Here is a 144,179-nt window from a genome sequence, read left to right as displayed (position 1 = left end):
CTGTGGTGACGGTGCTTACAGTTAAATCTCTATATGGTTATTACTTCAGAACAAAAGTTCCTGAAATGTAGTTCCTGGATCAGACAAGAAAAGTAAGTCATAAATGAATTAACACATTTGCACATCCAAAAGCCACTGAAGAAGGTTAACCGTGTTTGAGCTCTGAAAACTTCTGTACCCCACCCCATCACCAGTTGTTCTCCAAAGAGAAGCAGCAAATGATTAAGCCTAATGTAAGTTACTTGCTGATTTCTCATTTTATTTCCCCACAACAAAACAGGAAAGCAAAGTTAGTTGTAAATAAGATTTAGAGAAATTTAGAAAGACTAGAAGATCAACATATTGGCAAAATTGCCAAGATGCTACAGTATAAGCCATTTGGCTTCACTTCATCCAAACTGAGCTAAACATTTTGGTGATAAGCTTCCTGGCAGCCACAGTAAAAAGGGCATTATGATCAATTACATGATTTTCTGTATGAAGAGAAATCAGTCTAGCTCCTCCCCAAGTCAAGGTTTCTGGGACATTGTCCTAATACATTTTATCATTAGGTTTTTCTAAAGGCCACTGGTTTTTAGTGCAGGATGATATCAAGAGTTGTTTTAAAGAGGCTATTTTTAGTTACAATTCTCTAGAGATGTTGGAGAATAGGTTGATTTCCTGGTTTCCATGGCTCAGTTAGTAGGGCCAAGAATTAACTGAGCCAGGTGTTTTTCTGCTCCTTTGTTTTTAGTATTTACTTTTTAACCTGCAAAAGAAACTTATAGCAAATGTAAACAATGTACCAACAAAACACAAGAAAGTGCAATATTTCAGTAATCTAGTTTCTGCTTCTTACCCAACATCTATTTTGGAGATGATCCTTCCAGATCCTTCTCATTTCTGTATATATATACACACAAACATATATATGTATATGTATATATATACACAAGTAATCATATTATTGCCATGCATGTTTCCTTACCACACACAAAAAATGCATACTTTCATTCTGCAACATTTTTTGGTCTGCATATAAAATGAAACCAATAAATGTAGTTTGTACATTTTATTATGGAAAAAATTACCATTCACTTATTTAGTTTTCCTGGAGATTGGTCCCAGTGATGCTTTTCAGTACATCTCCAGCCCTTTTGTTTTTATTTTGAGAGAGTCTCATTATGTAATTTAGGCTAGCCTCAAATCTATGACCCTCCTGCCTCAGCCTCCTGAGGAGCTTGGCTTATAGGCATGCACCAACATGGGTCCTTTTATTATCCTTTTAATGTCTGTTTAATAAAAGACCCTTGTCGGTTGTCCTTTTTTATTTTCTCTGTTTTTTCTTTTATATATAATAGTAATTACAGTTGCCATTTACTGAAAGCCATGTGCCACTCGCCATTGTGAATGAATCAATGAATGATTTAATTTACCTAGGTACACTTCTTGCTAAGTTTTATTCTTATCCTTGCTTTTCAGAAGAAAGAACTCAGGCATAGAGTTTCTACAGCTAGTACCTAGACTAAATAATGACATGACTTTTCAAATACATCTTTTATTATTTGCCAAGTATCTATGTAGATCAAATTCTGAGGCATGAATATCAAAGGCATAAAGGTTTATGGACATAAAGGACATTTTCCAAATTGTATGCTTAGCTTAATATGTGGCTATGAATCATTTACAAGAAGGCTTATTTCCCAATGTTTTCTCTGGCACTCGACATCATTGGTACTTTTTAGTTACTTTTTCTTTTTTCTTTTCTTTTCTTTTTTTTTTTTTTTGAGACAGTTCAGGCTGGCCTTGGATTCACTTTGTAGCCCAGGTGGCCTCAAACTCACAGCTTTTCCTTGGAGAGTTTGCAGCTGCATAAACATCTAACAGGTCCATCATAAGATGCAGTGCAAAGCAATAATCAGATTTACAATACAGTGACTTTCTTTTCTTGAGACAAGGTCTCACTGCAGTTCTGGATGGCTTTGAATTCATTACATAGCTCGGGTTGGCCTCAAACTCAGTGGTCCTCCCTGCTCAGCCTCCTGAATCCTGCCATTACAAATGTGCGCCATCATGCCTGACCAATGAGTAAGTTTTAAAATTCAGTATAGACTGTAATTTTCACCCCTAATCCACAAAGGAGACATTCCAAGATCCCCAGTACATGACTGAAACTTTAGATAGCCTAGAACCCTACATAGCCAACCCTCTGTACCTGCCAGGGGTTGTTTTCAGGACGAAATGCACAGGTCCAGAAACCCCAAAGTGCTCGAGTCCCTCGTATAGAATGATACAGTATTCGCATTTAACCACTGCAATCCTCCCATGTCCTTTTGATTATCTCTAGATAACTTGTGATACCCAGTGCAATGTGGATGCTATGGAAATTGCCTCCTGTGTGCTGAGATTGCAGGCATATGCCACCAGACTTGGTCTATAGCTTGTTATCATTCACTTTTGTTTGACAACTAAGTGAACTTAAGCTTCTTTTTACATAATAATTTTCTCTTTTGCATTTTTTTAATAAGTTTCCCTTTCCTTCATTGCTTTTTGCTTATTGATTTCTAGGAGCTTTATATACATGAGGGGTGTGAATTTTGAAGTGTGCCTTGCAAGTTTCTTGCCAGGTGGTGATTTGTATCTCAACTTTGTTATCTGTTTACCCTCATTAGAAAATTATATTCTTTAGGGAAGATCTTTTGTTGGACGATATTTTGTCTTTTTTTGCACATTAGGCATATATTATTATGAAATAATAAGCTTCAGTATAGTGTAATAGCACAATCTTATAACATATTTTGCTTATTCTCATCTTCATGCTTCCCTTTTGTCTCTGTTCCCTGATTCCTTTCCCCATCACTCTGTCCCCACCCCGCTGTTTTTGAGACAGTCTCACTACATCGCCAAAGCTGGTGTAAAATTCTAGGCAATCCTCCTGCCTCAGACTCCAGAGTGCTGTGGTTACAGATATGTGCTACTGCCCCTGGCTCCTTCCCCATCTCCAGAAGACTATTTTTAGTTTCCTGTCTTCTTTTCTTTTTAATTCACTTTTTGATTTCTTTCTTTGTTTTTGTTTTTTTTTTCTTTTTTGGTATCAGGAATTGAACTCATGACCTTATACTTGCCAGGCAGGTATTATACCTCTGAGCTATATTCCTGGCCCTATTTTTTGATTTCTTACAGAAAAGAAAGGGTGTGATTTTTAACTTTCTGCAACTGACTTATTTTCTTCAACATGATGTTATCTAATTCCATCTGTCTTAGAAAATTTTTGTCAGGTGTATTTCTGGCTGTATCCACAGATCCTAGAATATGGCCTGGTATTGGGGATGTGCTTAATAACTGCTTTCTGCAAGAATGAATGCCATTTTGTTTGCACTTCTGGGAAATGGACAGAAGGGCTTGCACATGCTAGGTTATTTTCAGGTAATAGTGTTACTACATAACAATTCATGCAGAGTTTTTCTTTTTTATTTTTTTCATGCAGTTTTTCCATTGCTTGTTAAGATGCTTGTAGTGTTTCTGAATTACAGTTATGGACTACTGTGAGCCAGTGGCTGTTATGGATTGGTAGAAGAACCAAGAAGCTAACCTGTGCCTTCCATGAGCCAGCCAGTGTGCATGGTGGGAGACAGAAAGAGCATTCCCCCCATCTGTAAGCCACTGGCTGATTTGGAGGAACACAGGCTGGGATGATAGCATCTGAAGTAAGAAAAAACGTAATACTTGCATTGTTTGATTGACTTTGTAGTCCTGAAGCCTGTAGCCTGAGCATCTATTTAGAGGGTAGCACTATGCAACATAGCAACTATGAGGAATTTCCTTCGGTTTTGTTTTTGTGTGTGAGTGAGATACTGAGGATTCAGCTTGGGACATTTGCACTGAGATATTTCCTCAGCCCTTTTTTTGTGTTTTATTTTTGAGGCAGAACGTTACCATATCACTAAGTTGTCCTAGCTGGGCTTGAATGTGTGATCCTCAGATTCCCAGATTATAGAGGTTTAGGGGCATGTGCCACCATACTTGGATTAACAATCTTTTGTATTTTAGCCTAATTTTTACTGTAACAACAGGATGCTTGAGACTGGGTATTTTATGAAGAATAGAAACTTATTTCTCACGGACCTAGTGGCTGGGAAGTCTAAGATCAAGGACCAGTGATAGTCTTTTTGCTGGGTCCTTCCATTATAGAAAGAGTAAGTGCCAGCTAACAAGACAGTAAGCCAAACCAAATGCTGGGAAGCCCCTGCCCTCTCTTTCTTTGTCTATTGTTCTCCCTTTCTGATTTTTTTGGAGACAAGTTCTCATTATGTAACGCAGGTCTCATTATGTAACACAATCTGGCCTTGAACTCACTATGTGGCCCATGGTAGCCTTAAACTCATGGTGATCCTACTCTGTGTCATCTTAATGTCTCAAGCAGGAGGATCATTGAGAGTTCGAGGCCAGCCTGGGCTACATAGAACGATCCTGTGTAAAAAAATTTATTTTACAAAAGCTGCTATGACAATGTGTCTCAGACTGAGTGTCTTTATCTTGAATGTTTTATGATTATTATTATTATTACTTTGTCTTGTTTTTCTGTAAGTCCTTTTTTTGTACCAAGGTTCGAATTCACAACCTTGTGCTTGCCAGGCAGGCTCTTATGGCACTGAGCTAAATCCCCAGCTCCCTTTGTTTTTTTTGAGACATGGTCTCACTATGTAGCTCAGACTGGCCTAGAACTCTGTGCAGTTCAGGCTGACCTCAAACTCGTGGTGATCCTTCTGTTTCAGCCTCCCAACTGCTGGAATTATAAGTGTGCACTAGCACACTTGATTTTCATTACTGTATATTAAATTTATTGGAACAATTGAGATATACACAGTGATCACATTCATCAGAGGAAGTTTGTATCTGAACATGATGTATCCTGAGTCCCCTTTATCTTTTCCCAGTTCCTTCTCCTCACTTCAACCCTTTCCCCACTCCTCATTTAAAAAGCTTCGTTTCCATTTTATCTTTTTTTAATCATTTTTTCTTTTCCTTTCTTTCCTTTTTCCCTCCCCTCTCCCTACTTACCCTTTCTTTTGAAAAATTTCTTCCTATTTCACAATACCTTTTATACACTTTGTTCTTCGCTGCCCTTTTGGTTTCTTACACCAAAGAAAGAATGTGATATTTACATATATGTGTCTGATTAATTTCATTTATGAGTACGGTCTCAAGGTGCATTCATTTACCTACAAATGTCTCAAGTTATCCTTTTTTTGATGGAGTAATACTCTACTGTATAAAAAATCCACACTCTTTTTATCCATTGCTAGTATGATGGGCACTTAGGCTGTTTTAAAATTTAGCTCTTACAAACTGTGCTGCTGTAAACATAGGTGTGCATATATTGCTGTAGTATATTTTTAATTCTGGGAAGATACTCATAAATGGAATAGCTGGGTCAAATGGGACATCTAATTCTAGTTTTTGAGGAAGCTTCACAATGATTTCTACAGATTTGCACCAGTCTAGTCTCCCACCAAGAGTGGAGAAGCTCCCCCCGCCGCCAGCATTTGTTATTGGTTGATTTCTTGATAATTGTGATTGTTTCTAGAGTGAGGTGGATTCTCAGCATTGTTTTAATTTGCATCTCTCGAATGACCTGTGATGTTGAACATTTTTTCATATATTTATTTGCCATTCATATTTCTTCATCTGAGAATTTTGTGTTCATCTCAGATAGCCAATTTTGAATTGGATCTTTAAATTTGGGAGGTTTAACTTTATTCAGTTCTTTAGATTTTCTAGGTATTAGTCCTTTTTCTGAGGGACAACTTGCTAAATTTTTTCCTCCTCTATTAATTGTCTTTTCACTTTATTGGTAATTTCTTTGCTCTGCATAAACTTCTTAATATCAGGCTGTTATTCATGAAATCTTCACCTACACATGTCTTCAAGAGTTCTACTTATCCGGGTTTCAGAAGGTTTAGTATTTCTGTTTTAATATTTAGATTTGTGATGCATTTTGATTTTAGTTTAGTGTCTGGTGATAGGTATGGGTCTAGTTTTAAGCTTTTGCATGTGGAAAGCCATTTGTTCCAACACCATTTAATAAAAGGAAATTTTCTTCCAGTGAATGTGCTTGATCTATTTTTCAAAGATAAGGTGGCTGAGTATGTTTGAAGTTGTCTCTGGATCTTCAAATATGTTCCATGGATTCGCAGGTTATTTATTTATTTTTGCTAGCACTATGCTATGCTGTTTTTATGACACAGGCTTTGTAGTAAAATTTCTCTTTTTTTTTGCATCAATGATCAAATTCATGACCTCGTGCTTGATAGGCAGGTGGTTATGCTGCTGTAGTATAATTTCAAGTCAGGGATTGTGATGCCCCCTGCTTTGCCTTTGTTGCCTAGGATACTTTTATGGTATTCTAGATATGTTCTGGTTCCAAATAAATTTTAAGTACATTTTCTCTAGTTTTGTGAAGTATTATAAAGGTATTTTGATTGGGATTGAAATGAAACTGTATAATGATTTTGGGAGTATGGCCATTTTTACTATGTTGATTGTTCCTAACCATGAGCAAGGGATAATTTTCCATTTTCTGATATCCTCTTTGATCTCCTTTTTCAGAGTACTGTAACTTTTAGTGTATAGACCTTTTATATTCTTAGATTGATCCTAGTGTTTCACTTCTTTTTGACGTTATCATGAAGGATGTTGTTTTCCTAATTTCTCTCACTGTGCACTTACTGGTTTTTATACAGGAATGCAATTGATTTTTGAGTGTTGAATTTGTATTCAGTTATTAAATATACAAGTCTTTTGGCGATATTTTTGGTGTTTTATGTGTAGAGTATCATGTCATCTGCAAATGATAATTTAATTTCTTCCTTTTCTGTCTTTATTCTTTTTGTTTCTCTTTTCTAATTTCTCTGGCTAATGTTTCCAGAATTCTATTAAATGGGAGTGGTGCTAATGAACATTCTTGCTTTGCTCCTGATTTTGCAGGGAAAGTTTTCATGTTTTGACCATTTAATATGATGCTGCTATAAATTTTGCCCTTTTGACTGTCTTCATTGCATCCCATAAATTCTGGTATGTTGTATCAGCATTACTATTCATTATATACACTGTTTAATTTCTTCTTTAATTTCATCTGTGACCCATTGGTTATTCTAGAGGGTGTTATTTAATTTCTGGGTGTTTATGGAACGTTTGTGGTTTCTTTTGCCATGGATTTCCAATTTCATTGTACTGTGGTCAGATAATATGCATGGGATAATTTTGATTCCTTTGAAAAATCTTGAACTTGTTTTGTGGGGTCTTTTGGAGAATGCCTAATGCAAAACTGAGGAGAATGTGTATTCTGATGTTGTGGGATGGAACACTCTGTAAACATCTACTGAGTCTATTTGTTCATGGGTTTGATTTATTTCTGATATTTCTTTGTTGTTTTTTTGGTCTGATTTGTGTATCTATTTTTGACAGTGGGGTATAAAGTTACGCCAGTATAATTCTGTAAGTAGTTATTTGATTTTTCATTTCCATTTATATTTATTTATATTTAGTGTGCATTGGTTCATATATTTATGATTGTTATGTTTTCTTGTACTTTTCCCTTAACAAGTATTGAGTGATCTTGCTTTACTCTTTGGATTTGTCTTGTTTTGAAGTTCATGTTATCTACAAATAGAATAGCTACCCTTGCTTTTTTCTGTGTTCTTGTCACATGGAGTATTGTATTCCATCCTTTTTACCATTAGTGTCTGAATTTCATTTTGAGTGAATTGTGTTTCTTTTATGCAGGATATTGTTGGATCTTGCTTCATGATCCATTCTGTCAGTGTGTTTCTTTCGTTCTTTGCTTTTTCTTTTTCTTTTCTTTTTGAGACAAGGTCTCACTGTGAAGTTTAGGCTGGTCGAGCTCATTTTGCAGTTCAGGTTAGTCTGGAACTCACAAAGATACTCCTGCCTCACCCTCAGGAGTGCTGGGATTGCAAGTGTGCATGACCACGCCCAGCTAGACTGTTTTGGTTTTTTTGACTGGTAATTTGAGACCATTTAGATTGTTGGTTGTAACAATATGTATTGGCTCATCATTCTCATATTATTTTCCTGTTGTTGGTTCCCTGTGTTTCTCTTCTGTTTAATTGCTTGCCCTGTCTGGTGTTTTTTTTCCTGTTGGTGTTTTTGGAACTTTGGTCTTTGTTATCTCTTTCTAGAATATTGTGTAATGTTTTGTAGACCTGTTTTGGCAGTCATGAAATTCTTCAGTTCTTCTTTGTCATGGAAATATGTTATTTCTCTTGATTTTGAAAGATGGTTTTTCAGAATATATCAATCTGTGTTGGAGGTTGAAATACTTTACTCCAAGTGCTCCTTGACCTGAGGGTTTGTGTTGAGTAATCTGCTGTGATTCTAATGGACTGTCCTTTATTGGTGACTTGTTTTCTCTAACCACTTTAATGTTTAGTTCTTGCCAACATGGTGGCACCATCTATAATCTATAACCAAAGTTGCAGGAATTGTTATGCATTCAAGGGGTCACTGGTATTGTCTCTCACAATATGACCCGGCCCATGGGTCAATCCGCGGGGCAACCACCTGGAGGAGGAACGGGGATTGACAAAGGCAGGGCAGGAAGTGGTCACAGCTTTTATAGGGCAAGGGTGGGCCGGCGGGACAGGAAGAGGCTATGGGGTGATCTTTGATAGGTCATCATCACGTATGTGTATGTGACGTGAGCAGGAGAGGATCATGATTGGTCTAGATGCACTATGTGCCCATACAAGGGAGAGGCGGGGAGACAGCAGCGGGAGCGGTCACGGCGCCCCCTACAATAATATACCTTGGTGAAGATTAATTTGGGTTATGACTATTTGGAGTTTTAAATGCCTGACTTATTTTTCATTGAATTCTTTAACCACGTTTGGGAAGTTTCCTGCTATTATTTCTATGACGAACTTTTTTATGATGTTTGTGCCATGTCCAGCTTTCTTACTGACTTTGATTAATCTTATGTTGTTCTTCTTTGCTTCATCTTGGAGCTGTTAGATTCATTTTTCACAATGCCTTGTGATATTATTTATTTTAAAGAGAAAAAAGCACAGAAAAATAAAAAAGCAAGCAAGCAAACAAACAAACAAAAAACAACAAAAGCCAAATGACAATAACAAAAACAACTACAACACAAAACCCCCAACTATGATACAGGATTTCAAAACAAGATGATAGAAATTTAACAATGGTTGTTATATTGCATCTGGTTATCTTCAAAATAGTTGTTGCTCAGGTTTTTAGATACAGGCATGCAGACTTGAGTAAACAATATAATTTCTCTTTGAGCAGTTTCATTCCCTTTCACTATATCTATTATAACATTTGGATGTTATTTACTTTCATTTACTTATGCCAATGAGTCATTACAGTGTTTACACATAAGAGTCTGATTTACCTATGAAAGCCTCCAGTTTATCCTTCTGTATAGTTGAGTAGTATTTCATTGTATAAAAATACCACATCTTTTTTATCTACTCCTCAGCTGATGGGCATTTGGGTTGCTTCCAAGATCTGGCTATTACAAATTCTTCTGCTATAAACACAGGTGCATATATATCGCTGTGGTATGATGTTTTCAATTCTTCCAGGAAAATATCCAGAAAAAGAATAGCTGGGTCGAATGGAACCTCTAGTCCTCGTATTTTGAAGAATCTTCACATGGATGTACACAGTGGTAGTACCAACTTGCACTCCCACCAACAATGAAGAAGGGTTCCTTTGTCCCTACAGCCCCACCAGCATTAGATATTGGTTGATTTCCTGATGACAGCCATTCTTTCTGGAGTGAGATAGAGTCTCAGTGTTGTTTTAATTTGCATTTCTCAAATGACCAATGATGTTGAACATTTTTCATATATTTATTTGCCATTTGTATCTCTTCATCTGAGACTTGTGTATTCATCTCAGGTGCCCATTTTTGGACTGGGTCTTTGAATTGGAGGGGCCTGATTTTTTTCAGTTCTTTATATGTTCTAGATAGAAGTACTTTGTCAGAATGAAAGTTGGCAAAAATCTTTTTCCAATTTTGGGGTTTTCTCTTCACTCTGTTGGTGATTTCTTCTGATGTGTAAAAACTTTTTTAATAAGATGAGATCTCATTCATTGATTCTTTGAAGTACTTTCTGTGCAATTTAGTTTTTGTTCATAAACTATTTGCCTACCCTTATGCCCTTGAAATTTCTATCTCCTTTGTCTTATAGTGCCTTGCTGTTTTTAAGATATCTTGGTTTTTGTGTCTGCTAGCTGCGAATCTGTCTTCTAGATCTCGTATTCTATATTCATCTTCATTCAATTTGATGTTTATACTTTCTTTTTTTAAAAACCAGAGGAGAGTTGGGCTCTCTCCACTACCATAAATTATGCAGTTGAGTTTCCCACATTTGGGGAAGTTGCAGGGGTCAGCACATCTGCAGTGCAATGGATAATCCTCACCCTGGAGAAAACACCTTCGTGATCATGGTATCTCCCCTGCCAGGTAAGTATTGTTGTGTATACTTTCTTTTTTTGTTTTTTGTCTTTTTCATTTTTATCGGTACCAGGGATCGAACTCACAACCACCTGCTTGCCAGGCAGGTGCTTATGCCGCTGAGCTAAACCCCCAGCCCCTTGTTGTGTATACTTTCAATGGAAATTTTATTCATCTGGATAGCTGTTTGGATCTGTTTTATGGCTTTCATTTATTTCCTATATAGGACATTCATTGTTTCAATCCTTTTCTTTGATTTCCTTAATTTTTTTTTTTGCCTGTATCTACATAGATTCCTTGGGCATACCTGTGATGTGATTATCATTTCTTTTTTTTTTTTTTACCTGAGATTAGTTTTTCTTTTTTTTAAAATTTTATTTAAGGAGAAAAAAGAAAAAAAACCAGAAAAGGGTACAAGTTATACAGAATTTCAGAAAAAATAAACAGTAGGAAATCACTAGTTAATTACATATTGTCATCTTAGAAATAGTTGTTGAAATTACAAAATTAAAGCATATAGAGGGTATTTTCAAACAGTGAGACTGCAAACAGTTTTGTTCAATGATCCAACAAAACTCAGTAATATGGTTATCTTATACACTTATACAATATATATGCAGTTATATCTTTTAGAGAAACTTTCTTTTCCTTTCTTTTGTACAATGACAATTACACATTTTTTAGTCATATCCATTTGTTGTTTCACTTCTGCTTCTATCATTTCAGAAAGTTTCTGTGTGTTACTTCAGATTTCTTTTCTTTCTTTGTATTTTTTGCAGGGTCCTGTGTATGAGTTTTTTTTGCTTGTTTGTTTTATTTTTTTATTCTAAAGAGGATAAAGCCAAGTAAAACAAAACACAATAAAGCCAATCAAAACAAAACAGTGTGACACAAGATTTTAAAACAAGATGATCAGAAATCAACAATGGCTACCATAATGCCTCTTGTCTTCAAAATAGTTGCCCATATCATCAGACATAGTAAACTCAAATAAAACAGAGCAGAATAGAACCAATAAAAATGAAATAATGAACTCAATACAGGACTTCAAAACAAGACAATAGTAAATCCAAACTGGCTAACACAATATATCCTGTTATCTTTGAAAAGGCTGTGCATGCCATCAGATACAATGAAATGAAACAAGACAAAACAGAATAAAATCCAATCCTTTCATACTGGACTATGGTGATGATTAGTACTCCTTACAATCATAGTATTGTCACACAAGGAAGAAAAACTGATCACAACATGTATAATGTGCTGGCTAAAATACTAAAGTTAGTAATAACTATAGCACCCAGCAGTATAGCAATTGACAAACTGTGGTAACTATTAACTTGGTATCTTTAGCCATAGGAGCAAGCTGTACAGTGATATAGCAAAATCTAACATATGCCAGGAATTTGTATGCAATGAGTTTCCTCTGGGTATATAAATTTTATTGTGCTTGGGTGGTGTTTAAGAGAGGGGACACAACAGACAGATTAATGAGCAGAAATACAGAGAATGAAGATTTTAAGCCTAAGGATGATCACCCAAGGTTTGGGAAGCTGGCAAAGAGCACAGGATGTAAAGAATGAAAGAGAAAGCTAAAAAATATTGAAGCAAAGCAGGAAAAGGACATGAAAGTATCCTAAAGTCAAGAGAGATCATTCAGGGAGAAGACAAAGAGCACAAAACAAAAATACAGATAAGAAATCAACTGCTGGCTCTGTAGCACCCCTCAGGAAATTAGTCCTCCCACTGCTGGGCGGCTCCTGCCAGTGTTGTTGCAGTTGGGTCATTAGGGCCAGCACCAATGTGGCTTGGCCCCTGGGCACTCCCCAGGCAGTGTTTTCTGCTGAGAGACGCCCAGCCAGTGCTCTGTGATTTTTAAAAAAATTTTATTTAAAGAAAGACTAAACAAAACAGAAAACGGGTAGAAATAATATATACTTTCAAAGAAAAAATAAACAGTAAGAAATCACTAGTTGATGTTTACATGGTTGTTAAAGATACAAAAGTGAAACATATAAAGTGGGAATTCAAACAGCGAGACTGCAAACAGTTCTGTTCAACTATCCAACAAAAACTTAGTAATATGGTTATCAATCCTATATATGTAAACATATATGCAGTTATCCATATCTTCATTTATGTTGAGATTAAACAAACCCAAGCAGGCTAAAATCACTCTGAACAAAGAATAATAGTATTTCTGTATTTCACATCATAACACTCTGGAATCAGCACTGGGTACTGTAGTGTCTTTTTTTCTTCAAAGTATTTGTTCATTCCATCATGTGTCATAAGATCAGTTCTCCTAAACTATTTATAGGTTCTACACATGCATGAATCTTAACATGTATTTCTATCCTTTTTATATTAGAGGGAGAAACAAAACAAAGCATATTCCTATAAACACATGAAACGAAAAAGACATATAAAACCTCTATACAAGGAGTTCTACCATGGTTCCTGTATTGTCTCTTGTTATCTTCAATAGAATTGGCTACATGATTAGACGTAGTATAATTGAATATATCAGTACATAATAGTATTAATAAAAACACAACTTTGTATATAGTATAAAACTTCAAAAGCAGGCAGTTATCAAACCAGAATGTGTATCGTAGAGTCTTGTCATCTTCAGTGTAGTTGCCTATACTCTCAGACTTGATACTATCAATCATAACAGTTTTGGCTCTGTGGCCTTTTCTTGGAGGCACTTGTCTGTGGGTGTAAAGGACCATGGACCTAGGCAGCACACACGCTGGTCATGAGAGAAGTAGGCACAGCCAGGTCAGCACAGAATGGACATGGCCTCACTTACTCAAGTGCAACCACCTCAGGTGCCCAGACTGGGTCGTTTAAAGATGTGAAATGTATTTTCTTACCATTCTGGAGAGTAGATGTTCTAAACAAACAGGGTTGTTTCTTTCTGGGGCTTTTCAGGAAAGGCCTGTTCCAGGTTTCCCTCCTCCTGTAGATGGATGTCTTTTTTCCATGCCTCTTCACAGAATCTCCTCTTCAAAATGGTGTGTCCTGATGTCCCCTTTTTGAGCAGAACCCGTGGCTCTGGTGGTAGGTACCCTGGCCGTTTCAGTGGTCACGGATGGAATCCCTGCTGCCAGCAATGCCTCCTTTGGCTGGTGGGAGGCTCTGGGGTTACAGCTGAGGAGGAGTGGCCATGACCTGCGGTGGCATGGCAGCACCCTGTGGCCTCAGCACTGCCATCTTGGCAGCTGATCGAGCCATAGTGAGTGAGCCTTCTCATGTTGTGTGGGTCAACATCCTGTGCGCCGTGGGGCTGTGGCAAGCTCCTGCCCAACAGCCGAGTGCTTGACGTGTACCTAATCAAGAGCCACCTCTCGCAGGATGGCACAGTAAACCCACCAAGAAGAAGAGGTGTGAAGATCATATCTAAATTCGACTATTGTCCAGTGGAGCGATATCCCAGAGACCCTGACAGACCATTTTCACAGCTTTTTCTCCTAAAGCAACACTTGAGGAAGATGAATGCCAAGAACAAGCATGAATGTGGCAAGTGCAGCAACTTGTATGGCCACAGCTGCAATCCGAAAAGGCACGCAGAGGACTACAAGAAGATCTTCTGGTACATGTGTGGTTGTCGCTATGCCAGCAGGACCGTGCTGCAGTTGCACATCTACTGCATGAGCTGTGAGATCCCTGCGGAGCGCAGGGATCCACTTATTATAAGCAGGCAAGTGGAAAACTACCTGCAACACCAAAAGTTTTCCACTAATACCACCAAATCCTTGAGCATCCAACCAAACCCTTGACCAGATGCCCAAGAACTAGAGACCAGAAATTAAACTGATAGCCTCTTTTGAAGACTCTTGCGGTTCCAGAAAGCAGAGTGTGCCCGTACCTCCAAGGTACCCTCAGAAGCTGCTCTGGTGAAACTTCTGATCAAGCAGCTCTTGTCTATGCCAGTCTTCGTGCCTACAGTCAACTCGGCAGCCCAGCCCATGGTGTTGCGAGTTGATCAGGGCTTGAGTCCTGGTGCTGTGCACCTGTTGCCCCTGTTGTGTGTGGGGGGTCTTGATCCCCAGCCTAGATCCTAGGTGTGCTCTTTAAGGAGATCCTGTCTCCCGAAAGTTCTACGTCCTGGTGTTGAGCTGGTTAGTACAGGCACTAAGTTGAAATTGGGAAGAGTCTATGTAATCCTTTCCAAGACCTAGGGAGCCCATGTCAAAGAAATTGTATTTTGTCCTTCAACATGAAGGCAGATCTGGCCTGGGCCTCACAACACTTGATTCCCTTTGCTTTCTGGTTTTCTCCTGATTTATCTGTGTCGTCTTGCTCTCAGACCAACCTATCATTTGATTCACAAGTGTCCCTTTTCATTAGTTTTCTCACTCAGACATTTCTGCTGAGCTCTAAAGCAATGTCATTTATTTCTGCTCAGATGGACTGACACTTTCATTGACATTTGTCTATAGCTGGATGGACTCTCCGAGAAGTGCAGACCTGCATGTTGCCGGGTCTCCCAGACCACTGATGCAAATGGACCAAGGCAGGGTGTTTGGAGCCATTTTCAAGAGCGTCCACTACTTATACAGGCATTTTTACAAGTCAGCTGACTGTGGAGTAGCCAATGCCAAGAGATAAGTTCCTTTTTAAAATTTAAATCCGGCCCATGCATTTCCTCCCCGCAGCCAAGCCAATGAGCCACTTTCTTGCGTCACATGCTCCACCCACTTACTAATCCCTGATTGGCTAGCTCTAATTCACTAACTCCCCTGATTGGTCAATTGGCATTGGGCCATTTCATAAATTAGCTTCCTCTTGTAGTAGAGCGCCAGGTCGCCATTGCTGTGTTGAGCCGCATCGTCCGAGGTAGGTATCATGAGAGCGATGTCTGGGACAAGGGACAGAGGGGAACAAGTAGGAAAGCTGGAAGCCTGTATGGCTGACTCAAGTCCTTGTGACTTCGTCGTAACCTCTGAAGTCCTGAAAATTCTTACCTCTGCAGTTAACCAAAGCCTTTCGGGACTACCCACTTGGCGCAGAGACAGAATTAAAGCGGCATTTGATTTTCGGGGAGTTCTTAAGTGCATTCCTGATGGGTGCAAAACCCCTCTTAGCCTGAAAAACCATGAACCAGCCAGATGCTCCTAGAATTCCTCATGCCAAGTAATCTCTCTGCCTATGGGACTACTTAACCACCATAATCACCGCTAGTCAATCGGTTGAGGCAGGAAAATCAAAAATTGCAGAGAAACATGGAAACCTTAGCAAGACCCTGTATGGAAATCGGAAACTGTAAAAATGGCCACCAGTGCATGTCGGCACTCCCTCAATTCAGTCTTCAGTTGATGAGAAAAAGCACACACGCACGTGCACACGTGTGGGGGAGGGGAGGGTCGCCTCTGCATGGCTTCAGCCATGTTGCAGTGCCATCATGTGCCCGAGAGCCCAGACCTCTCACGTGGTTGAAAGGCTCGGTGCCAGTTAAGTCCCCAGCCCTTCTTTATTTAATTTTGAGGTGAGGTCTTAATACATTGCCCAAGATGGCCATGAACTTGTAGTACTCCCACAGCCTGGAAAGGAGCTTGGATTTGCAGGTGTGTGCCACCGTGCCTAACGAAATGGAAACTTTTTGTTTGCGTCAGCGTGTCCCTAAATTGCGCAGGCCGAGTTTAAATTTTCAGTCCTCCTGCCTCAGCCTCATAGAGTGCTAGGATTTCAGGCATGTACCACCATGCACAGGTTTTTCTTTCTTATTGTAAAAATTCGCTGTAAATTTTTAAGCTTTAGAGAAATAAACTTTAACTTCAAAAATGACACTGTACACTGCTTGCTTCTCCAGTAAGAATTTATCCTGACATCTTGTTGTTCATTTTTCTTGACATACTGTACATTTTTATGGGGTACAGTGTGAATATTCTTATTCTTTTGAGACAGTGTCAGGCTACGTAGTTCAAGGAGACCTTGAAGTCTCTTATGTAGCCCAGGCGAGCCTCAAACTCACGGTGATCCTCCTGTGTCAGCCTCCTGAGGGCTGAGATTACAGGCAAGCACCACCACCCCTGACTCAGTATGGGGTTGAGGATTTAACTCAGTGGCACAAGAGCCTTCCTGGCATGTGCAAAGTTAGGAGGGAGATCACCGATACCCCCACAAAAGATCCAGTGCACGCATATAATGTGTACTAGGTCAAGTTCAGTGATTAGCATTATTCCTGTACTTAAACATTTATCCTGTCTTTGTAGACTTCAAACTCCTGTCTTTTGGTTCTTCGTGAATATCTAAGAGGTTGTTGGAAACACCAGCTGCCCTCCTGTGCTGTAGACCCTGGAGCCCCCTCCCCTCTGTGTTTTTGGCATCTGTCAGACAGTCTCTCTCTCCTCTCCACCCCATTCCCAGCTCCTGGGGCCTGCTCCTGTGCTCTGGTAGAGGATGAAGTCAGTTGTGCCCCAGCCCTGGGGAGCCAAGCCCCGCTCACTGAGTGGCATTCCCAGCCCCTTCTTCCCCACTTTTTTGTTTCTTTGTAATTCTCTGTGTGCATGTGTATATCCTATAGGACATAAGATCTTCTCACTGAACTACATCTACAGGTTCTTTCTTTTCTTTCTTTCTTTGCTATGTGTGTGTTTGTGACTGTGTGTGTGCGCGCGCGCACGCATGCATTGTAGATTAAGACCAAGATCTTCACACTGATCTAAATCCCCAGTCTTTTTTTCTTGGTTATTCTTCTCTCTCTGTCTCTGTCTCTGTCTGTCTCTGTCTGTCTGTCTGTCTCCCCCTCTTTCTCTCTGGTGATGGAGACTGAATCAAGGGCCTTCTCCTTGAGCCACTTCCACAGCCCTTTTTTCTTTTTCCTTTTTTAAAAAAATTTTCTTTCTTGTTCTTTCATTCATTGTTTTCTTTTTTCTGTCTTTCTTTGAGGGTGTACTGGATGTTTTGTGCGGAGACTTCACTGTGAGATGTATCCGTGTACTTGTGTGTGTTTGCTTGCACTGCAGAATGAACCCAGGACTTTCTCACTGAGTTACATCTCCCCCGGGACTTTTATTCTCTTCTGTTTTTCTTTCTTTCCTATTATTTCCTTATTTTGTTTTTTGAGACAGGCTGTCGTGTGTAGTCCAGGCTGGCCTTGAATTCACTATGTAGCCCAGACTAGCCTCCAACTCCAGGGAGTCCTCCTACCTCAGATTCCAGAGTACTGGAATTGTCTTTTGTGCATGTGGTAGTTACAGCTGCACCAAAGGTCTCACTGAATTACTTCTGCAACTCTTTCTTTTCCTGTTTTTTTTTTTCTTTAGTGTTCCATTTATTCTTTTTTTCTCATTTTTTCCATGTTACTGAAGATGGAACCCAAGACTTTACCACGGAGCTACTGCCACAGCCCTTTTTCTTTGCTTTTTTATTAATTCGTTTCTTTTTTTGAAGTTTTGTTTGTTTTACTAGAGACTGAGCTTAGAGCCTCTGCACTGAGGTACAATCCCAGATGCTTTTTCTTTTTTTGTTGTTTGTTTTTGTTTGTTGTTGTTGTTGTTGTTGCTACTCTGGATCCAACTCATGACCTTGCACTTGTCAGGCAGGCCCTTATGCGGCTCAGCCTAATCCTCGACACTCTCAATATCTTTTTCCTGTTTTCTTTTTGTTGCTCCTGTTTGTGATAATGTGTGTGTTTGAGTGTGAGTGTGTGTGCGTGCATGCACGCGTGTTACTGAAATTAAACCCAGGGCCTTCACACTGAGCTACCAGACCTGGCCATTTCTTTCTTTCAAGCCCATGTGTGTTTGTGCATGTGTATATGTGTCGTTTCAAATCGTACCCAGGTTCTTCCCACTGACCTATGACTTTTGCCCTTTTTTTTTTTCTTTTCTTTACTATGTTCTCTTTTTCCTTTTTATCGGTACCAGGGATCGAACTCGCGACTGCCTGCTTGCAAGGCAGGCGCCTATGCCGGTGAGCTAAATCCCTATTCACACCCCTTTTTTGTTTTTGTTTTACTCTTTGATGGATTTTTTGGGTCTTTTTTGAGGCAGGGTTTTCCCACATGGTTCAGGCCAGCCTTTAACTCACTTTTTACCCAGGCTGGCCTGGAACATGTGGCAATCCTGGCTCAACCTCCTGTGAGCTGGGATCACAAATGTGCACCATGACACGCATTTTATAATCTTTTTTCATACTGAAGATTGAACTGAGGACTTTGAAATAACATCCACAGCCATTTCTTTCTCTGTGATTGTGTGTGTGTGTGTGTGTGTACATTTGCTTCACTTAAAATTGAATCCACGGCTTTCACAGGAAACTCATTTTCCCTCTGTTTTCTTCCTTCTTTCTTTCATTATTCTGTGTATGTTCGTGTGCAGGCACGTGTGTAACTGGAGATTGAACCCAAAGACTTGCCCTGAGCTTTAACCCCAGCCCCTTTCTTTTGTTAAGTTTTCATACAGAATCTCACTAAGTGGCTCAGTTGGGCAGTTTGGGCTCCACTTTTTACCTTTTATAGGTAAGCGATGACAGGGGATGTTTGTCCTTCTGTGCCTGGGATACCCGATAAGTGTCTTACATTTCTCTTTCACAACGTGTGGGGTTTTGTTTTTGGTTGGTTTAGGGTGCTGTATTTGTTTATCAGGCAGGATGTCCCTGTGTAGCACATATAGTACTATAATATGCGCTCTTCAGTCTCAGCCTCCAGAGTGCTGAGATTATAGATGTGGCCAGCATACTCAGATTTTTTTCATGTTTGTTAGTTTTTTCTAGTTGGGTTTTCATTTTGTTGTTGTTCCAAAGTGGAGACTGAACCTATGGCCTTTCCACTGAGATGCATCTGCAGTTTTCTTTAAAGACAGGGTCTCACTGGGTAGTTCAGGCTGAATTTGAACTCATTATGTAGCTCAGGTTGACCTTAAACTCACAACAATCCTCCTGCCTCAGCCTCCCAAATGTTCGGATTACAGGTGTGCAACATCTTGTTGAGGTTTTTGTTTTGTTTCTTTTATTGTGAAACGAGGTCTTGGTAACTTGAATTTGGGACCCTCCTGCCTCAGCCTCCCAGAGTCTGGAATTACAAGGGCTATCATATCTGGCTTTTTCTGTTAGGTTAAGACAAGCTCCACTGAGGTAGTAACAATAGTAGCCACCTTCTCTAAGAGACTAACGGCCCTTTTGCGTGTCCCCACAGAAAACTTGTCATTCCTAACCATTACTTCTCCAAGACCCCAGGCGCTTGTGCTCACCTGATGTCCGCTTGTGTAATTATTCAAGCTCATATGAGCCCCCAAGATGGAAAAAAGTAGAACTTCATTCCAGATGACTGGCAACGTGCAGCCATCCTCCTGTGCTTTCTTCCTCCACGCGACCTTGCATCTTGTGACTGGAGATAATCAGGTTGTGTCTCTTCCAGGTCACACTGTTGCCAGGGTCATGAACACAGACAGCTCCTTTGCAAAGAGCCCCACGGAAAATACTGTGAAACCACAGAAGAAATACAGGGTGAGACGATCTGCAAGGGCAGAGAAGTGGCCAGGTAACAGTGCAGGGTAACTAGATTTCTCTGGACATAAGGACAGAGGCACAGGCGATTCGGTATGTCTGAGGTTTCTCACCCTCACTCTGTGCTCCCCTAGAGTCTGGAGCGACCACAAGGCCGTGAGCCCAGTGTGTTGGAGAAGAGGGGAGGGGAGAGAGCAAGGCAACGACTGGGTGTCCAAGGAGAGCTGGTCACTGCTCCCGCTATTGTCTCAGTCGCGGTGTCACCCAGGGGGAGTCATCTCTACTTCCCAGATCCATCAGATTTGTCCTGCAGCAGCAGAGGTGACCTGGGCCGAATGGCATCCCCTTCTCACTGAGTGACTGCCAGAATGTACTTCTTCTTTTCTAGGCCTTTGCAGATATTTCCAAATACTTCTCTCGGAACCAGTGGAAAAAGATGAGCTATTCTGACAAAGTCACCTGTGTGTATTTGAAAAGAAACTACACCACCATGACTAGACTAGGTAACGGGGTCGTGGGTGCAGAGGAGCCTGGGATATCAGGGCACCCCTCAGACCCCTTCCACACTACAGCCTCTTATTAGCCCAGAATGAGCACCCTCTCACTTTGGAGGGTCCTGTTCCTTGACGTCTCACGCAAGACTAAGGACAGGGAGCAGCTGCCATGAACTTAGATGCATGTTCTGAGCAGTTTTGTCCCTTGGCGGTGGCTCTCTTGTGCTTTCCAGTCCCTGCGGCCCCCCCAACAGCTGCCCTTTCCCTCCTCCTCTCAAGAATAGACACTGTTCTTATTTCTAGGTCTGAGAGTCTCTCTGCCAACTTTCATGCGTGGTCATGAAAGGGATGTGCCAACTGATGATCCTCATGAAGGGTCCAGCCGCGGGGCTCAGGGTGAGTGAACAGGAGGAGGCTGCTTTTCTGTCCGGCTTCTCCCTCACATGGGTCAGGCCTGTGCAAAGAGTTGGAGCAGAAAGTCAAACGCAGCGGTCATTTGTAGAAGATGGAAAAACACAAAACAAGAATATATGTTTTATGCATAATAAGAGAGTGGCATATATATGAAAACCTGAGTGAGGCCAGATGTGGTGGTGCACACCGGTATTTCTTGCACTTGGGAGGCTGAGACAGGAGGATCAGATTCAGTTTGGGGCCAGCCTGGGCTACACAGTGAGTTCAAGGCCAGCGTGAACTACACAGTAAGACCTTGTCTCAGAGAAGGGGCAGATGGATGATGGAGCAGAGGTCCCTGTGCATCAAAGTAACAAGTAATGAATAGTCGTCAGAAAGGCAAGAGGAGGTATTCACTCACTGCTGACTGTGTAGCTATAAGAAACGGGGTCAGAATCTCCAAACTCTCTGGCAGATCAGTGACTGCACTGTTGAACAAGCCAGATCCCACAAGCTCTCACACTCACAGTAAGAGGTCTGAAAATCCAGAGCCTTAGTCAATGCAAAGGGTTTTTGGGTTTCTGGTTTTTTGTTTGGTTGTTTGCAATACTGGAGATTGAGCCTAGGGCCTACCGGAGCACTGAGGTGCCTCGCAGACCTTGCCCTTTTCTATTCTCTGTCTATTCTCTCTCTCTTTCCCTTGCTCTCACTCTCACTCTCGGTCTCCCTTTCTTTCTTTGTTTGATACAGAGAGTTGAGCCCAGGAACTTCACATTCAGCTACGTGCCTAGCACCATGTTATTTGTTATTTTGAATCAGGGACTCAATGAATCATTCCATTGTCTGGGGTGTTTGGATCTTTCAGTCCTCCTGCCTCAGCCTCCCAGAGTGCTGAGATTACAGGTGTGTGCCACCATGTCCTGCTTTTAGTCCACATTTTATAAATCGTCGGAAGGAAACTTGAATGTTACAGATAAGTGCGAGGCCTTTATGAAAGGTAACTGAGAAGCCACTCCTGCCCTGTGAGTGCTCTTGAAACCCTGCACTGCAACATCCTCTAGTACTGTAGATATCTGGCATTTGGAATATGCACCGAGGAAGAAAAGCTCTGACCTTCTGTCCTCTTTCAGATAATCCAGCTAAGAGGACTCAGAAACGTCCGAAGGTGAGTGTGTTCCAAACCTAATGTACCAGAGCACCTTCGCACTCCTTAAATGTCAATATTGCTAAGAGTGGGAGAGTAGCAAAATGTCCCAGTCCTTGCTGCCTCCTTCCTCTTTTTGCTTTCTTTCCTTTCGTTCCTTCCTTTTTCGTGGCAGGGTTGAAGCCAGGCCTGATGCGTGTCAAACACACAGCCTCCCGCTGAGCCCCACTCCCAGCCCCGCCCACCGCGTCTTCACAGTGCCTGATGGAGCCACAGCAGCTTCATCACACCTACGACAGCCCTGACTGCTAATACTTCTCTGATTTTCATAGGAACACCAGCTGTGATTTCAGGCAACTCCCATGGATTTATATGATCGTTAGGAAACGTCTAAGGCGCTGTTTGTGTTACTACCTCTAAATAATCGTGAAGATGTGTTGTTTGCAGTGCCGGGTTGGAACTGAGGACCACATGCATGCTAGGCGTGTGCTCAGTCACTGAGCTCCTCCACGGGTCCTCTCCCTTTCATGTTTACATTTACCGTCTCACTAGCCATCCACGAGCTTACGAGGGATCTGCTGTACTTCATAGAAGTTCTTCCTTTCATGGAGGTTGTGGGTTCCTAGAATGCTTTTCTTTCCCAAATCTTCTGATACCACATTCTCAATTACATGTATACTTTTTCTGTTTGTGATGTCGGTCTGCATGTACCATGGAGCAGATGCTAGTCCTTGAAATGCCTTGCAGTTAGGCCATTCCCATGTTTTCAGATCTCCCAGGTTTCTCAAAATTTGGGTACTGATAATACTATGATCTTCCAGAGGTGACAAAAGCATTAATTAAGGTAAAGCATGCAATCCAGGGGTGGTGGGGCATGCCTGTAATTGGCTGGGGCAGGAGGATTGCTGTGAGTTTGAGGCCGGCCTGGGCTGTATAGTGAGATGTACCTCAAGAAACACACACACAAACAAGCAAACAAACACGAAAAGTAAAACAAACCAAAAAAAAGGTAAAACATGCAGAGACACTCAGTAAGTTCTCAGGTAGTAGAGTAATATTATTGATACTGTTTATATGTGGCCTTGACTTTAAGATGCCCAAAAAGCCAGCAAAGAAAAGCCATGATGTAAAGATAGAGCCAGAGGATGAACCTGAGGATGAACAGGCTTTGAGAGCGCAGTGCGCCTCAGGAGAAGCAAGCACCTCTGGGAGGAACGATTCAGAGATACTTGGTAAGAGACCACAGCTGGGGAACAGCGCTTGGGGCTTCCCTGCCTTTGTGTCAGGGGGTGATTTGGAAGTGTGGCATGGACCCAGGCCCAGACTGGGTTGAGGAGCCCAGCCAGCACCAGCTGAGACATGAGAAAATGCTTTCAGAATCAGAAGCTTGAGCTGTCATGCATCTAAAAGCCATGCAACTTTGGGCATGTCTTCTGAATTTTCTGTACTCCAAGCTGGCTATGATGATGGTGAATGTCCATAATCCCAGCACTCTTGGAGGCTGAGGCGGGAGGATTGTGAACTCAAGCCCCACCTGGGCCACCTAGTGATATTGTGAGGCCCTGTTCAAAGTTCTTTAAAAAAAGATTTAAAAGTCCCAGAGTGGGAGCTCAGTGTAAAGGCTCTGGATTCAATGCTCAGCATCATGAAGAAAACAAATTCTCTGTGCTCCAGATTCTTAGTTCATCAAATGGCAATAAAAACTCCTAAATCATTCAGAAACATTATCTTTTGAATCTAGAGGCTTCACAGTGTGAAATTTGCTGAGCTGATGGTGCTGCATGATAACCTGGAAGCATACTCTGTCAGCTTAGTACTGGACACAGACTATGCCCTTCACAAGTCTGTGCTGAGCAGCACAAGGGCCGAGGGGTGTTCTGGTGAGAAAAGAGTTTGGGAATCTAGGCCTAACAATGGGAGGGGGCAGAGCCTTGCCCTTGAACTGGCATTTGGTCTCTACTGGTGTGCTGGGCCTCTAACATCTCAGCTTCTAGAAGCCAGAGGATGTGCAAAGCAGAGCACCCGGAAGGCCTGCAGGCTCTAGGAGTGGCAAGGCATCTCCTCTTCTGACAAAGCAGGACCTGCGAGTCCCTACACTCTCAACTCTCACTCACCAGCCCTTCCCCATCCTCCATCTCAGGCTTCAGGCAGAGAATGGTGAGTAGCTGGGACAGCCGACTACGTGAACGGACGAATCGCGTAGTGTATGAAGAGATCAGCGACCCTGAGGAAGAAGCCTGAGTCCGTAAGTGAGTCCTTGCCATGGCTCCGTAGCACTGCAGATGTGCTGCTCTGGTATGTTCCTGGCATCGTGTCCAGTGCCCTTTCCTCCAAATCATTTCCTTCTCCCAGTGCCATGGAGTGCAACAGGGAGGCTCAATGAGATTCCCCATTCTTTTTCTACTCCCTGCCCCGAATGCTGTGGCCTCTGCAAGCCCAAGCCGCTCCTTACTGCAGCCTAGCAATGCTCTAGCCAAGCAGAGTCACTCCAGCCAGGCGAACCTAGGGCTTGCCTGGAGGAGCGGAGGCTCTGGAGTCAGGTAGAATGGGAGCTTATGGCTCTGAAGGTCAGGAGGACCTGAGCTCTGAGCATCTGGGCGGTGGGAACTCACTGTCTCTGCTTTCCTTCTCTCTCCTTGCCTCAGGCTCAGGGATATCCGTGATGAGAAGAAAACCTGGTGGCCTTTTGCAAGCAGTAATCACGGATATGGCTGTAAACTCCTGGCCACCAGGTATACAGCAAGTGAAAAGAAGAGTTCATGCCAGATACAAGTTCCGCATTGGTCTTACCATGTGCCACGTGTTCTGTTAGCACTGTTCTTGCTGTTTGATAAGTGTTCTGTTAGCACTGTTCTCTTAGCACTTACTTGTGATAAGCACTCTGTTAGACTTAGTATTTTAATTCATTGTGTAGAGTGGCACGCTATTGAGCATGCTAATATACCTCATGCACACTTCCGTGTACCTCGTTCCATGCATCTACCTTAAAGAGCAAGTACTGTATGATCTTCTCAGCCCTACTCATCCCTCGCCACAGACGTGACTACTGAGAGGAGTTGTAGGCACTTCAATCCAGATTTTCCTCTGCACTTACACACCCAGTTGGGCTGCATGAGCACCTCTCGCCTACCTTGCTCACTAAACTAAGGTACTTGGAAAACTCCTGGCTTTCAGTTACCTTGTATTAATTACTGACAATTAATAAACTCTTGCAGTATTTACCAGTAGTTGGATTCTGTTTTTTGGTGGGTCAGGGGCTGAGGTAGGGTCTTGCTATGTAGTTCAGGCTGGCCTTGAACTCACTTTGTAGCCCAGGCTGGCCTCAAAGTCACAGTGATCCTCCTGTGTCAACCTCCCACGTGCTGGGATTAGAGGCATGTGCCACTACACCCAGCCTAGACAGTCTTATTCTTGTGCACACAGCACTATGCATTGTGTGGGTAGGTGTGTTGATTTTTGGACAGATTCTTGAATGCACATTTGGCAGATCAGAGGAGTCATTCATTCAATGCCTGATGAGCAGAGGCTGAGCCAAGCACTAGGTCCGAGGTGCTGAAATATATCAGGGAGTGAGGCAGAGCGATATCCCTGCTACATGGGCTTGGTGCTCTAGCAGAGGATATTTCCAACTTCGACATGGATGGATGCTATATGCGCCAGTCCCGGGGTAGGATTTGCAGGAGGTGGTTGAGTGCCTTGGACCTTTGCTTTCTGAATGACCTGAAGGTAATAGGGCCTGGGAAGGACCCTTTTGGAGCGTGTGGAGGAGGCAAGTAAAACCATCAACTGGGGAACATGGGGGAATTGAGAGAGCATTCACTGTGCCCATGTAGTGGACATAAAGAGAGAAACCTCCTTGGTCTCAAAGTAGGAGGGTGACTGGACAAAGCATGAGACTGGCCATGAGGGTTTCCCAACCCAGGGCTCAGTTGTAGGTGAGGACTTGGGAGAGAAGTACTCCTGTCCTAGCTAGGCTGTGGCAGTGCATGCAGAGGAGACAGCTCTGGGGAAGGGAGGTGCAGTCAACTTTGGAAGAAACAGTTTTTTGTTGGGGGACATTAAAACCCCTATTTGTGTGCTGGAGTGTGGCTGGTTGACAGAATTCATGTGTAGCATCATGAGGGCCTGGGTTCAAGCCCCAGTACTCCAGAAGGAAGCCACCAACAACGTGAAATGCTATCCCCAGATGATGCAGGATTGGAGCCATTTGACCTTGGAACTCTCAGCTCCCACCTGACCCTGGAAGGCAGACACCTTAGGCCGAGAATGTGCAGTCTTTCCCAAACCCCTGCAGCCACGATTTGCAGCCAGAGACCAGAGGGTGGGGAGAGTTGGGGTTATTCCCGCTACTGCACCAGATCTCAGGGTAGAGCATGTCGGGACATTTCCTCAAGATGTGGAGCCCTCAGGGGTGGGCGCAGGGTGAAGTCCTAGAGGAAGTATAAAGAAGAGCACAGGAGTTTGTAGGTGAGCAGAGCAGCCAGGTGTACCCAAGACCAAGTGTGGACTCCCAGAGCCACCAGAGAGTGCGTGGGGAAGTTGTGACAGGTCAGCTGAGTCCTGGGACAAAGGGTCCCCAGAATTGTGTTTGCCCTGCCTGGCAATGCAGGGAGTGGTGAGTGCTGCCCAGGTTAATGAGGGCAAAAATTACATCTAACTCTAGTACAGGTGTGTATGTGTGTGTGTGTGTGTGTACACTGAGGTCTTCTCTCACCCCCAGCACTCCATACTATGTTACTTCTCATGAGTTTTTAATTTTTTTTATTTTTAAACAAAAGTCTCTCTAAACCACTGCACTGTCCAGGCTGGACTCAAACTTAAAATCCTTGTGCCTCAGCCTCCCAGTGTTGTGAGATTACAGATTTGTACCTCCATGCCTGGCTTCTGCAAGGGTATGTGTGTGTGTGTGTGTGTGTGTGTGTGTGTGTGTGTGTGTGTGTGTGTGAATGTTGCTGAGGACTGAACTACTCCCCAAGCCCTTGTTTGTTTGTTTGTTTGTTGTGGTACTGGGCATCAAACCCAGGTATGCTCTGCCAGTGACCATGGCCATTTTTGAGAATCTCCACTCCTTATTCAGCATTCCATGGACAATATTATATACAGCAGTTTAGCAGCCATGATGTCCTAAATGTTCTGTTACCTCAGAACAACCCTAAGATACTGAGAATTCCTCAACCATTTTAAACTTCATTGCACAGAGCAGTAGGTTTCCTTCGTGGAATGTAACAGATAATCAGACCCAAACCATATATCTGTTAAGCAACCTAGGAAATACCTTGTCAAACAATCTCACAGCTCCGATGTTGGATAACCATGGTTGACACAAATTCCAGCCCTGACCATCTTGCCTCTGGCTTTACCCAGAACCCCAACGCAGATTTTGATGTTGAAGAGTTCTTTTCTGCCTCCTACACTCAGATTCAAACTGAAGAGGGTAGAATCAGCACCATGAACATGAACAGGTCCTGATGTCACTGGACATGGAGACCCAGATGGACTACCTACTTGCAGATTCATCTTTCTGCGTTCTGTGCTCAGGGGTGGTGCTCACTTCCTTGTGCTTGAGATGTTCAACATGCAGACCTAGACCAATTTAACTTAGACAGTGACCCTCACCTGTCCCTTTGCAGCATACTGAAACATTCTAGGTTTTTCATGAGTACCAATTCATCTGACACTGAGACCCAGACCGAAGGGATAGTAAGGTACAGCTGAACAGCATCAAGATGTAGGCCACTGGATTTGGTCTAAGTTCCCAGAACACTTGTTCTTCACCAGTGAGGAATCACAGACACCCATGGATACCTTTCTGCTGGCTGATTTGACCTGGAATCCGATGGAATCTCAGTTCTGATCTGTGTTAATGCAGACTTGTGTGGAGTCGCTCAACTTCTAAAGGATTAGGCCATGTACAGGTGGCATTTGCCATTTTCTCCCGGATTTAAGAAGGGGAATTGAGGTAACAGGGATGACAGTATTAACTCTGTTGAATAGAGTCCATAGCGCAGTTGCTTAGATTCTTTGCCTTGTCTACTTGTAAACAAGCATACTATTCGTATATCCATGTGAATATGTTATAAATTGTAAGGTGTTGATCTGAAAAAAATACCAAATTTCCCATTTTTATAAGGGCTTTAGTCATATTGGATTAGTTGCATAACTTAACTATAATCACATTTACTTGGTTATTTCTGTTTTTTAAAAATAATTAACTTGATTACCTTTGTAAAGACCCTCTGGTGCTTACTTTGGCAGCACATACACTTAAATTGGAATGTAAAGACCCTTTACTTAAAAATGATATTCCAAGGTACCTAGAGATTCAACAAGAAATTTTGGGGAACTTCAACAAAGGAAATTTTTGGGAAAAATAATTCAACCCATAACATACAAGTGGAATATACAAGTGAAGAGCAAGAGAATCCAAAATAGCCAGATTTTCAAATTCTACCAAAACTATTAAAAATGAAAAATATAATAATTAGAAATAAAAATTTCCTTGATCAGTTTAACAACACATGAGAATTGCAGAGGAAAGAATAAGTAAACTAGAAGACCTACCTGAAGTGATCACTGAGAATCCAGTCTCACTAGTCAAGGTGATGGAAATTTAAAAATGCTTAAGGGCTATGGTGATAAAATAAGCAGGTCTGGTTTGTGTCTTAATCAAAGTCCCTATCAGAGATGAGGGAGAAAATGGGACAGAGGCGATATTCAAAAAGGTGATAGTTGAAAGTTTTCCAAAACTGTTTTTTTTTGAGACAAGGTCTCATTATGTAGTTCAGGCTGGCCTTGAACTCACAGCAATCCTTTTGCCTCAGCCTCTCAAGTATGAGGAGTGCAACACCATATCTGGTTAGTTTTTCAAAGCTAATAAGTCATCAACCCAAAGTGTGGAGTAGATTCTGAAGTGAAACTTCGAAGCACAAATGGAAGCCAGAAGACTGCAATTTTGTCTTTAATGTGCTGGGAGAAAAGGACTGTCAGTCTGGGATTACTTGCCCAACCAAAAAAACCTCTTTGAAGGTGAAGATGAAATCTGGGTAGTTTACTCTGAAAAAGGAGGTTGAAGAGGATATTAGAAAATGGAAGGATATTCCTTGTTCTTGGTTTGGAAGAACCAACATTGTGAAAATGGCCATACTCCCAAAACTGTTATACAGATTCAATGCAATTCCAATCAAAATACCATTAACATGCCTTACAGGCCTAGAGAAAATATTCCTAAGATTCATTTGGAAACAGAAGGAACCTAGAATAGCAAAGATGATTCTGGGCAACAAAGGACAAGAGGCATCACAGTCTGACTTGAATCTATACTACAAAGCCACAGTAACAAAATCAGCATAGTACTGGCAAAGAAATATACCTGAGAATCAATGGAACAGATTAGAAGATACAAACACTAATATAAAAACACTCAGCCACCTTATATTTGACAAGGGGGCTAAACATGTTCACTAGAAAAAAGAGACTCTTTAATAAATGGTGTTGGAGCGTCGACCTGGAGGAGGGAGCTGGGCCGAGCTACGAGAACCTGCTTGGGCCTTGCCAGTGACCTTCTCTTGGCCTGAAGAGCACCAGCACTACTGCCACTGCCTGGAGGAGGGGGCTGCCCTGTGGAGGAAGTTTGAGGCCATAGGGGTGACCTTCTATCAGTCCGGGGAGCTTTGCCACCCAAGGAGTTGGATGGTTGCACAACATCTGATCCCCGGGAGAGTCTTAGATCCTTGCTCTAGGTGGTTGGGGGCCCACTTGACTTGTAGCCACACTAGATTGGGCTTAGCGGTATTTGGGCCTGCCTGGAACACAGCTGGTGGCCTTCTTTACATCTGGGGAGCTTTGCTACTCGAGAGGGGATCTGTTTATCTTGAGGAGGCTTTAGGCCAACCTGAGACGAGTCTGGCAACCTTCTTTTAATCTGGAGGCCTCGCTGCCCAACGAGGGAGCTACACTACCAGGGGAGTCCCAGGAGCCTAGGACACAGGAGACAACACGCCAAGAGAAGCTCTGGAACAACACTTGAAACATGGAAATATAGGAAAATGACAAAATGAAAGACCAAAATGCAATCTCAAACATCCAGCCCATCACAAGAAAGCCTGGGAGCTTTCTTGTACATAGAAGAAAATACATGCCATATGCCTGAAATACATGAAATAATGGTAAGTGAAATAAATAAGCAACTCCAGGAAGCTTTAAAGGAGTTCAAATGAGAAATAATCTTACAAGTAAAAGAAGAAATGATAAAAGTAATGACAGAGATGCTGAACACATCTAAAGAAGATACAGTTAAAAAATCAGAGGAACAAAAAAAAAGATAGAGTCCCTGGATGAACAATAAAAGAAACAAACAGAATACATAGAGCAGATTCAAAGAGATATACAGGAAATCAAAAATTACACTGAAAGTTGTAAAAACTGCCTCAACAAAACTGAAGACAGAATTTCAGATCTCGAAGACAAGATTGTAGCTAGTGAACAGGAAAGGAAAGATCTCTTTAAAATAACTGATCCATCCCATGGATCAGTCCATGGGCCTTCGCCTGGAGAGGGGAACAGGGATGAAGGGCAGGGCAAGAGAAAAGAGAGACGGAGGCTTGGCGGGATTCCATTCAAGCCTCATTTATTTTTAAAATGGCTACCACTTATATAGGGTGGAGGTGGGCCAATGGGGCAGAAAGAGGGCACTGAGTGTTATCTGATAGGTCATTGTCACATCCAGATACATGACATAAGCAGGAGAGGATTATGGGTAATGTAGGCAGACATGAGGATCATGGGAAATGTAGGCTGACACACAAAACGCACTCAGGTGGGAAGGGCAGGGCAGCAGCAGCCATTCTGAGCCGCACCCTACATCTCCTCCCATATATATATATATATATATATATATATATATATATATATATATATATTTTTTTTTTTTAGGACTCCTCATATGAACCCAATGGAGCCTTACCCGTCATGGGCCTGCAGGACAGCTGTTGGTCCTGGACCTGTCTTAGGTGGCCGATTGGCACTACATATGTGTCCTAGTTGCCCATCTCTGGCTGCCTGTCCAGTGCCTCAGGGCAGTAGGGCCACAGTATCATGTGGGCCGTCGGTGGGTTTTCTTTCCCTATAAGTTTGTTGTTCTGCCATTTCCAACCGGTGGTAATGTACCTGAATGGGCTTTGCCATAAATGTGTCAATCCTGTTATTAACATTATTAATGAGCATCATGATCCTCTGAAAAATACAAGGTCCTACAGTAAGCAGTAACAGCAAGGTGGCTAGGGGTCCCAAGAGGGGGGCAATGTAAGGGAAGAGACCCCCCCACATGGAGGAGAAGGTGGTTTCTCTGAGGTGCTCTTTTTCTCTCTCTTTGAGGCTCTCTCTTAGTTTGCTCATGGACTCTTTGACGACTCCCAAGTGGTCAGCATAAAAACAACATTCTTGCTTCAGGGCAGCACATAAGCCACCCTCCTTCATAAATAGGAGGTCTAGCCCTCTTCTATTCTGTAGGAGTACCTCAGATAGAAACGTCAGGGATGCCTGTAGAGCCGTCACGGATGTTTCTATTTCTTTTAAATCCTGATCTACTGCTGCCTGTAATTGAGCTAGATGCTGATTTCCTAACACTAGAGCTGTAGTCCCTGTTCCTATTCCTGTTGCTACTCCTAACCCTAGTAATACAGCTAGGGTGAGTGTCGCGGGTTCTCTCTTAAACATATAGCCGGTCTGCGATGCCTGGAGGTAGTAGTCTCCTGGGTGGAAGGTTATGCGAGGAAGAACCTGTATAAGAACACAAAAATCTGTAGACTTGTTAAAAACAGTAGTTGCTATACAGGGTGAGAGGCCAAAATTGCAGGCCCAAGATGTTCCTGGGGATGGAATGAGGTAATTATTTGGCTTGAACTCTGAATGAAGCTGGGCACAGAGTTGTGCTGCCAGTGCTGGTGGATGGCTGGAGTCCCCAAGACAAGTCCCTCTACCTGAAACATCAGGGAGAGTCAGCTTGTGGTGATTGCCCCAGTCACAGGCAGATGAGCTAGAAGAACTGTTAAAGGTTAAGTTGAGGGCCTTTCCTTCATAATATGGGGGAGGAGCAGCCAAGCATAACCAACAGGATTGGGTGAGATCAGGTTGGGTATGATTTAAAGCCATGTATGCCCCTTTAATCAAAGTGAATAGGTTATAATGTGAATATTGAGGGGCAGGTATATGATCTGCCTGGTGTGGTGGGGCTTTAGAAACCCTTATGGTTGGGTGACTTACTGTGGTTGTTTGAACAGCAGTAACAGGATCTGTATTGGACTGATTGTATTTTGGATTTGGATTATATTTTGGCTTTAGAGCAGGATTTGGGCTATGGGTGTGGATGAAATCTGTAAGGGAATCTTTTTTATGAGAATAAGATTTCCCCTGTCTTTGCCTGACTCATAAACTCGAAGTCCCCAGGTGCATCCTGTCAGCCAGCCAGGGTCTTCAGGAGTGGTGACAGTGACGTTTAGAACCTGACAGGGTCTTTGATTGGCCGGTGGGTAGCCATCTAGGCTGCACCCCAGCGGCCCCCATGTCAGTTTAAGGTGTTTATCGGGGAAGGCGGGTTGCCATCCTGTTGTAACTGTTTTGCAGTCCCAACAAGCACAAAAATATTCTCCTGGGGAATTACAATATGATCTGCCCCCTGTTGCTGTGGGACAAAGGTAGAATTACTTAGTCTGGGACATTGAAGCCCTGGAAAGAACCAACAGGGTGTGGGCACAAACCATGGGCTTCCTGATCCTACCAAGTCCAAACCACCTCTTGGTCTTTCCAGTGAATAAGCTCCCATTTCTTTCTTTTTTTTTTTTTTAACCTCGACTTGTAAGAATGGATAAGCTCCCATTTCCAGGGTAGATAGGGCGGAACGGAGAAGGGAGCGTGGTAGTGCCATTTTTTTTTTAATAAAAACAACCCTACGTTTATTGCCCCCAGTAAAAACATAAGGGTAGACAAAACAATATGAACAAACATTTTACAAATACTCCCAAGGCAAAACACTTAATCAGCTGCCTTTTTTATATGGGTACACACTGTAATTGACATTTATCTTAATTGCCTGCCATTGCTTCTCACTGCTGTCTTAATTCACTGATCATTTCTAGTTGTAGACACTTTGCAGCAGAGTAATATTATCTCCTTTCAGCATGATCCGACCCAGTTGTTTTCTTGAATTGGTTTTAGAATGAATTTCTTCTGCATCATCTAATTGCCATTTTTTTTTTATCGGAACCAGGGATCAAACTCATGACTGCCTGCTTGCAAGGCAGGCGCTTATGCTGCTGAGCTAAACCTCCAGCCCCTATTTTTTTTCATTTTTTTAAAACAGTACTGGGGATTGAACTCACGACTGCCTGTTTGCAAGGCAGGCGCTTATGCCGCTGAGCTAAATCCCCAGCCCCTATTTTTTTTTCACCACCAGAGTCAGTATGGAGGAAGCGCCATTTTGAGTATCGGGTGGTGCACGCCATTTTGAGTACCAGGGCAGTGCATGCCATTTTGAGTATCCTCGTGGCCTCCAGACAAAGGGAGTGGCGGCACGTCACCATCTTGAAAAGGCTCCAGGATATCAAGGACCACAGAGCCGGGAGGGCTGGGTGCCTTAGATAAGCCCGGTGGTGGAATACAATTGCGGGAGGCAGCTAACACAGCCTCACCCTGGGCGAGCGTCTCCGCGACCTGGGGATCTGCGTGACGTTGTGCCAGAGATTAAAATCCAATATGAAAAAGCAGTTATGGGAATCATTTTTGGGCCAAAAACTTCATAATAGTCTTTAAGAGCGTCTCCTACTCTTTTCCACCTGTTTAAATTAATGGTACCCTCTAGGGGGAACCATGGACACACTGAATGTATAAACTGAAAGTACTTTATCAATTCCTTTGTCTTAACCTTAATCCCTCTAGTCTTGAGTGCCTCCCTGAGGCCAGTCACAAACAATTCGTGCTCACTGAGTGCTTGCCGCATGCTAATTCTGTTCACCTACCGTGGTTCAGGTGAGACGTAAGGTGGCTATCCGCACAGATCACAGGAACGAAGTCGTCCTGAAACAGTCATGCTGGCCAGCACTTTAGTCCCGTGAATGGTCCCACATTGTTATCCCTCGTGCCAGGTCGGCCCCACAGTTGGGCACCACTTGATCCATCCTGCGGATCAGTCTGTGGGCCTTTGCCTGGAGAGGGGAATGGGGATGAAGGGCAGGGCAAGAGAAAAGAGAGACGGAGGCTTGGCAGGATTCCATTCAAGCCTCATTTATTTTTAAAATGGCTACAACTTATATAGGGTGGAGGTGGGCCAATGGGGCAGAAAGAGGGCACTGAGTGTTATCTGATAGGTCATTGTCACATCCGGATACATGACATAAGCAGGAGAGGATTATGGGTAATGTAGGCAGACATGAGGATCATGGGAAATGTAGGCCGAAGCAGGAAGTTGCTTATGTCATGTGCATTGTAGGCAAGGGGAGGATCATGGGAAATGTAGGCTGACACACAAAATGCCCTAAGGTGAGAGGGGCAGGGCAGCAGCAGCCATTCTGAGCTGCTCCCTACAAATAACAAGGAATGAGGAAATAACAATCCAACAGCAGCTAGATGACTCAAAGAAAAACAACAGAAGATTGATAGGGATAAATGAAAAAGAAAGGAACAACACAAATAATATCAAGAGACTATTTACAGAAGTAATAGCTGAAAATTTCCCAAACATGAGAATGGAAACTGACATTAGGATTAGTGAAGCATACAGAACTCCAAATAGCCATAACCAAAACAAACTACACCCACACATATAATAATCACCATCCCAGAAATTCAACATAAAAATAGAATATTAAAAGCTGTCAGAGAGAAAAGACAGATCACCTATAAAGGAAAGCCTATCAGAATCACAGCAGACTTCTCAACACAAACAATGAAGTCAAGAAGATCATGGATTGATGTATTTCAGATCCTAAAGGAAAATGACTTCCAACCTAGACTGATGTACCCAGAAAACTGTCCTTGAAACTGGATGGAGAAATAAGATACTTCCATGACAAAGAACAGCTGAAGAACTTCATGATCACCAAGCCAACCCTGCAAAGAATACTGAAAGGCAATTTAGAAGCATGTAGAAAAAAACCAATAAACAAGACAGACAACTAAACAGTATGGAAAGATAAAGATGCAACAGCAAAAAAATAACATGTCAACAATAAACCAATATACAACAGTTACAACCATTAATGTAAATGGTCTCATTTCACCAATTAAAAGAAACAGACTGGCAGAATGGATCAAGAAACAACATCCAAACATATACTGTCTACAAGAAACCCATCTAACCCAAAAGGAAACTCACAGACTGAAAGCCAAAGATTGGAAAACAATACTCCATTCAACAGGAATCCAAAAAAAGCAGGGGTAGCTATCCTATTTGCAGACAATGTGAACTTCAAACCAAGAATGATCCTAAGAGATAAAGAAGGTCATTACATACTGATTAGGGGAAAACTTCAAGAGGAAGAGATAACATATATATGTTAAATATATATACACCAAATTCCAGAGCACCCAGTTATACAAAGCAAGTATTAATAGAAATGAAAAATCATATTAACAATAACACAATTATAACAGGAGAAATTAACATACCATTGACACCAAGGGACAGATCAACCAGGCAGAAAATTACACTTGTCAACAAATGGACTTGATAGACATATAAAGACTATTCCATCCAACAACATCAGAATATACATTCTTCTCAGCGGTACATGGGACATTCTCTAAAATAGACCACATACTAACACAGAGAACATATTAAAATAAATGCAAAAGAGTTGAAATTATGCATGTTATCAGATCATAGCACCATGAAATTAGAAATTAATGATAAAAGAAACTGCAAAACCCCCATAAACACATGGAAATTGAATAACACTCTTGAGCAATCAGTGGGTCACAGGGGAAATTAAAGAAGAAATTAAACAATGCCTACAAGCAAATGAAAATAGAAATACAACTTACCAGAATCTGTGGGATGCAATGCAAGGAGTCATCAGAGGAAAATTTGCTGCACTCAGTTTCCACATCAGGAAAACAGAACAAAAACAAATAAATAACCTGATGCTGCGCCTCAAACATCTAGAAAAGAAGGGTAAGTCAAGTCCAAAGCCAAAAGAAGGGAGGAAATTATAAAAATCAGAGCAGAAATCAATGCAATAGAGACTAAGAAAACAATTCAAAGAATCAATGAATCAAAGAGTTAGTTCTTTGAAAGAATAAATGAAACTGATAAGCCCCTAGCCTTGTTTTAGGAATTAAAAAAGGAAAGAAAAAGCTCAAATTCATGCAGTAAGGAATTAAAAAGGCAAAATCACTACAGACCCTGTGGAAATGCAGAGGATCATCAACACCTATTTCGAAAACCTCTACTCTCATAGGTTAGATAACACAGAAGAAATGGACAGGTTCCTATAAACATACGAAGTACAAAAGCTGGGTCAAGAAGATGTTAAACTGCTGAATAACCCAATTTCTATCAATGAAATTGGAAATGTAATTAAGTCCTAACCTACAAAGAAAAGCCCAGGCCCAGATGGATTCACTGCAGAATTTTACAAGAAATACAAAGTAGACTTAATGCTGACACTCCTCAAACTCTTAATGAAATTGAAAGGGAAGCAATCCTTCCTAAGTCATTCTTGGAAGCAAATATAACTCTAGTACCAAAACCTGAGAAAGACTCAACTGAAAAAGAGAACTACAGGACAATCTCCCTAACGAACACAGATGCAAAAATCCTCAATAAAATATTGGCAAATAGGATGCACCAAATCATCAAGAAGATTATACAGCATGACCAAGTGGGATTCATCCCAGGCATACAGGGATGGTTCAACATATGTAAGTCAATAGATGTAATCTGTCATATCTATAAAGCCAAAAGTAAGAATCACATGATCATTTCTTTTTTTAAAATTTTATTTAAAAGGAAAAAGAGAAAAAACAAAACAAAACAAAGCAGTGGAAGGGTACAAGTAATACAGAGCTACAAAAAACAAAACAAACAAACAAAAAAACCAGTAAGAAATCACCAGTTAAGACATTACACATTATTATCTTAGAGATAGTTGCTCAAGTCACAGTATCAAAGCATACAAAGTGGACATTCAAACAGTGAGATTGCAAACAGTTGTGTTCAATGATCCAAACAAAAACATTAATATGGTCATCTATTTAACACCCCTAAACACACTTGCAGTTGTATCCTTTAGTGCACTTATTTTCCCTCTCTTTATTACAACAAAATGTACACATTCTGGGTTTTATTGCTCCCATAGACCTTATTACTTATTTTTGTAAGAGAATAAAATCAAACATGATAAAACAAAGCTGTCAGTCAAAACCAAGGATAGACATAGCACGTGATGCAAAAACAGAGTACAAGGTTATCAACAATGATTACCATAATGCCTCTTGCTTCCTTAAGAAGAATTGTCTATCTCACTAGGTATTATAAAGTTGAACAAAACAGTAGAGAACAAGGCCAATAAAACCTAAATCTTGTAAACATTACAGGACTTCCAAAGATGATAATAGTCAAACCAAAATGGGTATCATATTGAATCTTATTGCCTTCAAAGTAGTTGCCTATACCCTCAAACTTGATACTATCATACAGAACGGAACAGAGTCTAATCAGTCAAAACAAGATAGTTGGGAATATTACAGGACTTCAAGTTAATAGGAAATAAAAAAAGTTACTATAATATATCCTGCTAATATTTTTATTTTTGCCCTTAATTAAAAAATTCATAAAAAATAACTAAATACTTTTTTTTGGTCTTTTTCATTTTTATCAGTATGAGGGATCAAATTCAAGACTGCCTGCTTGCAAGGCAGGTGCTTATGCCGCTGAGCTAAATCCCCAGCCCCTACTAAATAATTTTTTAATGAATAAGGGAGAGATTGAGATAAAAGAGGACATAACAACATAACAATACAGGTCAAAGCATGACAGTTTCAGCAACCTAGTGCTTCACCACCAAATAACCCGACTTAATAATAGTTACCATAGTGTCTTTTTCCATGAAATATTTGAATATAACTTCATATACTATAGCTTCAAATATATCAAGTCAGTGTAAAACCATTCAAGTGGATGAAAGCATTGTGGGGTATTTAGAACCAGCTAACAGAAAACGAATGATGGTTTCTATATTATCTCTTTGCCTATAACAATTTTTGTTTATACTATCACATATAATAAAATCCAGCAAGATACATCATGATAAAACCAATGGAGACAGAAGAGCCATAGTTTGGTGGGGCTTCAAAACAAGATGATAGTAAATCAGCACTAGCTATTATGATGACTTATTTTCTTCAAAATAGCTGTTCATTTCATCACAGGCAATAATATCAAGCATCCCAGAATAAAGCCATTCCAATTAATAAGTGAAAACTTTATAAGCCTTCAAGGCGACATAATGGGGAATCATGATTACCACATACTTTTATATATTTGAATCATTACATTAGGGAAACTATTCGGTATTCACACATGCAAGATTGATTTATTTCACTTATGAGTATGGTCTCAAGCTGCGCCCATTTATTAATAAATATCTCAATGTAATCCTCCTTTATAGCTGAGTAATACTCCATTGTATAGAAATACCACAAGTTTTTTTAACCATTCCTCAGTTGATGGACACTTGGGTTGTTTCCAAGATCTGGCGATTACAAATTGTGCTGCTATAAACATAGGTGCACGTATATCACTGTGGTATGATGCTTTCAGTTCTTCTGGGAATATGCCTCGAAGTGGAATAGCTGGAACAAATGGGACTTCCAACCCCAGCTTTTTGAGAAATCTCCACACTGACCTCCACAAAGGTTGTACCAGTCTACACTCCCACCAACAGTGTAGGAGAGTTCCTTTTTCCCCACAGCCTCTCCAGAATTGTTGTTGGTTTTCTTGATCCTGGCCATTCTTTCAGGAGTGAGATAGAATCTCAATGTGGTTTTAATTTTCATTTCTCTAATGACCAATGATGATGAACATTTTTTCATGTATTTATTTGAATTTGTATTTCTTCATCTGAGAAGTGCGTATTCATCTCAGATGCCCATTTTTGGATTGGATCTTTGAATTTTAGGGATCTGAGGTTTTTTAAATTCTTTATATGTTTTAGATAAAAGTCCCTTGTCTAAGGGGGAGTTCACTAAGATCTTTTCCCAGTTTGTGGGTTTTCTTTTCACTATGCTGGAGATTTCTTTTGACATGCAGAAACTTTTTAATAAGAAGCGGTCCCAGTTATTGATTCTGGGAAATATTTCCCGTGCGGTTTGATTCCTGTTCATGAATTCTCTACCTACCCCTATATCTTCAAGGTTTCTACCCAGTTTGTCTTCCAATAGATTTAGTGTTTCTGTTTTAATATTCAGATCTTTGATCCATTTAGTTTTTAATTTAGTGCATGGTGATAGGCATGGGTCTAAAGCTTTAGTTTTTGGCAAATGGAGAGCCAGTTTTTTCCAACACCATTTATTAAAAAGACTGTCATTCTTCCAGTGAACCTGCTTGGCTCCTTTATCAAAGATAAGGTGGTTGAGTGTGTTTGTAGTTGTGGTTGTATCTTCTAATCTATTCCATTGATCTTCAGCTCTTTTTTTTAATGTGCATTTGTTTTATTTATTTAAGGAGAAAAAGGAAAAAAAACAGAAAAAGAGTACATGTAATATAAAATTTAAAAAATAAACAGTAAGAAATCACTAGTTAATAGATTACATATTCTCATCTTAGAAATAATTGTTCAAGTTACAAAATTGAATCACATAAAGTGGACTTTCAAACAGTGAGAGTGCCAACAGTTTTGTTCAATGATCCAAAAAAAAAAAAAAAAAACCACTCAGTAATATGGTTATCTATCCTATACACCCAAACATATATGGAGTTATAACCTTTAGAGCACTTTCTTTTCTTTACTTTTTTTTTTTTTTTGTAGAATGACAATTACACATTTTGGGTTTTATTACTCCCACAGTTATTATTATTTTTTTTGAAGAGAGTAAAACCAAATGCGACATATCAGAACAGAGTCAGTCAAATCAAAAGGATGGACATAATAGATAATGTAAAAACAAAATATAAGGTGATCAACAATGGTTACCATACTGCCTCTTGCTATTTTAAGAAGAATTGGCAGTTATAATAAAATTGAACTAAACAGTAAAGAATAAAACCAAAGCATTGGAGACAATACAGGATTTTAAAAGAAAATAATAGTCAATCAGAATGGGCGTCATAATGAATCTTATTGTCTTCACAGTTGTTGCCTATACTTTCGATCTTGGTACTATCAAGCAAAGCAGAATAGAGGAAAATCAGTCAAAACAAGATGGCGAGGGCAGTACAGGATTTCAAATCAAGTTAATAGGAAATCAAAGTAGATTACTATAATGTATCCTGCTATTTTTTATTTATTTTTCCCTTAATTAAAAGGATAAAAAGAAAAAAGTAAATAATTAAAAAAAGGGAGGGATTGAGATAAAAGAGGGCATAACAACAGAACAGCGCAGGTCAAATCATAACCATTTAAGCAAAATAGTGTTTCACTACAAGATATCCTGACATAAAAATAGTTACCATAGTGTCTCTTTCCTTGAAATCTTTGAGTATAACTTCTTATACTGTAGCACCAAACATATCTCGACACTATAAAACCATTCAAGAGAATGACATTATTACAGGGTATTTAGAACCAACTGACAGAAAATGAACAATGGTTTCTATATAAACTCCTTGTCTATAAAAGTTTTTGCTTATATTACCATATATAATAAAATCCAAGAAGATACAACCTTTTAAGACCAATGGAGACTGAAGAATACACGTTTGATGGGACTTCAAAACAAGATGATACTAAATCAGCACTAGCTATTATGATGTCTTGTTTTCTCCAAAATTGCTGTTCCTACCTTCCGATCTTCTCTGCCTCATTTCTGTTGAGCTCTTTTTCTGTCGTTTGTTGTCAGCTTGTTATTCTTCATTTTGTTTTCTGTTCCACTCATTGTGGCCTCTCAGCCACTATTTCTGGAATCTTGGTATTTTCTTTTTTTAGACTATCCTGTAGTATTCTCTGTAGAGTTGAATTAGTGGTTGCAAATTCCCTTAGTTCCTCTTTATCCTGGAAGCACCTTGTTTTTCCATCAATTTCTAGGGACAGTTGTGCAGGGTATATCAATCTTGCCTGGAGGTTTTTATGAATTATTTCCCCCCATGCTCTTCGTGATTTGATAGTTTGTGCCGAGAAGTATGCTGTAATTCTGATGCATGTTCCCTTGTAAGTGATGTGTTTCTTGTCTCTGATGGCTTTTAATATTCTGTTCTTATATTGGATTTCTGGAATTTTGATTATTATATGCCTGGGTGTAGCTCTGTTTGGGTTGTAGGTTGCTGGGGTCCTGTATGCCTCATATATCTGAGTATCCTTACCATTTGCCAAATTAGGGAAATTCTCTTGGATTATTTCTGTGAATAGCTTTTGTAGTCCATTTGTTTGTGTCCCCACTTCTTCTCTTATGTTCTTAATCCTTAAGTTATAGATCCTCTTATCATCTTCTAGTTTTTGTATTGTTGCTGTTTGTTTTTTTGTTATTTTAAGGAGTTTTTCATTTCATGCTCCTGTATTACAAATCTTCCCTGCAGTTCAGATAATCTGTCCTTAGTTTCTTTCAAGCTGTTATGCCAGTTTTCAATAGAGTTTTCAGTTTCCTGTTAATCGCTTTGAACCTGCTTCATGTATTCTATGTTTTCTCTGTTTTCTTCATCAAACAATTCTCCCCTTTTTTCTGTTCTTCCATTCCACCATCTGTTTTTTCTTGGGTAGTGCTTAGCATTTGTCTAACTATTCTGCATATGTCTTGGTTAAGGTCATTAATAACTTCATTCCTGAACTCGTCCATGAGGCTCTGGAGATAGCGCTTTATATCTATTGGTGCCATGTATACTATTCCGTGTTTCTCAGGATTGGGGGCTAAGGAGCCTTTCTTGTTGCTCCCTCTTCCCATATTCTTTGTTCCTCTGCTGGGCCCGCCCCTCTAGGTCTACCTACCCCCAAGGCTTCACCTCTAGGGTGCACCTTCAGGCGATGGGACCTGAGTTGGGCTAGCCTTTTGGGTCACAGTCAGCGGCATCTCAAAGGCCAGGCACTCCCCACCAATCCTGCTTGAGAGGGGGATATGTGACTGAAGTCACTGTGGCTTCTCGTTCTGGGAAGTCTGCCCAGTCCGAGTATGTCCTCCACTGAAGCCTCTTCTCTATGTAAGGGTCCAATTCACTCACTCACTCACCACAGGTCGATGCACGGCACCCCGTCAGTCCTGCTCCCAACTCCTTTCAATGCTTCCCACTCTCCGAGCTTTTGCGCCTGTCTCCCTGCTATGCCTACCGGGATGCAACAGCGGCTGCAGGTAATTCAAATCACAGTTTCCAGTGGCATGGTCCAGCTTCCATGCTGGTACCTTATCTGTGCCTGCTGTCTCACCAGGATTGCATTTCCAGATGGTTTCTCTTAATTTAGTTTGTTCCTGGGTCAGCAAAGAATATCCCACCTTGCCTGGAATTTCCTGTCCGGCACCATTCCTATATTTCAAGTGCGGTTTCTACGAGAGCCTCAGAGGCTGCTGCTATCTATCTGCCATGTTCTCTTTGGCTCTTTTTTGATTCCAGTACCGTGCTGATTTTATTACTGTTGCTTTGTAGTATAACTTGAAGTCAGGGATTGTGATGCCTCCTGCCTTGCCTTTGCTGCTTAGAATTGCCTTTGCTATTCTAGGTCTCTTCTGGTTCCAGATGAATTTTAGGAGTGATTTCTCTAGATTTATAAGGTATGTTAATGGTATCTTTATTGGGATTGCATTGAATCTGTATAACGGTTTTGGGAGAATGTCCATTTTCACAATCTTTGTTCTTCCTATCCATGAGCAAGAGATGTTTTTCCATTTTCTGAGATTATATTCAATTTCTTTTATCAGTGTATTATAATTTTTCCTGTATAGGTCTTTCACTTCTTACCTAAGAGTAATTCCTAAATATTTCAATTTTTGCTTGCTAGTGTGAAGACTGTGGTTTCACTTATTTCCCTCTCTGTGATTTTGTTGTTAGTGTATAGGAATGCTATTGATTTCTGAGTATTGATTTTGTATTCAGCCACATTACTGAATTTATTTATTATATCTAAGAGTCTTTCAATGGCGTTTAGGGGGTCTTCTATGTAGAGTATCATGTCATCTACAAACAACAATAATTTAACTTTTTGTTTTCCTATCTTTACCCCTTTTATTTCTCTCTCTTGTCTAATTGCTCTGGCTAGTACTTTCAGTACTATATTAAATAGGAGTGGTGATAAAGGACATCCTTGTCTTGTGCCTGATTTTAAAGTAAAGGCTTTCAATTTTTGGCCATTTAGTATGATGCTGGCTGTTGGTTTGTCATAAATGACCTTTATTATATTGAGGTAAAGACTATCTATTCCAATTTTCTGTAAAGTTCTTATCATGAATGAATGTTGGACCTTATTGAAGGCTTTTTCTGTATCTATAGAAATGATCATGTGATTCTTACTTTTGGCTTTATTGATATGGTGGATTACATTTATTGATTTACGTATGTTGAACCATCCTTGCATTCCTGGGATGAATCCCACTTGGTCATGGTGTATAATCTACTGGATGATTTGCTGCATCCTATTTGCCAATATTTTATTGAGGATTTTTGCATCTGTGTTCATTAGGGAGATCGGTCTATAGTTCTCTTTTTTAGTTGGGTCTTTCTCAGGTTTTGGTACTAGAGTAATGTTTGCTTCCAGGAATGACTTACGAAGGATTGCTTCCCTTTCAATTTCATTGAATAGTTTGAGGAGTGTCGGCATTAGGTCTTGTTTGTATTTCTTGTAAAATTCTTTAGTGAATCCATCTGTAATTAAGGACTTAATTACATTTTCAATTTCATTAACAGAGATTGGATTATTCGACAGATTTACATCCTCTTGATCTAGCTTGGGTACTTCATATGTTTCTAAGAATCTGTCTATTTCTTCTGTGTTATCAAACCTTTGAGAGTAAAGGTTTTCGAAATAACTGTTGATGATCTTCTGTATTTCTACTGGGTCTGTAGTGATTTTACCTTTTTCATTTCTTATTGCATGAATTTGAGCTTTTTCTTCCCTTTTTAAAATAAGGTTGGCTAGGGGCTTATCGATCTTATTTATTCTTTCAAAGAACCAACTCTTTGATTTGTTGAATTGTTTGGATTGTTTTCTTAGTCTCTATTGCATTGATTTCTGCTCTGATTTTTATAATTTCCTCTCTTCTTTTGGCTTTGGGCTTGACTTGCTCTTCTTTTTCTAGATGTTTGAGGTGTAGCATCAGGTTATTTATTTGTATTCATTCTATTTTCCTGATGTGGGAACTCAGTGCAATAAATTTTCCTCTGAGGACGGCTTTCATTGCATCCCACAGATTCCAGTAAGTTGTATCTGCATTTTCATTTTCCTTTAGGTATTGTTTAATTTCTTCTTTAATTTCTTCTGTGACCCACTGAGTACTCAAGAGTGTGCTATTCAGTTTCCATGTGTTTGCGGGATTTTTGCAGTATCTTTTATCATTAATCTCTAATTTCAAATTGCTATGATCCGATAACAAGCAAGGGATGATTTCAACTCTTTTGCATTTGTTTAAATATGTTCTGTGAGCTAATATATGGTCTATTTTAGAGAATGACCCATGTACTGCTGAGAAGAATGTGTATTCTGATGTTGTTGGGTGGAACATTCTGGATATGTCTATCAAGTGCATTTGTTCACAGGTGTGATTCAGTTCTGTTATTTCTTTGCTCATTTTCTGTCTGATTGATCTGTCCTTGGTGTCAATGGTGTGTTAATGTCTCCTGTTACAATTGTGTTACTGATAATTTCTGTTTTTATTTCTGTTAATAGTTGTTTTATATAACTGGGTGCTCTAGAGTTTGGTGCATATATATTTAAGATAGTTATCTCTTCCTTTTGGAGTTTTCCCCTAACGAGTATATAGTGACCTTCTTTGTCCTTTATGATCATTGTTGGTTTAAAGTTCACGTTGTCTGCAAACAGAATGGCTACTCCTGCTTTTTTTTGGATTCCTGTTGTGTGAAGTATTGTTTTGCATCCTTTGACTTTCAGTCTGTGAGTATTCTTCTGGGTTATATGGGTGTCCTGTATACAGCATATGGTAAGACTTTGTTTCTTGATCCATTCTGCCAGTCTGTTTCTTTTGATTGGTGCATTGAGACCATTTACATTAATGATTACAGCTGTTATATGCTGGTTTATTGTTGACATGTTATCCCTCTGCTGCTGCATCTTTATTTTTCTGTTCTGTTTAATTACCTGCTTTGCTTAGTGGTTTTTTCCTTTGTGTATCTGAACTGTTTCTCAATATTTTTTGAAAGGTTGGCCTCGTGTTCATGAAGTTCTTCAGCTGTTCTTTGTCATGGAAGTATCATATTTCACCATCGATTTTGAATGATAGTTTTTCAGGGTACATCAGTCTAGATTGGAAATCATTTTGCTTTAGGATCTGGAATACTTCACTCCATGCTCTTCTTGACTTTATTGTTTGTGCTGAGAAGTCTGCTGTGATTCTGATAGGTTTTCCTTTGTAAGTGATTTGTCTTTACTCTCTGCCAGCTTTCAATAATCTATTCTTGTGTTGGATTTCTGGGATGGTGATTAACATATGTCTGGGTGTAGTTTTATTTTGGTTATGACTATTTGGAGCTGTATAGGCTTCACTGAACCTGATGTCAGTTTCTGATCTCATGCTTGGGAAATTTTCAGCTATTACTTTTCTAAATATCCTCTTGACATCCTTTATGTTGTCCCCTTCTTTTTCATTAATCCCTATCAAGCTTATGTTGTTTTTCTTTGCATCATCTTGCAGTTGTTGAATTGTAATTTCCTGATTCCTTATTATTTTTAAAAGATCTTTCCTTTCCTGTTCACTAGATGCAATCCTGTCTTCAAGGTCTGAAATTCTCTCTTCACTTTCACTGAGGTGGTTTTTATAGCTTTCAGTGGAGTTTTTTTTTATTTCCTGTATATCTCTGTGCATCTGCTTTATGTATTCTGTTTGTTTCTTATATTGCTCATCTAGGGGTTCTATCTTTTTGTTTAGTTCCTCCAATTTTTGAACTGTGTTTTCTTTAGATATATTCAGAATTCCTTTCTTTCTTTTTTTCAGAATCTCTTTTATTTCTTTTATCATTTCATCTTTTACCTGGGAGATTATTTCGAGTTTGAATTCCTTTAAATCTTCCTGGAGTTGCTTGTTTATTTCAGTAGCTATTGTGTCCGATATTTGAGGTGTATGGCATATATTTTCTTCTATATACATTGCTCCTATGGTTTCTTGAGATGGGCTGGAGGTTTGAGGCTGTAATTTGGTCTTTCGTTTTGTCAGTTTCCTGTATTTCTGTGTTTCAAGTGTTATTCAAAAGCTTCCTCAGGGTCTGTTGCAAATCCACTTCTATGTTTGCAGCTCCTGGGACTCTGGCACCCAGTTCCCCCAGGCCATTGGGCCTCTGGAACCAGTGTTCCTCTTCTGCCTGTTTAAAACTCCGTAGTTCCAGATAAGCTGGGCTCCAGGGACACGGTGCGCCCTCCTGCTTGCTGGAAACTCCACAGTTCTCTGAGCACAGCTGGAATGGGGAGGTGGATATAGATGCCTGAGACCCACTTAGCCACTTCACTGCACCCGGAAGGCTCGAGGGTCCCAAACAGTCTGGGATTGGGGCAGAGTGCACTGGGCACTTACCGCAGGTCGTCAGGCCGCTGGAACTGGTGATACTTGCCTGCCTGCTGAGAAATCCACAGTCCTCCAGACATCTGCGGAGGTGGATGCAGGCACCCAGACCCCCCCAAGCCTTACTCTGCACCCAGAGGGTGCAAGAGTCCCAAATAGGCTGGGCTCCGGGGATAGTGTGTGCCTGCCTGCTTGCTGGAAACTCCACAGTTCTTCGAGCGCAGCCGGAATCCTCTCTCACATGATCATTTCTATAGATGCAGAAAAGCTTTTGATAAGGTCCAACACTCATTCATGATAAGAGCCTTACAGAAAATTGGAATAGATGGTCTTTAACTCAATATGATAAAGGCCATCTATGACAAACCAAGAGCCGGCATCATATTAAATGGCCAAAAACTGAAAGCCTTTACCTTAAAATCAGGCAAAGACAAGCATGTCCCTTATCACCACTCCTTTTCAATATAGTACTGGAAATACTAGCCAGAGCAATTAGACAAAAGAGAGAAACAAAAGGGGTAAAGATAGGAAAAGAAGTTCAATTATAGTCTACATAGAAGACTCCCAAACCTCCATTGAAAGACTTCTAGATATAATAAATGAATTCAGTAATGTAGCTGGATACAAAATCAGTGCTCAAAAATCAATAGCATTTCTATACATTAACAACAAAATTATGGAGAGGGAAATAAAAGACGCCACACCTTTCACACTAGCATCCAAAAAAAAAAAAAAAAAAAGAAATACTTAGGAATTAATCTCATGAAAGAAGTAAAAGATCTATACAGGGAAAACTGCAATATCCTAAAAAATAAATTACATAAAATCTCAGAAAATTGAAAGACATCCCTTGTTCATGGATAAGGAGAATAAATATTGTGAAAATGGCCATCCTCTCAAAATTGCTATATAGATTCAAAGCAATCCCAATGAAAATACCATCAACATACCTCAAGATCTAGAGAAATCACTCCTAAAATTCATCTGGAAACAGAAGAGACCTAGAATAGCAAAGGCAATTCTAAGCAGCAAAGGCAAGGTAGAAGGCATCATAATCCCTGATGTGAAATTATACTACAAAGCTACTGTAATAGTACCATGTTGATGGTACTGGAATAAAAATAGATCTGAAAATCAATGGAATAGACTAGAAGATACAAGCACAACTACCAACAAACTCAACCACTGTATCTTTGATAAAGTGTCCAAACATGTTCACTGGAAAAACGACAGTCTCTTTAATAAATGGTGCTGGAAAAACTGGCTCTCCATATGCCGAAAATTAAAACTATACCCTTGCCTATCACCATAGACTAAACTAAAATCTAAATGGATAAAGATCTGAATATTAAAACAGAAACACTAAATCTGTTGGAAAACAAAGTAGGTAAACATCTTGAAGACATAGGGAAAGGTAGAGAATTCATGAATAGGAATCAAACTGCACAGGAAATACTTCACAGCATTAATAACTAGGATCACATCTTATTAAAAACTTTCTGCATGTCAAAAGAAATCTCCAGCATAGTGAAAAGAAAACCCACAAACTGGGCAAAAAATATTAGTGTACTATCCCTCAGACAAAGGACTTCTACCTAAAACATACGAAGAATTAAAAATAGCAGATCCCCGAATTTCAAGGCCCCAATCCAAAAATGGGCATTTGCGGACTTCTGGGAGAACATGGCGGACAGATAGCAGATACTACGGAGGCTCTCTGAAAGGCTTGGTTCAGAAGTCAGGAATGGTGCGTACTAAGGAGACATAAGCCGGTAGAGATATGCTCTGCTGACTCAGGAACGAACTGGGCCGAGAGAAACCAACTTGGAATGCAGTCCTGGTGCTAAAACAGGAACAGAAAAGCCTCGGTGTGGAGGCTAGACCCTGCACCATTGGAAGCCGCGATTTGGGTTTCCCGCTGCACCATGGCTGGCTGCCTCTACAGCGGCTCAGCAAGGAGAGAGACGCGCAGAAGCTCTGAGAATGGGAGTCTGCGAACGGAGTCAAAAACAGGACGGCCAGGGAGGCGTACACTGACTTGTGGTGAGGTGAGTGAGAGAAACTGACACTCTACCACAGTTTGACTCCAGCAGAGGACTTTCTGGGCTCGGGCAGTCCTGTGGGAGCAGGGCGCGGTGGCGACTCCAGCCACACATTCCCCTCTCGGACGGGATTGGCGAAAAGTGCCTGGCCTGCGTGACGCTGCGGGCAGACTCGGTAGGCTGGCCCAACCCAGATCCCAGAGCCTGACGGTGGCCCGGAGGGGTGACTCCCGTGTAGGCTGCCTAGTCCGTAACTCCCTGGTTCGCAGCGGTGGGCGGGAACACCTAGCCAGTGCAATTCGATCAGGCTGTGGCTGACAGGGAAGGAAGCTGGGCCTCCTGTGTAAGCTTGCATATATAAGGAACAGAGAATATGGGAAAAGGCAGCAACAAGAAAGGCTCCTCGGCCCCCAATTCTGAGAAACAGGCAATAGCGGACACTGCACCAATACACATAAGGCACCATATAGAGAGCCTCATAGACCAATTCAGGAATGAAGTTATCAATGACCTGAAGCTAGAAGTATGCAGAATAGTTAGAGAAATTCTAAGCACCACCCAGGAAAAAACAGATGGTGGAATGGAAGAACAGAAAAAGAGGGGAGAATTGTTTGATGGAGAAAACAGAGAAAGCATAGAGTACGTAAAGCAGGTTCAAAGGGACTATCAAGAAACTAAGAAGTCTATCGAAGACTGGCATAACAGCTTGAAAGAAACTAAGGGCAGACTATCTGAACTGGACGGCAGACTTGTAATATGGGAGAATCAAATGAAAAACTTCTTAAAAATAACAAAGAAACAAACAGCAATAATACAAAGACAAGAAGATGATAAGAGGAGCCATAACTTAAGGATTAAGAACATAAAAGAAGAAGTAGGGACACAAACAAGTGAACTACAAAAGCTACTCACAAAAATAATCCAGGAGAATTTTCCTAATTTAGCAAAAGGTAAAGATACTCAGATGTATGAGGCATACAGGACTCCAGCTACCTTCAACCCAAACAGGGCAACACACAGGCATATAATAATGAAAATTCCAGAAATTCAATACAAGAACAGAATATTAAAAGCTGTCAGAGACAAGAAACAGACCACTTACAAGGGAACACCCATCAGAATTACAGCAGATTTCTCTGCACAAACCATCAAATCATGAAGAGCATGGGGGGAAATAATTCAAGCTTTTAAAGATAATAATCTCCAGCCAAGATTGAGATATCCTGCACAACTGTCCCTGGAAATTGATGAAAAAACAAGGTGCTTCCAGGATAAAGAGGAACTGGGGGAATTTGCAACCAGCAATTCAACTCTACAGAAAGTATTGCAGGATATTCTAAAAAAAGAAAAATACAAAGAACCCAGAAATAGTGGCGGGGAGGCCACAACGAATGGAGCAGAGAACAAAATAAAGAAGACAAACTGACAGATACTGACAAAAAAAGAGCTCAACAGAAATGAGACAGAGAAGATTGGATGATAGGAACAGTTATTTTGGAGAAAATGACATCTTAATAAGTAATACTGATTTAGTATCATCTTGTTTTGAAGTCTCATCTTGCTTTTGTTCTTCTGTCTCCAATGGTCTAAACAGGTTGTATCTTATTGGATTTTATTATGTACGATAGTATAAGCAAAAACCTTTTAAAGACAAGGAGATTATACAGAAACCATTGTTCATTTTCTGTTAGTCGATTCTAAATACTCTATAATGCTGTCATTCTCTTAAATGGTTTTACATTGTTTTGATATACTTAATGCTACAGTATACGAAGTTGTACTCAAGGACTTCAAGGAAAGAGTCAATATGGTAACTACTTTTGGATCAGAATTATCTGGTGGTGAAACACTATTCTGCTTAAATGGTTATGTTTTGATCTGCGCTATTTCGCTGTTATGCTCTCTTTTATCCCAATCTCCACTCCGTTATTTACTTTTTTATTTTTATCCGTTTAATTAAAGGGAAAAAAATAGCAGGATATATTATAGTAACCCACTTTGACTTTCTATTATCTCGATTTGAAGCCTTGTATTACTCTCACCATCTTGTTTTTGACTGATGTTCCCCTATTCTGTTTTGCTGGATAGTATCAGGTTCGAAAGTTTAAGCATCAGCTGTGAAGATAATGAGATTCATTATAACGCCCATTCTCGTTGACTTTTATCTACTTTTGAAGACCTACAATGTCTCCAATGGTTTGGTTTTGTCGGTTTTATTCTTTACTGTTTTGTTCAATTGTATTATAACTAATGATATAGGCAATTCTATTAGAGATAGCGGGAGGCATTATGGTAACCATTGTTGATCACCTTGTATTATGTTTTTACATTATCTATTATGTCCACCCTTTTGACTTGACCGATTCTGTTCTGTTATGTCACATTTGGGTTTTACTCTCTTCCAAAAAAGCAATAAGAACCGTGGGAGCAATGAAGCCCAAAATGTGTAATAGTCATTGTACAAAAGAGAGGAAAAGAAAGTGCTCTAAACTATATAACTGCATGTATATTTAAGTGTATAAGATAGAAAATGATATCACAGAGTTTTATTGGATCATTGAACAGAACTGTTTGCAGTATCATTGTTGGAATGTCCACTCTACAAGCTTTGATTTTGTGACTTGAACAATTATTTCTAAGATGGCAATATGTAATCCATTAACTAGTCATTTCCTACTGTTCATTTTTTTTCTGTAAATCTGTATAACTTGTACCCTTTCACTGTTTTTTTCTCTTTTCTCCTTAAATAAAATTTTAAAAAAATGGGCATTTGAGATGAATACACAGTTCTCAGATGAAGAAATACAAATGGCAAATAAATACACGAAAAAATGTTCATCATTGTTAGTCATTAGAGAAATGCAAATTAAAACAACACTGAGATTCCATCTCACTCCAGAAAGAATGGTCAGGTTCAAGAAAACTACCAACAACAAATGCTAGAGAGGATGTGGGGAAAAAGGAACTCTCCAGCACTGTTGGTGGGAGGGCAGACTAGTGCAACCACATGGATTTCAGTCTGGAGATTCCTCAAAAATCTGGGATTGGAGGTCCCCTTCTACCCAGCTATTCCCCTTCTGGGCATATTCCCAGAAGAACTGAAAACATCATACTACAGTGATATATGTGCACCCATGTTTATAGCAGTACAATTTGTAATAGTCAGATCTGGGAAACAACCTAAGTGTCCATCAACTGAGGAATGGATGAAAAAGATGTGGTGTTTTTATATAATGGAGTACTACTCAGCTGTAAAGAATGACCACATTGAGATATTTACTAATAAATGGGTACAACTTGAGACCATACTCATAAGCAAAATAAATCAAACTCACGTGTATAAATACCACATAGTCTCCCTAGTGTAAGAAATAGTAAGACTACATAAGAGTTTAGGGCAATCATGATTCCCCATTACATTGTTTTGAAGCCTTATAATGATCGCAGTTGTAATGTGTTTGTCTTGGTTTTTGATTTTATTATCTGTGATGGTATGAACAGATAATTGGAGGGAAACAAGTCATTATAATAGCCAGTACTGGTATAATATCATCTTATTATGAAGTCCTACAATGCTCTTGCTCTTCTGTTTCCATTGACTGAATCATGTTGTACCTTATTGGATTGTATTACATGTGAAAGTATAAACAAATTTCCTATGGAAAATGAGATAATATAGTAGCCATTGTTGGTTTTCTGTTATTTGGTTCTGAATGCCCTGTAATACTTTCATTCTCTTGAATGGTTTTATACTATTTTGTTATGTTTGATACTATTGTATATGAGGTTATACTCAACTATTTCAAAGAAAGAGACATGGTGGTAGTTACTATTAATTATGGGTTGTCTTCTGGTGTAATACTGTATTGCTTATGTTGTTCTGTTCTGATCTGCTCTGTTATGTCCTGTTTTGTCTTAATCTCTTTAAAATAAAAAAAAATTTAAAAAATGGTGTTGGAAAAATTGGCTTTCCACATGCTAAAGACTGAAAATAGAGCCGTGCCTATCAAAATACACTAAACTAAAGTCAAAATGGATCAAGGACCTAAATATTAAAACAGAAACACTAAATCTACTGGAGGACAAGGTAGGTTAGGGTTAGGGTTAGGGTTAGGACCAATGTGAGCTACATGGCAAGAACCTGTCTCCAAAAAACGACAACAAAAAGTGTGGGATTTCATCAAATTTATCTCTCAACATTTTCTGCTTTCATAAATTATATTAATAAATGTCCTTATATAAAATCATCCTCACTTTGCTATTGCAAATTTAACTTTTTTCTGTACTTTGGATGAAACCCAGGTCCTCATAGATGTTAGGAAAGTGCTCTGCCATTGAAGTACTCTGCCAATCCCTAACTCCGTTTCCTTATGTGATAGATCAGTGTGCAGTGGGTGACCTTTGGCTAGTATTTTAATTAGTCACATTTCATTGATGTTAAGAAATAAGACTTATTGGTAGTTTGATTTTTTGTCCATATTTTCCATGCTTTGGGTTGGAATTATGTTAGCTCTCTGAACCCCCTCTAGAAGAGTCCCTCCCTCTGTAATACACTGGGACCAAAGAAATACACCCAAAACAATACAAAGGAAACTCCGCACCAGAGGATGAAAGACACAACAGTGATGAAAATACAGTTAAAAAATAGAAAATATGATCTTAGGAGAGCCCTAAAACCACATAGATCTTCCATGTGCATAAACAAAATCAGGGTAAACTTATGTTCTGAGAGACCAAGTACTCCCAAGTTGGAACCACAAAGTACAGCCCAAAATATATTTGTCAAATACATAGGTCTGGAAGTAGAAGAACAGGCATAAATTCATACCCAACAATTGCAAATAAAAGAACATTGAAGGGAAATTTTAACACGTGAAAAAGCTGAATTTATGGCAATAAACAACCAATAAGAAAATATAGGCAATTTTACATGATACAGTAAGGGATTCAACATGAAGATCTGAATAAGAATAAATATTTGGCCGGGGATTTAGCTCAGTGGCACAAACGCCTGTCTGGCAAGCACCTGCCTGGCAAGCGCAAGGTGGTGAGTTCAATCTATGGCACCATAAATAAATAAATAAATATTTGCATATGTCTCAAAGAGCATAGCATCAACATTTTTAACAAAACTGCCATAACTATGAAGTTAATGATAGGTTTAGACAAATTATGTCAATAATGCCGAAATCTACCATAAAGCAAAATGCAGAGCAGAATCTTTAGTCAATTTTGTTGCCAAGGATATATAGAATACAATGAGCAGCACACTCATTTCACACAAAACTACTCACCAATAGACAGGAAGCTTATATACAAACTTTCAGTTTATGTAGAAGTAAAATCGTAATTATTTATCTTTTCATTTTATCTGTTTCTCTTATTCTTTTTTCAATTCTTATTTATCCTTTTCCATTTTCTTCATGTGGAAAAACAAGTGAGGAATATTGTGCCAGGGGTTCTTAAGATTATTTTTTTGTGTGCTGAGAATCAAACCCATGACCTCACACTTGCCAGGGAGGCACTGTGCTGCTGAGCTATATTCCCAGCTTTTTTTTCCCCTTAAGTCCATTCTTAGGCTTGATGACTCATTTGAAGGACTGGAAGAACTCAGAAATAATGTTGCATTCATGGTTATTGCTCAGAGACCTTCCAAAGATTTGAAGACTCACAAAATCCCCATAGGTGTGCTCCTGGAGCCTAGGCAGCTGGATAGAGAGCTACTACCCCATGATCATTTGGGCCGCCATCGATATTAAAATAGTCAAGAGGCCCTTCTGGGTTAGGGACAAATCCTTTTCCAATGCTGGACCCTGACTTTATCCAGGGTTGACTCTGCCTGAGCCACTTAAAGGAAGCTTCACCATCTTTCAAGGGTCACTTTTATCCTCTGACTTCCTTCTAAAGAAAATCCCTCTTGTCCAGAGGTGGTGAATCTATGGCACTCATGTTATTTGCTTTTCTTTTAAGACAAAAGATGTTAATGTATGAATTGTATTTTTCTAAACTAAAATCTTAGTGTTCAGGTTTCATTGCAGTTTTGTAGTTTAATTGTAGTTTTGTAGTAAGTGGGTTTAGGATTGCAGGTTGGGTGTTTGTCCCTAAAAGGTTTACCATAGCTACTCTTGTCTGTGTATTCTACTTAAATCTTTTCCTCTGTATGCTTATCCTTCCTCAAAACAAATTTAACTGATCCTATGCTTCTCAGATCATGACCTGACTCCTCCAAATCCCTTTTCTATCTCATGGATCAATATTATTCAATCCATTATGCATCTGCTGCTGAGCACTGATGGCATGAGTTAGTATACATGTTTTGTATCCCAAAATACTAGGACTTCTATATTAAGGGCAGATAAATGATAGTCATATCTACATGTGTTTGTTTATTTTTTGTGTTTTGAGACAGAGTCTCAGTATATAGTTTAGGCTAGCCTTAATCTCACTGTGTTGCCCAGGGTGGCCTACACCTCCTGGTCATCTTTCTGCTTCAGCCTCCTATATGCTGGACTTGCAGGCATGTGCTACCACGTAGGACTTATATCTACATGTAATTGAACCTGAGTATCTCATAAAGCTGTTGATAATCTTTCCTTATCTCAGGATGGGTCTTTTCCTCTAAGAATCTGAGCTCATCTTTTGATATCTAGTACTTCAATCCCATCTGAAGCCCATTTATTTTCTATTCTTTTTAATAGCTTTCCATCCACAAAAGGAGGATGATGATATATACTTGCGTAAAGCTCACTGTGGCATGTCAGGCATGCTACTGATAAATTTTGTCCACTATAACCAGAGAACTTTTGAAGCATTCTATCATCAAATCCTATAATTACATAACAATCAGTCCACTGGGCACTGTACACTATATATTTCAATGGCTTGGTAGGGAGTAGCTGTTGGAAATTCCTTCCCAAATGGTATGCTTTGTAGATATAACCACAAAAATAAGAGTCACGGGGTACCGGTATGTAGAGTTCCACTCAGTCATAAAAAATTGGTCCATTTCGTCAACACATATAACCAATGTACAGTAAGTCTCTGACTTACAAACATTCAAGTTGCAAACTCTTGCAGATACCAACGGATACATTACAAGCATTGATAGATGTGAACAAATCACAAAAGTAGCTCACGTCACGTGTCTTCCAGACACTGTCACATTTGTGTTTCTGTGTGTTTACTGTACAGTGAGTTATTGTACAGTAGTACAGTACTTGATCAGAGCCCAGGCTGTCCTGAAATAAGAGGAAAAGCAGTGGAGATGTGGCAGGGGTGGCTAGGAAGTGCAAAGCGATATACATTGCATATTTGTGTCAAAGGTGTGTAAGATTCAGTTTGTTGGACTTATGAAGGAATCCAACTTAGGGACATTCTCCATCTTAGGAACTCATTAGTATATTGGATACTTACTGTGTCTCAGTGTGATTCCATTCAGTTTTACAGGCGTCTGTTTGCCCTGTGAAGTTCCAAAAGTACAGTGATCTCAGGTGATGTGATATTATCTTCAAGCATGTAATGGAATTGTGCAACAGACAATATTCTCTTCCTCTCTACCTCTCTCAAGACCCCAATATGAAGCTATGTTTCCCCCATTGCACAAGTCATTTATTCTTTCCATCCCTTTTAATTACTATTTCTTTTTTCCATTTGTCATTGGTTTCTACCCAGGCTTTTCCACCTTTGGAAATGAAGTTAGGTTAAATTTATTTTTTTTATATTTTTTAAAATTTTATTTTATTTTTTTCCAAATCCATTTTATTTCAAGGAGAAAAAGAAAAAAAAGAGAGAAAATAATTAAAATGAAATTTCAAAACATCAATCAGGGGTAACAATGTTACATACACTGGACATTGTCATCTCCAAATCATTCTAAAAATTTTATTTTAAAGAGAACAAAACCAAACATAATAAAACAAATTAAAGCCAATCAAAACAAAACAATGACAGTAATTCAGAACTTCAAAACAAGATAATAGGAAATCAACAATGGCTACCATAATATATGTTGCTATCTTCAGAACAACTGCCCATACTATCAGACACAATAAAGTCAAACAGAATAAGACCAAACAAAACAAAGCAATGAAAATGATATAGGACTTCAAACCAAATAAGACATTAACAATGACTACCATAATGCCTCTTGTTATCTTCAAAATAGCTGTCCAGACTATCAGACATAGGGATGTAAAATTAACCAAACAGTACAAGAATTAAATTCCCTCTTTACTTCAATTGTTATCTTTTTAGAAATTTTAGGTGTGTGACCTCTAATTTCTACTACGTCTGTATCTCCTGAACTTGTTCTGTGTGAGCTGGAGGTCTAAGATTGTATTTTGCTCCTTAATCTTGACATTTTCTTGTGTTCCTCTGAATTTTCCTGTGTTCTGTGATGCACTGTTACATCATGGGTGCTTTCTGAATTGGCTGCTAGTCCCTCAGTGTAGTGGGTTGGACTAGGTACCTAGGTTCCTCTGATCTGGGGTTCTTGGAGTGGTGGAGAGGCATGGGGGAGTAGTCTATCAATATTCCCCTAATGGCAGCAGGACCTAGGGGTGTTGCTTCTTCTCCAGGCTGGTGCTGGACTCGCTGAATCTCTCTGGACTGCTGGCACGTAGCCTTGGGGCATGGCGTCTCTCTACTGAGTCCATTTGTTCACAGGTTTGGTTCAGCTTTGATATTTCTTTGCTGATTTTCTGTCCAGTTTATTTGTCTCTCTAAGATAAGGGGGTACTGAGGTCTACCATTACAACTGTGTTATTGCTCATTTGATTTTCCGAGTCTACCAATCACTGTCTTATATAGTTGAGTGCTCATGTATTAAGTGCATATATATTTACGATTCTTATGGCATTTGTGCTGTCTCCAGCTTCCACATTGCCCTCTAGTCAATGCTATGTTATTCTCCTTTACTTCATCTTGTAGCTGTTGGCTTAATTTCTTATGGTGTCTGGCAATTTTTGAGTTATCTTTGTTTTCATGATCACTAGTTGAAATTCTGTCTTCAAAATATGAAATGATATCCTTTCCTTTGTTCAATCTGTTGCACAGGCTTTCAATGAAGGGTTTAATATCCTCGATCTCTGTTTGGATCTGTTTCATGGATTCCATTTCCTTCCAATGTTGGGCATTTTTTGTTTCCATCTTTTTCTATGATCATCTATTATTTATTTGTGTCTTCTTTAATATCTTTGAGTTTTAGCATCGCTTCTTTTTGTATCTGAGAGATCACTTTCTCTACAGTCTTTTTGCACTTGTTTTTTCATTTTTGTTATCATTTCAAAAAGTTCCAGTGTTTGACTTCTAACTTCATCCATCTTGTTGAGTTCCAGGCCTGTCCTGGGTGGGCTGGGGGTTTGGGGCTACATCCCACCTCTGTGTCTTATCATTCCCCACCTTCTTCTTTTCTTTTTGTCTTCTGTGTTTATGCCCTCCAACATCCCATGATATATAACTCTACCTCTAGCACTGACACCTCTCTCAAGGTGGAAAGGAGATGTTCTTGGGGATGTTCTCCAGGTGTAGTTGGTTCTTTATAGCTATTCCAAGAAGCTACCTTCTTCTGGTGTTTACAGTTCTCTGATGATGTCCGTGTTGCATTCCAGAGATGTGCTTGGCATAGAGCTGATCTTGGGTTCTGGATATGGGGACTGGGACTTGTGGGAGACAACTCCAGTGACTTCCTTTGAATCCAAAACAATTGCTGTGACTCTGAATACTTGTAGACTCATTTCCTTATACTGATAATGTAAAAGGCTGGCTAGGGTATTTCCTTCTCTTCAATTGGCTCTGAGCACTGCAAATAAGGCTAGCTGAGGTGCTAATATGCAAAACCTATAACCTTCAGACAGTCCTGTTTCTGTGCATGGTGCTCTCCACAAGAGGATTAAGCTGGGGAGATGTTAGAGCAAACACCTCCAGGAATGTCAACTGGGTAAGAGCCTCAAGATAAGAGGCTATGACTCCCCAGGACACAAGAGTTTGCATATCACTAACCAAGCAATAGCCCCCCAAAATAATTCCACTGTTACCTTAATTGGGTTATGTAAATTGATCCTTCTGCATATCTTTAAGTCTGAAAATTATAGAGATGCCATCCTTGTACCTGGCCAGCCAGCTCAAGTTACTCTATAATCCCTACATCTTCACTATCACTCATCCCTGAGCCACCCCCCATTCTTCACAAGATAATAAATGCTGAGAGAGGCCTAGGATGGAGGGCTTTGTCCACATGTCCTTATGGGAATTAGACTTAGGACCCCTTGGCTTCCCTGAACCTTGGACATGTCTTGGTGTCTTTATTCTAGCCGTGGGTTGGACTGGTGATGGTAGATTGGAATTAACTTGCTAGGATTCCAATGACATCTCGATGGGATTATAAATATAACCTTTTGGGTTGTGAGGAAAACTAGAAAGAGGATTACAATACTTGGATGACTAAACTCGATATTTGGGTTTACAATAGGACTGGCCTTCTGTCAGCAGCGCTCTCCATAGTCCAACTGCTGTCTCCTCATTGCTGCTTCAGATGCTTTCATTTTACTGGTCTCACTGCTTACTATGCCCTCCAAAGATGTGTGTGTGTGTGTGTGTGTGTGTGTGTGTGTGTGTGTGTGTGTGTCTGTGCACTGGGATGTTTTTCTGGGTTTTGGGGTTCCCATCAGTCTTATACTCTTCCAGCTAGCCCTGCCATCTAGGCGGGTAGTAGAGAGGTCTGGAGCATGCACTCACTGTCTTCCAGCTGGCCTTCCCTCTGGGATACCAGTTAGATTCATTTTGTACTTATTGCACCTCCCACCCCCAGAACCAATTAACAAGGGATATTGAGGTAGTATTGTAAATGGAAAATGTATTTAATGCATCTAACCTACCAAAACAGTGTGGATTAGCCTAACCTTTTTGTTTTACAGCACTGGGGATTAAACCTAGGGCCCTGTGCATGTTAAGCAAATGTTCTGTCTCTAAGATGCATACCTGGCCCTTTTTTAAAATTTTGAGGCAGAATCTTGCTAATTTGCCCAGGTTGGACTCGAATTTACAATCCTGTCTCAGCCTCTTGATTGGCTGAGATTATAGGCATATACCATCATGTTTGGCTAGCCTAGCTTATCTTCGACATTCTCAAAACACCTATATTAATATACAGCTGGGCAAAATCTAATGCAAAGTATGTAGTTTATTGAATATGTTACTGAATGTCTGAGTGTGGAGGAACCTTATCCTCCGAAGACACAACTCATCATGCTTCAGAAAATGCACATATCGTAAATTGGGGACTTGCACCTAAATTTGGACCTGGTGGGTTTTTGAGCTAATAGATCTCAACCTACATTAAGGAAATGACTTGTAGGCTATCTTTGGCTTATTTACATACAAACCTGTTCACTGACCTTCATTTGCTTTATAATCCTAGTTGTGTTATTAATTTGTAATAACCGTGTTTGAAGGCAGTGAAAAGGCAACTTTAAAACTCCAGGTCCTGTAAGGAAGCGAACTATGACTTCAAAAGTTTGTTTGCAGAGTTTGCTCATCTAGTAGGGAAAAGCTAGGAGAGCACATCAGGAAAGGAGGAGAACTATTCAGACCACACAGTGATATTATGGGCCCATTTGGTGTGTGTTCCTGGTTGCAACATCCTGAGTGTTATCTATGTAGACCAAGGGCTCACAGTTACCCCTTGTAACATCCTGTGTTTGAGTCAGGATTTTTTTCTCACAAGTCCTTGAATTCTGTTTTTCCCAAGCCCAAACATTCCCTACCAAAGCAGAGCGTGCCCCTGGTCATCACTTTCCTCAGAAAATCAGCTGCACATCCACTGTGCATCTCCCCTTCCATGGCTGCTTCTTTTCCAGGGATGCAGTTGAGTGCTGCTTGATCCTTTCTTGCCCTATAAAAGGCCTTTCTTTTTTTTAGTATGGCTTCGTTTGTTTACTTTATTTTTTTGAGGCAAGATCTCACTATGTAGCTCAGACTGGTCTTGAACTCACTATGTAGCCCAAGCTGGTCTCAAACTCATGGTAATGCTCTTGCCTCAGCCCTCTGAGTGCAATCAATAATCTTTTAAATAAAAATCTTTCCTTCATTAGATTGATTCTTAAGTATTTTATTTCTCTTGATGCTACTGTGAAAGATGTTGTTTCCCTAGCTTTTCTTTCAGTGAGTTTATTAATTGTGTACAGACCAGGGCACTGGGGTTACAGACCTGCACCACCAGGACCTGCTCTGAGCTTCTCTTTGAGGTAACTGTATAGGGTGTGTATGCCCGAGGAAGCCTGGGTGAAATGGTGATATAGTGACACAGAATGTCTGGTTGCACAAGGACTGAGATACAGTCTTACGAAGCTGGAAAGTTTGTCCCTTAAGCACGCAAAAGCCAAGTGAAAGAGTCTCATTTTTGGGTGCTCATAGCTACTGGGACAGCATTAGTGACACCAAAGCTATGAAGAAATTTTTTGGTGTTTGATAGACTGGGGATTTGATCCTGGTTCTACCAGTTATTCTCATGAGACTGGGTACCTCTTGGGAAAGCCAGATCATGTGTCATGAATTCAGCTTCTTGTCTCTAAAATAGGAAGTAAACGTTCCCTCATAGTGATGCTTTTTGTATTATAAGAAGATGCTTGTCATTGACTGACAGGTAGCCCTGAAAAATGGTAGTTGCTTTAATTTCTGCTTTAGAATTCATCTTCAGGAGCCCTTTATGTGAAGATCCAAGCACTAGTAGAACACAGCAGAATTAAATTTTGTTTCTATCTTCCCCAAAACTGATAGTAAAGAAAGGGAAGCTGCCTGAAAACTGTGAAGAAAATAAGAATCATTATGACGCCCATTCCGGTTGACTATTATTTTTTTTTAAAGTCCTATAATGTCTCCAATGCTTTGGTTTTATTCTTTACTGTTTCGTTCAATTTTATTATAACTGCCAATTTTTCTTAAAATAGCAAGAGGCAGTACGGTAACCATTGTTGATCACCTTATATTTTGTTTTTACATTATCTATTATGTCCATCCTTTTGATTTGACTGACTGTGTTCTGATATGTCGCATTTGGTTTTACTCTCTTCAAAAAAAGTAATAAGAACTGTGGTAGTAATAAAATACAAAATGTGTAATTGTCATTGTACAAAAGAAAAGAAAAGAAAGTGCTCTAAAGGTTATAACTGCATATATATTTAAGTGTATACGATAGATAACCATATTACTGAGTTTTTTTGGATCATTAAACAAAACTGCACTCTCACTGTTTGAAAGTCCACTTTATATGCTTCAATTTCGTAACTTGAACAACTATTTTTAAGATGAGAAAATGTAATCTATTAACTAGTGATTTCTTACTGTTTACTTTTTATATTTTGTATTACTTGTACCCTTTTTCTCTTTTTTTCTCCTTAAATAAAAAAAAATTTTAAAAAATTGTGTACAGAAATGCTATTGCATTTTGAGTGTTGACTTTGTATCTGTTTTCTTTTTTGTTACCAGAAATTGAACTCAGGACCTTGTGCTTTGTAGGCAGGCACTGTTGTAGAGCTACATCCTTAGTCCCTTTGACTTTTTATCTTGCTATGCTACTGAATTTGGTTATTAAAGCTAGGAGCCTTTTGGTTGAGTTTTTGGAGTCTTCTATGTACAGTATCATGTCATTCACCAATAATAATAATTTTATTTAAAGGACTTTATATTGAAAACTACATTACTCTGAAAAAGCAGATCAAAGGGTCTATAAGGAAATGGAAAGATACTCTTTCTTCTTGGATAGAAGGAACCAATATAGTGAAAATGTGCATACTTCCAAAACTGTTATACAAACTTAATGCAATCCGAATCAAAATAGCATATCTCATAGAACTAGACAAAACAATCCTAAAATTCATTCAGAACCAGAGGAGATCTAGAATAACAAAAGTAAATCTGATCAACAAAGGGAAGGCAGGGGGCATCCCAATTTGAAATTATACTACAAAGCTACTGTGACAAAAAACAGCATGGTATTGGCAAAAACAAAACCAAACAGAACAAAACAACAAAAATAAAACAAAACTCAAGGATCAATGTAGCAGAATAGAAGGTGCAGAAATAAGTTCAAGCACACATATCTCTCACCATGCACTTCAGATCTTCCTCTTCCCATCTCCCTACTCCTCCTTTCTCTTCTCATCATTTTCCATCTGGGCTTCAACTCTCTTGAATCCCTCGATAATGCCCCGTTCAAGCCTCTACCTTTCCTGCCCCTGTGTCCACCATTGCCAGACCTCTCCCTTCTCTTTTCAGCCTCTCCATTCCCTGTGGTCATTAGAGCTTTCATCCCCCTGCCACCATCAGGGACTCTCAAGGGGCTCAGAGACCCTCAAAACAATAACTTAAGCCTTAAAAAAAGCTAGCTGGAAGCATAGTGGATATTTTATCCACCCAGGAGATCTTTGGTGATACTCAGATGACTGTTTGGTGTCTACTCAATCTGTCCCTAAAAATTTGGCCCACAGCTTCTATGAAACTACACATCAAGGTGAGAAAAACCTGAAATGTTTCTTCCACAGGTATTGATGGAAAACTTTAATCTTCATATTGAACAGGTAATTTTGGTTTGTCTTATCTGCCACAAATACATTCCTGAAAAAAAAATACAAAGTAGAATAAAAAGAGCCAACTTTGTTTTAGATACAATGACTTATTTTGTGGTACTAGAGGTTGAACCTGGGGCCTCAGGCATGCCAGGCAATTGCTTTTCCACTGAGCTACATCCTCTACCCAGAAAAGAGTTTAAATGCTCAGATATACTGGGTTTATTGGTCAGTTGTCAGTGCAGACCGAGCAAGGCACAATGTGGTTGCCTCCTGGGCCCTGAGCTAGTGAGTTTTGTATTTTTATATTTATGTTTATACCTGACTTGTGCCTAAAGTTTTTATGGGGGTTTATTTATTTATTTTTTAGGCAAGGTCCAATTAATTGCCTAGGCTGCAGTTGAAATTACAACCTTCCTTCTTGAGCTTTCTGAGAAGCCAGGTATACAGGTGTGTGCACCACTATGTCCAGCTGTCTAACTTTTTTCTTTTCTTTTCCTTTCCTTTTTCCTTTTGTTTGTTTGTGGTGCTAAGAATGGAACCCAGGGTAGACAAGCTCTCTACTACTGAGCTACATCCCCAGTCATGGATAAATTTTTTTGTATGAAAACTAAATCTTAATTTCAATCTGCCTGTATATTTATATAGATATGTTTATATATGTGTAACACTTCTCTACCTCTGGAGAGAGGTATTATTATCATTATTTTTTGTCTTTTTCTTTTTTATCAGTACCGGGGATCGAACTCACGACTGCCTGCTTGCAAGGCAGGCGCTTATGCTGCCCAGCCCAGAGAGAGGTATTATTATACAGAGAGGTATATTATAATGTATATAATACATTATAATTAATGTAGAGATATTATTATAATTAATTAATTATAGTTAATATGCTATTATTAAATTATTTTTTAAATTCTTTAATTTTTTTTGTTACCAGCTAAGGAGAGTGGAAAGAGGTGGTGGCAGTGGGATGATGTTGTTCTTTGGCAAAAACTGCAATCTACTAGGAATCGGTTCTCAGATTCAAGTTAGAAATGAGATTTCAGGTGAGGCCACTATTGCTACTTTGAAAACCTCAGAAGGGAAGAATGGATTTATCAGGAGTGAAAAAGAAGAGCTTGCTAGGATTCAAAGACAATAATGAAAAATCCAGCATTAGGGCTCCTTCTTCTACCAAATGCAAGGACCGCTCTGATGACAAGTCCATGGATCACTCTAAAGACAAAGAGGTCACCAAGGAGTCTAGTGAGAAGGACTGCAGCAGGCCTAAGACCTGGAAGAGAGGCAGTGCTTCCAGTGGAAGCAGCAGCACTGTCTCAACTTCCAGTTCTAACTGTAGCACCAATGCAGGCTCAAGCAGCAGCTCCAGTGTCTCTTTAGCATCCAGCTGCCCTGGAAGCTCCCGTATCTCTCACAGCTCTAGTTCCAGCAGCTCCTCTGGCTCCTCAAGCCCTTCTCCGTGCAGACGTGACAACAGGCGGCGCTCCCACTCCAAATCCAAACCACCTAAAAGAGGTGAAAAGGAGAGGAAAAGGTGAAGCTTTCGCCTAAACCCACCAAAGTGCACATTGGGAGGCTTACCAGGAATTATACTTTGGCTGTATTTTCCACCTATGGGAAAATTAAAATGATTCACATGCTTGTAGAAAAGATGCATCCTCATCTATCCAAACACTATGCATGTGTAGAGTTTTAGAATCTAGATGAAGGTGAGAAAGCACTAAAGCACACAGATGGAGGACAAATTGATGGTCAGGAGATCACTGCTACTGCTGTGCTGGCCCCCTAGTCTAGACCACAGCCCTGGCTATTTAGCTCTCCCAGGAGAATGCCACCACCACCTCCCATGCAGTGCAGGTCTTCTCCATATATGAGGGGACACATATCTCCTAAACTCAGGTGGACACATATCCCCCAAGACACATATCTCCTACACTCAGGTGGTCCTCTTCTCCTGGCTGCTGCTACCACTCAGTTCTTTCCGATAAGCAAGGCAAAGGTGACCACTGTAACTTATGTCCCACTCAGCTCAGATTTGTCACTTCTCTAGCCTAAGGTGGAGCAGTAGGAGAAGATCCTTCACTCAGGCATTCTTTAAAGGCAGCAGTGGACACACTTGGTCTTCAGGCTAGTTCTGGCTGCAAAAGTGCTGTTTATTCAGGCCTGTGTCTATAAAGGCACGCTGCAGTTTTCTGTCTAGCAAGTTCACCCATTCCCACCTCCTGAGAGTCTCTTTGGTGGCAGAGCCTATAGGAACAAGCAAGCCTCCAGGTGGCAGGGTGCTTCAACCCTTCCAGATGACTTAGGGACAGTGTGGCAATCTGGTCATACATTGGGGAACAATCTGCCATTCCCATTAGGCCTGGCCCTTTGATTCCTACTTGAGTCCTCTTCCAACCTTTAGGGTCAAACACCTTGAAAAAGCCCTCCTGCCCTCTGTTAGTTGCCATAAATGGTTCTTTCTATGTTCTCAAATACACCCCCGCCCCATTTGTCTCCTTTATTCTTAAATGTTAGTGATCAGTTTTTGAGAATCAGCTTCGCAAATCACCATAGCACCACCCCCTAGTTCAACTGCTATCCAGGTTACCTTGGCAACATGTACATTGCTTGTTTGGCTTTTATTGTTCAGTCAGTGCTATGAAGTTTGAGTTTTGTAACTTTTTAACATTTTAGACAAGGTTGTGTTTGTACTTTGTTGTGTAGAATAAAGGAATTGTGTTGAATAAACCTAGGATTAGAATGCAGAAATTTTTGTTTGTTTTTGGAGACATGGTTTCACTTTGTAGTTAGGCTGGCCTTGAACTTACTATGTATCCCAGGCTATCCTTGAATTGGCAGCAATCCTCCTGCCTCTCCAAATCCAATGCCTCCCCAGTTCTGTACCACCACGCTTGGCTTCAAAAATATTTTAGGGAAACTATTTTATTTGCTTTAGAGATAAATGAACACTTGTATAAAGTTCTAAAACTATCTTAAAACTATAAGAAATTAAAACAAAATGGGAAATTTTAATACTTCCAATGTAAAGAAAAAAGTATTCTCTAAAAACCTAATGCAGTGCCAGATATGGTGGTACATGCCTGTAATCCTGGCACTTGGGAGGCTGAGGCAGGAGGTTCTTTGTAAATTCGGGTGTAGTCTACGCTACAAAGTGAGCTCAAGGCCAACCTGAACTGCATAGTGAGATCCTGCCTCAAAAAGACAAAAACAGCAACAAACCCAAACCCAAAACCAAAACAACCAACTAAACAAACAAAAATACCCTAATGCAAATGGCTGAAAATTCAAGTTACGTAATTGAGCTAAATCTTTGGCAAACAAGGCTAGCTTCATATTGTTGGTTTAATAAAAACAACTATGTCTTCTGGGTAATGAACACTAAGTATAATATACCACATATTTTTATTCCACTGGGATATACTCTTCCTAAACATATGCAGATTTGCTAGTCAAATTAGTTACTATTATATCTACTAGAAAATGTTTAAGATTATGACAAACATAAATTTGAGTTTGATCAAATTGAGTCACTATTCTGACAAACTTTATTTCAACAATAATTTTATATCTGCTTAAAATAGTTTTCAAAATCTTGATAACTTACTTTCCCGGATTCATGATAAATAATAGATGTTCATCAAACAAATAAATCATTTCTAAGATAAAATACTAGAGCATTAATTACTTAGCATAAGTTTAAGTTTATATATCTTTTGCTTCTTGTTCTTATATTTATTTGCTTGTTTGTTTATTTATTTACTTATGGAGACAGGGTCTCTGTCTGTATGTAATTCAGGTTTGCTTTGAACTCACTATGTAGTCTAGGCTAACCTTGAACTGATGGCAATCCTCCTGCCTCAGCCTCCTGAATGCTGGGATTACAGGTGTACAATAGTATGTCAAGTCTCTTAATTTTATATGGCACAAAGAAGCTAAGTATATTTGGATTTGTTAATAAACATGTTTGTTTTTATTTTGTCACACTGATAAATTGTACTGTAAGGAAACATGCAGTGAGTCCTCCATATTTGTGGGCTCTGCATCTGTGGACTCAACTGAGCATTGAAAACATTAGGAAAAAATTGCATGTATACTGAACATGTATGGACTTTCATCCTTATCATTATTCTCTAAATAATACAGTAGAACTATTACATAGTATTTATACTACATGAAGTATTATAAGTAATTTAGACAGGATTTAAAGTATATGGGAGGATGCATGTAAATTCTATGCAAGTTCAACATAATTTTACATAACAGACTTATCTGCAGATTCTGGTATCCAAAGGGGTCATGGACCCAGTCCTTGTGGATACTGAGGGATAATTGTACCTATAAGAATTGTGAGGAGAGCAGAGCAAAGATAACAGCTAGCTACAGAGGCTCCCTGAGATATTCAACTTAGAATTCAACATAATACAGCATGTGGAGCCCTGAACAGAGGGAGATGAATTCTCTCATACCAAGAAGAAACTAAGGCGAGAAGAACCAACCAAATATACAGTCCCAGTGCTATTACTGGAACAGTTAAAGGGTCAGTGTTCCCGCCACAATGGGTGACTTGTCAACCATCCGAGGTCCTGCTGCATCGACTCACTGGAGGTACAGTCACACTGAGGTCAGGGGGCAGCCAGCTGAACAGAGAGCTGAGCTGGCGGGGAGCCTGCATCAACCTGTGGTGAGTGACACGAGTGGAGCCATTCCACAGAAAGAGAGGCTCTGGCCAACGACATTCTGGGACCAGGCAGGACTGGCAATTACAAGGGGCAGCAGTGACTTCAGTCAGTTGTTCCCTTCCTGAATGGGATTGGTGGAGTGAGCTTGGCCTGGGTCACGCGACATGGCTGAGACCCAACAGGTTATCTGCAATCAGTTCTCTATGGTGGCAGCACATAGTAATACAGTGCAGACCACAGCAGCTTTACTGACCCGGAGAGGAGGTGGCACAAAGTAATACAGTGCAGGCCATAGCACTTGACTGATCAGGAGGGGAGGGGCCAGTATACACTGCCCCTGTTTGCAACTCACTAGCACAGTGCAGTGGGAAGGGTCAACCTAGTCAGTGTGCTTCAGAAGAATTGTAACCAACAAAGAAAGAAACTGGGGCCTCCTGGAAGAAGCAAAAAGATGAGAAGAGGAAGCAACAAGAAAAAGTCCCCAGGTCCCAACCCTGAGAACATTGACTAGGACAGGTGAATAAAAAGGACAATGAGAATAGCAAACATGCAATATCAGACACGGCACCAGTGGACATAAAGAATATCTTCGGGACCTCATAGATGAGTTCAAAAGTGAAATATTTAGCCAAGGAAAGCAAGATATAAGAAGATTAATAAAAGAGATGCTAAGCACCCCTTAAAAGACACAGACAGAAGAAGAGAGCAGTTCAAACAAAGGAGAAAACCATTTGATGAAGAATATAAACAAAATATACAATACATGAAGCAGATTGAAAGAGATTACCAGGAAATTAAAAACTATGGAAAGATGACAAATCTGCTTGAAAGAGACTAAGGATACATTTTCCAAACTGGAGGACAGTTTTGCAAGGTGAGATGAAAGCAAAAACTTTTTTAAAATAACAAGGAAACAAGTAGTAACAATATAAAGGCTAGAAGATGACAAGAGGATCTACAAATTGAGAATAAAGAATGTAAATGAAGAAGCAGGAGTACAAAACAAAGGAATTACAAAGGCTATTCACAGAAGTAATTAAGAAAAACTTCCCAAACATAGGAAAAGGAAATGATATTCTTAAGTATGAGGCATACAGAACTCCAGCCACCTACAACCAAAGCAGAGCTACACCCAGGCATATAATAATCAAGATCCTAGAAATTCAATATAAGAACTGAATATTAAAAACTGTTAGAGACAAAAATAGATAAGCTATAAAGGGAGGCCCATCAGAAGCATGGCAGACTTCTCGACACAAAGTATCAAGTCAAGAAGAGCCTGGAATGAAATATTCCAAGCCCTAAAAGAAAATAACCTCCAACCCAGATTGATATACCCGACTAAACTGTCTCTAGAAATTAATGGAAAAACAAGATGCTTCCAAGACAAAGAGGAACTTGGGAAATTCGCAACCACCAATCCAGCTCTACAGAGAATACTGCAGGGCATTCTAGAGAGAGAGAAAAGTACTACAATTCTAGGAACAGTGGCAGAGAAGCCTCAATGAATGGAGCAGCAAACAGAATGAAGAAAATAAGCAGACAACTGATGGCAAAAAAGGACATAACAGAAATGAGGCAGTGCAGGTTGGATATAATCTCTAACACAGATGACCTTGATACACTAAATTTAAAAGAAAGAACAATACGTGGAGTAGATCAGGAGGCAAGGTCCACCAAGATGTTGTTTATAGGAAATATAATTAACATGAAAAAGAGTACATGGACTGAAAATCAAATATGAGAAAACAATGCTCTATGTGACAGAGAACCAGAGAGTAATAGGGGCAACTAGACCAGTATTTGTGGATAGGTTGGAAAGACAGGCTTTAACAAGTAAAGCAATGCAATTAGAGATCGAGTCCAGGAGAGAAAAGGTTTGGAATCACCTAGGTAAATAGCAGGTTGCCTCCCACCCCAATTTAAAACCAAGGGTCTTGGTCAGACCCAAAAATGCACACTGTACCCCGGGGAAGTGAAAGGGGAGGGAGAGTCTTTAAAAAGATGGCAAAAGATATTGTTAATAGAATATCAGGATTTAAAACCCACATTACTTGTACCACTCGGCTTATATAGATTTTATTCTGTCCCAGTTTGTCTACTTGCGTTAGATTTGAGGGCACAGACAGCTATCCCCAAAACATCAGGATATAGCAAAATAATCATCTTTAATTTCCTACTAACTTAATCTGTTTGACTTACACTCTGTATGACTTACACTGTTTTATCTTGATTGATCTTAGTTAATCTGATTTGTTTGATTGCTGTTTGGTATTGACAGATTTTATTCAAAACTGTATGATTGATGGTATGAAGTCTGAGAGTATAGGCAACTACACTGAAGATGACAAGACTCTACGATGCACATTCTGATTTGATAACTGCCTGGTTTTGAAGTTTTATACTATATACAAAGTTGTTTTTATTAATACTGTAATGTACTGATATATTCAATTATACTATGTCTGATGATATATCCAATTCTATTGAAGATAACAAGAGACAACACAGGAACTATGGTAGAACTCCTTGTACAATAGTCTTACATGTTTATTTCATTTCATGTGTTTATAGAAATATGTTCGGTTTTGCTTTGCTTTGTTTTGTTTCTCCCTCTAATATAGAAAGGATAGAAATACATGCTAAGACTCATGCATGTATAGAGTCTATAAACAGTTTATGAGAACTGATCTTATGACACATGATGAAATGAACCGATACTTTGAGGAAAAAGAGACACTAAATTACCCAGTGCTGATCCTGGAGTGTTATAATGTGACACCCAGCAATAGCATTATTCTTTGTTCAGAGTGACATTATCCTGCTTGGGTTGCTTCAATCTCAACATAATTGAAGATATGGATAATGCCAGGTATGTTTAAGTGTATAGGATTGATAACTGTATTTCTAAGTTTTTGTTGGGTAGTTGAACCGCACTGGTTACAGTCTCACTGTTTGAATCCCCACTTTATATGCTTCACTTTAGTGTCCTGAATAACTATTTGTAAGAAGACAATTTGTAATCATCAACTAGTGATTTTTTACTGTTTATTGTTTTGAAAGTATGTATTATTTCTACCCATTTTCTGTTTCGTTTAGTCTTTCTTTAAATAAAAATTTTTTAAAAAGACACTATAGTCCCCAGTGCTGATCTCGAGTGTCATGATGTGAACAAAGAGCACCCAAGATGAGTCATATGAACAAGCTTCCCCCCACCCTGCAAAGAACACCAGGAACCCGAGACAAACCAAGCAAACAGGTTGTTAGGCAGAGGAGTGTCACATGACATCAATCTGCCAAATGTATAAATAAATGTGCTGTGGTCCTTGAGCAGTTCTCTCTCTCTCCCATTAGGAGAGGAGACTACACTTGACCTCAGCTTTCTGATTCTTGTCTTTATTTCTTCCACCTCCACCATCTTTCATCCCAAGAATTTTGAAAGCTGTGCTGGAGACAGCACTGCTCTGTTAATCTCCTGAGAATCAGCTGGCCTCAATGTGACACCCTTCTGTTGAACCCACTGGCCATTTTCCCTGGCTTCTCCAGCTTCCATTCCAAAGAGCTTGTTGAACTCTTCTCCCCTCCTCCTTGATCTATTTTAAGAAAGTCTTTTTTTCTGTTTGCTATGAGATGCTTGCAGACCTTATGGTCATAATGTTCTCCTATATCACTCATTCCTTTCCTTCTCTTGCAGTTATCCTTTTAAATAAATTAATGGCTCTCTCAGGTACTGTGTAACCCTCAAGGGTTAATTTTATGAGCCAGATGGACTGGGCCCAGGACACCCAGACACTTGCCAGACCTTTTTGGAGGTGTGCCTGAAAGAGTGTTTCCGCATGACAAGGGCATGTGAATGGGTAGACTGAATAAAGCAGGGGGACCTCCCAGTGTGGGTGCCCCATGAGTCAGTTGAAGGTCTGAACCTGCCTTGAGCAGAGGGTTTCCCTCTTGTGTGACCACCTGGGCTGCAACTTTGCTGTTTTCTGGCCTGGGAACTTGGCCAGGAGCTCTTCCTGGGGCCCAGGCCTGCTGTCTTTCAGATTGGAGTGGTGCCACCTGCTGTCCTGGTCTCCAGCTTGCCCCTTACACGACTTGGAAATTGGTAGCCTCTGTGACAGGTGAGCCAGTTTTCTGTGGGAACTCACACACACCCATGTGTCCATGCATGTTTCCTGTTGGCCTTTTCTCTGGAGAGCACTGCCCACGCCATAATCTCCCCTGTTCCTCCCAGGGCTCCCGCTGAAGCAGGGCCAGGCCATGGTGCTTTATTGGGACAGGAGATGGTGGTCCCTATGTTGATAGCGATTTTGATGTGGGTCTCAGTGGGGGGCCATGGTTTAGAGCGTTATCGGGACCTTGGGCTGTGCGTTTGTCTTTCTGAGTTTCTGGGAAACCAGGGCACCTCTGGCCTCTTAGCTGTTTGAACATTAGCTGCTATGGACAATCACCAGGTCCCATGCTGGCAGGCGCCCCCAAGAAGTCACTGTGTGGACTCTGCACTCAGACTGGCCAAGTCATCGTGCCCTGAGCCATCTGTGCCCTTCGAAGCCCACTCTGCCATCCCCACTGAGGCAGGCCATCAATGATGTCATCTGGCCTTTTCTGTTGACAGTGTGCCCTGGAGGTGTATGGCCTCCTGTAATGCAGGCAGCGATCCATACCAGGGTGTCCATGCCAACCAGGTAGCTGGAAACTGTGGTGAAAAGTTCTCTCTCTCTCTCTCTCTCTCTCTCTCTCTCTCTCTCTCTCTCTCTGTGTGTGTGTGTGTGTGTGTGTGTGTGTGTGTGTGTGTGATTCTCAGCTTCCAGGCTGATTGTCACAGCACTTGAGTAGGGATGCCACTGTCCCTTCCCGTGCTGTGACAGCCAAGTGTGTAACTTCTGACACTGTTAGGCAAAGCTGCCATATGTTGTCAGATACCTGCTTTCTAGCCAGGCAGCCCTTTTTTTCATTAGATTCCTTAAGACGATCCTGAGCCTCAAGGCAAGAGAGAGGATGGGTCTTTTTTCCTCTAAGTGAGAAATGGTCTCTTTTTCACCCTCCACTTTTGTCTTTTCTGAGTTTTTGATTTTGCAGGTGGTTACTGGCAAGGAGCAGGGCATTCGACTCACTACTGTCATGATGGTACTTTGTGGCTTGTTCCCCTTGCACCAGTCCTCTCCTCCAAGGGCCTTCCCTCCACCATGCTCTGAGGGATGCTGGGCTTCTGCCTCCTCTCTGGCTGGCCTCCTGGTAAGCAGCTTTGGTGGGCTAGGCCCCCACATGGCTATTATGTTATGGAGTCAATAAGACAGCCATCTCCTTAAGGGTCCCAGGAGGGTATGGAATATAATCTTTGTTTGGTTTTTATTTCTTTTTTATATTGTTTTTGTTTTGCTGTGCTGAGAGTGAAACCCAATGCCTCACACATATTAGTGCTCTGCCTAAGTTCCTTGGTATTTAGTCACTTTAAAAAATACTTTAGCCATCTCAGCCCAAATTAAGGCCTTTATTTATCTCTGGAAAAGAACCAGAAAGATGTCTTCTATCATAGTAGGTCCAAGTGGGACAACCACAGAATCATGCTAGCTGTTCACAAGACACTTGCCTTCATTGACTTTTTTTTTTGAAATCTACATTTTTATTATTAAAAAAATTAAAAGAAAGAAGGAGATTAAGGTAAAAGAGGACATAACAACACAACAGCACAGGTCAAAACAGAACAATTTAAGCGACATAATGTTTCACCACAAGATTACCCAACACAACAGTAGCTGACTTTTGAGGTCCAGTCTCAGGCCTTTGCCCTTGCCTTGTCATCAGTCTTGATTATCTGCCATACTTACCTCAGTACCCTCCAGTTAGAGGCCCAAGCATGGAGTTCCTCCCACAATAGCCCATCCTAGGGTCAGGGTAGCCCACCCTTGGTCCAGAGGTGCCCACAGGCCTTATATTGTTCAGCATCTGCCTATTGTGAACACATATGGACAGTTGATTTCCTTCGTTGGGTCTCTTGGCACTTCTGACCTCTTGCAAGTCAGCTCTCTGGAGATGGGTTCACTCAGGTACTGGTGGTGTTCCTGCTTTATCAGGTCAGAGAGACACAGGGGATTGACCACAAAAAATAGAGTGCGATCCAGGACAGAGCAGTGCCATGCCAACTTGTAGAAGTGGCATTCCAGATTCCAGATTCCAGGGACCATCTGAGGACTTCCAGGATTGTTTTGCCAATTGATTGTCCTGTTGTCCACTTGAAGATCTTTTCCTAGCAATCCTTCCTTTTTCCTCATTCCTAGTGAGGAGTCTGAATAAGTTTGGAAAAAATATGACCACAAGGTGGCAATAGAATAGGCTTTACTAGCTGGGCATGGTGGTGCACTCCTGTAGTCTTAGCACTTGGAAGGCTGAGGTAGGAGGACTGTTATGAGTTCGAGACCAGCCTAGGCTACAAAGTGAGCCCAAGGCCAGCCTGAACTACATAGCGAGATCCTGCTTCAAAAAGAAAAAAAAAAGAATAGGCTTTACTGAATGATGCTTGGACATGTTTGCATGAAGGGGACCTTGCCTTACAGCAGGAGACTAGACAGAAGTCTGGACCAAAAGCCAGCTATTCAAAAGAGAACCTCAAGGTAACTTCTGGGGGCTGGAAAAAGAGTTTATTTGTCTCAGTGGTCTCACTCAGGCAAAGTGCAGAGCTAGGTTAGAGAGCTCTGAAGGGCAGCAGCAGATTGGAGAGTTTGTGGCCTGGGCTTACCATATCTGTTGCCAAGACATGAAGCTCTGGCTTTGTGGCACATACAGTTCTGCTAGGCTCTAACTGACTGTGAATCTGCTCAATTGTGCAGCTTATAAAATAATTGGATGTATAAGTTTATTTTGCTTTTGAAGTAAGGGGTCTCTGCTCACAGTGAAGAAAATCAACTAGATAGAGGCTAACACAGAGGCCCTCTTTGGTTCATTTAATTAACACATGAAGGCAGAACCTCTCCTACTTAAAATGCTGTCATAAGCTTTTTTTTTTGTCTTTTCAAAACAGGGTTTTCAAGTTGGCCTTTAACTCACAGTGATCCTCCTGCTTCAACCTCCTGAGTGCTGGAATTACAGGTGTGTGCCATCATGCCTGACCTGGCATAAACATTTACTGGAGTTGTTATAGTCACTCACTATGGATCATCTCTGCCTCCAGCACACACAGTTTTAGTCCTGATCCCAGGAGCATAGCATCAAACATTGTGTCCTACCATGTTCCCATCTAACCGCAGGCACTCTTAAGACTTAATATGACAAGAATTTCCTAGCTATGACACCAAAATCATAAGAAAAAAAAGAAAAAAAATAGATGGATTGAACTTCATTAGAACTGAAACCTTCTGTTTATCAAAGAGTATTATTACCTGAGTGAAATGGGCCTTGTAGCACTTGGGAGGCTGAGGCAGGAGGATCACTGCAAGTTAAAGACCAGTGAGGGCTACATAACAAGTTCAAGTTCAGCTCGACCTACAAAGCAAGACCCTATCTCAACATAACAACAAACAAAAATATTATCAGCAAAGTGAAAAGTATAATCTAGTTAAGGCTAAGTAATTATATATCTAATAAGAGTTTGGTATTCAGAATATGTAAATAACTCTTACAATTTAACAACCAGGACAAAAATCCCTCTTAACAATGGGCAAAGGATTTGAATAGAGATTTCTCCAAGATCTGTGCACATGTCCAATAAGCCTTTGAAAAGAGTCTATCATTAGTTATACAATCAAAATCACAGTGAAGTAGTGCATCATAGTTCATGCCCGTAATATAATCTGCCCAGGAGATTAAGGAAGGAAAATTGCAAAATTTGAGGCCATCTCAGTCAGTTTAGCAAGGATTTGTTTGAAGAAAAACAAAAAACCCAATAAGATATCACCTCATACCTACTAGGAAACAAACAGAAAATACTAAGTGTTGAAAAGGATATGGAGCAGTCTTAGCCCTCACACTGTGATGAGAAAGTAAAAAGGTGCTGCCACCATGGAAAATGGTTTGGTGTCCTCACAAAGTTAAATGCTGGCCCTGCTGCGACATGCCGAGCTGTCAGAGATGCCACCACTTCGGCTCACTGGAGGTACAGTTATACCAAAATTGGGAGTTGGTGATCTGAATGGAGAGCTCAGTTGGCGGGGTGCCTGCATCAACCTGTGGTGAGTAACGTGAAGGGAGTGGAACCGTTCCACAGAGAGGGGGCCTCCAGCAGACAACATTCTGGGACCAGGCAGGACTGGTAAATACAAGGGGCAGCAGTGACTTCAGTCAGTTGTACCCTTCCCAAATGGGATTGATGGAGTGAGCTAGGACTGGGACACACGACCTGGCTGAGACACAATAGGATATCTGAAATCATGTCCCTACGGCGGTGGAGCACACTAACCCAGTGAAGCATCAGAAGTTTGACGGACCTGGAAGGGAAGTGGCACAAAGTAATATAGTGCAGGTCACAGCAGCTTGACTGATCCGGAGGGGAGGGGCCAGCATATGCTGTCCCGGTCTGCAACTCACTAGCATGTGGCAGTGTGAAGGGTCATCTAGCCAGCACGCTTCAGAAGAATTGTAACCAACAAAGAAAGAAACTGGGGCCTCCTGGAAGCAGCAAAAAAGGTAGGAAGAGGAAGCAACAACAAAAGTCCCCAGGCCCCAACCCTGAGAACATTGACTAGGACAGGTGAATAAAAAGGAGAATGAGAACAGCAAACATGCAATATCAGACACGGCACCAGTGGACATAAAGAGATATATTTGGGACCTCATAGAGGAGTTCAAAAGTGAAATATTTAGCCAAGTAAAGCAAGATATAAGAAGATTAATAAAAGAGATGCTAAGCACTCCTCAAGAAGACACAGACAGAAGAAGAGAGCAACTCAAAGGAGAGAATGATTTGATGAAGAATATAAACAAAATATGGAATACATGAAGCACATTCAAACAGATTACCAGGAAATTGCTTTACAGCAGGAGTCTTCTGTAAAGATAGTGAATCTGCCTGAAGGAAACTAAGGATAGATTATCCAAACTGGAGGACAAGTTTGCAATGTGGGATTATGAAAAGGAAAACATTTCAAAAATAACAGAGAACAAGAAGTAACAATACAAAGGCTAGAAGATGACAAGAGGATGTATAACTTGAGAATGAAGAAGCAGGAGTAAAAACAAAGGAACTGCAAAGGCTACTCATAGAAAAAATTAAGGAAAACCTCCCAAACATAGGAAAAGGAAATGATACTCTTATGTATGAGGCATACAGAACTCCAGCCACCTACAACCAAAACAGAGCTACACCCAGGCATATAATAGTCAAGATCCCAGAAATTCAGTATAAGAACAGAATATTAAAAGCTGTTAGAGACCAGAAACAGATAACCTATAGAGGAAGGCCCATCAGAATCACAGCAGACTTCTTGACACAAACCATCAAGTCAAGAAGAGCCTGGAATGAAATATTCTAAGCCTTGAAAGAAAATAACCTCCATCCCAGATTGATAAACCCTGCTAAACTGTCTCTAGAAATTAACAGAGAAACAAGACGCTTCAAAGACAAAGAGGAACTTGGGAAATTCGCAACCACCAATGCAAGTCTACAGAGAATACTGCAGGACATTCTAGAGAGAGAGAAAAGTACTAGGATTCCAGGAACAGTGGCAGAGAGGCCTCAGTGAATGGAGCAGAAAATAGAATGAAGAAGATAAGCAGACAACTGATGGCAAAAAAAGAGCATAACAGAAATGAGGCAGAGAAGGTTGGTTATAATCTCTAATATGGATGGCCTTGATACACTAAATTAAAAAAAAAGAACCACATGAGTAGATCAGGAGGCAGGGTCCACTGAGATGCTATTTATAGGAAATGTAATTAACATGAAAAAGAGCACATGGTCTGAAAATCAAATGTGAGAGATCAATGCTCTATGTGGCAGGGAACCAGAGAGTAATAGGGGCAACCAAACCAGTATTTGTGGATAGGTTGGAAAGGCAGGCTTTAATAGGTAAAGGAATACAATTAGAGATCAAGTCCAGGAGAGAGAAGTTTCGGAAACAGTTAGGCAAATAGCAGGTGCCCCTTCCCCCAATTTAAAACAAGGGTCTTGGTCAGACCCAAAAATGCATGGTGTACCCTGGGGAAGTGAAAGGGGAGGGAGAGAGAGTCTTAAAAAAAGATGGCAGAAGATATTGTTAATAGTGTTTCAGGATTTAAAACCCACATTAGTCCCACCACTCTACTTAGATAGACTTTATTCTATTTTTTCTTATTTACTGATAGATTTTATTCTGTCCTGGTTTGTCTACTCGCATTACATTTGAGGACACAGACAGATATCCTTAAAACATCAGGATATAGCACAGTAATCATCTTTAAGTTCCTGTTATCTTAATCTGAAGCCCTGTATGACTTATACTGTTTTATCATGACTGATCTTAGTTAAATATGGTTTGATTGCTTTTTTGGTATCAACAGATTTCATTCAAAACTGATACGATTGACAGTATCAAGTCTGAGATTATAGGCAACTACAGTGAAGATGACAAGACTCTACGATACACATTCTGGTTTGATAACTGCGTGCTTTTGAAGTTCTATACTATATACAAAGTTGTGTTTTTATTAATAATGTTATGCACTGATATATTCAATTAACTATGTCTGATGAAATAGCCAATTCTATTGAAGATAACAAGAGACAACACAGGAACCATGGTAGAACTCTTTGTACAATGGTCTTATATGTTTTTTTCATTTCATGTGTTTATAGGAATATGTTTTTTCATTTGTTTTATAGGAATATGTGTGCCACTGGAGCTCGAGGATTTTCTTGCTTTGATTTATTTCTCCCTCTAATATAGAAAAGATAGAAATACGTGTTAAGACTCATGCATGTGTAGAATCTATAAACAGTTTATGAGAACTGATCTTATGACACACGATGAAATGAACAAATACTTTGAAGAAAAAGAGACACTAAAGTACTCAGTGCTCATCCTGGAGTGTCATAATGTGAAACCCAGCAATAGTATTATTCTTTGTTCAGAGTGATATTAGCCTGCTTGGGTTTGTTCAATCTCAGCATAATTGAAGATATGGATAACTGCATGTATGTTTAAGTATAAAGGATTGATAACCATATTCCTAAGTTTTTGTTTAATAGTGGAACAGAATTGGTTGCAATCTCACTGTTTGAATCCCTACTTTATATGTTCCACTTTAGTATCTTGAATAACTATGTATAAGAGGACAATCTGTAATCATCGACTATTGATTTCTTACTGTTTATTTTTTCTCTGACTGTAGGTATTATTTCTACCTATTTTCTGTTTTGTTTAGTCTTTCTTTAAATAAAATTTAAAAACAGAAAAAATGTTAAATGCTGATGTACTATATGATCCAGCTATTATACTTCTAGGTATAAACTTGACCTCAAAACAAGTGTTTAAAGAAAAACTTGTGTATGAATAGTCTTAGCAACACTGTTCATAATAGCCAAAAGGCACAAACAATCCACATGTCTATTAACTGAAAATGGACAAACTAAAGGTAGTTTCTTCACATAATGGAAAATTATCCAGTCATAAAAGGAATTAAATATTGATAATTGCTGTCACCTGGGTAATCTTTGAAGATTGCTCTGGTTTTAATGTTCATTCCCAAACTTGTGTTGAAATATAATTACCATCATGACAGTATTAATAGGTGGGACTTTTAAGGGTTTGTCATGATAGCAGAGTCTTCATGAATGAACTAATGCTTTCATTGAGGAAATAGTTATTCCAGGAGTGGTTCCTGATATAAAAAAAGGATAAAGTTTCCTGATTTCTCTTATATCTTGAGTGTGCTTGCTTGTGCATCTGCCACATTATCATATAGCATGAAAAGTCTGGAAAGATTCTGGGGCCAAACTTTTGAACTTTCCAGCCTCCAGAGCTAAAGAAACTTCTATTGTTTATGAATTACCCAGTTTGCAGTGTTCTTTTATAGCAGCACAAAATGGATCAAGACAAAGACATTATGTTAAGTGAAGATACAAAAGACTTGAGTGTATGATTCTATGTATATGAAATTTCCGTAATAGGCAAATCCAGTGACAGAAAGAAGAGTAAATAGTAGCTAGGAGCTGGAAGCAGGAGGGACTGGGAAATGGTTACTTAATGGCTTTGGAGTCTCTTTTTCTATAAGTATGGCGCACTAATCCATTGTGCCACTGGAGCTCCAGGAGTTTCTTTTTGGGGTGATAAAGATGATGTGGAACAAAACAGTAGATATAACTGTACAATACTGTGAATGTATTATATGATAAAGAATAGTATGATTTAAAATAAAGTAGTAAATTTTACCACAGTGATTTTTTTTTTTTGCCTGTGCAGGGACTCAAACCCACATGTTAGACAAATGCTCTATCACTCAGTTACATCCTCCGCTCCCCAAAAGTTTTCATATATGATAGATTATATATGAATAGTGGCCATGAAGTAGAGTGGATGGAAGTGAATAATAGTGTTATTGAAAGAAGGAATACTTGGGGCACAGTAGAAGAGAATGGATTTGAATGATTGGTATGGTGAGAAGGAATAAGAGTCATGAGGAGCCGAGTAAGCTTAAATGGAGGTGATAGTCCCGTGCTCTTGGAAAGCAGTGATAATTTTGGACAACCCTTCTCTCCTTTGTGTTTCAGCAAAGTGCTAATATCACGAGTTCCTGTCTCAGTTTTGGCTGTTATAACAAAATAGCAGAGATTGGGTGGCTTAAATATTAGGAAATTTACTTCCCACAGTTTGGAGGTTAAAAAGCCTGAGATCAATGTGTCAGCTGATTTGGTTTCTGGTGAAGACTGTCTTTCTGGCCCGCAGACAGATGCCTTCTTGGTATGTCTTCATTTGACTTATAGTTTTGGGCAAATGGAGAATGAGCAAACTCTCGAGTGTCTCTTCTTATTAGGGCACCTATTCCATTGGACCAGGGCTTTTCCTCATGGCCTCATCTAATCATACATATCTCCCATTGATAGCTACATTGCAAGTTAAGGGTTCAACACACTTTTGGGAAGGGGATACCAGACCATAACAATTCCAATGCTTTTGCACATTCTGAAATAAGCCCTCTGCCCATTCTTTATTACTCAAGGATGACTCCTTTGTTCACGCTATGGAATCCCAGGTCTTTTTTTTTTTTTTTTTTTTTGGTCTTTAGGGTGTTCCTCGCATCTCCTGAATTGTCCCGTGCATTTTGTCTTTCACATGGTCAAGGGATAGCGTGTGATGAATTGGAGTAGGGAGTTTGAAATCCAGAACCAGAAACGTGCCTCTCTCCTCTTCATGTCTCCAGGCGTCCAGCAGGTCCTGGGTTTGGCCAGGTGAGAATAGCACCCTGGCATTTGGGCCTTCCCAAGTCTCTCAATCTCGGGGTCTTTGGAAGATGGGTATGGCGGATTCATTGTCAGATCTGTGTCCATTCTGCCCTAGTCTTTGACTAAGCTCTTATCTCGCCAGGGTCCCTTTTCCCGGACATTCTGTCTCTGATTTTCTCTTTACCTGTTTTTACCGGCCTCACTTTCTTCAGTTCTCTTTCTTTGAGCACAGACTTGTACCACCCCGGCTATCGCGACATCTGCACTAGTGGTATCTTCCACATCGGACTGTACCAACCTGATTTTCCTTCAAGCCAGCACAATTCTCCTTAGTGCTATTTCCTAAAGAGCACTACCATCTCCACATCTCCCGATCTCCACATTCTCTTGATCTGCAAGAGAATGTATTAGTCGCCGCTCTGATCCCCTTCTTTTAGGTAATATTTCCCAGAGAGGACAGTAACATTCCTGCTCCCCCCCCCCATCTTCGCAGTGGTGTATTCACACGGAGAGAGGGCTGTGCTCTAATTTTTTTTAAAGCCGCACGTAACTCGTCCTGTGAGTAACCTGCTTTTTGCACAAAGGGTTCCACTCTTATCACCAACTTTTCAAATTCTTCCCAAAATCTCATCTCGTTCAAACTTTATGAGGCGCATTTTCTCCGCTGTACCGAATAGTAAAGGCTATAAAGATGTCTGCTTCCTTGACAACTGGCTTATTGGTGTGGCCGTCTTTCTTGCCAGCCAAGTACAATCATTGTGGTAATCAAAATAATTTTGGCTACTAGCACCGATGGATTCAGGAAGGGCTACTGCGCATGAGCAAGTATAGTGCGTGACAGTAACCAAGGCGGGGTTAAGGACGAAAAAGTGGCTATTAGCGAAGTTATGACTGATTTCGGAAGCACCAAGGCGACTTTGCCAGAATAAGAATTCGAATTTTAAGATTAGAGCAATGGGTGGAGAGCAGAGTTACTGCGAGCAGAAGTAAGAGATCTGTACTCTGAGGACGGACGGAGTGACACGGGCGAATGCGGACTCTGTATAGAGGCGAATTCACTCAGTGAGTACATGGGAAGGGGCTCTCAGATGAGTAATGAGAGTCGGGAGGGGGGCTCTAAAGGGGGTGATGGGAGATCTGTGGAATGAGTGATGGGGTACAGGGAGTCAGCGATGGGAGGGACTGTGGGATGAATGATGGGAGTGTTTGGGGCATATGATGAGAGGGTCTGCGGAGTGAGTGAGTGGTGGGATTTGTAGTGTAAGCAATGGGAGCTCGTGGAGTGTGTGATGGAAGGTCCGGAGTCAGTGATACGGAATCTGTGGTGTTGATTGTTGGATGGCCTATGAGGTCCATGATAGGACTGTGCTGTTGAGTGATGGGGAGCTGAGGGGAAAACAAATGTCCTTTCCCTTTTTTCTTAGCTATAGAGTGGCCATTTTACCAGCTGGCATTTGTGGATTTCTGGCCTGGTGATTTGGTGAACTTTCAATCTGGGTATTCCTTGCCATCCGCAGCTCTCCTCTTTTCTCCTCCTCCCTATCAACAGCTCTGCCTTTTTAGGCCTTTGCGTTCTCTTCACAACAGTCAGACATGACTAAGTTCCGGGTAAGTTCTTACTTGCTTCTCCCCCTCCCTCCTACCCATGTTAGGATAAGTAGAAGCAAGGAAACAATAATGCACAGTGGTTAAGGCCACAGACTCTGAAGTTAAACTGCTCTTAACAGCTTTCTGAGCTTAGGCATACCATCTAACCTCTCTGTGCCTTAGTTTCCCTAACTGCAAAATGGGAATGATAATGATGATGATGATAATGTTATACATACTGATACTAATACTTACCTTGTACAGTTGTGAGGATCAGTTAATATGTACTTAGAACAATGCCTGGCACATTCATTGTATATGAGTTTGATATTAATTATTGTGTTATTTGTACCATAAGATGCATATGTATAAACAAATAAAAAGTTAGGATTAAGAAAGCAGAACAAGACCAGGGCAAAATTGAAAGATATATATATATATATATACATATATATATATGATCATAGAATTTTATATACTTATGTTGAGCTACAGTTACTTTTCAGAGCTTCCTAGAAGTCACAACATAAAGGAAAAGAAACACACTCACTTGTTTTATTTATCGCACATATAGAGAAAGTGAATCACTTTCATAGAAGAGCAAAAATTTTCTGATATTCATCACACAGATCTCCAACAGGTCAGCCAAGTACCCCATCAGCAATCTTGTAACAAATACTGGACTAGGATTTCTTTGCCATGACTTAAAATATGTCTTCATGTCACCCAAAAGTGTCTTGCCAGAGCAAAACTAAAGGGATGTGACTTTTCAGGAAGCCAAAGCCAAATCTGCATATAGGGCTCTTTTCTGGTCTGGCTGGGCTTGGTTGTCAGGAAGAATCAGTAAACCATGTGCCCTTCAAATAGTTTTCCAATATATTCTTTTCCTCATCTGGAATTTTACTGCAGCCTGAAAAACATATAGGGTAGGGTTGTTATTTTCCTTTTTAGGTTCAGAATTCATGATTTCCTCAACCATTTTCAGTTCTTTCTCTTTCTTTCTTTCTGTCTTTTTTTTTTTTTTTTTTTTGAGACAGGGTCTCATCGTGTAGTTCAGGCTGGCCTTGAACTCACTATGTAGCCCAGGCTGCCCTCAAACTTGCGGTGATCCTCCTGCCTCAGCCTCCTGTGTGCTGGGATTACAGGTGTGTGCCACCATACCCGGCTTCTTTTGCTCTTATTTAAAAAATCTATATGGTTTCATCATATTTTTCTTTTCCTACAGAAATGATATAGGAGTAGCACTAAAAATTGAAATTTTCAAGGAATAAGCAGTCTAAAAAGAGAAACCATCTCATGGTCTCATATTACCACTCATTCCATATAACCAATTATATGATGAATTTGGTTAATTTCTGACTGTACAGCACTTTCTGTACTTGTTCTTTATGTTTACACATACTTATAAATATATAGTTAGCAAAAATGCATTTCGTGTTTAGACTTGGGTTTTAGGAACCGAGAGTGTAGCTCAGTATAGAGCATTTTTCTCACATTCACAAAGGCTTGAGTTCCATCCCAGCACCTCAAACATGCATGCTTGTGCATGTACACACACACATTTTATCCCTAAGATATCTCAGTATGTCCAAAATCTGAAAAAAAATTTGCAAATCCAGAGTTTCTTAGTCCCAAGCTTTTCGAATGAGGAATACTCATCTGTAGTAGTAACAATAGTGATAATACAAATGACGATGGTGACAAGAGAAATAGCGGAGCAGGGACTAACATGTAGTGAGATTGCACTATGCCTGGCATTATACTAAGTACTCTACATACATAGCCACGCTTCAATTTTCATACTACTCCTATGAAGGAGTACAGAGCAGGATCTAAGTCCCAAAGTAGATAAACAAGTGGCATCCCACAGGTGATCACTGGTACAGCTGGGATGGTCCTACTCAATGAGGACATGTTGATAGATGTTTCAATATCAGTACATAGAGTTATTTTTCTATGTGTGTAGTTCTGGAGATGGAATATAGGGTGTTGAGCATGGTATGCAAGCACTCTACTACTGAGCTATACACCAGCTCTAGGGTTTTATTTTGTTGTAATGCTAGGAATGGAATTCAGAGCCTCACACATGCTAGGCAAGTGCTCTACCACTGAGCTCTATTCCTAGCTCATTGTTAACAGATACATTTTTCTCTTTTATGTGTGCATATTGATTCATTAATCAGCTCCATGTTGAAGGACTTTGTGCAATTTCTGTTACAGTGTGGCAGTGATCTCTTTGTCATTCATCTTGTGTACAGTGGCAGACATTTCTAGGATGTCTGGCTCACAAGGTGGTCTTATTTTGCACTTGCATAGACAATTAGACTTGCTTTCAAGATATTAGTACAAGTTGACACTTCTATGAATGAATGAAATTTCCCTTTGGACTAATCTTGTCATAGTTTTAAACCTTACTAGTTGATAGTTGAAAATATCTCATTTTTTTAGCTGACCATGCTGGTATACACCTGTAGTCCCAGCTCCTTAGGGGACTGAGGCAGGAGGATTGTGAATTTGAGGCCAACATGGGCAACATAGTGAGATCCTGTTTCAATAACTAAAATAAAGGATAGGTATGTAGCTCAGCAGTAGAGTGCTTGCCTAACACGGTCAAAGCCTTGGTTTCCATCTGGAGTTCTGCAAAACAAAAACAAAAACCCTCATTTAATTATCCAGGTGGTTGAGCATTTTTTTAAGCTTTTTATATTTCTTTTGTAAATTTCTTTTTACATATACTATTCTTTTTTCTTTGAGTTTTAAATATTTTTTCTTTTGCATTGCTGGGGGTTATACCTAGGGCCTTGCACATGCTAGGAAAGTGCTCTACTACAAAGCCATATCTCCAGTCCTTTTAAACAAACCTTTTGTAGAAATATAACATAAAAATCCATTGGAGTAGATTTATTGAAGCATAATACAGAGAAAAATGGACAAAGTATACAGTTCTATGAATTTCAGGAAATTAAAGATACCTGTATACCCAGTACCTGGTTTAAAAAGGAGGAGATGACACACTGCCAGAAACTTCATGACATTTTTCAGTCACTGTCTTGTAAATTACCAGTAATTACTTTCTGATTTCTGTCGCTGGAGCTATCTTTAGCGTGTTATTAAATGCCAGATAAATATGACCATACATTATTATTTTGGGTGTCTGGCTTCTTTTATTCATTATATTTACTTTCTTTGGGAGGGGGTGTTACTAGGGATTGAACCCAGTGAGTCTCACATGCCAGCCAAGCATTCTACCAGGGAGCTACATCCCCACCCTATCATAATGTTTTTAAGATCCATTCTTATTACTTTATGCATCAGTTATTTGTTCTCTTTCCATGACTGTCCTATTCTGTTGTATAAATATGTCACAGTCACTCATCTGTGCCACTGCAGTTGGATATTTCCATTTTGGCTATTAAAAATAATACTTGTATGAATTTTCTGATTCATGTCTTGGTGAACATAGGTATGCATTTCCATTGGATATATACCTAAGAGTGGAGTTTCTAGTCCTAGGTTAGGAGTATTTTCAGCTTTAGTAGATTCACCCAAGTTTTCCTCAACAACTGTAGCATTTTACTCTGACTGACAAAGTATGAGAATTCTAGTTGCTACATATCCCTGAAAACTTTTAGGTTATTGGTCTTCATTTTAGCCATTCTGTTGGTATGTATTTCTTTGATGACTAATGATGTTGAATACCTTTTCTCATGTTTTTTAACCATTTGAATATCCTTTTTTGGTTAAGTATTCAAAACCTTCTTTCTACTTTTTCTGTTGTATTATCTATTTATTTATTATAGAAGTTCTTTATAGTTTCTATAGTGTAAAAGTCCTTTGCTTTATAGCTATAGAAAATATCTTAGAGAAAGCTTTTTGTGGTGCTGGAGATGAAACCGAGGACCTTGCACATACTAGGCAGGCACCCTGTCACTGTTCTATATCTCTAGCCTCTGAAAAAAATGCTCTTTTGAAATGAAACAGTGGATTCTCTCTGAAGAAAGTTCCCTTTATCTAAAAAAATCATCATTTTAATTACTCTGACTTGAACACTACATGTTACATGTATTAAACATTACTGTACCCCATAAATATGTGCAGTTATTATGTGTTGATTTGAAAATCACTAAAATGAAAATTAACATTTTAGGGAAAATACCATCACTTTACTCTCTGTCAAAGTGATTGAACAAAAGTATGCAATTACAGGGATCAGTGTCATTCGAGGATGTGGCTGTGGACTTCACGCAGGAGGAGTGGAATCGGCTGGACCCTGCTCAGAGGACCCTATACAGAGATGTCATGCTAGAGAATTATAGCCATCTTGTCTCTCTGGGTGAGGATGGCTTCCTTGAGTAATTTACAGTGTTCCAGTATAATAACTTACCATCTCTGATGTACTTCAATGCTTTGACCTCAGGTTGTAGGGATTAAAGATTTTTATCCCCTCTTAAACTGTAAAAGGTGTTTGTATTTTCATGTGAAATTTACCCACATTAAAATGTACCTTTCTAATTATTTGAAGCCCTAAAGGCCACACAGAGGTGCCCAAGTCTTGTATCATTTTCCATTACAGGGTTTCCTCTTACCAAGCCAGATGTGATTGCCTCTTTGGAGCAGGGAGTCCTTGGGATCATAAAGAAAGAAATTCCAAATTTAAATTGTACAGGTAAGAAATGAGAGATGGGGGATGAAGGGAATAAGACCCTGGAGGGTCTGTAGAGCTTATCATCTTGGGAAGCTCAGAAACATCTTCCTAAAGGATATATACTATGGTTGCTAACTCCAAATTGTTAGTTTTTTAAATTATTATCTCATGGTAGTCTTGGAATAAGATGGTGAAGAACTATATTTTGGCCTTGTCCTCTTCTTCTTGTGGTTACTTTAATTGTTTTCAGTCTTTCTTCAAAGCTCTTTGCATTCTAATTTCTCCTTCCTCCTTCAGTGTCCTTTTCCTAGTCATGATCCCCTAAACCTATTTTTAATTTCTCTCTCCAATTTGAAGCTATTTTTCTTAAACAGTCAAGTCACTTACATTTATTGTTACTTTCCTGTTCCAATGCTTATTAGATCAACTTGGTTTTTTTTCTTCCCCTCAAGCACTGAGTGTAGTAAAGCTATGTATTTGGAATTTCTTTCTGACTAGTGGCTAGACTTAAACATCAGCCTATCAGAGGCCTGCTTCTGACAAAGGTGTACACATAGTATGGTTTATCACTTTTCTTTCTAGATGATGGGCAAGCCGAAGACCAGCTGGAGAGGCACCAGGAAAACCAAAACAGATACCTGAGGCAAGGTATATCCATTGATGAGAAGAAATATGTGGCTAAGGAAGGAGGTCACAAACATGATGGATTTGTCAACACACTTCCTCAGAGCACATGGGTAGTTCCTTCAGGACATACACCCTATATAAATGACTCATGCAATAAAACTTTTAAGGATAATCTGGACCTACTTGGTCCTAATAATCTCAGCTTTGCAGCTCAGCAATGTTATGAATGTAATGGATGTGGAAACTTATTAATTCATGGCAAGCATGAGATTAATAATGGAATGAAACCTCATGACTATAATATGTATGGGACAAATTATAGTAATAACTTTGTTCAGCATGATATGACTCAGGCTAGTGAGAAAACCTATGAATGTCCCGAGTGCAGACTAACCCTCAGTACAAATTCACTCCTTATTGTTCATCAGATCACTCACATTGGAGAAAAGCCTTATGAATGTACAGAATTCAGAGACACATTTGACAAGACCACACACCTCAGTATACACCAGACCATGCACACAGGAGACAAACTCTTTGCCTGTAATGAGTGTGGCAAATCATTCAGAGAGGAATCCACACTACATATACATCAAAGAACTCATACAGGTGAAAAACCATACGTGTGTGCTGAGTGTGGCAAAGCCTTCCAAGAAAAGACAAAGCTAATCATACACCGAAGAACTCATAAGGGAGAGAAGCCCTATAAATGTTCAGATTGTGAGAAAACCTTCAACCAGAAAGCACATCTCAGTGTACATCAGAGAACACACACTGGGGAGAAACCTTTTGAATGCAACGATTGTGGCAAATACTTCAGAGAGAAATCAACCCTGAATATACATCAAAGAACTCATACAGGAGAGAAACCATATTTGTGCAATGAGTGTGGCAAAGCCTTTCGAGAGAAGACAAAGCTCATCATACACCAGAGGACGCACACAGGAGAGAAACCTTATGAGTGTTCAGAGTGTGGGAGATCCTTCAACCAAAAGGCACATCTCAGTGTGCACCAGAGAACACACACAGGGGAGAAACCTTTTGAGTGCAATGAATGTGGCAAAGCTTTCAGAGAAAAATCAACACTGCGCAGACATCAACGAATTCATACAGGAGAGAAACCATATGTGTGTCCAGACTGTGGGAGAGCCTTCACCCTGAAACTGAGCCTCAGTGCTCATCAGAAAATTCATACAGGAGAAAAAACTGATGGATGTTCTGTATGTGGAAAAGTCTTCTCTCGAAAGTCATATCTCATGCTACATCAGAGATCTCACACAGGAGAAAAATTTGAGAAATCCTATGAATGCAATGAATGCGATAAAGCATTCTTCCAGAAATCATATCTCATTATACATCAAAGAGTTCACACAGGAGAGAAACCCTATGAGTGTAATGTATGTGAAAAAGCTTTCTCCCAAAAATCCTATCTTATTATACATCAAAGAACTCATACAGGAGAGAAACCCTACAAATGTGATCAGTGTAGCAGAGCCTTCAGAGAGAAGTCTAAACTCACTGTACACCAGCGAATTCACATAGGAGAGAAACCCTATGACTGCTCTGAATATGACAGAAACCTTCCAGAGGTCATAGCTCATCATGGGTTCAACAACTCAGAGGAACGAGAAACCAAGGAACTGAAAATAGAACATCTTTCATAGCGAAGTCAAAAAAGGAAAGAAAGTACAAAAAGTGAGGTGGGTAATTGTGCTTTAGCTCCAATGATCAGGGAAGGCTTTTCTGAGAACCTGATACTTGAGCTTCAATCTGAAAATGAACCACAGCCATACTGGAGGAAGAGCATTAAAGACAGAAGTAGTAGCAAGATCCAAGGTCCTAAAGCAAACACTTGGCCTTTGGACTTGTTTTGTGTGTGCATATTTTGTTGTAACTTTCTTTTTGGTACTGTATATTGAACCCAGGGCTTTCTACATGCTAGGCAAATGGTCTGCCACTGAGCTACATCTCTGTCTCTATCAAGGGTGTGTATTGGTTGACCATTTTACATCAAAGAGGTTGTTCAATACTGAAATCTTTTGAAGCTTTCAATACATGACAGCTGTCAGTTTGGAGGCTAACCCTTACCATAAATCTAGGCAGAGAGCATCAAGTATAACACAATTTAATTGTTTTCAGTAAGTATAGTCCCTTGAAAATGGTGTAAAGGAAATTGTCGGTGTCGCTCCCGGCCGGCAGGAAAAACACACGACAGATTCTGACGGTGTGCAACCTTGTCTTTATTTGTCTCCGCGTGGGCCCCGCGAGGCCTCTGCTCTGCCACCAGTCCTTTCTCACCGGTGGACTTTCTCTATCTCTCTCTCCAGCAGGGTGGGTCACACACATATATATGGGCTCATTGTCCAATAGGGCAACAGCAGGCAATGTGAGCTGATTGGTCATCGTCATTAGTTGCTGGGTAGATCAGTCTATTGCGTGGGCTGTTTAAGTTGCCAGGGCAATCAGGGGGCAGGAAGCAGGCGCCAACTTGGCTCACTCGATGGGAGGGGTAATTTAGCTCAGGCTTTGCTCTTTCCTACAGGCCTCACGTCCGCCAAGTAAGGCGACCGGGCTCGGCCGCAGCTCCCAACATCTCCCCCTATTTTATTTATTTTGAATGAATGTATGCATCACAGCCCGCCCTGGATTGAGTGCAGAGGCTTATGCCCTGTGTTGAGGCCCACCGTAGGCCCTTGGCTTGGACCCTGGTCGGCCGTCCCTGGGTCCGCCAAGGCCTTGAGACCCTCGTCCTTTTTCCAGGGCCAGGAGTGAACTGGACGGAACCTGGATGCACATAGGCATGCACTCATGCCCCTCTGTGCGATCCCCTCGGAGAGACATCTAGATCTGGGCAGATTCTAGTAATCCAGCGGCTTTCGTGCAGTATGGGGTAGGGCCTGGCTTAGGTCGAGTCGTGCTGGGGAGGCACGCTCTTACCCGTCATTGACTCACCTACCCTGCTGTGTGGTGTCAATAGGGAAGGAGTGCGGAAGACCCGCCACATCTAGACCCGGTCGTAGGCCAGTCGAGCGAGCCATGTGTAGGCCTGGGGGTCATTGTGCCCATCACGGGCTGCTGCCAGGGCCGCATGGGCAACCAGGCGTACTTGACGTCGGGCCGCCGCAAGGCGCCCATTAATGAACGATGTGACCCATCGGAGCAAGCATGGTCCTATAAGCAGGAGCAAGAACAAGGAGCATAGAGGGCCTAACAAGGGTAGCACATAGGGGAGCAAGCCGTTCCAGGCCCCCAAAAAGGGATTGTCCTGCAGTTCTTTTAGGGCTCATCTTGTTGTTGGGTCTGCGGTTGGCCTCTGGTGAAACAGGCCTGATCTTCAGTCGAGGGACTTGTCGCACGCGTCAACCTCTCTGGGACCCACAGTGGTTCTCGTCCCGGTCCCTGCGGAAAGACACAAACCGCGCCTCGGTTCCAGCTAATTACCGGATCCGGGCCCATCCATTGTCCCGTCAGGACATCTTTCCATCTAACCCATCCTTTATTTTTTGGGGATGGGGTACAATGTGCCATAGCTGGGGAGCAATTTTCACTGTTTAAGTTTTAAAAAATTGTATGTGAATAATGCCATAGATAACCGCGCCTTTGGAGGCAGGCCTTGGCTTACTCCCCCTTTTTGTTTTTTATTTTATTTTATTTTATTTTTTTTTTTATTTATTTTTTTATCGGTACCAGGGATCGAACTCGCGATTGCCTGCTTACAAGGCAGGCGCTTATGCCGCTAAGCTAAATCCCCAGCCCCCGTTTCCTCGACCGGCGTTTTTCTCAGCCTGCTCGGCAGAGAACTCTGCGTATCATGCTCGCCAGTCTAAGTAGCTGTCTGAGAGTAGACATGCTTTTGCCAACTGGGTCCAGTCCGCTGGGGTGAGCGGCCCAGAAGACAAGTTTTCTAGCATAGCTATGGTATAGGGTGCAGTAGGACCGAAGGTCGTGACAGCGCTTTTTAATTTTCTAATCTGTTTTATTTCAAACGGTTCCCAAACATTGCGCCCTTGGCATGGGGCCATTTGCACAGGATATACTCCATAAAGACCGTAATCTATTCCTTGCATCGGTGGATCCCCTCCGGACCATCGTTCACCCCTCCACAGCCGCCCATGAAAATACCGTCCGCCCCGCGGCGCGACGTCATAGGATGGTGGTCGCGACAGAGTGGAAAGGGGCGTCACTTCCTGTGCCGGCTGAGAGAAAGGGGGGTCCCCTGTAGCGGCCTCCCGGCGGGGAACCACTTCTGGAAATGAACTCCAGGGCAGAGCGGATGGCTCTCTATCTCCTCCCCGCCAGGGGGCGCTCGGGGGTCCTTTTTCCTCTCTTTGCTTTTCTCGGGCGGCGCACGCACACAATTCGCGGCGCAACTCGGCATAGGGGTTTCGGGCCTCTCGGCTTCCTGCCCCACCTTCTAGTTCCTCCTCGCTATCTGAGTCGGAGGACTCCAGTGCTTGGGTGTTCTCTATCTTTTCCTGGATCTTCTCCCCCTGGACAGACCCCTCCCGAGAGCATTCCGATTTTGCCTGCTCAAAAGCCTTGCGTGCGTCCATGATTTCCGCGTCTCTAACTGCCGACGGGAACCCCTTCCCCTCCCCTTCAAGACACGCATGTATCATTTCCCACAGGGGGCGAATAGCCGGCGAAATATCGCCTCCCAATTCTGCCGAGGCAAGGTCCCCGCCTAACTTCTCCCATGACGGCAGGTTTAAATGCCCTGTGGGTAAAAACCAGGGAGCCACCCTATCTACCTCCGCTATGAATAGTTCCAGTGTTTTTTGACCTACCCTGAGGTCTCTAGATTTTAAAAGCTTCTTAAGGGCCTTTACCAAGGGCCGTGCCTCCGCGCTCGGTAAATTACCCATCCTCAACCTCCGAGGGCTGTTACTCACCGCGTGTGACTTAGAGAACCCGTCACCTACGCGTGAGCCTGAGGGGAGTCTAAAAGCCCTGTAGGTGCGTGCCACCCAGAGCCCAGGCTTATCCCCTACTCACCTGTCCGGCAGCACCGCGCTGGAGCGTTGCACACCACCGAGGGGAGTGATCAGGTCCTCGTACGGGCCACCAGATGTCGGTGTCGCTCCTGGCCGGCAGGAAAAACACACGACAGATTCTGACGGTGTGCAACCTTGTCTTTATTTGTCTCCGCGTGGGCCCCGCGAGGCCTCTGCTCTGCCACCAGTCCTTTCTCACCGGTGGACTTTCTCTATCTCTCTCTCCAGCAGGGTGGGTCACACACATATATATGGGCTCATTGTCCAATAGGGCAACAGCAGGCAATGTGAGCTGATTGGTCATCGTCATTAGTTGCTGGGTAGATCAGTCTATTGCGTGGGCTGTTTAAGTTGCCAGGGCAATCAGGGGGCAGGAAGCAGGCGCCAACTTGGCTCACTCGATGGGAGGGGTAATTTAGCTCAGGCTTTGCTCTTTCCTACAGGCCTCACGTCCGCCAAGTAAGGCGACCGGGCTCGGCCGCGGCTCCCAACAGGAAATATATTTCCAAATTTAATACCAAACTCCCAGAGAAGAAAATTAATAACATTTGTTAAGAATAACTATTTTGCCATCTCACAGTGTGGAATAAGTGCTACCTCCAAGGAGTTTGAATGAAATGAAAATACAGATTTAGAAATAACCACTAAAGGAACAACGATGAAGACTATATGGTAAATGTTCCAAATTATTAGAAAAGAATGCATATTCAGAACAATATAAAGAAATACTAAGGTATCAAACCCTATTCCCAGAAGTAACAACAGTTGATAATGCCAGTGTTTCCACACAGTTTGTTCTATGGGCAAGATGTTGGCTCCATTTCTCTGTGTGGACTTCCTCTCTCTCTGAGCCCCAATATACAGCCTTTTCAGAGAGATGATAAGCTGCTTGTAGAAGATCCATTTTTTACTTAGGTTTACCACAATTTATTTATGCTGCTTTTGATGAATAATTATCATTTCAGAATTCAGGACCCAGAGTGATGGCACCCTTTATGCACTCCCAAGGAGATGTAATATTTGGTTATCTCTGTTGGTTGGGGCTGAACAGAGGAATAATCCAGTTGGTGTTAAGGAATGGGACTCAAGCTTTCTCTGGCATGGACTACCAGCTACCTGTTTTCATGAGCATTTGTGCTTATCTTAGATGAAGTGAACATTGAAAGTGAGACTGGTAGTTGAGTAACCAACCCCAACCAAAGAGTACAAAGGATGTGAAAGACTTTTGTGAAAGTGGCTGCTTCCAGTGGGAGTAGCCAGTGAAAACAAAAAGAACAGCAAGTTCGAATTCCTGAATGCTCTGCTCAAGACACAGTCTGAAACCCAGGAATTCCATACAAAGAAATTATTACCTTGTGTATCCATTGCATTCCTTGCCTAAATTCCAAGTCTTTTGTTTGGAATTTAGGATTTTGATTGTGAAAGGGCACTGTAGGGCTGAGAGTAAGGATGGTGTTGCGTGAGAGAATGTAGAAGTGTGTGAGTATTTAAAATTCCCAGTTCCCACTGAGCTTCTTGTGTAAGCTGAATCCAATTCCATTTGCCCTTGAAGAGACTGTATCTGTCTTGAATAAAGACCCTGTAGTGGCCTCAACTGAGAATGGTGCTTAAGGGAAGCCAGTTTTCACATCCGATTTCATCCTTCTACCTCTAAACCTTTAACTGTCTTGTACTACGTTATGTACTCTATAAACATTAATTCAGTTAATCTTACCAATACCTTCATGAGATAGTTACTATCATTATCTTCATTTTCCAGATGAGGAAACTGAGGCATAGAAATTAAGTGCCTCTTTCAAAAAAACACAGCTAATAAGTGGTAGAAATGGTATTTGAATCAATGAGAACCTATGCTCTTAACCATCTTTTCATCCCTCTCACCACGTGATTTGCTTTCTTGATCACAGCTGTCAAGATGTGGGAGGAAGTGCCTTTTGGCATTAGAAAAATGAAGAGTCAGACATGCGATAGGCAATAACTCTTGTATTGTTTATTGTGAGTTTATTAAACCCCACAAAAGAAAATGAAATTTTTTATTCCTAGGAATTTGCGTTATGAATAATTTTCTCTAAGTTGGGTTTTACTTTCATATCACATCCCTTGAGCCATTCAGATAAATCATGGTCAAAACAATGCCGGCTCCATGAATCCCTGAGAAATGAAGAGAGAGAAAGAGATCAGAGGATGAAGCAGACAAGTTGATGCAGTGGCAGTACCATTTTCCCTGGCTGCCCGTCCCTCATGAACGTACCAGGCATTCATACCGTTCTTTGAGGATACAACCTGCTTGACACATATGATGTCATCCAGAATATGGCGGTTGAGCAGATCTGGTTGGGAGGGGCAGAAAGTGCAACATAATGACCTGGTGCATTGGGGATAAGGTGACAGTGTACGGGGATTCAGGGTTACTGAGTTCCTTGGGGCAACAACTGATTACTACATTGTCTGATTAGGGATGACATTGACTCTGGTTACCTGGTTATTTATAAATGGTTTCAACTGCTACATTAACTCATGTTGACTGATCTTTGCTGATCTTGATCCATTTTTGATTTGCTATGAATAACTGAACCAATATATTGGCTTTCTCTGGACAACATAAAACTGTTTGCCAGCTCTGGATGACTTCAACTGTCATTATGTCTGGGTTTGAACGTTCTCAACTATAATGTTGGCTGGTCTGACATATATTCACCTACCATGTTAGTTAAATTGGTAAGCTACTTGTCATGTTGACCAGTCCTGGTGATTTCAAATACGATTGTTGGATTCATCATAAACTCAGTGTCTATTTTGATTGGTCATGAATGACTCAGTCTCCATATTGGCTAGTCATGTTCCACCTCAGCTACCCTGATGGCTGGTTATAGATGATGTCAACTACCATGTCATTAGATTAAAATGACCTTTAACTGCCACTTAGCTATTAATGACCTCAATCACCATGTTGTCCTGTCCTGGACAACCTCAGATGCCATTTTTATTAGTTATAAATAACTTTGACCTCCATTTTAGCTAGTTCTGGACTACCTCAATTTCCATACTGTTTCAAACTGAACAATTTTTAACTTTAATTTTAGCTAGACTTGATAAAACTCATTACCCATTTATCATGCTTTAGATATCAATCTCTATGGTTGTTAATACTCGACAATCTCAATTTTAAATCTGGCCAATCTTGGGTGATCTCTTCTGTTTTGTTGACAGGACTTGGACAACCTTAACCTCCATTTGGACTGTCTCCAAATAACAATCAATTTTGGCCTGTCTCAACCGCCATTTTGGCCAACCCCAAGCAACTTCCAATGTTATGCTGTTTTGTACTCAATGCCATCATACTTTTGTCTGGAAAATTCTTTTGTTTCTTCACAGAAGTAGTTTGTTTTTGTTCCTACTTCCAGACATCTGCTACTTTGCTTAAGGCCTAGTCTCTACCTCTTTCACATGGCGCTAAGTTGCCAGTTTTCTGAGTGTCAGAAAACTGTAGTTTCCATAATGGGTGAGATTTGGGAGCCTTGCATTTTCCTGACCTAGACAACATCTCAGGGTAGTCTGACAATTCAGGATAGTGTCTTCATTTCTCCAGGTACCTTTTCCTTTTTCCCCATCATTTTTTCTGCTCTTAGAAGGAGAAATTAGCCATATTTGGAGGAGACTGTAGTTTAGACAACTTCATCTTCTGTGTGTGTTGTGTGGGGCCTGCAGGTCTTCCATGTGTTACCAATGCTGACTTACCATTACAGTCCATGTGGCAAAGGTTCTTGGTGGGTGTGATGCCATTGTCACACCACCAGGCGGAGTTCAGCTGGAAAATGCCATACTCACTGCTGCCATCAGGATTGTGGTCCACAAAGGAGGTGTCAAAGCCACTCTCGTAGTGTGCCATGCACAACCCTGAGGCAGGGAGAGGAAAGATAGGAGGTAAGCATGAGGCATAGGAATAGGGAAGCTAGGGTAAGACAGATAAAGACGAGGAGGATTGTCATCTTAGTAGTGAGGGTGATGATGTTGGGGATTCTAGTGAGATAATAGTGATAGTGGTGATGATGATGTTGATGGAAGAGACTGATGGAATGGTTGCGAAGGCAATGATAGGGATTAGAATTAAATTAAACCACTCATCACAGTCACCAAGTCACTGAGAAGCTTAAGCCCTGGTCCAGAGAGACAAAAAATGACAAAGAAGGCCTGAGTCTGAGTGTGGAGGGTGGTTTGGGATAAGGGTAGGACTTGGGGCAACTGGAATCTCACAGTCTCCAATGCTGTAGCCTTTATAGTTGTTGAGGCCTGCTTTCTCTAGCTTCTTTGCTAGCTCACAGCGTTCATAAATCTTGCCGTCCACGTTGGCAGCCATTAGTATGATCATTATCACTGTGCTTGAGAACTGCATTATGATATCCACAATCCCTCAAAGCTAACTACTTGCTCCTGACTCACCCTGTGGTGTTCAGAATGAAAGATTCTGGAACTCTGATCTCTATGAGCAGTGGTCCGAGTCATAGATTCTAGACCACAGAGGTCAAAGGTCACGCTGCCTCATCATTTTCCCAAGTTCCAGTTGTATTAGAAGCCAAAAGACATACACAAGGACAAAGAAAGACACTGAAATGTACCAGAGATGGAAAGAAAAAGGGAGAAACACAAAAATGAGCTGCAAGAAAGGGGCTTGGGAACACACGAAGGAGAGGTATTGCTCAAGTAATACGCCTCTCACTGGGCCTGTGACTCCTCTGCCACTTGCTTACCTCCCTTTCTACTCATTGACCCTCGTTACTTCTGCCCCCACCGCTGAGTGGGCAGTGCTGCTCATCACACTGTGGCCTATTACCATCCCTGATTCTTTATGCTCTGTAGTCTGATCATTACATCGTTGTCTCCTGTCCCCTACTACCTCCATTGACTCCTTGTCTAAGGCTGTGCTGCTGTAACAGAATACCTGACAGTGGGACGTTTATAAAGAACAGACCTTTATTTCCTCACAATTCTGGAGGCTGGGCAGTCCCCAGATCAGTACCTAATAAGGGCTTGTATGCTGCAACTTCACATGACTGAAATTAGAATGATAAGAAAGCAAATCCATTCCTGCATGCCCTTTTTACAGTAGCATTGATTCATTCATGAGACTGGAGCCCTCATGACTTAAATATTTCCCTACCTGCCCCACCTCCCAACACTGTTGCTTTGGGGATTAAATTTCTAACACCTGAAGTTCAGATGGGACACATTAAAACAGTAACATTCATCTTGGTATCTCCTTCACCTCTCTACACTTAACTACACTATTACATGCTAATTGAAACAGCTCGATGTTTTATGTTACACATGACATGCTATATGTATATACTACATATACTCACTGCTTTTTTGCCCTTTCTCACTCTGCCTTTTATTCCCCAGTTCACTTACACTGCCTCTCATCCAATTTTATTTACTCATACTGGGCCTCTTACACAATTCCTTAACCCTCTCCTTAATATTACCCAAATTTTGTCACATCATAGTCCTTCACCTCCATACACTCTCAGACCTGTTTTCTCCTTTCGTCTCTACTTCCTGACACTGCATCAGGTGGGTCATTCATCCTCACAGGCCCATCCTTCAGCTCTCATCACTGACTCTGGGGTGAATCTTGCTGCCTCTTCCTCATTTCTGTTCTTTCAGATGCTGCCTCCCATCACCCCCATTTCCTAAAACTGTGTCCCTCATTACTCCTAAACATTAGCTCAAGTGACCCACTGTATTAGTCACTTTTCTTGTCTCTAAAACACATTCCCCAACACCTGCAACTCCAAGGAGAAAATGCTTATTTTGGTTCACAGTTTTTAGAGATTTCAGTCCGGGTTAGTCTGCTGGCTCCAAGGCAGAATGGCATGACATAGGGCAGTAGTGGCAAACTTATTGCATGTGTGCCACAGCGAGCTGGTTTTATCATTGAAAGCTCTAAAAGGCTTTTTATCACTGGCATAAGGGCATAGCAGAGGAGAAGCTACTCATAGCATGGCACACAGGAAGCAGAAGGAGTTTAAGGGAGGAGCCAGGGAGGGAAATAAACTTTCCCAGGTCATGTCCTTAGTAACCTGTCTCTTCTGGCTAGACCCCATCTCCTAATAGCAAGTCAGCTATAAGCCCCCATCCCCCACCTCCCCACCGCTGCCAAATCCAATCACCTTCCCAAAGTCCTGCCTATGAGCACATGAAGCTTTTGAGGGGCATCTAGATATAAACTATAGCATCCACACATACTCTGTGCTTGGTCTCTTGGATTCATACACACACAATAGTGGGAATAGTATTTAAGGGGCTGAAGCAGGCCAGATTTCAATGGGCTCTAAGGGTCCAGCTTTCCTTATATTCTACTGCTAATACATAAAGTAGACAAGTTTTAAACCCAAGAGGTGCTGATTCTTCAGGGAACAAGAGTTCTGAGTTCTTTTGCTTTCTTTCTCCTTGCTTGCTCCATTTTTCGACTAGTTTTAATAGCTTTAGTATGAGGCTCCTAAGATACCGTCTGGAAATTTTGTGAGATATTGAACAAACAAAAGTAGAGTATTACGGAGTAGAAGTTATGGATCCAACCTTGAAAACTTGTGTGAACTTGAGCAAGTCACTTAATCCAATTTCTCTATTTGAAAATTGGGGACCATGGGTCAGTTGTGACTATCTTAGGCAGGTCATGTTATGTACTTCACACAGTGTCTGGCACACAGGAGATATGTCACTTTCTTGTTGCCAGGAGCCTCCTCACTGGTCTCCCTGTTCCCACCCTTGTCCTTTACAGTCTGTTCTCCACACAGCAGCCTGAAAGTCACCTTTATCTTTTTTCCCACGCATTTCTGATTTTATATAATTAAGAAACCTTTGTTATGTGCCAAATGTTCTAAACTTTTTACAATTTGCAGCCTATTTTCACTACAAATTTAGTGAGGTAGGCACGGTCATAATTTTATAGATGAGAAAACTTAGCTCAGAGAAATTAACAGTCATGACCTATGTCATACAGTGGCAGATGGGGTTTGTACTCAGGCTGTCCCCATGTTTGTTTGGATTTGCTTTCTTCCTTACTACAATGCCAACATCGGACACACAGGAGATACTCAAGCAAACCCTTGTGGAGATCATATTCTAGTGAGGCATAGCAGGCAATAAACAAATGAGTCAAATATATGTGTATTTTTAACTTGAATATATAATACGAGATTGCTGTGAAACTTTTAAAAGCCAGATCTCTTGTATGGTTTTCCACTATGTCCAGAATGACTTATGAGCCCCGTCCCTGGCTGAGGAGGCCCTAAGACACCTAGCCGTCAGCCATACCTCTTACACACCCAACACGCTGAGAGTCTATGCCCATGCAGAAAAGGCAACCTGTCAGCCACTGCTTAACACACTGGCCTCACCCTTGATGTGTATGATGTCTCTCACACATCTGTTTATTCTTCAGCATGTTGTCTGCTCTGCTTAACTTTTTACCTTTTTACTTCCATTGCTAGAACGGGAGTTCACTCCCAGCTCTTGCCACTGGATGGAGCAGTCAGTGGCTTGTCTTTCCTCTCCCGGTCTTTGTACATGGATAGCATGTATCCTGTCTTCCTGTCCAGTTACACCTGCAACCCCGCCGCTACTCTCTGGAGTTCAAGACAAGAAAGCACCCTTTGCTAGACTCTTTCCCTTAGTTTGGTGGCCTCCTCCTCATCCTGCATAAGAAAACTAGCATTTAACTCTTAGGAATGCTGGCCTCGAAGAACAAAGTAAACACCTGTTTTGCACCACCACCCTGGAGCTGAAAAGATCAAATAAGCCCGGCCATCTCACTTCCGGACAGTGACGCACTGGAGCGGCTACCTTCCCTCTGCACCTGCGCAGCTTTCCCCCAGTCCCTATCTCGCTCCATGTTGACTATTGGCGGATGCGGTCTCAAAAGCGTCACTGAGCATGCGCAGAACTGACTGCTGCAGTTTTTTACACTGCGGTGTCAAGAAAGTCTGTCCCAAAGCGGAAGTGCTTCTTAGAGCCAGTTCTTGCAACGGTTTCCTCAGCTGCGAGCAGAAAATCTGCTGTCGAGAAAGAGTGAGGTTGAGAAGGCAAGTGCCGGGGTCATTGGCTGAGTGATGGGGAGTTGTGGGAGATAAATGAAGGGAGATTTATGAGGCGTCACTGAGGAGTGATGGGGGGACCGAGGTCAGTGAATGGGGGACTGTGGGCTCAGTGATGGACAAAGTTATGAGGCTAGTTAGTATTAAGTGTATTAAGTGGAGCTTATTAAATTTCGACTTTCCCACATTTTCCAGCACTGTGACCTGTGCTAAGGCTTCATGCGCATCTCTCAGGCCCCTCTTTAGAGGCGCCCGTCTCTCTACCCCTTTCCCTCTGCCAAGCCCCGAGGTACAGGCCTGGCATAAATGCTCCAGCTGAAGTGAGTTTGTACCTGAAGGCCTCTTTCTGGCTCCCGGGCTAGCCGATCCCAGTGAGGTGAGGCGAAGGAAGGAGTACCTGAGAGGACTTACCTGGCCATGGGCCACTCCGTATTTGGGACTCGGAGGGGTGGGCGGGGTCTGGTAATTCAGGGTCTGAAGGAGGTGAAGGTAAAACCTCATTTGGATAACAGGTAGTTCTAAATTCTTTTGGCATTTAATAAATAAGTAACAAATTCGAATTATAGATTAATTGGTAAATAGAAGAAAAAAGGAACTGATTCCCCCATACATTTAAGTATCTGTTATTAGACATATAACAGTATACCTTTTTAAACATTGAACTTATAATTTTAAAATGGGTTTCTGCAGTTTTGTAACATGTTTTCAGTTAGAAGTTTACTACAAGATTTTCTATAACATTTTCTAAACTTTTAATTGAAATATATGTACCATAAAGTACAAAGTGTGCAATTCCATATAGCATATTTTAAAGGAGAGGTTTAATTTGGTTCATATCGTATGACATTTTTAAGAGCTATATAGCATTTCATCTCTGACATTTAGTTTTGCTCTTATTATGGGTCATAAAGGATTGCTTAAGTTTGGCATTGTTAAAATCAATGCTGATATGAAGGTACCTACAAAGAAATTATATATTAGGACCACTTATGTTTTTAAGGAAAATATGTAGAAATACAATTTCTGGGTCAATGTACAATTTAATATATATGTTAAAAAGCTCTTAGTATTCAATGTTCTCATAACAAAAAGTATAAAATACATAGATTATTAAAACCACATGGTTGCCCAAACTTCTACAGAGTGGCCTCATGACCAGCTTTTGTAAGGGGATTTCTAGGCAGATTATTCTGGGCAGTTAGCCTCATGGGGTCTTCTCATAACCTCTACTCTTCTCTGCTTATTTCAGCTCAGGTTTCACACATTTCTGCCTTTTCCCAAGAAAAGCAGACCATGGCCAATGTCCAGGTAAGTATGTTATTTGTCTGTTTCTTTCTGTTTTACCATAGATGTGATGAACTATGTAGAAACTTATTTGTAAATAAGGACTAGAATTAGAGACAGTACATCAAGGCTAAGTTAGAATTACATGTGTGCAGGTCCTAATGGTACACAGATACAGATGCTCCTTGATTTATGATGGGGTTACATCTTGATAAACTAATTATAAGCTGAAAATGCATGTAATACACTTAACCTGCTGAACATCACAGCTTGGCAACACAGTACACTGGTGAGTATTGGTTGTTTCCCCTCATGATCACATGATTCCCTGAGAGCTAGGGCTCACTGCTGCTGCCAGGCCTTATGAGAGAGTAAATCTTAAGTCAAATCATTGTTAGTCAGGGAACATCTTCATTAATGCTGCACTTCTGCTTGCTCTTTGAGCTTTCTTGCAGCCAACAGGAAACGTAACTGTGCTTTGGCTTACCTTACTCATCAGGAGAGAGCATGCCAAGGCCAGGAAGCCAACGTTTCCTGGATTGCATCTTAGGGAATTTCTTTGCAGAATTTTCATGTGACTTATCTGTAACCCCAGCTTGGTGATAAATGCAGTCCCTAGTTTCCTGCAGATATTTCCCACAACACTTATCACTGAGTTGGAGAAACAGAAAAGTACAATTTGAGGATGAAATCTCTTAAGGAATATTCCTGTCTTTCAAATGATTTTCCTGAAGTAATTTCTCATTCAGTCGTTTCTTTTTCAGTACTGGAAATGGAACCAGAGCCTCATGCATGCTAGGCAATTGCTCTAACACTGAGCAACTAACTCCCAGCCTTTTAACATTTTTATTTTTATTTTGAGAGAGCATCTTGGTAAGTTGCCCTGGTTGGCCTCAAATTTGTAATCATTTTGCTTCAGCCTCTCAAGTAGCTAGGATTACAGACTTTCAGTTATCTTTTGGCTAAGAAACAACGTCCTTCAGATAGCCACAGCCTACAATCTTTTGTCTTATTTATAATTTTAATTTTTTAAATTTATGTACAGTAAATTTGATTTTGCTGTTGTACAAACTGGTAAGTGTTAACACATGTACATTGGTGTAAGTAATCTATAGGATAGAGAATAATTTCATCACCCACAAGAGACTGCTTCATGCTACCTCTTTATAGTCATGTTTTCCCCTATCTGTAACCTCAGGCAACTGCAGATTCATTCTGTGATATTATAATTTTGCCTTTTTAAGAGTGTTGTATAATTGGAGCTGTACACTATGTAATCTTTTTTTTATAATGAGGTCTCCCTGTGTTGCCCAGGCTCATCTTGAACTTGTGGATAAAATCAGTTCTCCTGCTTTAGCCTCGTGAGTACTGGGTTTACAGGCTCATGTGCCACTGAAAACAGCTTTGTGTAACCCTTTTTAAAAATTAAACTTTTCTTTTTTGTGATGATTAGTTTGCATACAGTTTAAAAAATAATAAATAAGTCCTTGTACCATTCTCCAGTTTCCCTCATGATAACATCTTTCAAAACTGTATTATAATATCACCATCAGGTTATTGACAGAGACCTGATTAGGCACAGAATAGTTTCATTGTATCAAGTCTCCCTTGAGGGAACATTCACTGTTCTTCACCCTTTTCATACCCATTTCTAGCTTCCTGGAAACCAATAAGGTGTTCCATATTTCAGGAATTTTGTTACTTTAAGAATGTGACTTAAATGAAATCATACAGTGTGTGATCTTGGGATGGATTTTTTTCCACTCAGCACTGTTGACTAGAAATTCATCCAAGTTGCATATGTCAGTAGTTCTCTGCTTTTTATTGCTGAGTCTGGTATAGATTTCCCATTCACCTGTTGAAACACATTTGAGCTATTTCCAGTTTGGGGCATTTATGAGTAGGGCTATTTAAGTACTCATGCACAATTGTTTTTTTTTTTTTTTTCTTGTCTTTTTCTTTTTTATTGGTACCGGGGATCGAACTCACAACTGCCTGCTTGCAAGGCAGGCGCTTATGCCACTGAGCTAAATCCCCAGCCCCCACAATTGTTTTGAATGAACATATTTTCACTTCTCTAGAGTAAATAAAGGATTGCTGGTAATGTAGTATGTGTTTAACTTTTTAAGAACCTGCCATTTTTGTTTCAGAGTGTCTGAACCTTTTATAAATTTCTATTGCTTTACATTTTTGTGAGCACTTTTAAAATTTTAGCTATTTTAGTAGTTATGTAGCAGTATCTCATCATGATTTTAACTTATATTTTCCTAATGGCTAAGTATGTGGAGTATCTTTATATATGCTTACTTACTTACTTTTGGTATATCCTTTCTGATGAAGTGTCTGTTCAAAAGCTTCTAACCCATTTTATTTATTTATTTAGAGACTGGGTTTTACTACATTGTCCAGGCTGGTCTCAAACTCCTGAGCTTGAGTGATCCTTCCGCCTACAGTCACCTGAGTGGTTGGGACAACAGGCTCTGACTGACTTCAATCCTTTCCTTTCCTCTCCTTTTCTGTTTTCTCCTCTCTTCTCCTCTTTGAAACAGGTCTCACTATGCAGTTCAAGCTGAACCTCACTGTGTACCCAGGCTGGTCTTGAACTTACTATGTAGCCCAAGCTGGCCTTAAACTCATGGGAATCCTCCTGCCTCAGCTCTCAAGTGCTAGAATCACAGGCATGTGCCACCACGCCCAGTACTTTGACTATTTTTAAATTGGATTTTTTTTGTTTACTGTTGAGTTTTGAGAGATTTTAAAATATATTCTTTATACAAGTCATTTATCAAACATGTGATTTATATTTTCTTCAAGTGTGTGGTTTATCTTTTCATTCTCCTAATAGGAACGTGAAGCTGGGTCCTAATGTTACACGATCCTAAAACTGAGAAAACAGCAGCAACCTCCATTCTTTGTCATTGTTTGGTGTTTTTTTGGTGGGGGAGGGTCGAGATCTTGCTATGCAGTTCAGGCTGACCTTGAATTCACTACATAGCCCAGTTTGGCCTTGAGCTTGTGGCAATCTTCTTGCCTCAGCCTCCCAAGTACTGGAATTACAGGTATGTGCCACCATGCCCAACTCATTCTTTGTCTTCAGTGAAAGATTTTAGACATGTAGGCTGTGATATATGGATAGAGTTGATAAATGATAAATTTTCAGAGAGAGAGAGAATACATCTTTAAGCATGAAGGTAGGCATGAGCAAGATAACAGTTTTAGTTTTTATATTTAATTTTCTGGCCCATTTTGCATTCATTTTTGTTTAAGAGTACTGATTGTTTTGGCTCCATGTGTTGAAAGGACTATCTTTCCTCCAGTGAAATGCTTTTACAATTTTGTTAAAACTCAGTTGGCCATACCAGGCATGATAGTGCATGCCTGCAATCCCAGCACTCAGGAGGCTGAGGCAGAAGGATTGCTATGAGGTTGAGGCCAGCCTGACCTAGGCCAGTTTGAACCTGTATAGTGAGACTCTGTCTCAAAAAGACAAAAAACAAAAACAAAAAATATGGCCCTCAATTGGCCATATTTATAGGGTTTATTTCCAGACTCTGTTCTATTCTGATTTTTTATTATACTTAATAAGACATTAGCTGCACAAATCAATGGGTTTCACTGTCATATTTCCATACAAGCATATGTTATATATTGATTATGTCTGCTGTCTCTGCTGGCCCCTTTCCAGTTCCTAATAGATCATCTTTTTATTTTTTGTATCCACATGCAAAAGAAAACATGTCTGTCTGTCTGGCTTATTTCACTTAACATCAGAACCTCTAGTTCTATCCATTTTCCTACAAGATCTCAATTTTTGTATGCCTGAATAATAACTGTCTGTATGTGCATGTATATGTGTGTATTTGTGTGTGTGTGTGTGTGTGTGATACTTTCCTTATCCATTTACCTATTGGTGTGCACCCAGGCTGATTCAGTGTGTTGGCTACTCTCGGGGCCTTGGCTTAGCCCTAGTCTCCTAAACGAGTGGATGGTGAGTGGCTTAAATAAAAGAGACAGGTAGTATGGTTTTTGGGCTCTAGGAGGATCAAAATCCTCTAGCAGAATTCAAGATTTTATGAGGGCTGAAACAAAAAGACTTCTCCAGCAGTCTATTTATTTGGTTTTCAGACAAAGAAAGGAGGGTACTGAGATAAGCGTAGGAACTGAGAGAGACCTTGGGAGTCAGTTCAAAGACTTCTCCAAGTAGTAAGTTTTGCCAATTAAGAGAACAGTTTGATCTCTAAGGTTGACAGCTTTATTGTTCTGGAGTAGATGGTATCAGCAGCCCATGTCCTTGACTGCCTCAGCTGTGGTTATCTTGACTTCAGAACACTGTGTGTATGCTCTTCCAACACAGCCAAAGATCCCTGTGTCCAGATGCTTAACCCTGTACAGCCCGGTCTCCAATAGGCTGCTGTGAATAGTGCCACAATAAGCATGAAAATACAGTTCTCTCTCTTGTATGCTAGCTCATTTCCTTCATATATACCCAGGAATATAGCTCCCCATGTGCTTTCTATTTTTAGTTTGTCGAGGAATCTGCAGGCTGTTTTCCATAATGGCTGTGCTAATGTCCATTCCTACCAACTGTGTATAAGGGTTCCTTTATCTCCACACCCTCCCTACCATTATTAATTTTTATAATAACCATTCGGATTAGGGTCAGTGTAGTTTTAATTTCCCTAATGGCTAAAAATATTGAGCGTTCTTATATTTGTTTACCGTTTATACTACTTTTGAGAAATGTCTGTTCAGATCATTTGCTAGATTTTTGATGGGATTACTTGGATTTTTGAAATCTTTATATATTTTGAATGTTAATCCTTTCTTAGATGAATAGGTAAGAAAGACTTTCTCCTATTTTGTAGGTTGTCTCTTCACTCTACTGATGGTTTCCTTTGCTGCACAGAAGCTTTTTAATTTGATGTAGTCCTGTTTGTCAATTATTGCTTTTGTTTGCTGAGGTTTTAGAGTCTTGTCTAGGAAATATTTGCCTTTGCTGTTATCACAATGTTTCTCCTGTTTTCTGCTAGTAGTTTAAAGTTTTCAGATATTACATTAATGTCTTTGATTCACTTTGAGTTAACTTTTGTACAGGGTGAGAGATAGCAGTCTAGTTTTCATCTTCTAGATATGGATATCCAGCACCGTTGCCTTTTTTTGTTGCTGTTGACAGGATCTCACTATTTAGTTAAAGCTGGACTTCATTTCATAATGTAGCCCAGGCTGGCCTTGAACTTTTGCATATCCTCCTGCTTCAGCCTCGCAAGTACTGGGATTACAGGTGTGTACCACTGCTCACAGCTTACCAACACCATTTGTTGAAGAGGCTGCCCTTTCTCCAGTTTATGTTTTTGGCACATTTGTTGAGAATTAGTTGGCTGAATATTTTTAATTGAATATTCATAAATTATAATTTATATCTTTATGGGATAAAAATATTGCTATTATGTATGTGTACAATGTGGACTAATGAGATTAAAATTAACATGTTGGTAAAACCATTTATGCTTATAGTTTTCTTTTTGAAGGAAGTTTTGTGTAAAAATTCAACTTCTGATGGGCATGGTGGTGCATGCCTGTAATCCCAGCACTTGGGAGGCTGAGGCAGAAGGACTGTTGCATATTCAGGACCAGCCTGAATTACATAGCAAGACCCTGTGTCTTAAAATACCAAAAAAGAAAATCAACTTCTAGGAATACTCATGTTATCTCTTTTAGGTGGGTTTGTTGGTGGTTATTGAAAAATTGCTTTTTGTCCACCTAAGTATATAGAGTTGTTTAAAGCAATCCCTTGTTATCCTTTGAATGTCTGTAATTTAATTTCTGATATATATATATATATATATATATATATATATATATATATATATATATTTGTTGGTACAAGGAATTGAACTCAGGACCTTGCACTTGCCAGCCAGGCACTTATGCCACTGAGCTATATTCCCAGCCCTAATTTCTGATATTGCTAATTGCTATCTTCTATATTTTCCTTTTGTCAACTTGCTAGGGAGTTATAAATCTTGTCTTCAACTAATCAACTTTTGGTTTCATTGAGTTTCTCTATTGTATTTGGTTTTAAATTTCATTACTGAATGCTCTTTATTGTGGTCTTTAGTTTTGGGTTTATTTTGCTTTCTTTCTAGCTTCTTAAGGAAGCTTAGATTGTTGATTTAAAACTTTTTTCAGTGTATGCATTTAATGCTATAAAATTTCCATTACTGCTTTAGCTGCATCCTACATATTTCTGCATGTTGTATTTTCATTTTGTTCAGTTCAATGTATTTTCTAATTTTCTTTAAGACTATCTCTTAGACCTGTATGTTATTTAGAAGAATGATGTTTAATTTCCAAATGTCTACCAATTTTCCTGTTATATTTTGTTACTGGTTTCTAAAAAAAATTTTTTTTATAGTCTGGAAACATACTAAAAATGATTTAAATTACTTTAAATTTGTTAAAACTTGTTTTCTGACTCACAGAATGGTCTGTCTTGGTAAATATTCCATAGACACTTGAAAAAACATGTATTCTCTTGATTTTTTTAGTGGAATGTTCTATATATATCATTTGCATACAGATGGTTGATGACATTATTACTTCTATATTCTCGTTGATTTTATGTCTATTGGTTCTTCTAGTTCCTGAGAAAGGAATATTGAAGTGTCTGTGTGCCTATTTCTCCTGTCAAGTGTTTCAGTTTTTGCTTCATATGCATATTTTTATGGTACTGAAGATTGAACCCAAGGACATTCTATGACTGAGCTACATCCCCAATCTTTTTTATTTTGAGGCAGATCTTTTTAAAAATTCTTTTAAGGAAGAGTCTTACTATGTAGTTCAGCCAGGCTTTTAACTCACTCTGTGGTCCAACTCACAACTGATCCTCATGCCTCAGCCTTCTGAGTACTGCGATTACAGGTGTGTGCCACCACACCCAGGCAAGGGCAGGTTTACAAAACTGAATTTGGGATCCACCTGCTACAGCTTCCTGAATAGCTGGGAGCACAGGCATGCACTACTATGCTTGGTTTTGCTTCATGTATTTTGAAGTGTTATACATGCCTTGTTATGTGTATTATACCTCTTTGATAAATTGACCTTTTGTCCCTACAGTGTGACTCATTTTCTTGGATGATTCCTGTATTTTTCTCTGAAGTTTAGTTTGGCTGTTAGGAATATGGCCATTCCAGTTTTCCTTTGATTAATATTGCAATAGTGTACCTGTTTTCCTTTTTTTTTTCTACTTCTACTATTACATGGATATATTTTCTTTTAGATAGTAACCTGCCAGGGCTGCAATAACAAAGTAGTATAGGTTGAGTGTCATAAACAATAGAAATTTATTTTCTCACAGTTCTGGAGTCTGAGAAGTCCTAGATCAAGATGCTGGCTGATTTGGTCTCTGGTAAGGGCACTCTGATTCAGAGATGATCAACTTTTTATTTTTAATTTTTTTTGAGACAGAGTTTCACTATGTAGTTCAGACTGGTTTTAAACTCACTATGTAGCCTAGGCTGGCCTCAGACTCACAGTGATCCTTCTGCCTCAGCCTCCTGAATGCTAGGGTTACAGATGTGAGTCAGCACATGTGGCAAAGTGATGATTTGTTGTGATTGTTGTTGTCTGGTTTTTTTTTTTTTGAGGCAAGATCTTGATATGTAGTTCAGGCCAGCCTTGAACTCATTATAAACCTCAGGCTGACCTTGAATTTGTGGCAATCCTGCTGCCTTAGCCTCTCAAGAGCTGAGATCACAGTTACACGCCACTATATCCAGCATAACATCTCAATATTTTGGGGGAAAGTTGTTGTTTTTTGAGACAGTGTCTCACTATGTATTTCAGACTGGCCTTGAAATCAGTATGTACCCCAGGCTGGCCCCAAACTCACGACTGTCCTCCTGCCTCAGCCTCTTGAGTGCTGGGAATACAGGTGTGCACCACCATGCCCTAATTTAAAAAAATTATAATGTATATTAGTTGTATAGACTAATGGGTTTCATTTTGGCACAATCATGCATGCATGTAACATAGTTTGGTCGTTCCTGCTCCCTATGCCCCTGTCTCCTTTTCCCTTATCCACTTTCTCTGCTCTAATAACATCTCTTCTGTTTTCTTTTTTTTGTCTTTTTCGTTTTTATCAGTACCAGGGATCGAACTCACGACTGCCTGCTTGCAAGGCAGGCACTTATGCTGCTGAGCTAAATCCCCAGCCCCCCACCTCTTCTATTTTAATGCCATCACTCTGTTAAAAACTTTTTATTCCTAAGGTTGGATGGTCCCTCATGGCTTTTCCTCTGTTCACACATGGAAAGAGACTTCTGGTGTCCATTCCTCATATAGATAATATTTCTGTCACGTTAGGGCTCTGCTGTTATGATGTCATTTAATATTAATTACCTCCATAAAGGCCCATCTCCAAATACAGTCAGCTTGGATGTTGGAGCTTCAGTGCATGCATTGACTAGTGCATGCAGTTCAATCCATTGCAGGTGGGTAATATTTTTCTAATCTATTTTGAAAATTTCTGTCTTTTACAGGATGTTGTAGTCCATGTAAATTTAATATAATTGTTGATACTCATTATTTGCTACTCTTTCTTTCTTATTTTTCTGTTCCTATTTTTCTGCCTTTTGCATTATTTGAATGTGTGTATACCACTAGGGATTGAACATAGGGCCTTTGTACTGAATTATATCCGCAGCTTTTTACTTTTTATTTTGAGACAAGGTCTTTTTAAGTTGCCCAGGCTAGGCTAGAACTTGGGATCTTCCTGCTTCAGCCTCCCAGAGAGCAAGGTGTGGGCCACAAGGCCTGGCTGAACATTTTTCTATTACAGTTTTGCTATGCCAGATGGCATATAGCAGAGTGGTGTGCAGATAGTAAAAGGAATTTACCAGTACACAAGAGATGTAGAAAAGACAGGAGTTTATTTAGATCACTGAGTACACTGACAAGAGAAGAATCTTGCCAGCAGGTAGGGAGGTTGGAGTTTTTATGAGCAGGTGAAGATGTGGGAAAGGGTCTGAGGTGGCAAATGCAAATATCTTAGAAATACATTTTGCAGGGCATCCTGTTCTTTCATTTTCTAAGAGTACCTGTGCTGTAATTAAAGCTTTACATCAAAGTTTCAAATTGTCAAGGTTTCTTAGGTCTTCAGAAAGGCTCTTTAGACTTAGATAAAGGTATCAGTGTGTTTTAACCTTTTTGGGAAAGATAGAATACTAACTCAGAAAGGATGGTTTTTATATTTACTTTTATCTGGTGGTGCTTTTAGTCTTCATTAGTGCGGTGCTTTGTGAATGTCTAGTACATGCTGTACTGACCTGTGTTATCAAAGAAGTCTGGGTGCAAAGTCAAATTATTGACAAGGAATAAAGTGGTCACATCCTTAACTGCCTTAAGCTGAGTAGGACCACCAATCGTCCAGTCCATCATTAGGGGCCCTTTTGAGTTTGTTGATTGTCAGAGGTGAGTGATCTTGATCTTAAAGTACAGACCTTAACTGGTTGACAAGATCCAAATGGAGCTTTGCTGTAGGTTCAGGTGGTGATCTGAGGCATATATATGATAACTGTGGGATTCTGGAAGAAATAAGCTGGAGAAGGCAGTTGCACAAACATGAACCAAAGGGAATTATTATTATAATAATGAGAATAATTGTTAGTAACCAGTTTTATGAAGAAGTGTTTGAAAGCCAGGCCCAAATAGGTGCTTCGTGATAGTTATTATCATGTACTTATGCATAAGAATTCTACCTTATAACCTCTCAACTCTGTCTTTTGGTAGGATTGATGCAAATGACTCTAATTTGATTTTGACAGCTCTCATGCTTTTGTTATATCCTCTCTTTTTCCTGAAGAGGTCCCTGATTAATCATTGCTTTTATTGTCTCTTGTTGCTAGGATGCCATTCTGCTCATTGGTCTAATCTGGTGATACATAGAGGGGAAGTAATTGATTATTTACAGTTAGTGTCATTGCACCTTTTAACAGAGTTGAGCAACAAAGAGTCTAAAAGTAGTTCTTAAGCCAAGTTAACCTGGAGTCCATTATTAAGTTTACCTATTTTGTAGATGACTATTAAAATCTCAAAACATTGGATCAGAGATCTCTATTAGGAATTGTACTCTGCAGAATTTTCAGAGATAGCAGATATAAAGTTAAAAAGAAAATATAAAGCAAACTAGAGTAAAATTTAATTTGTATAACAGTTTTGAATCAAGAAGTGATTTTTTATCAATTTTTATTGAAGATAATCAAAGAATCCGTTTTGTTTGTTAAGAGTTTTTTCCCATGAATCTGGTTATAAATATTTCAGAGAAAAATCAGAACTTTGGATGATAAGACTTGAAGTAATCATGCTTAGAAGTTTGATGAGTTTAATAATTGATGAAGTAATTTATTTATTTTATATAGTATATTAAGATAATCATAGCTGACAATGTTATACCAGAACCAATGGGCTTTTTGTTCACAGATACCATTTTTTAGATTCTTACTATCTAATCCATTTGATTATCAGAGTGGCAGTTTCATTAATTTTACACAAGTTAGCATCCCTGACAAAAATAAAAGGCTAGCTGGGCATAGTGGCTCATGCCTGTCATCCCAGCACTTGGGAGGCTGAGGCAGGAGGGTCACTGTGACTTCAAGGCCAGTCTGAGGTACATAGTAAGTTCAAAGCCAGCCTGAATTATATAATGAGACCCTGTCTCAGTAATAATAATAATAATAGTAATAATAATGGTAATAATAAAAAATCAAAGGCTAGTTTAGACTTTTTTAAGTTTTGGAAATCATGTTAATGAACACAAATAGAGTTATTTACCCTATGTATAAGTGTGTCTCATCTGTATAATAACAGAATGCTTATTTAGCCATTTTGGTAGGACTAAATTTTACCATATCCTTATTCATATAATTTTTATATTTCCTATTTTTAACTTTTTCTTTTTTATACAAGCTACATGGCTGTTTAGATTTTAAAATGTTCCTAGCACATTTTTCATCTCAGATTTAACTCGCAAAAGTTATATTTTAATTAGAGCTGGCTGGATAATAGACTCCCAAGTAACCTTGAACAGTAAATTATCTTAGTACCAGAAGAAAGTAGAAAGAAGAATAACAATGTTATTTTTTAGTTAGGACTGATGAATCTTTAAGATTTTACTTTGTCTTAAATGACAAATTACCTTAGTACAAGTGGAAAGTGGCAACAGAACAAATTTAACCCCAGACTGTGAGGACTATGAGAGGATTTAGAAAGGCACACGTGGTTGTCCTCCCAAAATCTGGAGTCCTGTTAGAAGGTCATGAAGGCTTGAATGTAAGGGCTTTAGAATCTTTGCTCTCACTGTGATAAATGTTGTTCAGTTGTATTATGGTGTTATAATTAATTAAATTTTAATTTAAGAACCATCCCAAAGTTATTTATAAGAAACATTTTAGGATCATTGATCATAAAAAATGTTAACTTAAACCACAGAATTTAAAAGTAAATTTACCAATCAGTGTTTCCCAAGGGTCTGCATCTCCTTTTTCACAGGTCATCATGATGGCTGTTTTCCCCTTTGAAATCCTGAGATGGCAGTCAGGCTTCACCTTGCTATTTTCCAGGACCCTGTGCAGGCTCTGTATACCCTAAGAACCACTTTTTTTTTTCTTAACATGATATTTAGCCTTACCCTGACTTACTCTCTGTATCAATTTAGGGTTAGGTTCCGGTGGAAGCTCAATCTGGTGGTCTAGACCTTTTCCTTTATTTTCCTGGCAGTGTCCCCCCCCCAGCCCATCCCCACCCCCGCCGGCATTGACACTTCTCTGTTAGCCATGTCTGTTTTTCTTGTACTCATTTTGCTTAGAATTGGGGTTCAGCCTCTATTATTACAATGAAGGGACCATCCCATGACCCCTGTGGTCTTACACAGATCTTTTTCCTTTAAGTCACATTGTTTGCTGACAGTATTTCCCCTAATCTCAGGAGTTAGAGACCCTGGGGAAAACTGGAGAAGTCATCCATTGTGGAGCAAACTGGAGCAAACTGGTTTAGGCAGCTGTTTTTTCAGCCACAGAGGAAGCTTTGTCGAGCAGCTCCCTGTGCCTGAGGCCAGTTATTATAAACACAGATTAACAGGCAGACAAACAGACCAGACACATAGCATTATAACATTAAGTCAGAGTGCACTTTAGCTATATTGACCAAATTGGATTATGATAATTTTTGTTCTCTCAGTTTAAATAGATTAATCAACTAAAATTTCCCTAGGGGATAGCATAGCACTCTTATACTTTTAAGTGAATCATAACAGAGATCTCTTGTAGTGCTTTGGTTATTTTATCAGTACAGAGTTACACCACGTGAGTCATAAGGAGGAAAGAACATGCACATGTGGAGGGGGCAGGGACATAAAGAGAGCTGTCTGGTGGAGGAAACACTGAAAGCTGAACTGTGACCTGAAGGTAACTGAAAGAAGGATCAGCAAGGACATCGTTGTCAGAAGTTGGAGCTGAAGAAAGTGGACTATGAGAGGATTTAGAAAGGCACACATGGTTGTCCTCCAGAAGTCTGGAATCCTCTGAGAAGGCCATGAAGGCTTGAATGTGTGATAGCTCGGACCCCAGTATAAAATCCAAAGAAGCAAGAAACTGAAATTTGGGGATCAAAGGTTTTATTTAGGCCAGGCCTGGCGATGAGTCTCCGGGAGCCAATTTGGAGACTGTACACCCCCGAGACTGGAGAAGGGATTTAAAAAGCAGGAGGGGGGTTGGAAACAAAAGAAACCCGCAGAGCCGTTAAACTGTTGACCCAAATCTGGAAACTGTAAAGCTGTCCACTTAGTTCTGACAACATCGGGAGCCTTTGGTGCCTTTTGAGTTACTCCTGTCCTGCAGATAAGCATTATCTTGGAATAGCACATTTGCAATAACATTTGGAGAAGAAAGTAGAAAGTTAATTATCTCAGGACAGCTTGTTAACACATGTGGGAAGGGGTCGAAAGTTACAAGAAGCTGAAACTTAAGTTTTTACGAGGATTTGGAACTTAACCCTTTTGTTGCATTAGGGTTAAGCCACAACATTTTTGTACTTTCTTTGAAGTTGAGCATTTCTTAAGAACAGAGCAATTAGCACATTTTGTGACACACTACCACCAGGTAGGGAAAGGGGGAAGGCAGTGCGCATTACAGAACAGAAAATATGGCGAGATTACATTCCTTGGGGAGAGCAAGATCAGGTAAGGGTTGTGCTAACAAGCAAGTCTCCCTGCATACAAGCAAGTTACTTCAAACAAGTTTAAATCAGGGAAACATCCTGGTTTTCCTCAGCAGAGAATAGAGAAGTCCAACAGTGATTAACAACCCCTGTTAGCTTGTTTTAGCACCAAATCTGTTGTTTGTAGAGGGCAACACTGGTTAACATATCAATTAGGTGAGATTTTGCAATTCTTTACAGAGAAGAGCATTGATTAACATATCAATTAGGTCACCCAGAGGGAGAAGGAAAACATATAAGGAAGCTATTTTTCTTAGAGTACAACAGAATGTAAGAGGCTTTAGAAGCTTTGCCCTAATTGTGATAGAAGTTGTTAAGCTGTATTATGGTATTATAATTTATTAGACTTCCATTGCATCTGAAGGACCAAAGTTCCTAATCTGGGAGCTTATGTGGCAGCCAGACAGTATTGCATAAGAAAATGAGACATTTCTCAAGAGTAAAGGGTGCAAATCTAGACCAGTCCTTAAGAAGAATAAAGCTTAGAAGTGAGTCAAAGGAAAGACACAAAGCCCATTATGAGTCTTATGGAAATATGTCCATCCAAAAAGTGTCCCTTAGGGTGATGGGTCATCTATTCCAGGGAAGCACATGAGATGTGTGCTTTTGGGGCATTCCCCAAAGAGAGGGGACTTCCCACCCATGAAAGTGAAGGCCAGCTTCACTCTGTGGCCACTGTGGTTCTGGGGCCACTGTCCAGTTGATCAAGTTAGATCAGAAGAGCAAGTAACACAAGAGCAAGAGAAAGTCTTGGACCAGTCATGGTGACCACTGAATAGTCATTGGAAGGGGAACTCAACATCGTGGAGAATGGAAAACCTGGTCACTTGGGAGTCTTCTGGATCAAGAAAATTAGCAGATGGAGGGGGAAGAGGCAGTTAGAAGCCTGCAGCCACAGGGAACGGATCCAGCAGTTAAGGGTGGGATACGTACAGGTTCACACTGATAAGCTGCTACCGTCTAGCACTGTGCATTGAGAGTAACGAGAGTCCCAAAGGAAGAGTGTGACCCCTTATCCTTCCAGTCTATAACAAGATATTCTTTTTTTGCTACCTTCAGGCCCACTATAGAGTGGTCCCAGCCAGGGTCTGTCAGTTGCAAGTGGGAAGTAAGGCTTTCCTCAAAGGTCCGAAAGACCCTCTATAGCTTTTACTCTGATGGGCCATGACCATCTAGATCACAACTTAGAGGCCTTTGAATGCCACCAGGGAGTTACCTGTCAGGGACCTACAGTTGCCCACTGGCTGATCTGTTGACCAGTGTGAACAGGCCAAGAAAGGCAAGGAGAGACATTCCCCATATGCGTCACCAGATGGCATATAGAAGGCCTGTGATGTGGGTGATAAAAATTTACCAATAGACCAAGGAATGTAGGAAAGACAAGAAGTTACTTAGACACTGTCAAGAGAAATAGGCTAGTTTCTAAGAAGGGAGTCTGCCATTGAGTCGAGAGATTGGGAGCGAAGCTGTGGGAAAGGGTTTGATTTGGCAAATGCATTCCTAGGACATCTTGTTCTTTGCTAATCTTTCAGAAGCACCTGTATTGCATGTAAAGTTGCACATCAGAGCTGCAAATTGGTTAGGCCTCAAAAAGGCTCTTTAGATTTAGGTAAGGGTGTCTGTGTGTTTTAACCTTTTCGGGAAAGATACGGCATTGCTCTGGGGAAAAAGTGGTGTTTGTCTTAACTCACATTGTGCTGCTTTTAGTCCTTATTAGTGCAGTGTTTTGTGACTGTTCAGTACGTGCTGGGCTGAAGGTGTTATCAAAGAAGTCTGGGTGCTGAGAATTTGAACTCTTTTTTTTCTACCAGTTTTCATTCATTTGTCGTGTTGTAGTTTTTACTTTTAGATGCTGGGAATTGAACCCAGGATCTTGTGTATGCAAGGCATATGCTCTACCACTGAGCTCCTTATATGTTATGTGGTTTATTTTTTGTTTCTTTGAGATAGGGCCTCACTCTGTAGCTCAGGCTGGTCTCAAACTTGTGCCAATACTCCTGCCTCAGCCTCCCGTGTATTGGTATTACAGGTGTGTACCCATACCCAGCAGTGTGTTTTTGGACTATATTTATTTATATAGTTTTTGGTGACTATATGTATAATTAACATTATACTATGCTCAATATTTTACCTCTTTAAGTAGAATGCATAGACCTTACCATCATGTAAATCTCTTTACCTTCTCACCTTTATGTTTTAATTATCTCATTACATCTACATTCATTGAAAACCCCGTTAGACACTGTTATAATTCTTTTCTAGATGGGGCCTTAATATGTTGCTCAGGCTAGCCTTGAATTCCTGGGTTTGAACGATTCGTCTCCCTCAGTCTTTGAAGTATCTGGGACTACAATGCACGTGCCACCATATCTGGCTTTACCATGTTATGATTTGATTTCAGCTATCAAACACATTTTAAAGAACTGAGAAGGATAATCTATTATATTTACCCTTGTTTATACCATTTCTGATGTTCTGCCTTTATTGTTATTGATTTGGATTCTCTTCTGTTATCAGTTATCTATCTTTCAACTGTTTTTAGCAATTGTTTCAGAGCAAGCCTTCTGGCAACAGTTTCTTAGTTTTCCCTCATTGAAAATGTCTTTATATCACCTTTATTCCTCGTGGAAATTTCCACTGCCTATAGATTTCTTAGTGGACTGTTATTTTCTTTTGGCACGTCAACAGTGTTATTCTGCTTCTTTCTGTGCTCTGTGGTTTCTGGTTAGACGCTGTTGAATAATTGTTCCTCATTATGTGTTACTTTTGCTTTGTCCTTAATTTGAAGATGCATCTGGCTCTGGATTTGTCCTGCGGCTTGCCGAGCCTCTTGAACCTATTGATCCATGTCTTTTAACAAATTTGGGAATTAGTCAAGAATTATTGCTTCAAATATTCTTCTGAACTATCTTATTTCTCCTTTTCTTTTGGGACTTGGTGACCTGAATTTGGTCCCACGGGTCCCAGAAGTACCACTCACTTTTTTTTAGTATTTCATTTTTGTTTTTCAGACTGTGTAATTTCTGTTGATTCAGTGGGAAGCTTCCTGCCCTTTTTTGTTATCTTTGTTGTGCTACTGAGTCCTTCTAATGCAGTCTTATTTCAGTCATTGTCTTTCAACTTAGAATGCCCAGTTCTTTAGATCACCTGTTTCTTTGGTGAGATTTTCTATTCTTCTCTTGGTTTCCAAAGACTTTGCCCTTACTTTTGGGGTGTTTTTTTTTTTTTTTTTTTTGTCTTTTTCCTTTTTATCAGTACCGAGGATCAAACTCACGACTGCCTGCTTGCAAAGCAGGCGCTTATGCCGCTGAGCTAAATCCCCAGCCCCTTTTGGGGTGTTTTTATAGGAGCTGTTGCACAGACGTTCTAACAGTTGCAAGGTCTATGACAGTTCCATCCTGGTGTTTGTTGATTATTCTCATGTGTGTTGGGAACTGGGAGCAAAGGCCAAATACTGATTTTCTTTAAGGAGGGGATTCTTTGTAGTCTGTTACCTAGGAGAGTTCTAACTGGATTATTTAAAGCAAGCGGGTATGAGTTCCCTTGAGTCACAGTATGGCTGAGAGAGGCCACTGTGCCAAATCTGCAATTCATATGGGGTATGGGGGTGAGTGAGACGAGTCCAGTAGCTTGTACCTGGCTGTCCTACAGGAAGGTCATCCATCACTGGCAGTTGGTTGTAAAAGGAAGGTATCTGACCACCTTGAGGAATTGGGAGGAGGTGAAAACTGGAAAGTACACCAAGGGTGACTGAGCTGTGTTGCTGGTGTGAGAAAGTCCAGCTTAGTTCACAATGGATTCCAAGGTAATGTAAGATTACAGGAATTCTCTCCACAGTGGAAAATGCATGCTTCCTGCATTGGGTACCTTTGGTGTCAGATTTCCCGCTATGGGGTCTGCACAGTTCCTCCTCTCTGTTTTTTGTCTGGGGAGATGGAGAGTGTTTGTTAGCTGGGTGCTTTTTGTGAGAGGGAACCCTTTGCCTTGCTAATTGCCAAGAAGTCTTTAGGCTCAGTGAGGGAATAAAAGCATTTTCCCTGCTGCTTATTGTCAGCCAGGCTATTCATTCATCTTCTTTGCTGGTGTCCCAAGGTTTGTCCAGTGGTATTGGAGGGACACATGTTGATTTTCCAGAAGGCTGATATGCACTACCTGGACTGCTTTCTGTTGTTAGGTTGGGGAGGGGGGGTCATAAAATGCTCTGCTACTGTTAAGTCCTTGGTCCCTAACAAGGCTTCTTTCTACTTTTTTGCTTTCAGACTCTTTTGGTTGCCTCTTGTGTTACTTCTAGGTCATATACTTGGTTGGGGTAAAGCAAGGAAAGGGGAGTTTGTGCTATCAAGTCCAGATTTGAAGTCTACCATTACTATATAATATCTATTTTTATACAAATAAAGCTTGTAATTTACAGGTGGACAGTTTATGGTTTCCACTACACATAGTAATTTAACAAATGCTGAATAACCACAGTGTGATCATTTTTCCAGAATCTAGTTCTCCTAAACTGCATGTGATTATCAAACAGGTTGGGAATCCCTAACCCAAAAATCTGAAGTCTGAAGTACTCCAAAATCTTAACACGTTTTTTTGAGACAGGGTTTCATTATGCAGTTCAGACTGCTTTCAACTCATAGCAATCCTCCTGCCTCAGCCATCTGAGTGATGGGATTACAAGCGTGCCCCACCATGCCCAGCCAATGTAACACTTTTTGAGTAAGATATGTTATGTACATGTATCAGCTTTCCATGATGAATGTAAACATTATGTAGTGCAAACATACAAAAGTAAACATTTGAAAAAAATAATTTTTTTGATCACTGACATATATCACTAATGGAATATTCCCTACCTGGCCTCATGTGATGGATCACAGTCAAATTACTGTTACATTAAAAATTCTGTATAAATTACTTTTAGGCTATGTGTGTATAAGTTATGTATAAAACATAAATGATTTTCATATTTAGCCTTGGGTTCCATCCCCAAGATACTAGTATGTATGTGCATATATTCCAAACTTCAAAAGAAAAAAATCGAATCGGAAACACTTCTAATCCCTAGAATTCAACCTGTATTAGTTCACATTCAGGCTGCCATAACAAAATACCACAGACTGAGGGGCTCAAGCAACAAGAATTAATTTTCTCACAGTTCTAGAGACTGGAAGTCCAAGATCAAGGGTGCCAGGCAGGCCTGGTTTCAGGTGAGGCCTCTGCTTGGCCATCACTCTGTCTATATGTAGACTTTCTTCTGTGGATTTACCAAGAAGGGATGTGTGTGGGCGGTGGTTTTTGGTGTTCCTACTTAGAAGGACAACAGTCCTGTTAGATTATGGCCTTACCCATATGGCCTTTTTCTATCTTAATTACTCCCTGAAAGGCCCTATCAGTACTTTGTGGGTTAATGCTTTAGCATATGAACTGGGGGAAGTAGAGAACACAATTCAGCCTATAAAAATTATAATTCAAACACATAACAGTTTTCTTTCCTTTTCTCCTTTCTATTTTTCTTTGTTTTCATTACTAGAGATTGAACCCAGGGCCTTCATTCTGTATCATGAAGCCACTAAGTTGCCCAGGCTGGGCTCGAATGTATAATCCTTCTGCCTCAGCCTCCCTGAGTGCTGGGCTTTGGAGGCATGCACCATCATACCAGACTCATAATTTTATTTGTTCCCTTATAAAATGTGACTAGGTTACTTCCATTCTGTCCTCTCCCAGCAAGTTAGGAAGTCAATGAATGTCTTGGTATGGCTGCATTCTTTTTTTGTATTTTATTTTTATTTTGAAAGTATACAACAGAATAAGTCAGAATAAAGCCAACTAAGATCGTACAGTGAAATTGGTACAGAACTTCACAGCAGGTTACCAGGATAACAGTAATAGGTATCACAGTATATTTTGTTATCTTTATAATAGTTGTTCTTTCAATCACGTATATCAAAATGAGATGAAATATAGAACACTATAGAACTTATCAAAACAGAATATTGAATGGAGCAGTACCATTAATCAGAAAAGAGCAAACAGTAATAAAAATATTTGCCTTCAAAGAAATGGTAGAAGGAAGTCCCCCTTATTTGCTATGGTCAACCTCCCAGGAGATGCTCAGATTTCTGGTTCCCATTTGCTAATTGGGGGAGAAGAGAAGGAGGTCAGGGGAAGTGGGATATTTGACTCTAGGCCATGTAGCAGTAGGTTCACTATTGCTTAGCAGGGAGGCAGGATGGTCATTTGTTTTCACAGCGTCCTCAGTTCCAACATGGCGCAGATCTCAAGAGCTGCTGCTGGTTCTCCCCCTGGAAGGGCTGTGGTCAGCCAGACCACCACCGCTTACCAGGGAGGGGAGGTGCTTGCTTGGCTTCCCAGGATCCTAAGTTCCAACATGGCGTGGATCTCAGGAGACACTGCTGGTTCTGCCCCTGGAAGGGCTGCAGTCTGCCACACTGCCTCCATTTACCAGGGAGGGGAGGTGCTTGCTTGGCTTCCCAGAGTCCTAAGTTCCAACATGGTGTGGATCTCAGGAGACATTGCTGGTTCTCCCCCTGGAAAGGCTGCAGTCGGCCAGACCACCACCGCTTACCAGGGAGGGGAGGTGCTTGCTTGGCTGCCCATAGTCCTAAGTTCCAACACGGCGTGGATCTCAGGAGCCATTGCTGGTTCTCCCCCTGGAAGGGCTGCAGTCAGCCAGACCATATGGCTGCATTCTTGATGTGACATTTTTGTAAGATACATTCACAGAACTGGAATTTCTTTCTTTTTCTTTCTTTCTCTGTCTCTGTCTCTGTCTGTCTATCTTTCTTTCTTTTTTTTTTTTCTGTTTTTTGAGTTAAGGTTTCACTTTGTAGTCTGGGCTAGTCTCGAACTCATGGCAACCTCCTGAGATTGGGGATTATAGGTATATACCACCACACCCAACTTTATAACTGTAGTTTCTGAAATACATTAATTTTTGAGGCATTGCCAGATTCTCTTTTAAAAAGATTTGTAACAAGGTCATATACATGAATGGTGCAACAGAATATCTGTTTCTAAATACAGCCAGCCTTTCCTATCTGTGGGTTTTATATCCATGGATTCAACCACCCAGAGATTTAAAATATTTTAAAAAATTGTCCATACCAAACATGTATGCACTATTGTCATTATTTTCTAAATAATACAATGTAGCAGTTATTTATATAACATTTACATTGTATTAGGTATTAGAAATGATCTACAGATGATTTAGATGGGAGGCTGGCCAGTCATGGTGGTGCACTACTGTAATCCCAGCACTCAGGAGGCTGAGGCAGATGGATCATTGCAATTTTGAGACCAGCCTGGGCTACAAAGTGAGCCTAAGGCCAATAACCCTATCCAAAAGACAAAACATAAAATTAAATAAATAAATATGCACAGGTCATTTGCAAATATCATGCTGTTTGATATAGGTGACTTGAGCACTCTCAAATTTTGGTATCAAGGGTCCTGATATCGGTCCCCTGTGGATGCTGAGGGATGACTGTATTGTCTCCCAAAATATGTATTATCAGTGTTTGTAGACCTTGCCAAGCAGATAATTGATGGGCAATTTCTTATTTTCACTTTTATTTATTTATTTGGTTGACCAAATGTCCATATGTGTTAACCATTTCCAGTAAAGTTGCAAGAATAGTGAAAAAATTCATTATATCTCTGTTTTTTTAAATTAAATTTTATTTAAGGAGAAAAAGAAAAAAACAGAAAAATGGTACAATAATACAAAATTTAAAAAATAAACAGAAATCACTAGTTAATAGATTACATACTCTCACCTTAGAAATAGTTGTTCAAGTTACAAAATTAAAGCATATAAAGTGAACTTTCAAACAGTGAGACTGCAAACAGTTTTGTTCAATGATCCAACAAAACTCAGTAATATGGTTATCTATCTTATACACTTAAACATATATGCAGTTATAACCTTTAGAGCACTTTGTTTTCCTTTCTTTTGTACAAATACAATTACACATTTTGGGTTTTATTACTCCCACAGTTCTTACTACTTTTTTTGAAAAGAGTAAAACCAAATGCGACATATCAGAACAGAGTCAGTCAAATCAAAAGGATGGACATAATAGATAATGTAAAAACAAAATACGAGGTGATCAACAATGGTTACCATAATGCCTCTTGTTATCTTAAGAAGAATTGCCTATATCATCATTTATAATAAAATTGAACAAAACAGTAAAGAATAAAACCAAAACATTGGAGACATTACAGGACTTTAAAAGAAGATAATAGTCAATCGGAATGGGCGTCATAATGAATCCTATTGTCTTCATAGTTGTTGCCTATACTTTCAAACTTGGTACTATCAAGCAAAACAGAATAGAGGAAAATCAGTCAAAACAAGATGATGAGGGCAATACAGTGTTTCAAATCAAATTAATAGGAAATCTAAGTGGGTTACTATAATATATCCTGCTATTTTTTTATTTTTCCCTTGATAAAAATAAAAAAAGTAAATAATAAAAAAGATTGAGATAAAAGGGGGCATAACAACAAAACAGCACAGGTCAAAACATAACCATTTAAGCAAAATAGTGTTTCACCATCCTGACATAAAAGTAGTTACCAGAGTGTCTCTTTCCTTGAAATCTTTGAGTATAACTTTGTATACTGTAGCACCAATGATATCCAGACAATGTAAAACCATTCAAGAGAATGACAGTATTACAGGGTATTTAGAACCAACTAACATAAAATGAACAATGGTTTCTGTATAATCTCCTTGTCTATAAAAGATTTGCCTATATTATCACTTATAGTAAAATACAATAAGATACAACCTGTTAAGACTGGTGGAGACAGAAGAATAAAAGCTTGATGGGACTTCAAAACAAGATGATACTAAATCAGCACTAGCTATTATGATGTCTTGTTTTCTCCAAAATGGCTGTTCCTACCATCCAATCTTCTCTGCCTCGTTTCTGTTGAGCTCTTTTTCTGTCATTTGTTGTCAGTTTGTCATCTTCATTTCACTTTATGCTCCATTCATTGTGGCCTTTTTGCCACTATTTCAGGAATCTTGGTATTTTCCTTTTTTAGAATATCCTGCAGTATTCTCTATAGAATTGAATTGGTGGTGGCAAATTCCCCTTGTTCCTCTTTATCCTGGAAGCACTTTGTTTTTCCATCAATTTCCAGGGACAGTTGTGCAGGATATATCAATCTTGGCTGGAGGTTATTATCTTTCAAAGCTCGAATTATTTCCCTCCACACTCTTTGTAATTTGATGGTTTGTGTCGAGAAGTCTGCTGTAATTCTGATAGATGTTCCCTTATAAGTGATCTTTTTCTTGTCTCTGATGGCTTTTAATATTCTGCTCTTATATTGGATTTCTGGAATTTTGATTATTATATGCCTGGGTGTAGCTCTGTTTGGGTTGTAGGTGGCTGGGGTCCTGTATGCTTCATACAACTGAGTATCTTTACCTTTTGCTAAATTAGGGAAATTCTCTTGGATTATTTCTGTGAATAGCTTTTGTAGTCCATTTGTTTGTGTCCCTACTTTTATGTTTTTAATTCTTAAGTTATAGATCCTCTTATCATCTTCTAGCCTTTGTATTATTGCTGTTTGATTTCTTATTTTTAAGAAGTTTTTCATTTCATGCTCCCACATTACAAATCTGTCCTCCAGTTCCGATAATCTATCCTTAGTTTCTTTCAAGCTATTATGCCAGTTTTCGATAGAGTTTTTAGTTTCCTGGTAATCTCTTTGAACCTGCTTCACATATTCTATGTTTTGTCTATGTTCTCTGTCAAACAATTTTCCCCTTTTTTTCTGTTCTTCTATTCCACCATCTGTTTTTCCTTGGGCGGTGCTTAGCATTTCTGAAACTCTTCTATGTATATCTTGCCTTAGGTCATTAATAACTTCATTCCTGAACTTGTCTATGAGGCTCTGGAGATATCGCTTTATGTCTATTGGTGCTGTGTCTGATATTGCATGTTTCTCAGGACTGGGGGCCTTGGACCCTTTCTTGTTGCTTCCCCTTCCCATATTTTTTGTTCCTTCCATACAAGCGTATATAGGAGGCCCAGTTTTTTCTTTGTCCGTTACAGTTCGTTTGAATTGCGCCGGCTAGGTGTTCCCACCCACTGCAGTGTACTAGGGAGACACAGACCTGGGCAGCCTATCCTTGGCCCACCCCTCCAGGTCAAGCTACTGAAGGCTTCACTGCTAGCATGCAACTCCAGGTGCTGGGACCTGGTTTGGGCTTGCCTACTGTGTCTTAAGTCAGCGGCGATGCCCAGGCCAGGCACTCCCCACTAATCCCACTTGAGAGGGGAATATGCAACTAAGGACACTGCAGCATCCTGTTCCGGCTAGTTTGCCTGGTCCCAGTATGTCCTTTGCTGAAGCCTCCTACTCTATGGAAGGGTCCCCAATTCGTTCACTCACCGCAGGTCGATGCAGGGCTCCCGACCAGTCCCACTCTCAACTCCATTCACCGTTTCCCACTTTCAGAGCTTTCACGCCTCTCTTCTTGCTGTGCCGATTGGGACACAGCAGCAGCTGCAGGAAATTCAAATCACGGCTTCCAGTGGTGCGGGGTCCAGCTTCCGCACTGAGACCTTATCTGTTCCTGTTATAGCACTGGGATTGCGTTTCCAGTTGGTTTCTCTTAGTTTAGTTCGTTCCTGGGTCGGCAGGGTATATCTCCCCTTGCTTAGGACTTCTTGCCCCACACCATTTCTGGATTTTAAGTGGGGTATCTCAGAGAGCCTCCACAGCTGCTGCTATCTATCCGCCATGTTCTCCCAGAAGTCTCATTATATCTCTTACATAAACTTAGCAATTACTGACTTTTTGCCAGGTTTATTTTTACTTCCTCTCTTTGTATAAATATATGTGTTCTGTGTTTACATGCATATGCATATATACATTTATATTTATTTTGGAGGTGACAGCTTGATTGTTAACTATAGATATAATAACACAATGACACGCTATTCCTAAGTACTCCAGCCTAGAGCTTGTTAATTAGTCAGAGGGCTATCACTGTGTAGACTGTCTCTTGAGCCCCATGTGGCCCAGTATCTGGCCATTAATTATTTAGTTTGGAGCTCATCAGTCTCTTCTTTTGAGACCCCCATTACTGAGTAACCAGACCCAGAGATTTTTTACCCAGGAAGATTCTTATCCACATTATATAGGGAAGTCACTGATTAGTAGTAGTGTAATTTCATTTGTGGTGGTAGTTAATTTTCATTGTTTGGCAGTAGTAGTTGTTTTTACAATGACTGAAAATTTGTCAGCTATGATTTGGATTATGTTGTGGACCAGCTGACCTGACATCATGACCAACAGAAGCAGCATTAACAATCTAGAAATTTGAGTAACCATTCTCTAGGGAAAGGGCCTGCTGAGGGAATGAAGCTATATGTAAAAGTGTGGCTGCCCAGAGGGCTCTGAGTCCTTGCTGTGTGTGTTGGGAGGATGCTTGCTTATATTCTTATGGTGTGTATACTTACACACACCACACACACGTACATACATATCTAGAGCTCACAAAGATCTGAGGAATCTTCCTACTCTTTCCTGATTTGCAAGAGTGAGACATTGGCTTCTAGCATCAGTATGTTAAGTCATTTGCTTAGTCTTGCAATAAATAGGACAGTCAGAATTGCTGTGCCCATATTATTGTGAGATGGGAACCTGTTTAGTACAGACATTTGTTTGTATGCCTTCTATCTGGATCGAAGACAATGTCATTAAAATATTCTGTTCAAAAGTTATTTGGACTAGTTTTTAAATTTCTCTTTAATTTTTTTTATCCAGTGTACTTATTTATTTGGTGTAAAGTTAGGTTCATATTTTTGGTTCTATTCCAGTTTAGATTTTATTTTTCCCATCTTTGTTGATTTAATTATTTCTTCATATTTGAAATATTGGGGCTGGGGATTTAGCTCAGCAGATAAGTGCCTGCCTGGCAAGTGCAAGGTCATGTGTTCGATCCCTGGTACCACACACACAAAAAAAGAGCATATTTGAAATATGATTTGAAGAGAGAAAACAATACAAAAAGATGCAGAATTGTCATATCTTCCTTGTACCTTCTTTCCTACTTCCATTCTGCCTTGGAGACAACAGTCCTGTTAGGTTTTAATTTATGCTTCTGTTTTTTGCTTATTTGTGCTTATGTTTTTTTCCCAAATAAGCAGATAGATGTATTTTTAGTTTTTAATTTTTATTTTTGTTTGTGGTACAGGGCCTTCTTCATACTAGGTAAGCACTCTACCACTGAGCTAGCTACCTTACCCAGCCTTTTTTATTTTATGTGAGACATGGTCTCTCTAAGTTGCCCAGGTTGGCCTGGAACTTGTGTTTGTCTTGCTTCAGCTTCCTGAGTAGCTAGAAGTACAGGCATATACCCATCAAAAAGCACTTTTAAATTTCCTTTTTTAGTACACAAAATGTAGTATAATTTATTTATAGATTCATTTTCACTTGGTTTTTTCCCCTTAACAATACATCCTGGAAACCACTCCACAAATATTTATAAGTATTTTCCGCATTCATTTTTATAGCTGTATAGTATTCTGTTAGTGGGTATGCCAATTTGTTCAAGAACTCTGCCATATATGGGAAAGTTTTTGTAGTTTCCAGTAATTTGAAGTTAACAATTCTGCGACAAATTGTATTGTACATAGGTTGTTTCCTTTTTATGCAGGTGTGTTTTTTATATCAACTCTTACAAGTAGTACTGCTGGGTCAAATGGAAAAATAACTGTTTTTTTAGATACTGTTAAATTCCTTTCTACAGTTGCACTGTTTTCCAATATCATTGACAATGTAAGATATTCTGCTTTTCCATAGCTGCACCAACATAAGACTTATTTTTTTTTTTTGAATCTTTGTGTAATTTTTATTGTTTTTTTTTTCTTAGAGAATGAAGTTGAATATCTTTTCACATGTTTGAGGGCTGTTTTAAAATTACTTATTTGCCGTGCTGGGAATTGACCCCAGGGCCTTCATACTGAGGTACATCTTCAAGCCTTTTTTATTTTATTTTTAATTTTTGCAGTGACCCATGTGGCTCTTGAGGTTCTTGGGGTAAAGAACGGGGAGATGATGAGAAAATAAACAAGAGACAAAAGCTGGGATCAGGTGGAGCCCATACCCTCCTGATGGGAGGAGAGGAACTGCTCAACCACTGTAGCACAAGAAGAAGATGTCGATTTCAAACTTGCTACCTAGCAACCCATTGCTTGGATTGTGTAAAGGCTTGGTGTTTTTCTGGGCTAAAGCAACTTCTTCACCTGCCTTGCCCATGGTGCTTGTTGTTCTTGGGAGGACTGTGCTGCAGCCCTGTACATGTGGTCAATTTCCAGCTTCAGTGACTCTCAATTTTTGAGACAGTGTCTCACTCAATTATTCAGGCTGGGCTTGGTTTTTGATCTTCCTGTTTTAGTTTACCAGAGTGCTTGGATTATGGGTGTGTGCTTCTATACCTGACTTTATTTTTACTTTGAGACAGGGACTTATTAAGTTGCCCAGGCTGGCCTGAATTTGTGATCCTGCTACCTTAGCCTCCAGAGCAGCTGTGATTACAGTTATGTGCCATGTGCACAGCTTTGTTCTCCAATTTTCTGTCAAGTACTTGGACTTTTTCCTCTTGATATTTAAGAACTCTTTATATCAAGAATATTAACCTTTTATGTGTGATATATGTTATAGTTTTTTTTCACAGAGTTTGTCACTTGGACTTAAATCTTTGAACTTACAAAAGTGTTTTTTCGAGTCATTTTTATTTTTATGGTATATTTATGTAATTAATCTTACTACATCTGGATTTTATTCACAGGTAAAAATTCTCTACCTCATATCATAGAGCCTTTCACCTGTGGTTTCTTCTAGATTGTTTTGTTTTGTTGTGGTACTGGAGATTGAACCTAGGGCTTCCTGCATGTTAAGCAAGTACTCTACCACTGAGCTACATGTTCAGCTGTTTTATTTTTACTTTGAGACAGGATTTGCTAAGTTACCCAGATTGGCCTTGAACCTGCTATCCTCCTACTTCAGCCTCCTGAGTAACTGGAATTCCAGGTGTGTGTTACCATGCCAAGCTGGCTTCATTTTTGTATATTTGGTTCATGTATCTATTTGGTTTTATTCTTGAGCATGATATAATATATGGATCTCATTTAATATTTTCCAGAAATTTCTCCAGTTGTCCTAGTACTATTTATTAAAAAGGAGGCCTTTCACTTTGGACTTCAAGAGCCTATCTGGATAAAAGTATGTTTTGGTATCTGGTAGGGTTATTCCTTCCTTCTGTTTTTATTTTCCAGCATTTTCTAGTTATTCTTGCACACTGATTTTATTTTACTTTATTTTATATATTTATTTATTTTTCATACCAGGGATTGAACTCACAACCTCATGCTTGCCAGGTAGGCACTGTGGCACTGAGCTAAATCTCCAGCCTTGGTTAAAAAAATTTTTTAATAGTATATGTTTTCCATTCATAGCGATTGCATTCAGCTTGGAGGTTAATACATACACATATCACATCTTGATCGTTTTGTTTCCTCACATGATCTTTAGTATTAACTTTTTTCTTTTTTGTTGCTGGAGGTGGAACCCAGGGCCTCTTATATGTTAAGCAAGTGCTTTGCCACTGAGCTACAACCCTTGCCTTCTTTGGTACCATTTAGAATATTGTTTCCTTTTTAGGATCTCATTAAATTTACAAATTACTTTAAGGATTACTATATATTTATAAGTTTGTGTCATTCTGTGATGAGTCTGACAGCTCTGAAGATAGATTAAACAGTTTCCAAAGAGAACACTCTGCCTTTTCCCACTGCGAGTTCAGGAGTCCCAAGATTGGTTTGATACTATAAGTCACTGGAAGGATTCAAAGCTCACCGCAAGCTATTCTAGTTACAGTTATGGCTTATTACATGGAAAAGTTGCAAATTGGAATCAGCTATGGGAGACATGTATAATGTGAGGTCTTGGAAGATCCTAATTGTGAAGCTAAAGCTTATATTCTGCATCTTCATGTCACTTTCCTAGCACACTGAACAAAGACAATATGCAAAGTATTGCTAAGCAGGGAAACACACCTGAGCTTTTGTGTCCAGAGGTTTTGTTGTGGTTTCATTACATTGATGTGACTGAATGCGTCATTTACCACAAGGTGAACTCAGTCTCAAGCCCCTCTCTTTTCTCTGGAGGCTGGGTTGCTATCATGTAGCTAAAAGCCTGAACCTGCTATGTTTTGAATGTCTCCTCCAAAGTTCATTTTGGAATTTATTGCTGTTTATTTTTAAGAAGTAGAAACTTTAGGACAGTGATGGTGAACCTTTTAGAGCTTTCCATGATGCAAACAGCCTGCTGCAGCATGTGTGCCGTAGTTTCCACCATGACTTTAGGAGGTGATTTAGGGTCAGAGGGGTTTAACTTCAGTAGGATTGGTGCTGTTTAAAAAAACATGTTTCCTGGGCATGGTGGCACATGCCTGTAACCCCAGCACTTGGAAGGCTGAGGCAAGAGGATTTGTAGGAGCTCAAGACCAGCCTGAACTACATAGCAAGATCCTGTCTCAAAGAAAAGAGTTTTCACCCTTTTTTCTGCAGCTACAGGATGATCCAGCAGGTAGATCCTTGCCAGGTGATGGCCCCCAGTATTGGACTTCCCAGCCTCTAGCAGTGTAAAGCAATACATTTCTAGTGTTTATAATGTTCCCAGGCCCAGGTGTTCTGTTATAGAAGCAGAAAGGATGAAGACAGCCTATAATCCAGTGATAGGGTTTTATGGTCTAGCCAGCCCTATCCAAAGTCATTTTATTAGCTTAAGATATCTAGAGGCCCAGCAAGAGTCACTTCATTAGAATAAGCCATCAGGGCCCACCATGAATAATAAAGATACTTCTATCAGTTGAACACTGTAAAGTTAGGTTATTAAATCTGTGGTCTCCTTTTTTGATGTGTTTATAGCTATACATTTCCCTCTTGGCATTGCTTTGGCACTTCATCCTATGAATTTTGCTATGTTGTATTTCCATTTTTATTTGTTTCAAGATATAATTTCCTTGTGATTTGTTCTTTAACCCACTGGTTGTTCAGAAGTAAGTTGTTCAATTTCCAGGTATTTATGAATTTCTAGTTTTTCTCCTATTTTTGATCGCTAGTTTCATCCCCTTGTGATTGAAAAGAAATACTTTGCAGACTTTTAATCTTTGTTACTTTATTGAGATTTGTTTTGTGAGCTAACATGGTTTATTCTGATACATATATATGTGTATATATAATACATATATATTCCTTGTGCATCTGAGAAGAATATGTTATTATTATGTGGAGTATTCTGTACATTCTTTGAGGTCTAGTTGATTATGCTGTTTTCAAGTCTTTTTCCCTTATTAGTCTTCTACCTATAGATGTTCTATCCATTATTGAAAGTGCTATATTGAAGTCTCTAGCTATTATTTGTAGAGCTATGTTTTATCTTCTGTCAAATTTTGTCTCATGTTTTTGGCTATATTTTTGTTTTATATATATTTCTTTATGTTGTATCTTCTTGATTAACTGATCCTTTATCGATAGATAACATCCTTCTCTTTGTCACATGACAGTTTCTGTTTGATATTAGTGTAGCCCTTTAGATATTTACATTGAATACAAGATCTATTTTCATCCTTTCTCCTTTATTCTCTTTGTATCTTTGGGTCTAGAATAAGTTTCTTGAACACCAACAGCTAAGCAAGCAAACAAACAAAAAAGTAAAACAACAAACAGAAACTGTGAACACCTGTGCTCGTCTACAAGTCGACTCCATGCTGGAGCGCTCTATGAGGACTCTGCTGTGCCTGTGTGGGGCAGACTTAGGTGAAAACTTATAGGCTTTCCAGGTCATTCATGAATGGGTCCTCCTGGGCATAAATGTGTTTCTGGATTTCCTTGTACATGGGTACTTTTGAATATCTGAATTTTCTGACCCTTGCCCAGTCTCTGCAATCTGGCAGTCTTGGGTACCTGCCTTGCAGCCTTTTAGAGCAGTGCCCACTGCATTACCACTCCAAGTTCCAAGTTCCACGAAACATTCACCAGTCCTCTTGGAGCCACAGACAGATTAGAATACAAATCCAGTCTGCTGTGCTCCCTCCAGCCCAGGGACCCATACTGGGAAAGTGGGTGACTCTCGCTGCAACAGCAGCTGCATATCAGGGGGAAGGGCAAGGGCAGGTAAAAAGTGCCACAAAGCCGCCACCCCCCCCCACTCTACCCACGTTTAAGTTGCCTTTTTCTCAATTATGTCTTTACTTGGTTGCTACAAACCTTTGTTTTCCAGAAATTATCTGGCAAAGATAATTCTGATAATTTTTTCCTTTTTTTGTTGTTTCCTGTGGGAGGATGAGAGCTTGACAGCTACTCATTTTGCTGTCATTGTGGTGGGGTGAAATTTTGTCATTTGAAGTATTTTTTCCAGATTTTTTTATGTTGTAGTGCTGGGGATGGAGCCCAGGTCCTCATGGATGCAGGGCTGTTCTTTGCCGCTAAGCTACATCCCTAGCCTCAGTCATCTGAAATAGTTTCTCCTTTTCTTTTGTTTTTAAAGCAGCTTTCAATGGATATAGACATTTGTTTGAAAGATAGCTGAGCTGGAACTTGGTATTTATTTTTTATTTATAGGTAATCATTTGAAGTCTCCATTTTGTATTATAAGCTATCTTGAAGGTAGTATTATGTCTCCTTTTATGTGCTCTTTGTATTGATCTATATAGTGTTTTGGAGGATATGTAGAGATATTTGGATTTATACAGATGCAGTCATTCTAGATTACCTTAAAGTGCCTTATTTTTAATTGAAGAGCCTTAGCTAATAATATAATTCACACACAAAGTAAAATTTACATGCAGTAAAAAGTTGAGTATACAGTTGATGCATTTTGGCAAAACCATACAGTTATCTAACCACTGCCACAAAGAAGACATGGAAGAGTTCTGTCACCTCCTAACATATACCTTTGTAGTTGACTTCTTGGTGTACCTTGTCCCCTATTCAATAGATTTGCAGTCTCTGAAGTTTTGCCCTTCTGATAATGTTTTATAAATGGGACCACATAGCAAGTAGCCTGTTGAATCTGGCTTCTTTCCCTTAGCATAGTACATTTGAGGTCTATCCATATTGTTGCCAGCAACATCAATTCCTTTCATTTCATTGTGCATAATGTTACCTTGTTTGGATTTCAGATTGTTTATTCACTGGTTGAAAAACATTTAGGTTTTCTCACCAGGTTTTGTTGATTAAAAATGTAGTTTCCTAGGGGCCGAGGATGTAGCTCAGTGATGGAACACTTGCCTTTCATGTGCCGGGACCCAGATTCAAGCCCCAGCACTCGCTGTCTGTGTAAAGGAATAGGCACTCTCCTTGTAAGTTGTGTGTGGTGTTCTGTTGCATCCACCTCAGGCAAGCTGGTTACCTGGGCACAGTAAACTTGCTTCACAGCATGCAGCTCTTATGTGGTTCATTCATTCTCATTGCCACACAGCATCCCATTGAATGACTGCCAGTTTACTCATTGTGCTGCTGATAAACATTTGACTTGTCCCCATAATCTTGTATTAGAAAAAGCGCTATCATGAACATCCCTGGGCTTCTTTCCTGGAGCACATGTGTATGATTTTCTCTGAGATGTGTAGCAAGGAGTACTGCCAAGTGGTATGTAGAAATCACTAACTTTAGCAAACAATGCCAAAACATTTCTCAAAGTGGTTATACCAGGTTGTATTACTAATAAAGGTGTGTGGGAGTTACCATTTCAGGACATTACGGTGTAGTGGTCTGCTTAGCTATACCCTTTCTGGTAGGTACATAATGGTGTTTCAGTGTTTTAAATTTTCACTTATCTGAATGCTAATGAGCTTGAGTACATTTCAGTTCACCTGAGTGCTCTGCTTGGTACATTTTCCTATGTTCATAGGTCATTTGATTTTCCTTTTGAATGAAGTACCTACTCTCTTTCCTTTTCCATTAATCGGTATGTTTCTGATCAGTTTATAGAGGTTAAATACTTTGGATAAGGTTCTTTTACAACTCATGAACATCACAGATAATCTCTCACTTATGGCTTGCCTTTGTGCTGTCCTACTTTTAATCTTGTCATGCTTGGCTTTTATGGGGTTGCTTTTTGTGTCTTGTCTCAGAATTTGTCCCTTATCCAATAATCAACTCAACACTTATGAAAAGATCACCCTCCTCATTGCTTTGCTGGGTGAACATTGTCATAAGTCAGGTGCCTACATGTGTTTGGATTCTTTTTGTTGCACTGGACTGTCTACCCATATGCCAACATCACTTTTTTTTTTTTGGTACCAGGGATCAAATTCATGACCTTGTGCTTGCCAGTCAGGTGCTTGTGCTGCTGAGCTAAACACCCGGCTCTACATCATCTTAAAGTTACTATTACTTAATACAATACTGTTTCTCTTAGGAGGGATGAGAGCAGGCCACACTAACTTGCCGTGAATTAGACATCCTGCATTAATTCATCATGATGAGCCTCGAACTCCATGGGAAATTTCCCTCCATTCTATCCTCATCACCAACTGGTCAGCATTTGACAATAAAAGCAATGTACTCTTACAGGAACTAGTGAAATTTGAGGATGTGGCTGTGGATTTCACCCAGGAGGAGTGGCAGTATGTGAACCCTCCACAGAGAACGCTGTACAGAGATGTGATGCTGGAGACCTATAGCCACCTCGTCTCCTTGGGTAAGAAGGGTTCTTGGGAAATGTGGTTGTTTATGATCATTGCAACAAATGTATAGCCTTTTTCCCCCTCAGTGTCCTCCTTTTCTCTCCTGAAAAGATCTCTTGGGAATTTAAAGCTCAGGTTAAATGGTTTGACTTTACCACTGTTTAAAACAGTAGGTCCCTTGTGTTGCTCTCAAACTGTAATTTCCTCTGCCTCTGGGCTTCTGAAGCACAAAGAGGTATCTCTCATTTCTCATTATCAGGGCAGCAGGTTACTAAACCAGACCTTATTCTCAAGCTGGAGGTGGAAGAGCCATGCCTGATAGAAGACAGAGTTCCAATTTGGAGCTTTCCAGGTAAGTAGGACAGACCCCAACTCTGAGCACACAGGGGCCCAGCCTGTCATTGGGGGATGGCATTCCATAGGGCTTTCAGGAATATCTTGGGAAAGGTTGTGGCCCTCTGGCACTGTTGGAGGACAGGGACATGAACATCTCATATGTAAGACTAGCACCACTTCCCTGACCCCCATACCCTGTCACTACTCTCCTTACGTTGCTGCTCCCTGGCAAGTTTCTGCACAGCTCCTTTCCTCACAATATCAAGTGTCTTTTACATGCTGTGATGCCCCGGCCCTATTGCTGCCACAATTCTTATGTGTCATGGACTTATCTAAAGCTAGGCCCACATTAGTTACAGGTCTGGATATAATACTGTAATTTCAGATTGGATTCTCTGAGTCCATTCTTTTTGTTCAGCTTAGCTATTCCCATCAAAATTCAATGTCCTAACACATCTCAATTACCTAATATTTTGTGGTCCAGGGATTGAACCCAGGCCTTTGCACTGAGCTACATCACCAGCTCTTTTTATTTATTTATTTTTATTTTAGGACAGGGTCTTGCTAAGTTTCTAAATTAGCAAGCTGGGCTTAAGTTTGGGATACTCCTGCCTCAGCCTTTCAGTGCTGAGATTATAGGTGTGAGCCACCATACTTTTTTTTGGTGGTGTGGTGGTGATAGTGGTAGTGCTTGGGGTTGAACTGAAAGTTTTACACATGCTAGACAAACACTTTACCACTGAGCTACACCACAGCTCCTTGATTATTTACTTTTTAAATTATCTTTAAGACATAATTTACTGTCATATAATTCAGCCACTTAAATATTCAGTAATAAAAGTCAGTAGTTTTGGTATATTCATAACTTGTGTGATTGTCACCATTATCTTACTCTAGAACATTTTTATTGTCCCAAAAAGAAACCTTTACTTTAATTAGTCCCTTGCCATTCTCTCCTTCTCTCATTCCCTGGTAAGCCTGATTTACATTCTGCCTGTATGGTCTTGCCTGTTCTTGACATTTCGTACAAATGTAATTGTACAAATTATGGCAATTTTCTTTTCTTTCATTTGGCGTGTTTTCAGGGTTCATCCATGTTGCAGCATGGATCAACACTTTATTCTGTTTTGTAGAGGAGTATTCTATTATATGGATAGAGCATTTTGTTTATCCATCTAACTCTTGATGAATATTTGGTGGTTTCCACTTTCTTGGCTATTATGACTAATGTGGATATGAACATTCATGCCCAAGTTTGTGTGGTAATGTAGGTTCTCATTTTGTGAAGATATACAATATTGGAGTTATTATACTGTATGGTAATTGTATGTTCAACATTTTGAGAAATTGCCAAACTTTGAATATCCTGTTCCTCAGAAACTTTAATGTAGTGGTATTAACGTTCTCTGATGATTCTTGCCTAAATCAGTTGTTACTAAGATAGTTGAATTTTCTTTTATCAATGAGGATTCATTACTGTCATTATTCATATTCATGTTCAAATTATCTTTAGTGTGGCGAGTGAAAGTTTCTTCAAGCTAGCCTCCTCTCCTTTTGGCATGGCCCTGTCATTCTTTGAGCACTTTTTCACTTAGCACAAGCATATTCCACATTTACCTGGTGTTCTCCCTATTTCAGACTGGAATCAGCAACTTCAAGGACCTCTGGTTCCTGTTAGGGAAATGGTACTTTACTCCATGGTGGTATATAACATGGCCTCTCTTGTGTTTTTTATTTGTTTTGTTTTTGGTAAGTTGGTAGTTAGAAGTTGGATCAGTTTCTGAGTATTTTTTTCTTTTTACTTCCTAGGTACTTCCACCACCAGGCATGTAATACACAGTTGTCTCTGTGTTTTGTCATTAGTCATTCATTGGTGATTAACGCTTACCTCCATTAATTCATTAATGGCTGCAAAATATTGATATTTAAATTTTGTCATTCTTCTTTGTTGATTAGCTAGGATACTTTTATAAAATGAAATTGCCCTTCACCTATTATTTTGTTACCAGGAGTTATATGTTGTATGTAAAAGACAGACTAAATGATTGAGGGTTTCATTGGCATATTTTCCAGTTTTCAGAGTAAAGAGTTGTTTTGGTAGCATCACCCAATTTTTTGTGTATCAATTATAGACTTAGGGATTTAAACATTTTTATGTCTAATCAATTGCCTTATTATCCCTAGTATGACACAAAGTGTTGCATCTCTGGCCAGTGGAAACTCCTTCACATTGGAGTTTCATCTTGGCTTCCAAGTGCTTGCTACTGTCCTTGCTTTTTTTTGTACTGGGAATTGAACTCATAACCTTGCAATCACCAGGCAGGCACTGAGCTGTAACCCTGACCCTGTCCTTGCTTTTTGATGTTACAAGTTTAAGTCTCATTTTGTGTATTTCCTGTCTCTGAACTGGTATTGGCCATTTATCCAAAGAGCCCTGGTTCTTTTTAATGGAAAATAATGTTTTAAGACCACAATTTGGATATTAGGGAATCATTTTTAAGCTGCTTCATTGACAGAGTTAAGACCTATATATAAATTTTTAAAATATTTCATATATTCCAATTGATAGTTCCAAATCAAATCCTGAATATAAAAGTTTTTAGTAGAATAGTTTTATATCTGATGGTAGTATTGTTGTTATTCTGGGCTGTGGTATATGTGTAGTGAGTCAAAACAATAAATTGTGGTGCCACTGTGAGTCAACACTTTCAGCCTGATCACTAGGGAATACAGAATAATTACTGTTATTAGGAAATCCTTTAATATTCAGTTTTGATTATGATTATATAAAGTATTATATTTACTTGGTTCCAAAGTCATATTTAGGAAACAAGGTGCAAATGCAGTATAGTCAGAGGCTGTTTTCCCTCTCCACTGTGTCTTTACTTCCTCCACAAGTAACCTTTAATAAAATTTAAAGGTTTATCTTTCTCTTGTTGTTTGTAATATAATATAAAAATATTGACTAGGCCAGGGATTTAATTCAGTGGCATAAGCACCTGCCTGGCAAGTGCAAGGTCGTGAGTTTGAGCCCCAGAACCAAATATATATATATATAATACTATATATAAATGTACTTATATGTACATTTCTTTCCTTAGAAAAACAGTATCCTACCATCTTTTTATTAACCTATTTTAACTTACAGTTAAGAACATTATACATATATAGATACCTTAATTTTTTTACAGTAATGTATCTTAATAACCTGATAGTAATAGCAGTTGTTGTAAACATTTTAAAGCACTTCTTAAGTGCCACCCAACCTCTGTCATAATTAAACAGGGCTTCTCAGCTTCTTTTAGGGTGAGCACTGTTACAATTTCTGTTTTATGGGTGAGAAAATGATACAGATACATTAGGTCACTTGCCTGAGGTCACAGATTATGTAAATGGTTGAACTGGGGCTTGCTTTTGGGCTGAAGAGCCCACGGTCCAACCATATGGGCCTTACTACTGCTGTTCACCTAAGGAGGTGCTCATCTAGTGGTCCTGAATAGGGGCATTTGTAGGAGCTCTTTCTGTGTTCTGTGCTCACTTCTGGCTAAGGACTAGTGTTTTGCTATCCTAAGAAAATAAGTCACAGGAAAGGAAACCAAAATTGCATGATCCATTTTAAAATTCAATACTGCTGGACCAATGATATAACTCAGTGGCATAAGTGGCTGCCTGGCAAGTGCAAGGTCCTGAGTTCAATTCCTGGTACCAAAAAAAATTTCAGTACTGCTATGGCAAAATGTTAACATTATTTAAGTGATAATATGAATAATTACTGTACACTTCTTTCAACTTTTCTCCATGCTTCAAAATTTTCACATAAAATTTTGGGGAAGGTGAGAAGGTAAATTATAAAACATGATTAAAAATTCAGTATATGTGCCAAAATATTAGATTTTATTGACTTCAAATACCATTGATTTTAAGACATTCCACAAAGAAAGGAACATTATCACCAATTAATCTAGGACATTTCATTGATTATAAGGTGTATCTGGATTCAGAGATGTTAAAATGTTAAATATTGTGCATCTTGCAATTGATGAAATTAAAGGCCTTGCAGTTTGAACTAAATGGTACAGATGGCAGTGAATAAAACTTTAAGTTATTTAGGAAGATCAAAGTAGGTATTTTTGAAAAGAGAACTGCCTCTTGAAAAGTTATCTATAGTATGAATATAGGAAAATATGGAGGACAGGGCCATATGCGTAGTGGTACATGAGATAGTTTGGAGTTCATAGGTATAGTTTAAAGGAAATAGAGCAGACAGTGATGTTGAAGAACTGCGAATGCAAGTGTGGGTGAACTTGCATTGGTGAGCCCAAATTAATTTATTCTGAATATTTGTCACTCACTGACAATGTAGATTCAGCTATATTGTAAGATTTCAATCCAGCAATCATACTATTTTATTTTTTCCTAGCAGGAAATAGTGTAAGTCAGGTTCAGTTAAGATTTCAGATGTTGCCAGGTGTGGTGGCACACTCTTGTAATCCCAGCACTCTGGAGGCTGAGGCAGGAGGATTGTTGCAAGTTCGAGACCAGCCTGGGCTACAAAGTGAGCCCAAGGCCAGCGTGAACTGCATATGAGACCCTGTCTCAAAAAGACAAAAAAAAAAGTTCATATGTTGACTGTGGATTGAGGTATTAAGGTCCATCCCCAGAGCTGATGGAAATCAGAGACAATATCAAAGTAGTGATAAGAGACCCAGACACTGGGGTAAGGTTATTTTTGGTAACAAAAAGACCAGTAGATAGAAGTTGAGTAAGAGACTTTTTAGAGACTCTGATAAAATGACATGATTTTTCATATGGCAGGTAATTGTGACTATTGTACTTCTTTCTAGAAGTCTGCCAAATTGGTGAACAGATTGAGAGGAAGCATCAGGATGACCAAGATAAATGCCTGTTGATGCAAGCTAGATTCCCTGACAAGAAAATAATTCCCACCAAGAGTGACTGTGAGTGTAATGAATTTGGAAACACACTTCATCTGAGTACAAGGTTTGTTGTTCCGAAACAAAGACCCCATAAACTTGAATCATTTGGAAATAATATGGTAGATAATTTTGACTTATTTAGAAGCTCTACAGAAAGTAAACATAATAATGGATGTGCAAACTTATTCTTTCACACTGAATATGAAAAGAATCCCATAGTGAAACCCTATGGATATGAAGAATGTGGAAAAGTCATCAGGCCAAAGAAAGGTCTTAGTCTTCATCAGAGAATTAAAAATGGAGAGAAGCCCTTTGAATGTACTGCATGTCTGAAAGCCTTCAGCAAGAAGTCACACCTCACTGTGCACTGGAGAACTCACACAGGAGAGAAACCCTTTGGTTGTACTGAATGTGGAAAAGCTTTCAGCCAAAAGTCTCAGCTCATTATACATCTCAGAACTCATACAGGAGAGAGACCCTTTGAGTGTCCTGAGTGTGGGAAAGCCTTCAGAGAAAAGTCAACAGTCATCATACATTACAGGACTCATACGGGAGAGAAACCTTATGAATGTAATGAATGTGGAAAAGCCTTCACTCAGAAGTCAAACCTGATTGTCCATCAGAAAACTCACACAGGAGAAAAAACATATGAATGCACTAAATGTGGGAAATCTTTCATACAGAAGCTTGATCTAATTATCCATCACAGCACTCACACAGGAAAGAAACTCCACGAATGCAATCAATGCAAGAAGACTTTCAGTGACAAGTCAACCCTAATTATACATCAGAGAACGCACACGGGAGAGAAGCCTCATAAATGTACTGAATGTGGAAAGTCTTTCAATGAGAAGTCCACCCTCATTGTGCATCAGAGGACCCACACGGGAGAGAAACCCTATGAATGTGATGTATGTGGAAAAACCTTCACCCAGAAGTCAAACCTGGGTGTACATCAGAGAACTCATTCAGGAGAGAAGCCCTTTGGGTGTAATGAATGTGAGAAAGCCTTCTCTCAGAAGTCCTATCTCATGCTACATCAGAGAGGCCACACAGGAGAGAAGCCCTATGAGTGCAGTGAATGTGAAAAAGCATTTTCCCAAAAGTCATATCTCATTATACATCAAAGAACTCATACAGAAGAAAAACCCTATAAATGTAATGAGTGTGGCAAAGCCTTCCGAGAAAAGTCAAAGCTCATTATACATCAAAGAATTCATACAGGAGAGAAACCCTATGAATGTCTTGTGTGTTGGAAAGCTTTCAGCCAGAAGTCTCAACTCATAATCCACCAGAGAACACACACAGGAGAAAAGCCCTATGCTTGTTCAGAGTGTGGCAAAGCCTTCAGGGAAAAGTCGACATTCACTGTGCATCAAAGAACTCATACTGGAGAGAAGCCTTATAAATGTACAGAATGTGGGAAAGCCTTTACCCAGAAGTCCAACCTTATTGTTCATCAGAGAACACACACTGGAAAGAAGGCTCATGGGAGAAATCACACCCGGAAATCAAAGCTCACTGGGCATTAAAGGGTAAAGCAACAGTATCTGCTGTGTACCCTGAAAGAAATTTGTGTCAGTTTAAGGTTTTCAATGTGTGTCCTAACTTCTGATTTAAACATGGGTAGTTAAGTTAGCCTTTCTTTTTTTTTTTCATCTTGTTCTTGACCTAAAACAATAGGAGAAAAAGAAGAAATGGAATCTCTGTATCTGAGCAAATTAGATTAGCTACAACTTGAAGGCTTCTAGAAGCAGAGGCAGTGAAGGACCAGTACAAGAGATTTCAGGTCCAAAGATGTGAGAAGGCATGGGTAAGAACTCTTTAGATAAGGGTTGAGCAAGATACACTTAAAATTGCAGGGGCCCAGGCAGCTGGGTAACAGAGTACTTAGGCAAGTGAGGTATATCATTAAGTATTTGATGTCTGGGAAGAAACAGGGCTCTCAACAAGGAATCATTCAGTCAAACCATATTTGCAGGAAGACATCTGTATTGATGGGAGGAACAGTTGGGGATAAGGGATGAGAAAGAACATAGCTACCCCTATTTACTGACTTTGGCAAAATCAAGTCTGAAATAACTAATAAGTGTGTCACAGATCTCAGCAGTTGGAAAAACTGCTCTGCCTGAAATAGGGTCCTGGTATCTTCTGGAGAACACAATCCTCTAGCAAATAGCAAGTCTAAGAAAAACTCTGTAATTCAAAGAGAATCATTCAAGCATAATCAAAACCACAAACTATTTTTAAGCCAGCAGTTCCACTTCTAGGGATGTAAATATATATACTCATAGTGTACAAATGATGAACACAGAGAGTCAGTGCTTCACTGTTCACAAAAACAAAAGATTTGAAGTTGTCCTAATGATGTCACCAGAGTTCTGCTTCCAAAAATTATGACATAGTCACAGCAAATTCTTGGGCAGACAAAAATAAATAAATAAATAGAACTTGTGTTATTATTTATGTAGTGATTTGGGATAACCCCCAAGTTATAAGGTAGAAAAAGCAAGGTACAGCATAGTAAGTGTAATATGCTATCATGTGTATATTAATAGGAAAATGTAAGTACATAATTGTACATGAATAAACTTTTTGAAAGGGCATAAAAAGCTAGTAACCCTGATTACCTCAGGGAAGGGGCAGTGGAGTTGGAGGGAACTCAAAGAGACATCTGTGAATCCTTTGTAGCTTTTGAAAATTGTACTATATGAATGTACTGCCTTTCCAAATATAAATAAAACTTTAAAAAGCATATTGTATTCTATTACTATTATAATGAAGTCAGTCCATCCACAGGATTTTGTAACATTTAATATAGATATGCTTAATGGAGGGTAATTTTGGGGATACTAGGGATGGAATCCGGGGGCTTATGTTCTACCACTGAGTTATACACCCAGCCCTGGAGGTTTTCTTTTAATGAGCAAGTAAATTGAATAACCAGGCAGGCAAAACAACAGATACTCAGTAAGTTCCTAAAGTACACAGGCATTAAGTTTTTGAGGGGACCAATTAGTGATTCTAAGGTCAGCTGGGACTGCATTGCCTAAACCTAAAATAATGGAGACTAGAACACATTTCTTCTTTAGTACACACAGTGATATCTATAAAGAGACCCTATATTAAAGCCCACCACTACCTTCCATATCTTAGCAAAGTGACTTAAATTATTTCATATGTCTGACACACTCATTTT

At 40.0% G+C, this 144,179-nt stretch overlaps 3 protein-coding genes, 1 non-coding gene and 2 pseudogenes across 13 annotated transcripts; 4 read left to right on the top strand and 2 right to left on the bottom strand.

Annotated features, from left to right (window-relative positions):
• Nucleotides 1-10,343: 10,343 nt before the first annotated feature.
• Nucleotides 10,344-10,500, bottom strand: LOC111754755 (U1 spliceosomal RNA). The gene has a single exon (XR_002789425.1). It is a non-coding gene; the product is annotated as a U1 spliceosomal RNA (small nuclear RNA).
• A 3,240-nt stretch (nt 10,501-13,740) lies between these two features.
• LOC100715753 (ATM interactor-like) lies at nt 13,741-27,866 on the top strand (annotated as a pseudogene).
• Nucleotides 27,867-64,519: 36,653 nt separating this feature from the next.
• LOC100715472 (RNA-binding protein with serine-rich domain 1-like) lies at nt 64,520-65,481 on the top strand (annotated as a pseudogene).
• A 16,355-nt stretch (nt 65,482-81,836) lies between these two features.
• On the top strand, nt 81,837-90,542 carry LOC100728759 (zinc finger protein 260-like). 4 transcript variants are annotated; one of them, XM_013144301.3, is made up of 5 exons: nt 81,837-82,523; nt 82,886-83,069; nt 87,255-87,381; nt 87,622-87,714; nt 88,276-90,542. In XM_013144301.3, the coding sequence occupies exons 2-5, from the start codon at nt 83,055-83,057 to the stop codon at nt 89,982-89,984; spliced, it is 1,944 nt and encodes a 647-aa protein (XP_012999755.1). In that variant the 5' UTR covers nt 81,837-82,523; nt 82,886-83,054; the 3' UTR covers nt 89,985-90,542. The 4 variants fall into 4 exon arrangements, with proteins under 4 accessions (XP_012999755.1, XP_012999756.1, XP_063101859.1 ...); XM_063245789.1 differs by lacking the exon at nt 81,837-82,523 and adding an exon at nt 84,086-84,193 and having other exon boundaries at nt 82,900-83,069; XM_013144302.3 differs by lacking the exon at nt 82,886-83,069.
• A 4,645-nt stretch (nt 90,543-95,187) lies between these two features.
• Nucleotides 95,188-97,813, bottom strand: LOC100715191 (sperm acrosome-associated protein 5). The gene is made up of 4 exons (XM_003462581.4): nt 97,569-97,813; nt 97,053-97,211; nt 95,566-95,644; nt 95,188-95,465 (listed from the first exon to the last, which is right to left on the bottom strand). The coding sequence occupies exons 1-4, from the start codon at nt 97,705-97,707 to the stop codon at nt 95,354-95,356; spliced, it is 489 nt and encodes a 162-aa protein (XP_003462629.1). The 5' UTR covers nt 97,708-97,813; the 3' UTR covers nt 95,188-95,353.
• A 1,009-nt stretch (nt 97,814-98,822) lies between these two features.
• LOC100714903 (zinc finger protein 182) lies at nt 98,823-143,735 on the top strand. Of its 7 annotated transcripts, none has more exons than XM_063245796.1 (6): nt 102,660-102,718; nt 129,970-130,045; nt 130,158-130,237; nt 135,595-135,721; nt 135,972-136,059; nt 140,888-143,735. In XM_063245796.1, exon 6 carries the CDS (start codon nt 140,953-140,955, stop codon nt 142,510-142,512), a length of 1,560 nt encoding a protein of 519 aa, XP_063101866.1. In that variant the 5' UTR covers nt 102,660-102,718; nt 129,970-130,045; nt 130,158-130,237; nt 135,595-135,721; nt 135,972-136,059; nt 140,888-140,952; the 3' UTR covers nt 142,513-143,735. The 7 variants fall into 7 exon arrangements, with proteins under 7 accessions (XP_063101862.1, XP_063101861.1, XP_063101866.1 ...); XM_063245793.1 differs by having other exon boundaries at nt 135,967-136,059; XM_063245795.1 differs by lacking the exon at nt 102,660-102,718 and adding an exon at nt 111,131-111,186 and having other exon boundaries at nt 135,967-136,059.
• Nucleotides 143,736-144,179: the final 444 nt, after the last annotated feature.

This window comes from Cavia porcellus, unplaced genomic scaffold, assembly GCF_034190915.1.
Source record: "Cavia porcellus strain 051 isolate PalLab524CR breed Dunkin Hartley unplaced genomic scaffold, mCavPor4.1 scaffold_3, whole genome shotgun sequence".
In the NCBI taxonomy this organism is placed as follows: domain Eukaryota; kingdom Metazoa; phylum Chordata; class Mammalia; order Rodentia; family Caviidae; genus Cavia; species Cavia porcellus.
This window is presented reverse-complemented; position numbering and strand designations above follow the sequence as displayed.

What these genes read in the sequence shown, in the direction of transcription:
- LOC100728759 (XM_013144301.3), top strand. An exon ending in TAGCCATCTTGTCTCTCTGG is followed by an intron (nt 87,382 to 87,621) that starts GTGAGGATGGCT and finishes TTTCCATTACAG; the next exon opens with GGTTTCCTCTTACCAAGCCA. An exon ending in TCCAAATTTAAATTGTACAG is followed by an intron (nt 87,715 to 88,275) that starts GTAAGAAATGAG and finishes TTTTCTTTCTAG; the next exon opens with ATGATGGGCAAGCCGAAGAC.
- LOC100715191 (XM_003462581.4), bottom strand. Translation starts at nt 97,707, where the DNA reads ATGCAGTTCTCAAGCACAGTGATAATGATCATACTAATGGCTGCCAAC. An exon ending in TTGCCACATGGACTGTAATG is followed by an intron (nt 95,645 to 97,052) that starts GTAAGTCAGCAT and finishes CCTCCCAACCAG; the next exon opens with ATCTGCTCAACCGCCATATT. An exon ending in AAGAACGGTATGAATGCCTG is followed by an intron (nt 95,466 to 95,565) that starts GTACGTTCATGA and finishes TTCATTTCTCAG; the next exon opens with GGATTCATGGAGCCGGCATT.
- LOC100714903 (XM_063245791.1), top strand. An exon ending in TAGCCACCTCGTCTCCTTGG is followed by an intron (nt 135,722 to 135,966) that starts GTAAGAAGGGTT and finishes TCTCATTATCAG; the next exon opens with GGCAGCAGGTTACTAAACCA. An exon ending in TCCAATTTGGAGCTTTCCAG is followed by an intron (nt 136,060 to 140,887) that starts GTAAGTAGGACA and finishes ACTTCTTTCTAG; the next exon opens with AAGTCTGCCAAATTGGTGAA.